The sequence below is a fragment of the Tetrao urogallus genome (genome assembly GCF_951394365.1).
Source record: "Tetrao urogallus genome assembly, chromosome: 11".
In the NCBI taxonomy this organism is placed as follows: Eukaryota; Metazoa; Chordata; class Aves; order Galliformes; family Phasianidae; genus Tetrao; species Tetrao urogallus.
Window position 1 is genome coordinate 10,289,057 of NC_136824.1, and position 144,179 is coordinate 10,433,235.

Below are 144,179 nucleotides of genomic sequence, written 5' to 3' on the forward strand. Positions count from 1 at the left end.
TCCATACAGTACCTTATTCATGAACACTGAACAGCAGCATGCTTCACAGCATTTATTTACTATATTAATTTCCAGATGAGTTGTAATATTTCCTTTACACCCCATATTCCCTGCTCTTTATCTAGTGAGCTGAAAAAATAGCTATCTGAGAACCAGATAAGGATCAAAATTAGAACATTTCCTTTGAAACAACCATTTTTGACAAGTCATAGGAGACGCAATATTGAATATCTTCACCGTATTCTAATTTAGGGATTACAGGAGGAAGTCATATCAATACACATATTATTGCTATCTCTGTACAAACTTTATGCTGCTTGCATATGATTATGATGCAAAACACACTTTATGCTGCTCACGCACAATTAAACACAGGGTCCAATTTTCAATGCATTCAATGTATTCTGAAGTCTGCTTACACAAATACTAAAGTTACATGTCCTTCCTAGACATTCCAGGTACCATACATACATACTACCCATAGAGACTATAAATGCCAAAGAAAGTTGTAGTATAACTATGTCTTGAAGGTTTATTACTGAACATATATACTTAACAATAGAAACTTGAGGGTTTTTATTAGTTTCTTCAAAGTAAACTCTTGGTACAAAATATTGATACACACAAAAGCTTTCTTTCAGGAGGTTAACACAAATATTAACGAGGACAAAATATTTTAAAAAAGCAACTAATAGACCAAGTAATTCAAAATATTACATCCAATTCAAATGAAAATTTAGAACAATAAAAAAGCAATAGAAAGCACATTCAAATCATTTTCAGTTCTTTCCAGTAGAACCAAAGCCACCTTCACCACGTTCTGTATCATCTAGAGTCTGAAAGACAACAATTGTAACAAGCTTGTTTAGAGTTTTAACTTGCCTTCAATTCCCATATAACCAGTATTGTTTATCATGCAGACAGTGCATGTGCAAGGGCTGCCCTGAAAGTTACGCCTGCTATTATGGTGGCTCATGACATCAGAGGCAGACGTTGGTGGGATGGCAGTGGAGGTTGAACCTTCCCACCAATGTGCCTTTACGTTTTGTTGCTGTTTCACTGATGGCAGCAGAGGGGCCGTCAAAGAGCATGCCAGCACAGTGAGGCAACAGGTGGTGCATTTCAGCAGTGGTCATTCTGCTAGTGCAGATTTTTATAAGTGCAGCATGCAGCGTCTTATTCATCACCGTCAAAAATGGTGATAACTATGCTGAACAATGATGTTTTGCAGCTGAGAATTTGCTCTATCAACCAGTGTTATTGTGCTCTTTGTATCTGTTGTGGTTTCCACAGCAGTAAATAGGAGGCATTGCTTTCAGAGTGACCTGCATACTTGGCTTCTCACAGTAGATCAGAACTGTCAGTAACTCAAACTAAACCAAAATATTTTATGAGTCAGTTCTCAATACCTTCCGTAAAAGCTTAAATAAATCCCACACTGAGAGACTATAAATTCTAGCATACACTGAAGCATTTCTCACCTACTTGCTATTTGTGAAAAACTTTGAAATAATAAAAAATAAAATAATGCATGCGAAGCATAAAGGGTTTTACATAAAACGTAACAGAATCACTGCTTAATAGTTAGAATAGTTTTAAAGCAAAGTATTTACCTAAAGCAGAAATTTCATCTTATCTACAACTATCTTAAACTACTAGTTGTTGAAAAGAAGCAAATATTTCCCTTTGGCAACTTACTTGAACTTCTTCTAGCTCAGGATAGAAAATGCGTTCGCAGATGAGCTGGGCAATTCTATCTCCTTTCTTAACTACAAAGAAGTTAAATTATTATTATTTCCTTAAAAAAATCCATACAAGTTTAGATGATCTCTTTCCAAGAGTTTCAGAATGTAATAAAATACTTATTCAAAATTTAGTTCAGCAAATATTAGAAACCCCAGAAAAATACAGGCTGTGATGAACTGTGCTTAGCCCTTTTACATGAAGTTCCAGCAGCAATAGCAGTTTAAGGGAAATCCCCTCATTCCTGCTGCTATACCAAGGCATCCTAAGCACTGTTGTGCATAAATATTACAGAGACTCAGATAGTTGCTTGGATGATGTAGCTCTTGTGTGGATTCAATCTAAAAACTTGTTTCCCTGGGGCATTCTATATTCTAATCCCTGGGGATTCTGTTACTCTATGAAAAAAAATAACAAAAAATTGAATGGATAAAAGGAAAAAAAAATCTATGGCTAGTACCCAGCTTGATTCACAGAAGTTTTTTAACAGGCTTGTGCTGTGAAGTTGCAGAAAAAGTTGTAAAAATATTGGCAATATTTTAACTGGGTCCTGAAGCTTAAACCGATGCATTTGGGAAGGAAGAGCACGATTAAGGGAAAATCATCCTTTATTATTCATGTTTTTATCTCAAAATTGTTTACTGTTGATAAAGAAAGAATCCTAATACAAAGTTGCATTTCAGTAAAGGTCATCTGGAAGGTTTAACCTTCAGTAAAGGAATCTGAAGGTTAGCTAAGTAGTTCTTTTCTGCACAATGCTTCATTTACTAGGAGTGCAAACTTTTCAGATTTCCTTAATAGGACATTGTTAAGTTGCCAAGATTTTGTTAACTGTAAAAACGGTCTCAGATAAAATTGCCATCTCACAGATTTTGAAAGAAAACTTAATTTCTCATTTCCCACCAGAAGTCTAAAAACAGGCTTTGCTTAGCTTGATGCTTACCTTCAAAAGTCTCCTTGCCAAAGTTGAAGAGCACCACGCCAACGTTTCCCCTGTAATCCTCATCAATAACACCAGCTGATAGATGGAAGAATTAAGAGATATCCAATTAATAAACGTTGCCACTATTTTAAACAACACAAGTTTAGATTGGTAACAACTGCAGTACCTCATGCTGGTACACTTTATGCTGCTCACGCACAATTAAACACAGGGTCCAATTTTCAATGCATTCAATGTATTCTGAAGTCTGCTTACACAAATACTAAAGTTACATGTCCTTCCTAGACATTCCAGGTACCATACATACATACTACCCATAGAGACTATAAATGCCAAAGAAAGTTGTAGTATGACTACGTCTTGAAGGTTTATTACTGAACATATGTACTTAACAATAGAAACTTGAGGGTTTTTATTAGTTTCTTCAATTGTGTGAAAATACTGCATTATATATTGTTCATTACATTACTGTATGTCTCTGGACCTGAAAGTGGCAATTTTTATTTATTTTAGACCAGGCACCAGTTAATTAAGTGCCAATTACATAAAGATCTTGCTGCAAATGCTGAATGACTGTTGAGCAGCCCTCTCCATCCTTTCCTGTCCAATATGCAGGTTTAACAGATACGTTGTATGTGAGAAGAGCTTGAGCACCACTGAATCTTGCCAAATGACTTCAGTAAAACACAGCTCCTCAGGCACTATACCTTTTTTTGCCAACAAAGAAAGATGTAAGTAAAAGCTAGCTTTTATATTTAGCAGCAGCATCTACAAGAAATTCTAGACCTTAGCACTGCTCTCTGAAAAAACTCTGGCTACTTTTACTTCCTTTCATTTGAGAAATTCTCAATTACTTTGTAAATGTCACTTCAGGCATCGGGCGTCAGAATTCAGGCGTCCTTCTTTGTTTCAGCAAGCTTACCACTGGGGAGGATGATCTAGCCCCCCAAAAATGAAATGATGTGTAAAAAGACAGATAGGTTAGCTCTCTAGGAATTGAAAACTGTGATACTCCAGATAGAAACGACTGATGAATATTTTAGTGCTTGAACTGAAATCAGTGGCATTAAGTCATTTGTATTATTCACCAGAGGGAGAAAAGCTTTCACTAAGCATTCAAATTTTGTAAGCTTAGCTATAAAGTAAACTACATTTGTAATGAATCTACATACTGCTTCAGACTTGTTCTATAGCAGGCAAGAACTGCACTTCCCACTCAGTTCTGAGGATGAAAGCTTTCCAGAGGATACAGAGAGGAAGGATAATCTTCCTCAGCTGTATATCTAATATAAACAGAACAATAATATATGATATAATCAGACTTGAAAACCATTATTAAGAAATAACTTAAAAAAAAAAAAAAAAATCTTTGTGGCCAAAACTACTACTCTAAGTGCTGTGCTGAATGGCTGTGATATTTACAAAGTTACGATTATTTCAAATCCTGGTAGAGATTTTCTAAAATTAATTGCCTTCCAAACATTTTCTCTTCACATATTGTACTCAATTGGTCTTACTGAATTTAACCACCACCACCACCTAGATTTTGAGTTTAAACTACACTATTTTTATTACAGAAACACCTGACCAGAAATTCAATATTTTGGGCATGCTGGCAAAACGTGGTATCCAAAAGTTTTCTCTCTTGGCATTATTATTCCAGAACAGCAAGTTGCAGTAACTATACGCACTGCTGAGCACCAAGGCTGTTCTAAAGTATGTGTACTGGGTGGAAATCATCTAAGTCATTTTTGGAAAAATTGTGCATTAGAACTGGCAGTCTGACATATGGTCTTACTCTGTCAGAAGTTTGGCATGTCATCTGTTGGGAAAGCATCCACACCTAACAGATGTGAATTCTGAATGTGTTCTCGCACGATCCCTTATTTTTTTCTCTAACCCAATGATCTGCAGGACTTCTTGCTGTGTATTCTTCCTTAAATGGAGAATGGCTTTCATTGTGACAGAAGTACTTGGGAAGGACAATTAAAATGTTATAACTGGTTTGATTTTGTTTTTCCAGAAGTCCTCTAATGTCAGTAATAATTTTACTCATTATTTTTAAGCTGTTTTTTTTTTTTTTTTTTTTTTACAAACTGAGTGCAAGTCATCCTGCTAAGCATTGTTTATTTCCTTCAAGCACTTCCTAGTCTAACTTTTGGATTGGAAAGATTGTTAGAGGTGTAGCAGAAATGCTAAGTCATGGCCTGAACCAGTAATTGAGCACCTGGTGGGAAGGCAGGGCCAACCCAGGGGAGCTCAGGTGCATGCAATGCAATGCATCTGAGTAACTGGAAGGGGTGCAGCAAGGATCCACCTCTTCCCAGACCTCATTTAAGGGTTGGCAGTGGAGGCAAGGGGGTCTTGCTGAAGATCCCTGCCTTCCCTTGAGGTCTTTTGAGAGTAAGTAGATTGTTTCCTTTGTTTCTGTGTCCATAGCTGCTGTATCTGGGCTAATCCTTACCTCCTGCAGCCTAGGACTTTGTTATCTTGCTATTATTGCTGTGCTTTTCATTACGTTATAGCATTACAAGAGAACATATATTTATTTCATAAAAGTGGAAAAAAAATTTAGGAATATTATCTGTAAGAATCACACTACAGTAGACGATGTATACTATGGTGTCTTGGGTATAGAATGGAGAAGCTTTGATTCCCATGTTAGTGTTTTTTTTTTTGTTTTTTTTTTTTGGTTACTCAGGAAAGCCTAAAAACACCAGAAGGAGGCCTAAAATAATTCTGATATAACATAAAGCCTAAATAACATGAAGCTGGCATAGATGCTCTGCTTTAACTTGATAGCAGAGGCATACAGCAGATGCAGCCAGTCTTTCATGTGCAACAAAGCAGACCCAATAAAGAGTTCTGCAGCAACTCTAAATTTACTTAGAGTTGCCTCTGCTTTATGGCTAGCCTGGCATCAGAGAACGATGCCCGCAGTTACCATCCCTAATATCCAGAGCCCTGCCTGTTAGCAAATACAGGCTAATCATCATTCAGTACTAGTCTGAGCTTGTAAGTCGCTCAGTACTTACACCTGGGTTGTGTCAATGTCTCACTATTGCTACAAGCTGTGTGACAAAAGAACTGAGCACAGCTCTTCTGAAGAGGACATGGGGGACTGGTGGAAGGCAAGCTGGATGTGACCTCCCCTATGAGGATAGGTTAAACTAGCTGGAGCTGTTCAACCTGGAAATAAGAAGGCTCTGGGCAACCTTTCAGTGTCTAAGGGGGGGCAACAAGAAAGAAGGAACAGACTCCTCAGTGAGTTCTGCTGTGGCAGGACAAGGGCAAATGTTTTGAAACTATAAGAAGGGAGATTTAGATTTAAGGAAGAAGTTGTTTTACAATAATGGTGGTAGAGCACCCTGGTAGGAAGTAGGTTTTTTGTTTTACTTCCAGACTTTGATTAATTTACAAAGTTAGAGCTGGAATTCTATATGCCTTCATTTAAATTAATTCAAATCTTACACCAGACCAGAAAAAAAATCATGCATAACTCTTCAGTGAAAATGGAGAAAAACAGACTAAGAGTAATCTTTAAAGCCTAAACCAAAGTATAATTTGTCAGACATTGCTTACAAGATCATTATCAATGATTTTCTTATAGTAACCTTATAGTATCTTGTAACTCATCAAGTTTTAAACCAATTGTGATTTGTTGAGTCTCTGTGGAATTAATCAGATTCTCTCCTTTTGCCAGACAGCTAGTGAAGCTAGCAGTATTTTACACCTATATGAAATTAGGGCATTTTGCAATTAAGATTTACAAAGTTATAGTAAGTAAAAATAACAAAAAATCTTACCACCAACATCTATGAAGTGCTTTGCAGCTAAACCGGAACGTGGTGCTAGAAAAAAAAAAATTATTTTTGTAAGTGCAATACGAGATACTTATAGATTAGCGTGTTTGTACAAAGTTGTGTTAGCAGGAACTGTTCCCACAGTCTATCTAAAATAAATGTGACTTTAGAGGAAAGGCTATAGATATTATTGTATATACAAACAAAACCAGCTGCTACAGCCTACAGTAGAATTGACATCTCTGGATGATTCAAATTCATCCTTGATTAGACCACCAAATACAGAACAGGTTTCTTCAAAGAATGCTGGAATAGGATGTTATCCACTGTTCTGGACTGGTCTTAAAGGACTATTCTGGCAGTCCACTCTAGTTATGATTGAAAACAATATTTGACAGTTTACTAAGAACACGGCATACAGATAAACTATGTGTGGGATTTTTATATTCCTTGGTCTACTCTGATGAGATGTTTAAATGTTACTGTTTTCAAAATTTTCTTTGTTTAGCATAAAATAAATGCATAAACACTCTCTTTTTAAAAGAAAGAGCACAGCAAATTGAGTATTTCCTTTCACCAGGGTAGAATATCTTGTACGGGTTTTCTGACAGGCTTTCTATGATTGTCACTAAAAGTAGTCTATTAGATGAGGTTCTTACCTCAGGACCAATTTTTAAACAATCTGTGTGTTTTCCATATGTCCCTTACCTTTTGGTCTTCACCTTTTTAATTATAAAACTGCAGGGAAATAATCAATGATCAATCACATCACACACAAAGCTGTAGGCAGGATGCAGCTCTCTAGCATGGGGCTTAATAATTACAAAGGCATGTGAACTTTTTTATGTGTGTAGAGTAATTCTGAAAGCAAAATCTAAATGTAAAGGCAGCTCCAAACCTCCCTGGTATGAGATCTCAGCTTTTTTTATAGCCTGTTTGCTTACCTACTCGGCCATAGCATCCAGCAGGCAGGGCAATCTGAATGTCTGTTTTCACGACAGCCTTTTCCATGGGTGGGATGATGTAGTCATAGGCACTGCGTTGTGGGAGGAAATACTAGTTTATATAGAATCCTTAAAAAAAATAATAGTAAATGCTGTATCTCAAGGTACAAAGTTATTAAGAATTACTCCTGCTGGGCTGTGGCAGCACGACCTACCATCATGAGCTTATCGTACAAGAAACGCTTATAGACCGACGATACCGAATGCAGGTCCTTACAGACGAGGTAATCTCTTTTTGATGGCGCTAGCTTTCCGTACCGTCATTTGGATAGCGTAATCATGAGGCTGCTATTCTTATCTGCTTTTAATTGGTAAGAGACATAAAGCACGCAAGCTTAATTTGAAATCACCGCGGACTCGGGGCGCGGCCCCTCCCTCACCTGTACAGATCGTAGCCCGCGGCTCGCGCAGAGCCCTTGGACGGAGCGCAGGCGTTCTCGGACAGCTTGGTGAAGCGGAGCCGAGCGGAGGGCTCCCCGACTGCCGAGCCTTTCTGCCTCTTGCTGGGAGATGGCTGCAGAGCGGCCTCGGAGCACGGCATGGCTACACGAGGGGGTGAAGGCGGGAAACTGAAGCAAAAAGCGCGCGAAAAAGCGGCAGCGCCCACAGCAGGCGGAGGGGAGTCCCGATCACCGAACCCCCGCCGGTTGGAGTGGCCTCGCCCGACCCCTCCCGACTGCCCACCTCCCCGAGGGCCCTCCCGCTGTCAGTTCCTGCCCAGATGCTCTCCCCGCCGTCTCGAGGCAGAGCGAGGGGTGGAGCGGTGCGCTGAGGCGGACCGCGGTCCCGTTTCGCGTCCTCCCCCCCTTACTGCGCCAGCGGGGCCGTAGCAGCTGTTTGAGGCTCAAGGCGGCCGCCATACGGACAGCGGAACGCGTCAGGACGGCTGTGCTTCCTGCCGCCGTCCGGCGGTCACAGCCTCCCGGGGCGCAGCGGGGGTGTCCGCGGCCCCACTGCTCCTACGCCTGGGCCGTACCTGCCATGGGGCGTGGCGGGGGCCCCGGCAGCGGCACAACGGCGCGGGGCTCCCCGGGACGAGGAGCGGCGGCGCCGGGCTGGGCGGACCCCGCGTGGCTCGCAGCGTTGCCGGGGGAAGCGATGGCGGGTGCACGGCGGGAGGAGCCAGCCGGCAGAGTCGGGGGGGGCTGCGCTGAGCGGGGTGCCTGCGTGGGGCGGGAGCGGTCCAGGTCGCCTCGCTCTGCCGGGGCATAAAGCTGCTCTCCTGAGGAGGCTGCAGATAGGAAAACCCCTTGCTGTCATGGCTGCCCGCGTGTCTCAGCTTAGGCACGGCTCTGGTGAGATTTCGGGGTGTTTAGTTGTGATAATAACTCCACCCGTACCACCCTTTCTAAAGGACTTGCCTGAATTGGCACACGCAGTCATAGAAAGGCTTAGATTGGAGAGGACCCTACAGCCCCCCCAGCCTCTGCCATGGGCTGTGTGCCCCCAGCTCAGCTCCCAGGGCCACTCAGCCTGGCCTTGGGCACCTCCAGGGATGGGGCACCCACGGCTCCGGGCAGCCCATGCCCGGGCCTCACTGCCCTCTCAGTGAAGAGCTTCTCCCTCACATCTAACCCCAAGCTGCCTTCTTTTAGTTTAAAGCCATTCTTCCTTGTCCTATCACTATCTATTGAAAGTTGCTACCCTTCCTGCGTATAAGCTCCCCTGAAGTATACTGGAAGGCCATGAGGAGATTTTCCCTTGGAGCTTTCTTTAAGCTTTCCTGATGTGGAAGTGATTCTTGCAGGATTTTTGGCTACAATACCTGTGCCTGGTCACTTTGGATTTCATCTTTGCATGAGATGAAGTGTATGTGATTGATCTTGCTGTTACAGTTCCTAAATGCAGCCAGGTGGCAGTGAAATCATTGTTGCACGCTGCTGTTCGGTTGTGAAAAACAGTATTCAGATAAACATGCAAATGTGGGGTTTCTTTATTGCCGTTCAGCATTTTTAGTCTCAATAATGTGCACGGTTTGAAAGAGAATGCTAGTGTGTCATAGACATGTGTGAAAAAAGCTTAGAATATCTGACTTCTGATATAATTGGCAAATTGAAAGCTAACTGGATTTCTAAGTTCTATCAAATGAACACCTAATTATAAGTGGTTATTTATGCAAGCAAAACTTTACAATGATTACAACTACATCCTGCATTGTAGTGAAGGCATGGGGTGGGCTCAGTTCTGCCTGCAGCTGAGGTAGCCTGAAGCTCTGTGCATAATGTGGAAGAGGTCCTGTTGTCATCAGGAGAAAGTTCTCAACTGCCCAACACTTTTCTTTTCCCGATCACTGCTTAAAGTGTGGCAGATTTGCCTCAGTACTGGGATTGTGCTGTTTGCTCAGGAGATAAGCAGTCATTTGGTCAACATTTCTGCGTTCTTGACTGCTGACTTGTGCCTTTCTGTTAGGCATGTCCTTCTGGCTTTGAAGAGTAATAGTGAGATAAACTGAAATTATCTGCCTTTTCCCTAAAAGAGTGGAGGCTGCTTTCTTGTACACAGAAAGAGATGCCAGCTTCTTTTATGGATAGTAATCCGTAAAATTCTCTGCACTGAAGTTTTGGTGTTAGAACGAGCATTTTTATTAGGAGAAAAAGATGCCTTTAAAATAGAGATTTCCTTACATTTACTCCTGTCTCACTTAAAATAGCTGCCTCTCTCTCAGTGATTAAGATGTGTAATTTAAAAGGCTGCCGTGGGGGAGTTTATTTGCAATTAAGTTTATTTTTGATCTTGTGTTTTGCTGTACTGTGCAGAGGGCTGTAGAACTTTGTCAGTGCCATTCCAGAACAACCTTAGTGCTTTGTTTGAAACTAAAATTCCTCTGATGAAATGCCAGCAATGGCGTAATGGTGTGAATTGTTGCTTTTATTATTTGTGGAGAATGCAAGCTAAAATCTGTTGCATTTGGTTGTGGTTACACTGGCACAGCTCTGTACTCTGTGTTTCCCTGCAGCTGAGGTAGCGTGCGGTGTTCTCGCAGCACTGCTGGCTGCTTGGCTGCCATGCGCTGCACTCTGCCAAGTGGCCCCACCACCCCACCCAATTTAGCTGAACTGTGTAGCTGCGTGCACCATATCTGGAATTTCAGAATTAATCACTCTACCTGTTGCCATGTCTGTCACTTGAAGGCTACCAATTGCCAAAACTGCTTTTGCCTTAAAGATGAATTTGAAGTACCATGCAGAATTGTACAAAAATGAGAAGGGATGAGGTATGTCCATGCTTTCTGAGAATGAAGGTTAACTGTCATATTTTGTCTTGCCAGAAAGATGCAATGAGAATAGTGTTGTCAGTAAGAACTAATCATCGTACAAATCTTTGTTTGTGTTTCCTTAGATATATAGCAAATATGTACTTATATCTAAGTCAGGATGGCACTCCTTGAAACTGGTAGGGTGATTAAGTAGAGGAGAGAGGAGATGACTAAACGATGATGAGATGACTAAACTTGCATTTGAAGATAGGAACATCTTCTCAGAACGCGTGTGGTTAATTAGTATGGCTAGTTAACTCAGGTAGAGAGATGAGTCCTATCATTAATGGACCCATGGAAGGCCAGAGCCTGTATCAGGGTGCTGGTCAAGTGATAAGAACAGGTATAAAGAAGTGCTGCAAAAATCCTGGGGTGTGCTAGCTTTGTGGAAAATCACAAAGCACCCAAACTTGCACAGCTTCACAGTAAGTCAGTATCTCAGCTGTGTGTGAGGTTGGCTTACTGCACACTGGGACTTTTTGGACAACAGTTTTCTAAAGATCCAGGTGCAACAGCTGAGAGGCTTTGGCTGTACTGACTTGCAGCAGCACGAGGTGGGGGACTGATGGGACTTCAGAGCACACTGGCCTTTTGTTAGGGGACTCCATCAAATCCTCTCACTTGCTGGGGTGATAAGTGACACTTAAATTGAGATATTGACCTTACCGTGTCAGGGCAGAATAAGAGGCTTTCATTTTGTTGATTTTGTTTGGTAATTAGCCAGCATTTTGTATTTGGTCAGACATATGGATGCCTAAGAGTAGGGCATGTAGGCTTTGATTTAAAAAAAAAAAAAAAAAAAAAAAAAAAAAAAAAAAAAAAAAAAAAAAAAAAAAAAAAAAGTAACTTGGAAGTGTGAGAACTGATCTCAGAAAGATGAACCTTTTTCTGAGAAGGGACCTTGTCTGGTACTCCTAGCAGCAAGCACTGTGGTGAAAGTAAAAGGGATTAACTGTTGGGTACATTACAGCAGGAGATAGCAGATCCACAGGAAAAACGGGGAGCTGAGGAATCAATTCCCGAAGCTAAAAATCAGGAGAAATACATAAGCTGCCCTTGGAGCAGTTTGAATACCTTTTTAGGAGTGGACTTTACTCAGGCAATATCAGTTTTGCTTTTGTAACTGATTTTACTCATTTTATATTTTACTTAATTCTCTAGTTATACAGTTTCATTTAAAGAAATAAATGAAAGAACTAATGGAGTAATGCTCCTCTGTTACCTTTGGGGGATACAGAAAACTAAGGGGAATGTATGGAACCAGGAAACCCAAGGGATTGGGATCTGTTTTGTAAAATAATCCAAAAGGCAGTTCAGATTGCTAATAAGACCAATTGCTGGGATTGTGCTCATCTTCTCGAACATGCTGAGCAGGGAATTTCATTAGCTAATATATCTTGGAGAAACTTGTGTGTTGGGACAAATTTTACGGTTGGTGATGACAAAGGAGAGGGAATCTTTTAATTGGGAGGTCCAGTGCGTTCCACTCCTTTGCTCTATGATTTATTCCTTTGTTAGGGGTGAGTGAATTGGAAAAGGGAATCATGAATATCACAGAATCACAGAATTGTAGGGGTTGGAAGGGACCTCCAGAGATCATCGAGTCCAACCCCCCCAAGTACCCCCCAATGTAGCACATTCTCTCACAAAGGGCATAAAAAGGAATTCTAATTAGAGCAATAGGCTTTCAAGTGTGATCTACCCACAAGCTTTATTCCTGAGAGCGTTACCACCAATATGTCAGCCAATAACCAATATGTCAGCCAGTGTAGAAGTAATTCAAAATACAACAATGGGTGCTGTGTATGCACCACAGAAAGAAATATCTCAAGCAGGAACGGAAGCCCTCTGAAATAGAATGGCTCTAGGTATGTTGTTTGCCCCAAAAGGAGGGAGTTGTACAGTAATTAATACAAGTTGTTGTTGCTTATATGTAGACCAAAGTGGTAAAACTTCTACAGATTTGGATGAAGTTTGGAAGCAGGCAAAAGTATTGCACGAGGTTCAAAAAGACAGTACTGCTTAGAGGTTTGACAGGTATTCAAATGGTTGGCTTCCTGGTTTCCTGATTTAAGTTTCTGGATTATGAAAGTCACAGCAGCTGCCTTTCTGGTAGTGTTAGCTTTTGTCTGTTTATATGTTGTATTGAAGTGTGTGTCTTAAGTGTTGCTTGATGTTAATTAACAAAACTTTGGAGAATATGAGATTGATATAACCTATATTGTTAGGTAATTCTCAAAGGAAGGAATTGTCAGTAAGAACTAAACTTCGTGTGAATCTTTGTATATGAATCCTTAGATATAGAAAATACGTACTTTTCTCTACTTGAAACTGCTGAAGCGATTAAGAAGAGGAACTCTTAATCACAGTGAGGTGACTAAACTTGTATTTGAAGATAGGAACATCTTCAGAACACATGTAGTTAATTAGCATGGCTAGTTAGCCCGAGGATAGGGAGATGAGCCCTATCTTTAACTAATCCACTGAAGGCTGGAGCCTGTATTAGGGTGGTGGTCAAGTGATAAGAACAGGTATAAAGAAGTGCTGCAAATACCCTGGAGTGTGCTAGCTTTGTGGAAGATTACACGGCACCCAAACTTGCACAGTTCTCAGTGAGTCAGTATCTCAGCTGTGTGTGTGAGGCTGGCTTACTGCACACTGGGTAACAAATCTGCCTTTCGGACAGGAGCAGCACAGTAAATTTGCCCATTCATAAACCTCCACGAGTGGCTGAGCTGTATGTTTGAGCCCTTAGGCTGTAGTTTAGCTGTCTGAAGTGTAGGATGTGCATTTGAAGAAATTTCAGAATATTTTTGCTCTTGCTTCATAGAAGGGTGTTTTCCATCTTGCATATCTTTGGTCACCTTATCAATGCTTGCTTTTGTTGTATCTGATCAAATCAACGCTAGGTTATAAAAATGTGTTGAGTTGGTAGTGTGGTGTATGCTCAAAATGTGCTAGACAGTTTTAGAGCCACTTTTTTTTCCTAGAGTTGTCAAATGTGTAATTAAAATTCAGTTACTAACATAGTAATTAAAATTCAGCAGTTGCTTTATGCATAATGTATGCTAAAAAAAATGGAAGTATCTGTTTCAGAGTGGGAAGGGAGCTGGACTGATAAAATTTTGCAAGTTGCAATTCGAGAGTTCATAATTAGCATTTTCAGCACATTAATTGTGCAAACGTGTTAAAAAATACTGTGAGGACGATGTAGTGGAAGCTCCTTGGAAACTGCTGTGTAGAAATGACTTGTCAATTTGTGGAAATAATGCTTCACTTTAAGATGGTAAAGCACTGTTGTGTGTTTGCATTGCTGGTTGTAAATTCCACAGCGCTGCGGTGTGGATACGTCTTTAATTTATCTCTGTAGTCTGAGCAAGGAGTTTTACATTGATGTGTCTGGTGGTACTTAGTTTTTGATGGCTGCTCATTTAGAAATGAACCTCTTGGGATTCATTTTTGCAATGCTCACAGCGATGTTTGTAGAGAAGGTGCATGTAGTACTGAAAGTGCCATTGCTAATGTGTATTGTGATTTTTCTCTTTTTAGATCTTCTTAGGTCCCTGCCATCAGCTTGGGGCGATGTTCCCCATTGATTGAGAATTTGCAGTAGTTGAGAATATTTAGGAAGCTATCCTTGTTCATCTACCTTCTGTGTCTTGTGGCAAGAGGCTCTTGCAGAAGGTCTAATTAGAGCCTCACTAAAAACTTGTTTTTAGATTATATCTGCTTAATCTCTGCAGTGAGAGACTGACAGGGTGGTGGCCATTGCAATTCTACAAATGCAGAAGGACCTGACAGCATGTAGCAAGCTCCTTTGGTATGGCTAATGTCAGTGTGAAGGATGGAAATAATTTCCATGTTTTGCAAGTGCAGAATTTGAGGTTTGGTTTGCTCAGAGCTGTGAAGTCTTATTGTATCCAGGAAACTCGTATATCTGTGTCCTGCAGTTAAACTGCAAAGTGATCCTTCACCCTGGTTGTAAATGTGTAAGAAGGGGCAAAGGAAGAGCATTGGGAGAAAATATCAGTATTTCATACTGTGCCTTCAATAGCTGGAGAAAATAAAACATGGATTATTGGACTATATTACCATGTTCTGCTGAATTGCTGCTGCTAAACTTGAAAAATATGAATATCAAGCGTTTGGTGTTTTTGGAGATGAAGCGCTAGGTCCTCTGCAAGTTATGTTCTCATAATTCAGGCAGAGATGGGGTCTGAGGCCTGCTTTGTGATGAGCATTTAGAGAAAATCAGGGTCCGCTGGCTTTCCTGGGGCTTAGATTTCCGTTAATCTCTCCAGAGGAGCTGCACTCCTTCATGGTCTTTAATTCAAATAATGCTTACCCATTGGATATAGCTTTCCCCATTAAAAGGAGAATCTACTTTTATTGACAGCTGAAATGATGAAGTGCTATAATGGTGCAGAATAGAAAATAGAAAAATGCACAGCTTAATGGACTTATTTTACTTCAAGTTGATGTATAATGAGTATTATTTAGAAAGTCTAGGAAATATGAAACTATATAAAACTTTATATAAATAAAGAATAACTCAATTCAACTCAGCTAATCAAATTTATTTTGTTCTCTAATCACTTGCATGAATCACTGTATATATTATCCCGAAGTATAATCTCAGATTTTCTTAACTCATAACATTCATAGCAAAAATTGTCTGAATATTTAGTAGCTCACTAATTTCCTTTTGAAATTTACATACCGCCTTTAGTTACTGCAATCATACATTCCAGTCCATGTCAGAGCTTGAAAATTCATTATCAGCTCTTGTCATATAGAATCCATCTCGTTATCTATGCAACTTTTTTTGTTTGCAAGTTAATTAGAAGCATTTGAATTAACATTGCATTAAATTAGCATTACAATTTAGGTAAAGGCATCTGCTCTAGGCATAGGTTTTAATTTGGCAATATTATAATTAAACAGCGTCGTGGGTATTCTGCTTGCTTTATATCACTTTATGGCTCTGACCTAATGGATACCATAGTTTTTTTCTCTCCTCCAAGTTGGTGCATTTGATTTTCATTCATTTTGCTTTGTGTTTGCTAGTAACTATGACCGTGCCATTTGGAAGCAGTATTTATTTACAGATTTAAGAATAGAAAGTCAGTACATTCTTGTGGTTGCCCCTGACCATTAAGATTGGAGGAAGGTTCTTTGAGAGAATTTCTAGCCAAGCCATATACAGGTAATCGGACACTACTCCTTTTCTTGCCACTGGCAGAGTCCTGTTCAGATAGACAGAAAATCAGCATTAACATTATTAAGAAAAAGGGAGACATGCATTCTCACTAAATATTAAGCAGAAAGTGTTGGCTATTCATGTGCGACTCAGAATGTTCATAATTAGTCTGTATGATGATTTTCATCTTAGAGAGCACAAAGCTAACACCAGGTCTTAATCTTGCAAACTCTTGGCTTAACATGGCTATTTGTGGTGAAAGTGAACTGCTTGAGAATATCTTTTCCCCCCAAATAGCTATAGAAGCATTTTGAGCACCATCAAGCTGCACACATGGTGAAATAATAAAAAAAATAAAAAAAAAGTGCAGTGCATGCACTTTTTTGCAGTCCATCAGTGTCTCCTGATTTGTAGATACTGTAAGATGGCAGGTTGGATGTGTGATTCCATTTATGGTAAATATGACACGATCGCTCCTATTTTGAGACCCAGTTAAGTGGGCTAAAGATGTTTATCTCTGCATTGGGAATACTGATTTATGGACTACGTTTAAGAAACTTTAAACTTTTTGAAAACTGGTTTGAAAATGAGTTTTTGTATCCTTATTGGTGAGATTTTCCTTTATGCAATTCATCAGCTAATTCAGTTTCACATAACTTGAATTCAGTTTTGGCTAACAACTCTATTGATTATGTGCAAACCAAAATAATATTTTCTCACACTTTTTGTTCTTAATAGCTTGAGGGAGAAGAGGGGAAAGGAAGCATAATGAGTATTTCCTGCAGGTGGGTAAGCAGGTGTAATGCTCGAAATGTAGAGTGGGGTGTGAAGATGACATTTTTGATACATTTTCAAAGATTTACTTTAAGCTATAAAGAAGTATGAGGAAAGATTCGTATTTAGAGTAGTCCCAGAGAACTGTCAGCCTGGATTTAAGCTCTCAAAATATGCTTAAAAAGTAACTTTCCCCTCAGTGAGTTAATACAAGTATTTCTGTTGATCTACTCCAGAATCCCTGCTCATGTCAGCTTATTCTCCAAGTTAAAGATAAAACTTTGCTACTCACAAGACAATGAGGTTAGCTGCCCTCGAGTGCTCTTGTAAGAGTTCATTCAAACGAACTTGGCGATAACTCTGTTTAAATCAAGACATGGGTTAAAGAAAAAGATTCAGCCAGTGATCTGCAGTCCTTCCTGTTGCCTATAAGATTTTCTGTTACTGCATTGGCAGCACTGGAAGCCAGGTCTGCTCTGTGACCCAGAGCGAGTGACAGAGATGGCAAACTATGAGCCTGTCCTAGGATGTTCTTCTTGATTTGCCTTGTTACCCAGGGGCCAGAGTCATTCCCATCTGTTTAAGGTTTCCTAGGAATGGAGATTGGTTTTGTACTGGCACAGTACCATGTCTGGATAAGATGTAGTTATAAGTATTTGTTTGGCTATGTGATATAGCTGTTTGGGAACTATTCAGAGACTCTTGTACTATAATTTGATGGTGGATAATATATTAATTCCTATATCTGCCAGTGCTGAGCTACAAATGGATGAGGCTGGGCTCCTAGTGGTGCATATGGCCAAAAAACTCAAACAGAGAAAGTTCCATACAAACATGTAGAAGAACTTCGTTGCAGTAAGGGATGACGGAGCACTGGAACAGGCTGCACAGAGAAGTGGTGGAATCTCCATGGAGATGTTCAAGACCCATCTGAACACCAAGCTGTGTGACATGCTGCAGGGAACTTGCATTAGCAAGGGGTTGGACTCCATGATCTCTTGAGGTCCTTGCGATTTTATTTTATGGAGATTTAGCCTTTATCGTACTGCTGACTGCTTTAAACATGGAGGTTTTTCTCTTGGTTCTTTAGTCAGTGACCAGGCAGGACCAAGCTTAATCATTATATAAATGTGTATGTACTGATACTTATTTTTCCTCCTGTTGCATTGTCATTGTTTCTGCATACAAGAGCTTACATCTGGGAGTCTTTTATTATGGAGGTGTTCTAAAGACTCCCAGCCTTTGATTTATGCTGAGTGTTTTTAAAAGTTTTCTGCAGGCAGCTGACTGCCGTAACTTTATGCTGGCTATCAACTCTGTGAAAAGGGCGATACTGTGAGCAGCCAGTCTGCTTCCTAGCTGCTGCCGTCAGTACTATGGTGTGTAATCTTAAATTGGCATTGATTTCAGCTTATGCTAATATGTCAGACCGTGACCCTTGACAGCTCTGAGCTCTGACTCACAGTCCTTGCTCCACTTGAGGAAGTTGCCAGCACCATAAAGCAGAGATAACTAAACTCCAAGTGCGCTCAGGTTAATCCAGCAGGAGCCATAAATGAGATTCCTAGATTCATTCTCTGAGAGTTGCAGCAGAACTTGTCTCTTAAGAATGAACGCTTCTCAATAACCTGTCAGCACTGGCCTGATCAAGCCTGGCAGATCACTGCTAAAAGGGTGCATTCCAGCAATATTAAAGTGCATCCCAGTCTCCAGTTTACCCAGGGGATTAGCCAGCATCAGCCTTAAAATATCTCCAGACTGTGGGAGAGTTCCTGCATTATTGGCAGGTTTAAACTTAGTTCTGCCATTGAAGTAAGAATCCATGTTAAATCTTGCCTTTTGGGCAAATTCCTAGAGCTGGTTGCAGGGTCTGGGTTCAACTCTAATTTCCCAAAGTGGTTAATGTTTTGAACTGTTCTCTTTTTAAGACATTCAAACTCTAAACAGTGGAACTGTCCAATAAACCTCTCAGCAGATCTTATTAGCTCAGGCTTAGCACAGTACTCTGGCTTCTGGTTTAGAAGTGGCTTTCATCTGGCTGGCTTTGAATGTGGGCAGAGCTTCCCACTGACCTTGAAGATACTTTGTAAACATGCTGAGGTGTTACAAAGTGCTGATTAATGCAGTCATAACACACCTCCAGCGTTCACAACATAAATCCAATTTGCAAATAGCAAATACAGGTTATTTCATGTCATGATTCTAATTTCATATCTCGTTTTTATATTTCTTTTTTATATTTCTTACTAATAACTCGAAACATCTGGTCTGAAGCATAAGAATAGGTACGAGAGTAAAAAGGTAGGCCAGGCTTTACCTTTTCTTTGAATGCTTCCAGCTCTGCATCGGTAATTTTCCATGGAGTCTCTCGCTTTAATTTCTCAGCAGTTGTTAAATCTTTGCAGCTTTCATGGAGACGATATGGTTCAATCATCTCTTCAAAGAATTTCCAACTGAAACAGGAGTTACAAAGGAGGCCTTGCTTCAGGATATGCACTCGCTAGCTTATTTTGTAGACGCTGTGTATGGCAGGCCCTGCTGACTATAAATGTAGCTTAAAAACATGCAAAAACTTAACTGTTCTTTGCTGCATTATGCCCCAGGTTTTATCTGTACTTCTTCAATATGTTAAGGTAATTTGAGGATGACTAAAAGGTTATTTGAGGATAATGAAACACTGTGTTTAGCCTGTTACAGTTGCAGAGAATTTGCTGCATTTTCCTGGTTATACAGTTTTACTGCCACAGATGTAATGAAATAGAAAAACAGACGATATAAATCTCCTGTAGCAAGGAGTTGAGGGAAATGCTGCAGTTTTGGGTGTTTGTTGTTGTAGTTTGTTTTTAGTTTTTTGTTTTTAGTTTTTGTTATATGGAGATGAGATTTGTAGTCATTTTCCACCTTTTCCATAGTTTCTCTCTTAATTTGTTCTTGAAGCTATTGATTATCTGGAGAAGTTTATCATCCTGCCATACATCCCTGCTTGTCTGTTGGTTGGAAATTTCTAGAATCCCACAGAGACTCCAGGAAGTTTATGTTTTGTTAATGCAAATGTGTTTCTATTTCTGTTAATGTGTGTTTTATATTCTATGCTATCTGTGGGGAAAACCGGAGCCTAAAAGAATTAAGAGACTTAACCTTAGGTTGCACCTCAGCTCAGTGGAAGGCTCTGGGGGGAGAAGAGGAGCCCTTTGACTGTGAAGTATCTATGGACTATGGGTGGGTTGGAAGGGAGGATAGTAAGATGAGAACATTCTTTAGGACCAAGAGCAATATTATTAATTAGGATTTAGTTGTTCTCAGAGCAAAGCACTATATACTTTTGTATACAAAAAGTAGAAGAAATAGGCTATAGTGATAGAGGGATGCTTTAGAAAGCAGGGAGTCTTGAATATCTTGGATAATCTCCAATGCATGGAAAGAAAAATCCAAATGTTATATGAGCAAGCAGATCACCCTTGAGCAAAAGAGAGAAGGTGCATTTATCCTTTTTACTGGGCTTTTTTACAACAGATTCTGAAGTAAGGGCTTCCTTATAATGTGTATATGGAAGGCATTGCTATATGAAGTGCCAGAAAAACCAGGAGACATCTGTGAAGGTCAGATTATTATTATTATTATTTATAATTTGCTATGGAGAGCAAAATGTTTAGTAGCTGCAGGATCTGAAAATAAGCTTAGCTAATACAGTTGGAGGTGGAGTTTCCTGAGCAATATCTTACCAACTTCCTAACTCACCTGAGAACATTAATTCCATAGATAAATAAAAAATTTAAAAAATGTATTTGAGTTATGGGGGTGTATTATAATATTATTCTCAGGGGAAAGGAAAAAGTATGCTTGTTTTTGACCAGAAAGTTGTTAAGTTTATGAATGCATGGTAAAATGCAGAAAAGTGAGTTAGCAGAGAAGAGAACTGTGACTGACTGGCTAATATGATGAAGTGTATTGCAAACTAATGGATATGAAAAGCCAATATAAACTGCCCTGTTAAATGTAGTGGCTCTTAAATATATTGTCTGGTTAGTCTTCATTAAAATTATGTCTTACCATTGCAACATGAAGAAAAAGGCTGTCTATAGTTTTGACACTTTGGATTGTGATTGTTAAAATGTTATTCTCTTTTTTCGTGCTCTGGGTACTTGGGAAATTATTGCAATAAAGTGACTGTTATTTCATCATCACCATCTTTTTTTTTTTCTTTTTTAAAGCTCAGCATACAAGAAACAAGCTCCTGATAAATGCCTGCTGCTAAATAATGCATTTTGGTAAATTTTCTTACCTCTCTTTGTTGGGTTTCATATTGATGTCACAAATGATATTAATGTCAGCAAATTTTATTCTAAATTTGCTTAGAAGCGAAGCCATCCTGAAAACAAAAGAGATAATATTTTATCATTGTATTTCTGAGCGCCTTGCATCAAAGAGAACGCGTAAATGAGTTATCAAACGCACTTGTCTCATTACCTTTAACTATATGACAGAGTACTTTAAATGCCCTAGTTAGTGTTTCAGTTTCCAATTACAGAACTGGATTGATGTGATCGCTTTGGTATAATTTATTTAAATGATGATTTATGAAAATAACAAAAACTGAAGAGCGTTTACATTTTGGAAAAATGCATGGATTAAGAACAATTCCTAGTGTAGTTGGTAGAGTATGTTCTAGTGAAAATGTGGTGCAGAATGTTCATATGAAATACCTAAAATATTTTTATGCACAAGTCTATATTGATCTGCTCGAATGTTGTCTTTCCATATTTTCATAAGAGAAAATACAGTGCTCTTCTGCACCAATTGACAGTAGGAATAGTTTACAGCTTTGTGTGCTCATGCTGAGTGTAGAGAATCGGTTGTCAGTTTTGCCTTTGGTATAAGTATGGTTGGGAACTCCTAAATTTATTTCTTTTTTTACAAACATGTACATATCTGTTCTGCTTAAGGACGTTAACTTTAAGGGTAGTCCTTGTAACTGGCAGTACCACAGCAGTGAGGAGGAACTCTCCTCCGTAAAGGTTTCCTTTATGTGGAAACAAAACCTGTGGCAGCTGTCTTGATGGGGCACGGTGCTGTAATCCTAGTGATACTGGCTGAATTCATACTCCTGTTCTTGCATCTGTCTTGCCTGCTTTCCACTGGAGTTTTAAATGGAGATAACTAACTACATAGTACTAATATTTCTTTAAGAAGTAGCATCCATCCCAGATTTTCATCCTAAATTGCCTACTTCACCTGGTAGTGAAATGGCTGTGCCTGTAGTGTGTAAAGTGCTTCAGAAGAAAAGGTCCTACATACAGTGATGATAATAAGCTTATATGAGTACCTTTCATTTGCTTGAAGGCAAATGGTTATGAAATCTAGACTTCTTAAAAAAGTTAACTGACTTGGTCTTTAGTTGATTAACTTGATCTTTACCTTCCTTACATTTTTACTATGGTTAATTATATTCATGTGGGCTATGATAGTTGCATATGAGAAGCATCATGTGCAATTTCACTTACTGTTAACTAGATAATCTCATGTAAATCCCATAAAACAAGTGATAATCTCATTACAGTGTGCAGAGTGCTCTTCTCTGAGAAGGGAATATGAGCTGTTAATGGGAAAATATCTGGATGTGAGTTTTCTTTGGTAATCACCATTTACACTGAGCCTTAAGGCTCATGCCATAAACTCAGCACCTTTCTGTGAGGTACTTTGTTTTTCTTTTAGAACTGCCCATGCTACAGCAAACCGGTTGTGCTGAGTAATTCCAGTTTCTGCTGTATATGTGCTATATTCATCAGTTCAAACTCTTTAAACAGTGAGGCAAAGTAGGGATATTTACACTAGTTTTTCTTCTTCAATCCTATTGACTTTTCCTCCAGTAAAGATCCTTAATTTGCAATTTTTCCACTTCTTCCTGATAGTTAGAATGTAAGGAATTAGGATTGTTAGACCTAGACAAAGATAGAAAATTGCAGGAAGACAGAATTAGTGCATTGTATGGTAAAAATGCTATCCTTAACCCCGCCAACGTTGGAGATGCTTTTTTTCTGTTTATAGTATTTCAAGATAAACTTAATTACATAACTGTAAAACAGTTTTGTGCAAATTCCCAAATGTTTTTGCGTGGCAACATAGAAATCTCTCTTCCTGTGGTTCTTACATTAATTCCTTACCTCCGTCATCGAACAGCCACCAAATGTCAATTGTGCCTTTTCCTTGTTTCTTTTTAAACTGAGTGCTGGCTTCTAGAAGCTTCTGATTGAATTCTCCCACATGCATTGACTGTACTGTGTTAATGGTGCTTTCTGAAATGAGAACGAGAAGATAAGGCAGGTTTCTGAGAAGCTGAATAGCTGTAGGGAGCCATTGGAGAAAAAACATCTGGACTTATTTTGTCACTTTCACATAGTTTTTTTTGAGTTCCTTTGTACAAAAATAAAGGAGAAAAAGATTTGTGAAATCTTGTTTAACCTTGCCTTAGTTCACCTTTTACTTAGGAACAAGCTGTATGTTTGGGTTTGTCCAAACTCAATCAATTGCTTCTCTAACCTGGCATGTTTGTATGACGTTCACTATCAGATTCTAAAATCAATTAATCTGCTTGATACCTCAGATCTGTGAGTGCCTCTATAAACTTAGGGAAGTAGAATTGGCTGTTGTTCCCATAAGGAACAAGAACTCATCTTTCTGAAATGTGTGGTTGCATTCTGTTGCCTGAATCAAGGTGGGCAACTAGAAAAGTACTTGTTTTCTGTCCCATGGATTTACTTTCTTCTTTAGTCTGTCTTGTTAAAACAGATGTGAAATATTTGTGTAAAGACCTGACTTGCTTGTGCTATAATTCCTATACTCTAAAACTACAGAAGTTGACAGCACAGGTAGTATGGACTCCTAATGTACCAGTACACACAGGAAACAAACCTTTTGTAATATTGTGTCTCTGCATCATAATGTCTTCAAAAGGTTTATCTGATTATCTGTTCTCTGGATCTTGTTAACTATCCTAGATTTCACTGGCACTTTCAAAAGCAATTAAGGAATATATGATAAACTTTAGAAACAAATGCCTATTGCTTGGTGTTTGTTTACAAGCTTATCTTCTGTTGGAAAGTACAGAATTTCATAAAGCTAACAGTTAATACAAACCGCTAACTGGTTCTAGCAAGAACACACATTAGACTAAGACTGGAAGGCAGAAAACGGAGGCAAGGATGGCAATTTCTGTGTGCTTGAGAGGGTTGTTATTTCCTGAAAATAAACTTTGCTTCCTGCTCTTTGCTTGGCTGTTGTCGAAAGTTATGGTCCCGTCTATGCACTAATAGCATCTCTAATTCCATCTTTTGAAGCCTGTGGCTTTATTACTGCTTCTCTTCCAATGACTTAAAAAAAAGACAATCTCAGAACAGCATAAATGGAGCAGACAGGCTTCTGTAGAGATTTTACTTTGCCAGGTTGCTTTGTTCTGTTTCCTATATTTCTAAAGCATGTACACAACAGTTCTAAAGAAGCTGTGGGCTTTCCTCTGCAATTGTAACATTTGTGCTAGAAGATGCAACAACTTCGGGGAGGAAGCATATTACATGATTTGTGCCTTTCTGAACTAAATAAGCAGGTATTTGAGGAAAGGGTGCGCATTTCTTGGCGTTTTTTTTTTTAATAAAAATATATTCTACTGAAGCCTGCAAAATGAACTGAAGTCTGCAAAGTAAAGAATAACAACATTTTGTGTTTTCAGTCTGTAGATCTTCTTGATACCTCCAAGAGCTGCCTGCACAGCCAGATGTAATAGACTCTGCAGGTGAAAATTCTGAAAATACTTATCTGCATACAAGCATAGCTTCAGGTGGGTCATTATCATTGCAGCCTAGCAATTCTGAAATGAGACCTTTAATTTTGTCTGTACTTCTGTCTCATTTTACTATATCTGAAACGTAATTTTGATTTCATATGCTGTACATTTATGTTGTGTTAATTAGTTATTTTACCACGTGCTGTATATGTACTTTCAGTATTTTTACCATTTCCATTTGTACATTTTTGTGAAATTATGCTCAGAATATAGAGCAGTAGTGCTGTTTTTACCTGTTTTCCAGATGGACTGTGTGTGTGTGTGAATGTTGAATAAAATGGGATTGCTTCATATCTGAGTATTTTGCATGTGTTCCTGTTTTCTTTAGAGGGGGAATAAAGTGGCTTTGTTTAAAAAGAGAAAATACCTGTAAAAAATAAGACTTGATCTGTGTTCCTCAAGCATTCATAATCACATACAATTTTTGGCAGATGGACTTTTCAACTGAGAGCTTGTTTTTAAATCTATGTAGTGAATGGGAGCAGACAGGAGTTGTGTTCTACATGGCCTTCTACCTCAGGAGGATGTGCTATTCTGGACTATATTATGGCCACTAAGGCATGTTGCACAAGAGAGGCCTCATTCCAGGAGCTTCTGTGTGGCTCGAGAGCTTTGGCCTTGGAGTTGAAGTCCAGTTTTTGCATATTGGTGAGAGTGTGATGAATTAAAGTGTCAGGGAGAAGTTCTCCTTTTGAAACTTACCATTTTTTGTTTCATGTTTTGTGATATTGAGTTTTCTGGCTTTTCTGAAGAATCCACAGATGCCACTTCTTTCTTCTTCAAATTCATTTTCTTTAATTGTGGCTTCCAGTACCAATCTCTCCTGCTCCAGTTTCTCTAATTCCTCTGTATATTGGAAAACATAAGGGAACTGTGAACACATCATTTTCTACTTTAAATAAAATCACTTATTGAAATAATAGTGATGTTATAATTGCTGTTGTAGCTCTTAGTACAAAATGTAAAGCTGCTGGAAGAAAGTACTTTGTTCTTGTGCCAATAGGGAAGAGGAAGCCGAATTCATCTCTGGAATCCTTAACACAGAGTGCCCATGCCTTTTGCAGCAGTGGTGTGTACTACAGGATTAGTTAACTCTTCCCAGATTTCCTTTTCCAGGCCAAATTCAGTCTTACTGCACTTGATGGTCACCTAAAGTACGCTATGTATTTAGTTATGTTTGTGGGTTGTTTTTCTTAAGAATTTGAAGACACTTTAGGAAAGCTGTTTTCCTATAGTGAGAAAGCTAATGTATTCGTTTAAGCCCTTGGGCCGCTGGACTAAGAACAGGGCTGCATCAATTTGACTTGAGATTCATGGAAAAATGTGAGGGTACTGAATATGTGATCGGTTTCTATGCTGAAATATTTCTTATCGTTTATTCTTTTAGCATTTGCTGCAAAGAGTTAAGATTTAGCTGAACAATTCTGTAAATTCAGTAATGTAAAAGATAATTCCATCTTAGCAATATTAGACTTCTGCTGAGAAAGGAGTACCATGTGTTATTATGGAATATACTATGGTGAGGTGCTAATTAATATGATACAAACATTTACCTTCAGAAGGCTTTTTTCTAGAGGGAAGGTCTTCCGTTTGAGTTGTATTGGGGGCTAAGAGTGAGGTAAATTTTAAGGTTTTTTTTTTGTTTGTTTGTTTTAAAACAAAGAAAAAACCTCATCAGCTAGACATCATCACCACTGCTGGCACTCTCGGTTGCCAACATAAATGAATATAATTTCTTTTACTTTAGAATCCATGACAACCATATGCTTCTAATTATTAGAGCTGATGATAACCACTAACTTAATGGTTATTCAGAAATAGATTTTCAGTTTCTCTCTTGAACAGAATTTCATAGCAAATAGAAAATAATCATTTTTTTCCATTTCAGAGACTGCATCTGCTTCAAAGCACTTCTGTATATTTGAGGATTTTCTTTTTTTCCTTACTGTTTCTAACTCTTTCTCATTTCTAGTGTCTTAATACTTTGTACTTGCTATAGTTTCACTGGTATTCTAACTAATGTATTTTTTCATCAGTCAGTTTCTGACTTAGAGCATGCAAAGAGGGTAGAAAGTTCTACTGGAGGTATTAGAGGGGTTGAGGAAAGCATAGATCTTTTGGGTCTATTTTCTTAAGTTCTCGTTTTGTACTGCAGCTCTCCATGCACATCAGGCTGCCAGAGAGGCTGCTTGGTAAATATTTGCATATCCTTTTTTGTGTTTCTGGATCGTTTTAATTCTTAGGTGATTTGCTTTTGAGGGCTGCCTTACCCTAGAATCCATCCTAGAAGGAGGAAAGGTTAGGTGGGAGCTAGACTCAGTTTTATTTAGCTGAGCTAGGATTCTTAATGTCCTTTCCGGGTGCTCTTTTAACAGCCGGGAGCGCGATCTGTCAGCAGCTCGGGGATGCTGTGGGGAGAAGCTGGAGGCAGTTTGCAGCAGGCGGCAGCAGAGAGTCGCCGTTCTCCTTTCCTATGAGCATCTCTGCTCTTGTCTATAGATATCGTCTATAGCACAAAGACTTTCTCTGGTGAGAAGAACATGGGGCTCTGGGAGTATCTCTAGGTTTAGGTTGTATCTGCCTGCTCAAGTAGTGAAGCTTGCAGAAAGTGGGAAAGTTATCATGCTGAAAACATAATTATTGTTCTAACGGGGTCCCTAAATGGAGCTGTTCCCTCCCCAGCATCCATGAAGAGCCAGTCGGACTCTTGTGTCCTAAAGAGGAAAACCAAGGCCACCTCTGTATGTCATTCCTGAAAGCCCTTTGTTTAGATTGTCTGTGTGCTTTCTCTCCATGTTTTCAACCCATATGACATTCTTCCTGAACTCCATGGCAAAAGGTTTTTGAGGGAAAACTCTTTCTTTCCCTGAGGGAACTCTTGAAGGATATATACTGCTAATCTGAGGAAGAATGAACAAAAAAGTGGAAAGGGGAATTGATTGCTTCCTGTGATTTCAAGATTTTTATGGCTTTCTGGGTCACTGAAAGCATAGCTTCCCAATTCCCAGCAGCCCAGAGGTCTCAGGTAGGCAGTGAGGAAGATGTGTCAAAAGCAGGAAGCAGCCATGCTGCACAGTGACAGGCTGCTCTGGCACAGCGTGATTTTACTGCTTTAGCTTGTGCCTGTGCTAGAAGTGCTTTGGAAGTTGAGTTATCTGGTGTGTAGAACTTATAACTTTGTGAGGCTTGGCCTTCTCTGCAACTGCCAGAGGATGTTGGCTTTAGCAAGGATTTTTGGCAGAATTGAAACTGAAGAAGCAATGAGGAAATGTAGAGGTCACATGTGTAGAAACTACTCTAGAAGCTGGATAGTGGCACTACATGTATTCATCAGTCTTCCTTGAGCTGAGCCTGTAGCGATTGTGCATGTGAAATATAATTTAGATGTTGAGATAACACATACCTTGAACCTGGAGGACCTGAGATATATCAAATCCTTGGCTAATTCTGACAATAATCATGCCAAGTTCAAAATCAAAGGCATCGCTGCAAAAGAAGAGAATATATCCTTTTGTATCATGTATGTTGCTGATGGAAAGCTACCTTGAGCATCTGCTCAGTGTTAGTACTCAGTGGGAGTTATTACTGCCATGTGCTGGGCTGTTCTGGATAAAATTGCAGGAGGTATTGTCCAAGATTAAGTACTGTTCAGTATCAACATTATTTTTCATTAAAGAAAAAAAAATAACTAAGAGTACTACAACTGGGTATGGGAAAAGATAGGCTATTCCTTAAAATGGGTCTTTCATACAACACTTTTTAGGAGCTAGGCTGCCAGTAGGTAATTTTTTCTCCCTGCTCTAAGGAAATAAAAAAGCTGGGGTGGGTTTTGCTGCAGTTTTGCAGGTGAATTTTGAACAAGAATCTGAGAAGACTGTTTCTAAATGACTGTTTCTGGCTAAATCCCAACCCACAGAGCTGCTGAGCCTTTGGCACACAAGAGATTTGAAGCAAGGCTCTTTGTCTGTCTCCTAGGCTTAAAAGAAGAATTCCATGATGTTCTCTTATTCCCTAAGTATGTGCATTAGGGTTGTTTTTCACTGAGCTCCAGCCTACAAAAAAAAAGGGAAAATATAGTTCTGCAAAAGCACTGCTGACAGCCGTGCAGCTTCTTTATGTAACGTTGTCAAGCCACATAATCTCTGATTGTGCCAGATGTTTGCTGAGCAGATCTCGCTAGGTGCGTGAAGCCATGGAGCTTTTTGTAATGAACAGAAACTTCTGTTTTAGAGCTAGCATTTGTGAACCCAGATCTCTAGGTATATTCTTACATTGTTTCTACTTGTCAAATTCTGTATGGAAATGTAGTATTAATACAGAATAGAGGGAGAAAATAGGGGTGATGCTGATCTGGTACTTACTGTATAACACCCACATAGTTTTCAACTTGTGTGACAGCAGCACTTCTCCAGTCCTTCTTAAATCCAATCACCAAAGTATTTGGTTTCATTCTACCCAATCCTGAGGCCTATCAATGTTAAAGCACTTCATGAGAACATGCACACACATGCTCTTACTGTAAATGAGAAGTAATGGTGAAAAATAACTGAAGTAATGTAGTGGAGAAGCTTATGCCTGGATTGCATTTCATGAATGTCCTTCATGCTCATACCCGTGTAAAAAAGATTAGCTCTAAATCATTCCAACTATAAATGATTTTTAGATGTCAGAAATGTAGTTTTGCTAAATTAGCATTCATTTGCATTTCTTCTGACATGCTCTTATTAAAATGGTTCAATAACTTGGAATCAAGAGAGAGTTCAAGTGCTGTTTGTATGCTCATTTTAACGTAATAGCATAAAGCTTTTATCAGATTTGGAATACCCAATAGACGGCCTGTCTTCTTTTTAAATACCTCAGATATGCAGAGAAGGCATACCCTCTCAATAATATATATCCTTTTTGCCTTGAGCTTAGAAACTGCTTCTATTCTGTTTGTCATATTCTTTCCAAAGGATTATCTGTCCAAACTAGCTAGACATGCTTTATAGATAAAAGTACAGTTTATAAACATGAACAAATGGTTTGTCAAGATTTTAGATTGTCCCCAGAACTGAGTCTGGATACTAAAACCTGAAAAAATAAGGGCTATCAGGTCTGTATTCAGGTAACCTAACTCTTACAGAAATCTAAATACTCAGTGTATGGGGGAACTTTGAGGAGGACACCCACAGATACACCAGCTTATAAAGTTACTACACTTGCCAATTTTTAGTGTAAGCAAAAAAAAAATAGGTAGAAATGTAGAGTCTTGGAGATTTTTATGAGGGCTGCTCCAAAACTAATCCTAATCTCTCCTATTTTAGTATGTTGGCCCACAGGAGGCAGACACAGGTGGTATGACAGTAGAGGCTGAACGTTCCTGCTGATATTTCATTACATGTTGTTGCTGTGCAACAGATGGCAGCAGAGGGGCAGTCTGGTAAAATGGTGCTTGACATGGAAGTCTTGCAGAAAACATTGCACCCATTGAGATTTGTTGACACTTGCTGAACATTTATGGAGACCAAACAGTGGAAGTGAGCACAGTGAGGTGGTGGGTGGTATGTTTCAGCTGTGGTGCCAGTGCCATGAAACACAAGCCATGTTCTACATGGCAGTGCCCAACTCCCGCCGTGAAATGAAGAGCATTTCAATCAGCTCATCTGCATGAATCAGCTAATGGTGGTGAATATATTGAGAAATAGTATCTTGTAGCTGAGAACTTGCTCTCATAGTGTTACTGTGCTCTTTGTGTCAGTTGTGATTGGAAACAAATAGAAGGCATTACTTTCAGAATGACTGAAAATTAGAGTAGTACTGTTGCATTTGCATTGCCTTAAATGATTCACTGCTTGACAAACCAATACAGGTGTCCTCATCATATCATAATGATGATAAAGTTATCCTTTTGTCTGCTGGAAGGGAATAATTTGTGGCTTAAACAGTAACAGAAAGGAAAAGATCTGACTATGACAGTTCTTAGAAGCATTACAGGGATCTCCTACTGAGACAATACATAAACTGAGGGTGAAATATCCATGTCAGGTTCTGATAGAATGAATTTTCTCTACATTTGTTCTCAGAATGAAATTTCTCTACATTCTCCACATATTTAAATTTTCAGATATATGAGAGAGAGAGAGGGAGATGGTAAGTACAAAAATAGGGCCTCTGTGCTACTTTTGTTGAAATCATTTTAAATTTAAAAATTCAAGTTAATTTAAGTGAACTTTTGGAAGTGGTCTGCTGTATTCTTAGAATAGGAGAAAAATACTGCATGCTTGTTTAGATAGCCTTTGCTGTTTAAAAAAAAAAAAAAAGAAAAAAAGAAAAAAGAGTGCTTATTACACTGAGTTTTCAGTGAACACTATAACATTCTTAGATACTTAATCTGTTGTGTAATGCCATGCAATCAAATTGATTTGAAGTGTATCATGTGACAGCTGCACAGAGATTCATGCTGTCCTGTAGATATCTCTCTCTCTCCCTCTCTCTCTCCCTCTCTCTCTCTCTATTTCTTTTTGTAATAATCCTGTTTTGTTCATTTAGGAAACAATTAGCCAGCCTAGTCTCATAATTCCATAGCCCAGAACTATATCTTATTATGAAATAACCTGTGTTGTAAACATGTGTACCCTCAGAATGCCCTCTCTACTACATTTTCCATTTATACATGGGACTTCTTAATAAGCAAACAGAATTGCTTTCCATAGGAGGATGCTTTGATGTATCACTCTTGTGTGCATTCTGTAAACAAAAAGCTTACTTGAAGGAGACTTTTGACTCCATCTCTGAAGCTGTCAGCTGCCACTGCTGCATAAAAGGCTTTTCTTTTGTTCTTTGTAAGCCAGGCCTGCTTTTTTGCCATGCCGCTGTTCATCTCCTTAACACACAGCTTGCGTGGTCCCTGCGTGATACAGTAACATATTATTAAGAATGCTATGTATTATACATCATAGAGTGATTTTGAAGGTGTTACTTTGTCTGCTGTGGGACCAGAGAGAGTAAAAAAAACAAACCAACATGCCATATTTATTGTACCTATTTCTGAACTATTCATTACCATGTTCTCTGAAAATTTCTTGCTGCCCTTTGCAAAGAGGGAATGGGAGATGTTCCCTTTAGCACAGTATCTCAAAACATTATGTGTTGCTAGCAGTGTGTCCACTTTAAGGCAAAATATTGGACGTTACTTTTATGGCTAAATGGTCTTGCTATGTTTGTTACGATATATACTGTAGTTTTCAACATGGTGTCTGGGTTCCCAGTCCTGGCTCTTTCTGGAGCCCTGCAAGCTTCTGTGGCAGTAAGATATCTCACAAGGTTGTATTGTGCCAGCAAACTGCTTCTAAGTGCTTGGCATTCCCACTCTCAGAAATTTTATTATTTGCTTGCCATCATGGTTCTGTGGTCTGTGAAGGTTCACTGTGTCACAACATTATGACCAACTAAACTAAATTTACTTTATGTTACTGAAGAAATAATAATAGTAAAAAATGCTTACGCTAGGAAAATAAATATAGGTTTTTTAATAGACTACAGTGAAATCTTAGTTCTACGTAGAAAGTGCTAATTTTAGAGAAACATCTAATAAATCAGGAAAGTTGCTGAAACTCAACTTTATGAAGCTGTTTAGTTTCAGGATCTTATTGGGTTTGATTCTGTACTTAGTGGATGCAGGAGTAAGGCTACAAATTATGGTAGAGAAGGATTACAGTCATTCACTTTTTATAGATTTTGGAAAGAGTCACATGTAGCTCTTCCATACTCTCTTTCCTCAAAGTGACAGCATCAAATGAATTATTCTTATACTCATGTGGAAGAATACACTATCTTGTCTGGACTGGTTCTATTAGTTAGATTCTGCAGCATGTTTTGATGCCATGAGCCTTTTTTTTTTTTTTTCCTCTCAAAAGGTTGTTGTAATATTTAAAATACATCTTCTACTACGAGCCCATCTATTTTAGTTCTGTCCTAATGAGAGGCTAGGTGATCATCCTTTATAAGTAGACAGGAAATTATGAATTTTAGCTAGAAATATACTTTGCTTCTAAGAAGATCTAAGAAAAGCATGTTTATCCTCAAAAATCAGCTTTGTTACAATTTTGGAGAAACCACTGCACAGAGGTCTGAATTACATGCCAAATCCCAGCGCTGCACATCAGTGACAAAGCTAGAAATAGAGCTTAGTTAATTTGACTCTTTTGCTATATTCCTGACAGAACTCTGCCTCCCTAATTTTATTTTTTAGCCTTACTGTATCAATTAAAAAATATATATATTCACTTGTAATGCTTTATTTTTTCAAACCTTTATCGTTCTTTTGGTTCGTCTGCTATGAACTCTGAAATGCATCTCAATGAGGCATTTACCAGCAGGCTCTGTATCAGCCGATAGCTTTCTTGTCAAGGCTTATGACAAAATTCATTCTCAGTACGAATCTTTTTCACGGTCTGCACAGAAGCCCATCAGCACCATTGGGAACATTTTGTGCCAAGTGAGAGTGGAATGTGTAATGGGGATCTGCAGCACCCACTGGTGCTGAATTTTCAGATCTATATGAGTTGACCTTACCGTGTACACTTCACAACAGATGCACAGACCATTGTTCTTTGTGAAAGTGTGTGTGATGTCGAGCAGAGCAGGCCTGATCATAGGAGCTCCTGTTAATGCTATGCACTGGGGTCTGTTAGGAGGGAAAAGGTTGTATTTAATTAGGAGATGTACTTAGCCTGAATAAACCATTCTATTTTTCACTGGAAATCTTACCTGAAGTTTTTCACGTGATCTTCCACTGTAGCTAATGCCAGTGCACTGTCTAAGGCCTTAATATAGCAAAGAGCCTGTGTGGAAGAGCCCCAGTTTACTTCTGCATATAATAAAGATAAATAATGCATGTTAAGCCAGGGGTTTTCTCTGTTCTGTTACAAAGGTCAGGAGTCATTTACCTCTGAGCCAAAGCAGGGTATATTCTATTGTGCTTTGTCGATACACATCTATCATTCTTTGTGCGTCATGAGAATAGGTTTGGTTATGCAAACATGCAAATAAATCATCTCACTCTTTCAAAGTAAAGCATAAGCAGTGTTTTTCCTCTGCTCAATAAATGTTTTCTTCTCTGTTTCATAGAGTTTGTACCCTTCTCCCATGTATAAAATGGACAGCCCCGAGTAATGCATTTGTATTTGTATATAACTTCATGAAGTTCAAATTAATCCATTAGGAGGCATCATCACCAGCTCCAATTACTTCTGTTCTACTATTTGGGTCAAAAGTTGCTCTCCGGAACCAATTTTGGCATACCTATCCTTTCTTCTCTATTGTACAGCCATTTGGTGGAAGGAGACAGATGAAAAACAACCTTTGAGGAATATTAGACTTTTCTGAACCACTCAGTTGTTGGTAGGTGAGTGCTGAACAGAAGTTATTATCCTTGGAGAGCTGGAAATTGATAGCTTTTGTACAATGTCTTCAGTGAATTTAACCAGACCTTAAGCTGCTACTTTGCAGCAAGGACATTGCAATAAGCTAGGAGAAGGATAGCAATCTTCAGATGCCTTTCTGACACATTGGTTTTCACAGGTGCATTCCCTACAGCTGATGATCTTTACAGAAAGAGATCCATATGCCATCTCAGTAGGTATGAGAGCAAGCAAAAATAGAGAAAACAGAGAAAAGGAAAACTTAGGAACTTAGGCACAGACCAGGTGCTGCTATCCCAAGATGAGCAATGAAAGTACGTCTTATGTTGGGAAACTCATCTTTTTTCCTTGAATTATTTATTCTACTGAACAAGTAAATCAGATGGTTTGCATGAAATCTGAATGTGAGTTAATTTAGTCTAGGAAATGAAAAAAAGACTAAGTGGTCTCATACTGATGCTGTACTACATTAGTGCACAGATTCCTAAGCACCGCTCCTGTGATTAACTGAGCTACTAAGTAATCTTTTTCAACAGTAAAATGTTCCTATTTTTCTTAATTTAGTGAGAAATTATAGCAAGGCACTGGAGAAAGATCAGTTCACAAATAATGCATCTTGTATTGTTGTCATATAATGGGCAGCAAGTTTCTCTTTTGAATGAGAGTCCCAGATAAGACAGCTAAGAGCACAGCAAAATTCAAGCAAGCTTTTGTGGATGGATGAAGAAAAGTTACAAGTGGTAGTAAAGCAAAAGCCCAGATTAACTCTTATTAAAGATGTGGGAGTAAAATGATGCACTGGGATGTTTATAGAAAGCCCTGAACCATTTTTGAAATGAGTGTTTAACAGTCAAAAGTTCACCAGGATATTGTCTTACTCTATATTATGTAAAGTGGGATTTAATATGGTGGTCCAGACTTTCCTCTAAAGAATGGTGCTGAAGAAAAAGGAAGGTCTATTTCTGTAAGCAGGATTAATTCTGATAAAGTCCAGTGAGGCTGCTAAACATACACAAAATAAGTCTTGTGGCCTTACCTGGTTTCTTATATGTTACATAAATATATAGAAAGAGTTCAATGACATAAGTGATGAGAGCTGCCCACCAGTTGATGACAAACATAACGCCACAGCACAACAGGGCTCCAAAAAGGGATATCCACATGTTATAATACCTGAATGCAGGTCTCCAACCTGTTTAAAGAGAATTGAGGGGATTGGAAGGGTAGAAGATAAATTGAGCAGATGGCAGTCCACTGACTTTGCACATACAGACCCACATGCAGTTTTTTTCAGCTCTGTCAGAAGGGGTGGGAAAGATTCATGCATATTCTCAGGCAGTTTATCAACAGGTGCTTCCAGGCATTAACTGATGTAGATTTCTATCTGCACTGAGCACTGGAGCTTGCAAGGCTTTCGCTACAATGTTTTCTCCTATGTCCAGCTTGACTTTGAATGGCTGTTCTTTTTATACGCATTTTTACCAAATTAAAGTTCACTGGTTCGGAACTGAAAATAGGTTTTCCTTTAACTCCAGTAATAGGCTATTATGTCCTTTTGATGCATATGTATAGAACTTATTAATGGAAGCTAAATGCTTGCTGAGAGGAAAGTATATACTAATATTCCAAGTACACGTGTATTTTAAACTTGGAAAGTGTCTGGTCTTGACGCATAAAAATAAAATAATTTGCAGTTGTCTTTAAAGAGATATTATTCCTGCTGCTCTTCAGCTGCAGTATTGAATTCTTCCCCTGCTAGCAATTAAAATGAGACAAGCAGTGAGTCTCCGTGGTTTGCAGGTCTCTGCCAGGTGTTTTGCAGAGCAGACCCTTTTGGAGAGAGGGAAAAACACTGAAGATACAAGGAGAGGCTGAGCAACCCTGTCTTGGATCGTCTTTGTAATGAGGGAATGGGAAGGTCCTGCTGTGAAGAAATTTGCTGTCCTGCAGGCTTGCAATTATAATAATCTATCACTGTGAATTGGCAGAAATTAACTGGGGGAAATGAGAAAAGAAAAAAAATGGCTGCAGTTTTGTCAGAAAATGTTAAGTAGTGGCAGAGTTGAAACAGATGCACATATACAAAGTCTGTAAAAGTAATTTTTACTCAGCTCTAAGGCCACGTAGAGCAGATCTGCATTTGTTCAGCTGTGCAGGTGATTAGCAGAAGTGCTCATCTTTTCTGCCCTCTGAACAAATGGCACCATGCAGATCTGTAGGAAGGAAGTTGATGTAGGCATTTATGCTACCACCGCAGGTTTCTTCACACTGGAAATAAAAAATGTATTCCTTGCTTCTAGAATTGAATAACTGATTCATAGTAGCAGGAAATTGTCTTTCCTTTTTGCCCACAGTCGTGCTGCTCAGCTGATTGACTTTTGTTCTTAATAATGATGTTGAGGTGGATTATTCTGATGTGGTGATGCGTATGCCTGTAAGCCTGTATTTTCCCTTGCAGTGCAAATGTAGAGAGTGACTCTCAAGATATCCTTGTACAGGACCTCATTGTACTCTACCCTACAATTCTGCTACTAGCCACTGCGGAGCTATCTTAATGTTGGTCTGGGGAACTGTTCTTGTTCTGTGTGTTTTCTTCCAGGCTGTATCACTTTCATCACAATTACTGTTCTTACAAACTTTCTTCAAATGTGACTGTAGTTTTGGCAGGAGGGCATAAAGACCCCATTTCACCTTACTTACTTTATGTGGTCAGAGATACTATACGTTTTTTATCCATCTCTGTTGACTGATAGTGAGGGGAAAAACACCCTAAGGAGCAGCTTTCTTGCTCCAGTGAGATCCACCAAAGCCTTTTTCATCTTACACAACTGCAGGGAACATAAGGGAAAGAGCCATTATTTTTGTCTTTTGGAGATAAATAAAATGTCATCATATTCAATGGGAGCAGTAAAACCTGAAATCACACAGCTTAGATGTTTTACAGGTACTGCAGCTTTCTCTGACAAACAGTCAAGAACATGCAGAGATGAGTTTGTGAAGCCCACACTGAAATCACTGGTGAATGCCGACTCACCTGGAGATTTTGCGTATGAGGCATGAAAGCAGGAGAAATTAATCAAAGCATATGAAGCCAGGAAGAAATTGGAGATGATGGGAGCAATGGTGTTCAGTTGAGCTGCAAGACACAATTCAGACGTAGGTACGTAGGTTCCTAAGTTGTGTTACAGCTTTTTCCTGACAATACATTAAATCTGTATACTGTCTGGATTTGTTGTCCAGAGAAGAGTTCCAGTATTTTTCTGTGGAACTAATTTAAGGTCACCTTGATATACCTCATTTCATACCAACGTGTCTGTTCATTTATATAATCTATACTCTATGCAAGGTTATACTTGACGCTCTGATTCTACAGATTGCCTCTTAATGATGTGGAGCTGATGTAAGTTTCAGAACTTCAAATATGTAATTTAGAGGACAGATGTGGTCCTAAAAAGGCTACTATTAATTTGTAGTTTAAAAGTATTGTTTTGCTTTTTAAATGGCAATCTGAATTCTCCCAACTACACTTTGCATTTATTGACAGTGCCACACAATTTGAAATTGAAGTCTTGGAGAAATCAATTTTAAAATTTCAACACTTCCAAATGTACTGCTAATACATGATTAATATTGTGTGTGATAGCACACTCAATACAGTAGCTGGGATTTTCTGATGCCAGTGCTAGTAATTTGAGCTGCGTTTTTGAGCTAATTACGGAGAAGGCTTGGCAGAGCAGGCCTCCTAATTGCATCAAAATTATTTCACTTCTATATGCAGTACAAACTAGAAATATATTTACTAAGTTTGCCATATTTGACATAGTTTGGGTGTGCTAACTTGGTTGGAATCTTTTCTAACTATAGCTAATCATTGTATTAAGATATCAGTTTATAGAATTTCAAAACATCAGATTGTTGCATTTATGTAACTGTATACAAACCAATCAAAATGAACGCCATAGCAATCACAAAAGTGAGTACGTATCCTCTGATTGGCTCGTTGTTTTTTCCGTATCCTTTGGCAAAGAAGTGGAGTCCTTTGTAGACGTTGTCCTTGCAAAGAGCCTGGGGGACAAATCAGAACTTATTTCTGCTAAGCAGGGCTTTCTTGCATCGGAAGAAGTTTTCTGTGATTGACAGCTTACTAGACTTTAGCTAAACAAAAATTTAATCTAACTTAGTAATTCAAATACGTCTACTGCTATGGCATATAAACATTCAAATAAGGTGATAAGCGAATATCTTGCCAAATTATAGTATCAAAACAAAATCACAGACATTTAACACTTATTCAGTGCTTTAAAGAGACATTAATAGAGTATCTAAACAGAGTTTAAGTTGATGGGAACTGAAGCAGAAGTCAGATCTGTGCAAGTTATCTGTCTGTCCCGTGCCCTCCATTGCCATTCTGTGTGCGTTGCTGCTTCCAACAGCTTGTGGACAGCATGTCTCAGCACACCTGCCAGCACAGGAATGAGAGCTTCTGCAGATTCCTGGCATTCCTGAGGTATAGGCTGCCTCTCTCAGGAGATAGTGGTCCTGAAGGTAGCCTTGAAGTTAACAAACACGTGTGCATCCCCCTCTCCTCTCCTGCCACCAAGCTGAGCTCTGACCAAAGGCATGCAGCAATCCTAAATGCCCATGTCTGTAGCAAGGTGATAAGACCTGCCTATTTCTGTAGAAATACATATATCAGCATTATTCGAATACCTATTGCACTTGGCACATAGAGTTCAGCTAAATTGTTTATTTTTGAAGTAAAATAGAGTATAAAGAAATGGATACTTGGATTTCTACCTGAAAAACTTTGGGTGCGCTGACCAGAGATGCCAGAGCTGATGACAGAGTAGCAGAAAAGATGCCAGCTGTGATGAGAGGACCGAAGCCAGACACCATACTCATCACCTGTAGAAAAAAAAGAAGGGAAAAAAATAGCCAGGCTTGCATTTGAATACATTTTTTAATCACAGATCTGTTTAATTAGTATGTTTCTGCGTGTCTCAGCTTTTAGTAGTCCTAAATTCAATATATATATATACTACAAAGCTGCTGTGAGGTATGGGAATACTATTATTCATTTTTTAGTGGAAAGCAACTGAGCCACGGCCAAATGTGAATACAAACCTGCAGCTGTGTGCAAGGGCACATGAGTACTCTGAGATTTTCTTACCTCCTTCACTAATTTACTGCCATAAGTAACGGCCTCTGCTTGACAGGTAAACACTTGTAGCAAGAAGGGAAAGTGGAAACAGCAGGACAGAACCCTGAAGTATTTAATATGGTCAAAGAGATTTGTGTTTGTTTGGGTTTTAATATTATTTAACACAGCTAAAAAAGGAAGAGAATGTGCGTCTGTGCTGGTACAATAGCAGTTCTGCAAACAGCAGTGGTGGGCACCATCAGGCCTCTCTTTCCTGGGGCCTTTCCTGGCCTTCACCACCATTAAACCAAAAGGGTTGTTCAGTTCAGAAGCAGCAGAGAAGGAGGTAAAAAGATGAAGTAGATGGATGTGATTGCCTGATACTTTTGGTGTGTTAGAAGCACTCCAGGAAAGAGAACAGTTAATTCTAGAGATTTGTCAACTGAAAATTTGGCTTTTCTGACATCAGTCTGGCAAGGATAAATGCATAAAATGAAATTCTGTTCATGCTTTTGGCGAGGTCCTTTTTCTGAAGGGTTCCCCTGAGTTTGAGCATCTGAACTCAGGTGGAAATGAGGATGGAAGGAAAGCAGTCTGCACTACAGATAGCATATCCCTTTAAAGGTTTTTACCCAGCCCTGTCATTTAGCAGAAGCAGCTGGGAAAAAAAGCAAGTGACTTTGAAAGCTCCAAATGGCGAGTTGAAAAGCAAGTGCAGGTAGGCGGTGAGCTCCTCTGGTGGCTGTGAAGCAGAGGGGCTGCACAGACATCTGGGAGCAATGGTCGTGGTCGTGCAGAACTGCTTTACTTTGATCCTTTGCCTAAGCTTTGTTTTGAAGAATAGAAATGGCGCTCCGTCTGGCCTTGGAGAAAGATTACTTTTCACTTGGTTTTTCATTTGACTATTTCAGATACTTTTTTAGAAGAAGTCTGAACTTTGGCTTTTGTATTGTGGATTAAACCTTTAAGAGCAGCCGCAGCACCCCTGAGGTGAAACCACATCCGTGTGTTAAGAAAAGTGAGATGAACTGCTCATCTGGCAGGAATTCCAGATGTCTCTGTTAAGCCTAGGCTTCGAGTTTGAAGGTGTTGGAGGATATACTCCTGCATGGTACTTGTTGAAAGAGGTTAGGATGTTACCAGAGTACTGGGAAGACTAGTGGCGTCAGTTAGCGTCCATGAAGCTAACATGAAATGCGCAGACTTTTCACATTACTCCTGTTTTTTGATTTTTACTAGATAAAAGTGAATTTCCTATTGCTGTCACTTGTCAGTAAATAATATCTTCGCATGTTTCTACTAAAGTGTTTGTGCATCACTTATGGTTGTATATGTTATTAAAACCTGAAAATTATTCATCAGCCCATAATCACATGGCTGACTTCTGCATCTGGAAAAATCATAGCCTAGGTTGCAGGCAGATGATCCATTGCAACTCATCCCAGGTATAACTGTATCATTGATGTTCCCAGTAGCATCTCGTACAACACAGGAGGCTGTGGAAACAAGAATATACTATTACTTTCCTTTCTTGTGACAACAGAATGATGTTCTTGCCATGCTGTGATTGTTGGTCTATATATGTTTTGTTCAATCTCTACTTTAGCATCATCTCAAAAAGTAATGTTTTGTGTTAGGCCCAATTTGCTTCCCTGTAGTATAGATTTTCATGTTATTTGTAGACAGCTATTTTCTTCTGTTACTCTTAAAATAATAATCCAGTTGACTAAAGAAGACATGCATTTATCTAAGAGTAGAGAAACAGATGCTCTGGAGATCAACAATGTATTAACTAAGAAGTATATTGTCAGTCTGACGCCACTTTTCCAGGAGTCAGTATTCAAAGGTATCATTGCAGTGAGGATCTTAGGTCTAGGCATATTTCTTCTGGTGTATCAAGGGCACACAATTACTTGGAGCCCCAGATCCTTAGCTGTTTAAATTGCCACAGCCCTACAGATACTAATACAGCAAGAAAAACTTCTAACAGGAGTAAATTGTCTATGTTCTCTGTGTTTAATAAGGGCATATTTATGCTGTCTTTTTTTGTTTGCTACCAGAAATGGAAAAAAAAAAACCCACCAACAATTGATAACTACATTTTTAGCAGCCAAAATGTGAATTTACGTGAAATTTTCAAATATGTTGAGAATCCCAAAATAAACATCATCTCCTTAGAAAATAGGTAAGGAAATAGGAAAAAGTATTGCACTGAAAGGTAGACAGCTCTGAAGCTATTGCTTATCAAAACAGAACAATGCAGTAACACAGGTTTATAATAGAAAGTGAAGAATGACTGTTCCAACTGTAGTTGCAGGTGAAATTTAGGTCTAAATGTAACATCTGACCTGGGTATTCTGCCTTTGTGCATAAAGTACAAAAAAGGGAGTCCCTGCAGGGCTTTCATACAGTGCTGAGGTATTTACTCACAAGGAAGAGCATCATTTACAACACTCTTTATTACAGTACTGTTCAAGTAGAAGAAAAATCTTTATTTCTTGAACAGAGGTTTATTGTATCCTTGTAATGAGAATGTAATTCTATATTCTTCCAATAGCAGTTCACGGCTGCAGTACAGGCCTCACTTTGATACCTGTGTGCTTTTTTGTTACCTCACACTGTAGAGCAGTTAGTGACATAGCACATCTTCATGGAGAGATACAATTGGTTTTAATGTTGACACACAACAGATAAAACAAACGTTGCCACGTCACTTGTGAGTGCTCAGTAAGACTAAGGAGAACAAGTAGAAGCCATGTGAAACCTCAATATGAAGGAAAAATGAAGATGAGCAGATTGATCTGAGGTTCCTTGAATGCACTCATGGATACTATCAGATAGTTGTCTTTGATGCTGAATCAAATGTAAAAGCAATCAAAGTACATGAAAATCCATCTTCTATGTGAATTCAAACAGGACAAATGCCACCCGGCTTCTGAAATAGAGACTTTTGTTTCTGCTTATTATTTCTTTTTATTCACTGTTCTTACATGCAATAAAATCAAAGCAACTAGCTCTACATAATAAATCCACAGGACTAATCACTCTTTTGTATACCAGGCTTTCAGATTTTCTTAGCTGTATAAATTAAGTCACGAAACAGAGGTTCTTTGCTTACCTGCACATACCGCAACGGCTATGTAAGCAACTGTTGTTATCAGAATGGCCAGCATTGTTCCTTTGGGTATCGCACCCTGCGGGTCCTTAAAATAAAGCAGTGATCCAAAAAACACTGAGTTCACATGCTGCACTCTGTGTACTAGTGAGTCCTATCACACTGTGATATGGAGAAGGTAGATTTTTATCACTTAGAGCTGTCCATATCTCCTGTCCCTGTGCATGCATAGCCATGAAGCGGTTGTTGGTGCAGTGCTCCTACCTTTGGCATAGTGTAGGATATTCGGCAGGAGTGGGACTAACTCTGCATTTCTGAGTGCTCTGAACTCCCCCTACGCTGCAGTGAGCTTTATTTTAATGTCTTAATGGTGAAATGGTACATAGTTGCTGAACTAATCAAACTGCTTGATTCAGTGGGTCCAGATGATGTTCATTTCCAGGCCATGAGTCTATTCTATTCCATTCAACATGATGCCTTTTCCTCTGGCAGCAGGACGCGGTTGTACAGGCAGCCACTTTAGGACATGATTACAGCTCATGTTCCTATAACAGCTTGGCACTAAACCTTCTGCGCCTTCATAAAGATCAGGCTTTTGGTGTAAGCAATTGTTTAAGCAAGTATAATGCAGGTCTGCATTAATGCAGTTTATGAAGTTGCCTTGATACTTGTGTGGATGAGAAGACGAGACTGTTTTTGGTTCATCAGCATGATAGTTGCACATAAGTTACTTGGAGCAGAATACAGGACTTCTGTGGTTAGCAGCTAGTAATTGTTAGTACTTACGCCTTGACAACAAACTGCTGCTTTTCACTGTTCTGACTTTGAATTTGGAAGATTTAATAAGGTGGAATATCATGCTTATAAACTAGTTCCCGAGAATTTTGACTTCATTCGTCCAGCTGTGAGTGAGTCCAGTGATTTGCATTATAATTTAATGTGTGTTTGTTTATGCTAGGAAGTGCTTGGTGAATTGTCTTCTTAAGTTTCTTCAGTGAGATTTATTTTGGTTGCAGATGGTTTATTTTAAGTTTTCAGTGAGGTTTATTTTGGTTGCATACATTTTAAGCCATAAGTTGTTGTGCTGTTATAACAACTATGCTCATTGAATTTAAAAAAATATAATTTGGTGAGTTGTGTGAAATGGGGATGAATGACTTAATTGCATTTAAAAATTAACATAATTTTAATGAGGTAAGGATTTATTGAACTGAAAAATGACTTTGAAGTCATTTCAACTCTGTAAGACCTTTAGCCCTTTAAATCGTGGTAGCTTTAATATGTACAGTCTTGGTGTGTGTGTCATGGGTCACTGTTTTTGCCAAGTCTTATGTTGCACTCCTAAACACCTTAACCTTAAATCTTAGGGTTTGAGCTTCTTACTGCCTTACAACTTTTAAATTATATTAGCAATGAAACATTTAATATGTTGCTAGCATTTTAATATCTGCTCCCAAGCCCTCTGCAGTCCCTAGGAAGACAGACTCTTTCTGTGAGTAGGCTTTGAACTAGCTCACCGCTTGAATGTGTAGTGTCTACAGAAGCCTCTGCATAGCTGTTTACAAGAAATCTGGTTTGACACTTTTACATCTAAAATAATTCTTAGCTTGTCCTTTAGATATCTGGAGAAGGTGGTTAATTTAATTAGACCTGTCTAATGCATCTAAATATGTTCAGTGGGGAATCTACAGCCTGGAGGAGTTGGTCATAGACCTCTACCTACTGCCAGATTGGAACAACTGCAGGGAGCCAACAGGAGAGTTGGTTCCTTTGGTCTGTTCAAACTCTTTCAAACAGCTTATGAAAGAAGTGCTGCTACTTTGGGAGTTTACCATAGATAGAGAGCACCATATATGGCAAAATAATTATTTTTGTTTGTTAAAAAGATGGAGACTGTGAGGCTGATTCAGTCTCAGTGGGCAGAAGTACAATGATTTGCTTTGTTTTCTTTTTAATTAAAAATGGAATCTCATAAACATCATTATTAGTGGCTCCAATTCCACCTATTTCTCTCTGTGCTTGGCTTCAAAAGCAGTCTTCTGGAAACTAAGGAGATGAGGCATGCAATCAGTGTAAGGGAGGGAAACAAATCTGATTGTCAGGGATGGTAGGATTCTGATGAACTTGTGACTGCTGTGCCAATACAGATTTAATAGATGTTTGGTTGAATCCTTAAGGTATCAAGGACAATGGGTCTGTATGATAAAGCCATCTCTGGATATGCTGGAGGAAGCTAGGTTTGACTTGTGTCCTTTTGGTGACTTTTTAGTGTTTTGGTTTATTTGCTTGTTATTTTGTGTTTGTTTTTTTTGTTTTTTTTTTTTTTGTTTTGTTTTGTTTACTTTATTTTAAACACTAGATTCCAAAACTTGAGTCATGGATACCCACCCTGGTACATTTCTAGTTTATTGTAATGCTATGAAGAATTGCATTGCTGTATATTTACTAGAGATGTTTTACAAAATGCTTTGCTGAGCTTTGAATTTGTTCATTTTTGTATTTGGCTGTAAACACTCTGCAATATACTCACTGTGCACAGTCATGAAAACTAGAGAGCACTCAAAGTTATAATTAATATCTTGTCTCTGACTTACCAGTTTGTTTAAATACTGAAGTACCATCTTATACAACTGCTGTATTGCAAGAGGAGAGTGAGAGCTTGACAGAACAGCCACAGCAAGACATTTAGTTGCCCTTGGACCTCCTTTCCCTTTCTCCTCAGACTCCTTTCTTCTGTCACAGCTGCAAACTTGCATTTTTTCCTTTGAGCAGCCATAGTGACAAGGGATTGGGACATATTTGCTTTCAATAAACGCTCTGTTTATTCTGCTATGACCCTGAATAGAAAAAGCTGGTCTCCCGTGATTCTTGTGAGTACAAACACAAGCTTTACAGGTGTGTTTTTTTGGGATGATATAGATTTTGCAAAAATGCACCAGGAGATACACACAATTTCTCTGTGTAGTGTTCTGCAAATGGTCCATTAATGCTACATTACTGCAGCTTATGGAAATATGCTTTTAAATTATATGGAAACCCAAATCTGAATGCAATAATTTGTGTAAATACTCATAATCTATTAGGAAAGAAAATGTGAACTGGTAGTTTTAAATAACATAGCAGATATTTAAAAGAGAGTTTTGCTTCCAAAATCAGGCATGATTTAAAACTGAATACAGTGCTGATTCATAATTAGTTTTCTTGTTCTTTCCTCACCCAAAGCTAGTCTTATGAAATTAATGAAATACGTACTTTCAGATCTCCTGAGATGTTGGCTCCTGCAAGAATGCCAGTTGCAGCTGGGAAAAAGATGGCAAACACTGAGAAAAATCCTTCTCCACTTCTGAAATCTGGTCCAAAGTTTTCTGCAAATATTGATGCTGCAAATACAGGTGAAAATGTAAGAAGCTGATGGGATTTGATTCCAAAGTTACTTAATGAGGGGGATGAATAATCTAGTCTTTCACGTCTGTACATTTGGGTTTGAATCTGTCTCATATCATAGCAAAACGAATTTGATTTCCTCAGTCTGATCCCCAGTAGGATGTGCTTGTTTGCATCTCAGAGCTACAGCTCCACATTGAAGTGACAGCAGTGTCACTACAGCACTTGCACTTAGCTCTGTGTAAAGGTTTGTGCTCTGCTGATATATATGTGACTCAAACTGCAGCTAACTTTGCTGTCAGCTTCAGCAGCAGAGAGACAGACTCAAAATTGAAGGTGAAATAAATTCCCTTGGTTTGCAAGCCTATTTAAACTTGGGCTAAAGATCCTGATCTTGTGACTTTTTCAGTAGAATCCTCAACTCAGCATGTGGCTGCAAAGAATGAAGTTACTGTTCTGTGATAGACAAGTAATACTTGCCTTGGTAATTAAAAAAGCCTTTTGCCTTCTTTTCGTTGTTGGTAGGAATAACTGTCCCAATAAAGAAGTTTGCAATAGCAATAAGGAGAACAATTAGAAGAATAACTTGAGCCTGTTAACAGAAACAAAGATTTCCCCAATGATTTTAATTTACATTGACAATGGAGATGGCTAAATATAAGTGATTAACTGATGTTTGTGTTCCCTATGACAGATTACAAATTGTTATAGACAAATTGTTATAGACAGGAATCGAGACAGCTGAAGAAAACAAACTGCTATCAGCTAATTATAACAGCAGATAGTTTTTACTAACAGTGTTTATAAAGTAGTTATAATTTAATTTATTTTATATTTTTTCTTTAAAGGAAAAAAGAAAAATGAAAAAGTTAATGCATAAATATCATGTATGAGACATTTTTATATTGTTATATAAATTGTTTAGTTGCAGTGAATGGTCACTTGAAGTGTTATAATATGTAATTGGTTATCTGATATCTTTTACAAGCAGTTCTAAGCTTTTGTCACAGCAGAATATGAAAAGAGAAGTCCTATTCTAGAACTGATTTCTACATTCTGAGGTATTTTCATTTGTATTTCCATTTTTAATTTTTTTAATGTAAGGTAAAGGAATAGCAGAAATCATCAGAGATTATGGAATGGACAGAAAATGGAGCTTTCCTGCTAGGCAGAGCTTCGGAGGGGACAGTGACAAAAACATTGTTTTAACTGCTACTTATTCTCTCAAGCTGCTTCAAAAATAAGGACAAAAGGGGCGCTTACTCAAGGCTTTAAATGATGCCATGGCTTATGAAAATCAATACAAACAAGCGGTCTGTGGAACGTAAACTTCCTTTTCCCCTCTTAAATGAATGTTCAAGGAAGAACATAGAGTAGTATTGCTTTCATTAAATGTAATGATTAAGCTGCTTTGCTTTTAGAAAGGTTAGGCTTCCCACCTGTTGTACAGCATTCCTCATGTGTTAACCCTGCACAGTATTCTAATATATTCTTTGCTTGTATTTAGTTTTAAAGCTTTACCTTTGCTTCCCATTCCATGCCAGCAACAGAGATGCCAAGAAGACATACAACAGTTATGGTACCTATTATTCTGATATCATTGGACTCATCTACCATTATCGAATCACTCTCCTGAAAAGAGTAAGAAATACTGTTAAAACCAGCCTTTCTCAATCAAGCTGGTGGGGTTAGGTAACAAGGTGAAATAAAAGGAAATGAGTTGTCATAGTTTAATTAGTTTCAGCACTTTGTGAGACAAATTATTCATATTTCATGCTTCAGCTTGCACTTAGCTGGGGTTATTTGGCTATCTAGTAGGATGGATATCTATCTCCTTTCCTGACTTTTGAGGCTCTTGTTGAGAAATCATTGGCATATTCATAAGACAGAAATAATGGAGAAGCACTCTGTCACAGTTAGACAGACCAGCTTCTTTCCTGTTAAAGGCATTGCTTAAAGTACAGCTAAAAAGTATCACAATTTAAACAAATGCTAAAAAAAAAAAAGCCCCAACTTAACAGTGTACATGAAACATCAGTATTTACCTTAAGAAGCTCTACGACCGTTTCAGCAAATCCAACTACGTACATAGCAACTGCCACAGCGTTTGCAAAAGCAAAGATAAGTCCTATAGATCCGCCAAACTCTGGACCTAGACTTCTTGAGATAAGATAGTATGCGCCACCTGCAGGCAGAAATTATGCTCAGTGTTTGCTTATTTTTCTCGCATAATACCACAGGAATCTCTACTTTAAACCTAACAAACATAATAAAGATTAATAGAAGACACTGAAAAATAAGGAATGTGCTTTGTACCGGCTCTGCCTTCAGACTATTCTGAATGCCCTTCCACTGCAGTGATCCTTCAGGACATGCTAGTTTGCAAAACTAGATCTTCAAACAATTTTTCATGATACATAATATACGTAGGTTGCTCTGAAAGTAATGCCTCTTATTTATTTCCATTTATTTATTTCCATGGAGACTACAACAAATACAAAGACCGCAGTAACACTGTTTGATATAACAAATTCTTAGCTACAGAACACTATTTTTGGATGTAGTCATCACCATTAGGTGTGCATTTTCACCAGTGATGAACAAGAGTGCATGCTGTGCTTATAAAAATTGCATCAGTGCAGGTGACCCACTGTTTCACAGGTGCTAGAATGACATCATTGCTGAAATCTACAACCCACCACTTCACTCTACTCACTTCCAGTGTTTATAAATGTTCATTAAGCACTGACGAATTTCAATGGGTGAAATTTTTTCCATGTGGGCAAATTCACTTCCACACTTTTCCTTTGTATGCACTTCCATGTCAGGCACCATTTTGTCAGACTGCCCCTCTGCTGCCATCTGTTGCACAGCAGGCAACATGTAATGGACAGAAGGTTTATCCTCTACTGTCATACCACCAACATCTGCCTCTGACACTGTGGGCCAATATATTAAAATACAATGCATTACTTTTGGAGCAGCCCTCTACAGAGTAGAGGAAACTTCACCTCAGGATAAGTTCTACCTTACTTAGATCCATCCCAATTTAGCATGTATAATCTTATGCTGTGATACATTTTTAAAGCTCCCACAGAGGAATGCAATGAGTCATTAATCCTTTTTTGTGTGTCACCATAAATGGAGCATATTACTTTGCCAGTTAATTATTTCATCCCCTTACATAATATTTTTTTGCCAAGAAATGTTTAAGACTATAAATGTTTTAAATTACTGTTGTTCTACTGAGAGAGATCATCCCAAATATATTTATTTATTCTTATTTTGCTTATAACATACTTAATTCCCACTTTTTTCTAATTCAAATCTGTAGAATTCTGTATTTTTCCTGCAATGATTTTCACTTACCTCCTCTTACTACTCCATTGGTGCAAATGGCAGACATGGAGATACCTGTTAAAGTTGTTACTACTACGCTCAGAGCAATAACTATGATTCCAAGACCTGAAAGATTCGAAAAAGAAAGTATATTCAAGTGTATTCAAATACCTGTTCTGCTTAAATGATGTAGTAAGAACTTGCTGTTTTCCACAGAGGTTTAGCATGGACTGGTTATAACTTTAAGGCTCTGAAATGTACTGAAACCTTTTTTGATAAGATATCTGATGTGTGCTTTACTTTTCCAGTGAAAATATTTGCTCATCTTCTAGGGAGGTAGCTGAAACATAAGGGGTATTATGAAGAATTATACTGGAAGGAATTAAATTGAAGATATCCACCGATCTGCATCAGACTTAAAAATAAGAGGAAGAGTGCGGTGCTTGTTTTGTCCAAGGATGTCCAACCTGAAAGGCTCTGAATAAGACAGACCTGCTGAAAGGTAAGAATGAAAAAATCGCAAATCCAGATGCCACTCCTCACTCTGCATTTGGCAGGAACTTCTGAAATGTACTTCAGAGACTGAACTGAAATGTGGAATTTATGAAAAGTGACAACTCAAACATGCAGTTAACTGTGATTAGAGCTGTCTAGAATTGTTACCTCCCGGTCCTGTAGATCCATCGTTTGGTTTAGCATCCCTCTGGTTTGCATCATATGAAAAATAATACATAAAGATCTTTTGGAGCTTGAAAGCATTAGTAACCCTAAAGATTTTACCTCCACGGACAAACCCATTAGTTGCTATTGCAGAAGTTGACAGCCCAGTAATTGAGGTTACCATCGTGGCGAGGAGAATTATGATTACTCCAAGACCTGTCAGTAATAACAAGATAAAATAGTTTACTCATGTTCCATGATTCCTACAAATCATTCTCTATTTAAATGGAATTTTCAGGCCAGAATCAGAGCAATAAACGGAAAGTTGGTTTGTTGACCATTTGGAATTTGCAGAACGCTTCCAAGGAGCCCAAGTGCCAGCAGTAAATTATTCCCATCAGTCTCCGAGCAATGATGATTTCTGATAGGAGTACCCTAGCCAGAAGCCCCTTTATGATTTTATATTTTTCTTCAGTAGCAGAGTGAAATGAGCAAGCAAGTATTCCTTGGTCTGAATGCTTCTATGTACCTTTAATATACATCCTGGCTCTTCAGGAGAAGAGATTAACCAGATTTCTTGTAAGAATGTTTCTGTCTTTCATCAGTTGGTTAAATATTGAATTGGAGACAGACTGACTGTATAGTTTCAGACAGGACAGGACAAGGAATCTATCAGGTAGAGAAACAAGGCCTGAGTATGATCCTTCAACATTCTTATTTGCTAGGCTGTCAAGTGCTGTGCTAACCTACTCTCTCTTCATCTCCTCCTTTCCCTGCAAAAAGCAATTTTACTGTAACACAAGATCAAGATTCAAAAGTGGAAATGTTGCTTCCCAGATTTCATTCACTTTAAGTAGCCTGTAATGGATAATCTTCAATAATTTAGCATCCTTTTTTAGCTGACATCAGAAAATTATATAATTAAATGGAAACAGATAAACATCTGAAGATCAATATTACTGACAAGTGAACTCAATTTCAGTAAGACTTTGAAATTTGAGTGTGTTTCCAACTGTGAAACCATGCTAAGTGTCTAGTTTGCTTTAGATTCCTAGAAACATCAGTTGGAAATGACTTCTGAAGGTGTAGAGTTCAGCCTCTCAGCCAGAGCTGAACTATCACCAACACTGGATTAACTCAGTGATAGATTCAGATTGTTGGATCCCCCAAACCTCCAAAAAAATCCCCCAGCCTCTTTGGAGTTACATGTTGGAGTGCTGGACGACCCGCCCATGGGGAAAATATGTCCTTATGTCCTATCTGGACCTCCTGAACTACAATTATGGCCTCTGCTTTTGCTATGCTTTCTGGAAATATGGAGAAAAGTTTGGCTCTGTATTTGAAGAGTATTTTCTTCTTTCAAGTCTGATGAAGAAATAAGATACTTTCTCTCAAATTTATAGCTTATATTCCCATTTCTAGCTATGAGACGAGAAAAAAATTGAAATAATTATCATTTGGAGAAAAATTTTGAATCTGTTCTTAGTTTTATCTGAACTTACCAACACTTATGGAGTAGCTCTCTTTCTGTAAAGTACAGAGGTCTTCAGTGTGGAACTGAAGATAATATATTGCCTATAGCAGTATTTATTGACCAAGGCTCCTGCAAATTGCAAAACTTGGATCCTTCAACTGATTTCAACTAGAACTACAAATATATTGATTCATCTGCTGTATTTCTACATCCTGGTTTCTAGATCAGGTTACTAACTTCTATTCATACTGTATGGTTATAGACATCCAGCCTATGAATGAATGTTTTTCACTGCTTAAGTTACAGACTTGTTATCACAATCCTTTGAAAACAATGTAACACAGGGATACAAATGTTTTATAGCACAACATAGAATATATGAAGTGATTTGAGACTCTAATAAATCACTTTTACCCTACTGATTTCTGAACCATTTTATAACAAGTCATACACTTATTTTGTATGTAGCCCATGTTAAAAAAAATAATAATAATCCAAGTGGGCATTTCTTTTGGTCAGCTACCACCACATGTTGCATAGAAGGATCTTGTTAAGGATCTTGTGTGCAAAAAGCGGCTGAATATGACGATTAATCAGCTGTTACATCCTAAATGGAACATCAGAGACATTATTCTTAAAGTTGTGCCAAAATCGTTTGTCAAGTGCACATTCATCCTGAGGACTATTTTTCTGGAATTTTCTATTACATTTCACAGGCCATGTTGTAAATGTATATGTTAATTAGGGGCACATATTTCGCTAATCTGATGAGTAATATCTGCTTGGGAAGACTTAATATTCATTAAAAAAAAAAAGATTTTTTACATTTAAGAAGAAAAATGCATAAAATAATTCAAGTGACACAACCAAAACATTATTGTAATGTAATCTAGTGTAACACAGTTGTAATATTTGGGGCCACATTTTCAGTTAACATAAACTTGGTGTCTCGGTGTCTTTGGTTAACCATTCTATGTTTAGGTACAAATACAGATGGAGAGTACCCAGATATCATGAAAATACAGGACTGGTTGTGGACCTTGATTCTTATCAGAATCAGCCTGTGCCTTTTGTCCTACTTGACAATAAGCCCAGGCCCTGGTTTTTTTCCTTCTTAGAGCTTTTTCCCCAAGACAGCCTATTAGAATAAGGAAATAATAGGTTTTTCTCTCTTTGGCCCGGTAACTATGGGAATATAAATGGTGCCTAGATGGTAGGTTGAGATTTAATTTTCATGTTAGTAGTACTACTATGTGAAATCCCCAGGTTATCACAATGTTGAGCTTCTATCACTGTTCTCTTTAAGTTTTGGCTACAGATTTAAACTCATTGTTTACAAGACATTCTGAAAACATACTGAGAGATTATCCAAATAGAATTTGATGTTTCATTTTCAGAAGTAGTAGAAGTAACATCCTTAAATAAGACATGCAATTTTAAAAAACCAATAGCAGGGCAATAAAGCATAGGAAAAGAGGATCTGCTTATCTGTGAATTAAAATGGTAAAATTAAACATGAAAGCAGAAATGCTACTGATGTTGGTGCAAATTAACGCTAAAATCTTATTAAAATTTAGATTGAAACCTAGGTGTATGGCTGCTAAGTAAGTTGTTCTAAAATGAATTACTCTTGCCTATGGCTATTCTCACACCTCAAAACAAAGTAATACTTCTTGATGATCTCAATAAGTTACTAAACTGCCCTTAAAAACTAATTTTGCATGAAACCCCAGAGCAAAGTCTTGGCAATATTAAGATGCAGAGTTTTCATGGCAAGGCATATACTTATGAGTGCCCTGGGCTGCGTGCTCTCATTTGGTATGCATCATAAAGTCAGCAAGCACCCCTTTGTCAGGCACAGTGCTGGAGCCATGCATGGAGCACTGCAAAAGTAGGTAAAGTTCTTCCGCTTAGTTCTGGAACTTTTATTGTGTTGGCTTTTTTTCCTTTTTGTGCCTAGAGGTTTGTGGCTGGATTTTTATTTTTTTTTCCCCTTAATAAGTATTTCACTTGTATCTGTTTTTTTAAAGCTCAGTCTTCCTCAAACAAAACTTATGTAAAGTTAATGTGTTTTGCTGGAAGTTCCACCTCAGTCAGGCAAAATTCTGGAGATGTTTCTGTTCAGTGTTTCATCTCAGCCAATAACAAATCAATCAGTGATGGTCTTACTCTGTCTGAATTTGAGCACTGAGTTTTGTCCAAGATGTGGTGAGTTGAGACCCAGAGGCCAGACTTTGGACTCCAGCTCATGTCTACTCAGTATTTCCATTCTGTGAGAATACAAACTGAAATACTTGCCATTGGCCCTTTGGATTGGTGCTTTTTATGATGTCTAGATGTTAATCAAAAATTAGGGCCCCATTTTAAGCATGTAACACAGTGACACTGCTGTCATGGTTCAGTGTGTGTTTCCTCTCAACAGCAGCTATCAAAAGGAAGTTGTGCCACACAACAGTTAATGATACCTTCCTGGGCTGCTTCTAGTTGTGGGAGGTTCTTGCTGTGTTTTGAGCTCTTTTGCATTGATTGCTCAACATATTGAATGGAGCCCCTGAGGCCCAGTCTCCCAGGGGTGCGAAGTGGGAATTGGGTTAATTAAAATACAGTAGAGAAGCAAAGGTACAGCAGGCTATGAGGTGTACTTTGTTAACAAAAGAGGTAACAAAGTTTTAATAAGTGTAGTATCTAGTGCTCTGCTATAGTTAAAAATAAAATCCTGATGAGATGAGACCTCCTTCCAATTCTGTTTTCATCTTTGCAGACAAGTGTGAAGAAGTGTTGTTATTAATATGCAGATGACAAGGTTTGGGATTCACAGATAAGCAGAGTGTGAACTCTTACAGGTTAATTCTGTACACACGTATTAGAAATTGGCTTGAGTCCCAAAGTTTACATCTGTTACAGGATCTAAATACAAATTTCACCAAAGCTCAGAAATATTCAAATGTGATGATCATATGCATAGTTAACAGATCTATGCCTCTAAGCAGTAATTTGGCTGGTAGTCTGGAAAATTCCAATAGTTTGGAGGATTAACATATTTTACCCTGGCAAGCATTTGAAAACATTATTTATTTCCACATGCAAATACACATCTCAGATTATATATTAATCACAGTCGTGTATAGTTTATCCTCTTTATTCTTTTCACTGTTGAAAATGGTATTAAATAAGATACATACCAATTCCTGCTTGACCTACAATCCAGGAAAGTCGAATAAAAAGCATCACACCCCAGATATTGAGCATGCATCTTACCTAGGTTTTAAATAAATAATATTGCATTAGCATAACACTGAAAGTAGTGTTAATCAGAAATATGATGGTACACAATGAAGGCTCTTGGGGACCACCCCAAACATCCTTCAGTTATACCTCCCTCTCTTCTTAAAAGAGCTTGATATTGTAGGACTAATCCTACATTTTATTTTATCTTATGTTTTGAAAATGCAGAAAAGTTTCTCACCAGCACACCCTTCACCCATCCAAACTTGACAAATCCTGTTTTCTTTTCTTCTTCCTTGCTGGCTGCTGCCTCATCTCCAGCAGTGCTTTCTCCATTAGCCACCCTCTCCACTGAGCCAGTGCTCACAGCTATGTTCTGAAGGATCACAGAGAAAACAAACACACTGTTGAGTTAGAAAGATGTAGAATAAGGGAAATCCAAGAAAAATTAAGCTTTACTGTCCCATGAATAGAGTGCAGTACTCTGCTGGCACCAGGCATCAACAGGTAGGCTTGCTAGCTAAGAAAAGATGATAGAATCACTTAAGCAAAGTAAATGTATCATTACCTGATAGTAAATTGGTTTTATTTTAAACTCTGTTCAACGTATGTTATGTTGTGTTGATGTTTTAGTAGATCTCCTAATGTAATGAGGGTCTCATTCCTGTCTTTCGTATTCTGCTGCAACAATTTATGAATGTTATTAAGTGTAGAATAGAAAGGGGGTTAATGACTGACTGGTGAAAAGAGATCTACCTGCATGGCAAATAAGTTGTGAGATGAACTCTGCTATTTTCCACTGATTAATATACAAACATAATTCCAGCAGCAAATGTCCTCGAAACAGCAACACGTTCTTGAAAACAATCAGAAATACTGGTGAAATGTGATTAATAATGTGGTAAATGAATAACCCGTCATGTGTTTTATTCAGCTCTTGTTTAACTGTCCTAGATAGGATTAAAAATCAGCACATTTGCCATGTAGCTAGAATAAATACCCAGAAATTTGGATCTTTCACATTCAGTTACAAACTTAAATCTGTACTTTATCTCATCAGTTCTGTTTAGCACCATGATATGTTTCTTGTGGCTTGAATAGGAATTAGTCACAGTGCTGAGGTTTATACTTACTGTCACTGCTGTTTTCTTTCTTGTAAAAATGTTTATACAAAGTTCTGACTGGCTTTGCACTGAATCAGAATTAGATTAACTGTTGCTAATGTTGTATGGGTCCTGTGCAAGGACCTTCAGGAAGGACTGTGTGCATTGTCACTGCCTGGCAGACTTTCAGGAGCGTGCATCACTTCTGGAGAGGAATCAAGGTGCTTTTAGGGTTTGGAGAGGGATGAAGATGTTTCCAGATTAACTAAACAAGTCAAAGAGGGGAACCATCTGTGATTCTGGGAAACAGATGAGGTTTTTAGATCTTGTTTATGTTTTAAGGCTCTTTCTGTGTTTGTACATAGACTTAAAAAAATAAAATACGATACAGGCACAAAGACCAGTAGTATGTGATATTTATGCTCATGTTTGGATTCCTCATGGATGGGTCTCCAGTCACCACAATGGAAAATTTTAGAATGCCTTTGACACAATAAATTTAGGCTAGTGCTCACAAATGAGAAATAAGTGACTGGATAATGCATTTTGACATACACTCAAGTTGGTGAATATGGCCTTTTTGACTCCAAGCGAAATGGGAATACAAAATCTATTGAAAACCTGTGACTGAGCTCCTGAAATATTTATTTTTGACAATTCTCACCCAAAAATAACAATGCTGTGTTTGCTCTAAATGCAGTAAATAATTAAAATGAATTATGGAGAATTATCAGAATAACGTTTGTTTGTTTTTTGGCTTGTTTACATGCATGCTGGTTAGAATTTCAAAGACAAAAAAAAAAAGGTTTTCAGTGTTTGCACTTGAAACAAGTTGTTTCATTCACACTTTGAATTAATTTGTGCTCTCACATGCCATTATCATAAATTATGGCCTTAAACCTTCCATAAATGCATTTTAAATTGGTGTGCTTTGGTCAATGATTGGTTGTTTACTAAGTAGGTGTACCCATGCCCCTCATGCATGAAGTATGTGGAATAAAGTGGCAGGATAATTTGAAAATCTACCAAAATCAGAAGTTAACTTTATTGTTGTTGTTGGATTTTTTTTGTGTTTTTTTTTCTTTCATTTGATTGATTGATTGATTGATTTTTAAATAAAAAAGACAGAAAAAATCAAACACAACATTTTCCTTTCCATGTTTCAGAACAGGTTAGCCTTCATCTCTCCTGAGGATAAAGATGATGAGCTCATCAAGTTATCATAACAAGTGTGGAGAATAACCAAGATGAAGAAAGGTTAGATCATTTTTTATGTAGGACAAATATTAAGCCCAAGTAATTATCACCATCCATCAGCTGTGAAATAGCACTTGGACTATTTTTTAGGGATTTAATTGGTGTTTTGTGGCTTAATATGTGCAAAAGCTGACATATCTTGCTAAAAGAGGATGCACATTTGATTCCAGCGGTGTGGGAACTAGATATCTGAAGTTCCTTTCAGCCTGCCTTAGATTCCGACATTGAAAAATTGCATATTAAAATGTATTAAATATTAATATTTATCTTCTGAAGTTAAGGCAGCATCAAAGCACAATGGGAATGTTTATGTGATGTTTAGAAATCTGAAGTCAAATACATGCAATTTCTTATCAAAATTTGGCATTGGTTTTTGACAAGACAGCTGTCTTCAACAATTTCAGTTTCAAAAAAGCTGGGGAGAGAAGGAATTGCCTTGGGGTATGGTGTGGTAAATCCAGACTTCGGTGTAAAGAAAAAAGGATTAAAGCATCATCTCTAGATGTGCATCCTGGGATATTAGTCTAAGCCCCACCACACGCACTGTGGCATTTCATCCTCTCCTTCGGGATTGCTGGAGAGCCTGCTACAGGTTCAGCTGCACATACTGCTCTCGCCTGTTAGTATGAGCTCAGTTTTTTCATACTATCGTAGTGCTCATCTCTACTAAGCTATTCTTTGGTGATCTCAGGTTTATTTATTCTTCAGAATGCCTAAATTACCTTTGATTGCATTTTTCTTTCTGTGGTGCTTTTCATGGGGAAATCCTGAAGCGCTTAGCAAAAACATTAGCAAGCTAGATTTTTATGGAATCTCTCTTGAAATTTAAGGCAGACCTCAGAGCACTTTGGTACGCACAAGCAAATGGTACGTCTGGTAGTGCCTGCCACCTCCTCCTACACTGTTTCCAGAAACAGAGCCACTATTGTAATATCCCTGTACTTTTTAACCTGGCAGCTGCTGAATTTCTTCTATCTTAGGAACTATCCTGTTCAGTGCTATCTTGAAAACACCACAAAGGTCTGTCAGTCCAAGGTCACAAAATGAGTCTGTAGGACAGTCAGGAATGGACTTCAGCCATGCTAATGGTGGGTTGTTTGTTCCAGTGCTGTGGCCAGTGATTCTCAAACCAGGGCCTCACTGCACATATGGGCACAGCAGATTGCCAGCATAACAAAAATCTCATTACCTCTGACATTCACCTTTGTACTGTGAGAAGCATAAGATTCTTCTTCTGTAAGCTGGATAATAGATAATAGAAAAAGTATGGGGACAAGTGAGCTAGACGATGCTCTTTTCTCATCCCTTGCAGTCCCAACCCGTGAAGCAATTTTCCATTCATTTTATTCTAGAATGGAAGATGCCTTCTTTTTAACCTTCTCTCAGTGAAAGTTGTAACAAAGCCCAAGCAATTTGTCTGTTCATTTAAAACAAACAAACCAATCTGCTAGCCCAAATGAGATACCCAATAGCAAAAAACCTGAATTTTCTGGTAGTGTTCAAAACTGAAAATCCCTTAATATGCTCATGTTCAGTACAAGTTCGTTTAGCACTGTGTTCAGAGCCAAAATACACTATTTTTCTCTCTACCTGCCTACCATTGATGTAAATTATTTCTGTAACAGGAAGTTTCTTTTGAGCATGGAAATGTGTTTAGTTCCTTGAGTAGCACTTACTCATCTGCACATCTGGCAGAGCAGAATTCATATTCACCCCTATTCACATCCACTTTGCATTCATTTATGGAAATATAAGTGATTACTCAGGTAACTTGTTTCTCCTTTCTATGTAAACCATTTTATGCAGGTTTGTGGAGACCTTAAAAAAGTGGGACTGTAGACATTTAGCTGTCTTAAACGGATACTATAGAATAAGGTCCTAATTTTCCTAGTATTTTTCTGCTTCATTTCATTTATTTTTATTGATCCTATTTAGGACAGGTGAATCTCCAAAGAAATAGAGTTTGAGTAAGATCTGGACCAAAAAATAGATGCTTATCAGAATTATTCAGACCTCAGAAGTATGTAAAAGACAGTGGATAGGTAATGAGAGCGTTTTTTTTCTATGGAGATCTGTCATTTCAGTATTGCCTGACACGGAAAAAGAGTGAGTGGTGGGTTGTTTGTTAGTTGTTTGCTTGTTTTTTTGTCTGCCCATTGACATTTTCAGTGTGTTTGAATATAGTGGTGATCTCTTTCCAGCCCTGTCCTGACAAGCGCACAAAAGAAACTCAAGAAAGGTTTGATTTTAGTTCTGTAAGTGGGAGTATCCTGGGGTCTCTCCTCTGCTTTTTTATGAAGAATTTATTATTATAGCTCAAGGGGAAAGAATCTGATTTCATCAAAGTCAGTTGAGTATTGCAGTTATTCCAGTAATGCTTAGCAGTAGATTTTTGAATAGTTTAATTGTTTCAAAGTGCTTGATCTAGTTGTTCCTTAACAGTTTTCCACGCTATTTTGCATGGAGCTGATTCCTGGAGTTTGGAGTTTGAGCCTTAAAAGCTCTATAGATAGGTGAATTTTCCTGAGGCAGGATCACACATGGTACTGAAATTCTGAAATCTGATATCTGATGTTGCTAGCTTATCAAATTATTTGCAGTGGAAATTTTGAATCTGCAAACCCCAAAGATTATATGTGACCACTGTATTTTCTTCTGGTAAGAAGGTATAGAAGGTGACAAACCTAAAAGCTGACGAGCTTCATGATAGGTTAGAAGCAATTCAGCCAGATTATTCTTCGATGAATACTTTATATGTGGTCATTCCAGAGACTCTTCAGATTTTTCCCAAAATCATTGGTACAATGACCAAGGACAGAATTCATTCACTGAATTGGTACCTGAAAATTGTTGTATACTTTTCTCTTTTTCCATGTGTGTTCTTGATTCCATCTTGCTATCTGAATGGTTACTGCAATAAACAGGAAGTGCTTTGATTTCTGACTGGTTGAAATTGCTTTTATTGCTCATAATACATTTTATAATAGCTGTAGCTATATATTTTAGTGAATACAAAATTCAGGAGTTTGTGAAACTTTGTTACGCATTGATGTTAAATTTAAATTTGGAATAAATGTGAATTGTGTAATTTGTTTAAATTACGGGTTGATATTCATCGTCTGCCATCTTAAGTGAAACAGAAGAAATATGGTAGTTTTACATTTTTAGAGAAGATTAAGCTATGATTTTCTGCTAATCGAGTTCATTGCTATCTGCATTTAATAAAAATATTTGCTTTAAGCAGGTCATAGGGCAGAAAACATACTGCAGCTACCATAGGAAATATGGTGATTAGTTGTACTTTTGTCTTGGGCAAGATCCACGAATTTAAGGACCTTTTCATATTAATAAACAGAATTAACAGCCTGGAAATGGAACAGAGAAAAATCGAGTGTTTCCTTTTCACTTACCTTTGCCAGTTGTTCATGAATTTCTAATAAGCTTGGTCTGTTGAGCTTATTCCCACTGACACTGCCAGTGTTTCGATAATAATCAATTTTAGGAACTGGATCCATGGTGTTATGGCCAAAAGTTTGTAGATAATACATTTTATGGTGAGTATCACAGGGATGTAAACTGGCTTCTGTTTTCTCCCCATTTTGAAGAAAATTGTCATATAATTCTCTTTTTCCAGGTCTGTAACTGATTCTCAGCCTGTTGTGTGCTTCCTCAGTAAAAGATGTTTCTTCATAATGTGGTGGGTCAGAGCCCACATCCTCTTGGGATGCTTCGTTGCTGTCATGGCTTTCATTAATTATGTTAACTTGAAACCGATTTGCATTTGGATCCAAGAATACATTTGGAGAATTATTCATTGACATCTTCAGGAATGGGACAGACTTAGGTCACTGAGTCTTCTGATCTTCTGTGGCTGCAGGTACCACTCTTCTAGCTGCAATAAAGGGCTAGTGCTGTTACAGATGAAGTCGTTGTTCTTAAAGTAATAAGCTTCCTAAGCAATCTTCCTAAATTTGTCCACTGTGGTTCTGCCATTACAAACATTTATGAGTAAAACATTTCTGTTAACTTGCACAGTAAGGTAAATTTTCCAAAAAAAAAATTTCCCTCTTCTATGAGACTGTCATCGTGTCAAATAATCAGTAGTCCCATCAAAGACGAAATTTGTGGGGATTTTTCTATCTTAATAAAATGGGCTATTGATCAGATTGTAAGTGCTTGAAATTGTATTTCAGATACAGTACTTTTCTTAATAAGGCAAATTTTGAACTGAAGCCTGTGGAAGTGTAGGCAGTCGAGAATTACGTGAAGTCCATCTACTGTTTATGTTCCACTTACATATGGCATCATAATTCTCCCACAGTCCATTGTACATTGTATATAAGTACATTGGCCTAAAAATCTTGAATCAAACGCGCTTTTTTAAATTAGTTACAAAAGTTAGACTTCAAGTTTCAACCATTCCAGAGTGGCAACAGTTTATAAGCAGAGAATTAATACACTGCAATTCATTTATTTTCTATGTGAATAAAATTAATGACATATGAAAAAATAGATCAACAGCTGAGCCACATGCAAAAATAGCACTAGGTTTGCCAAACTAAATAGCTGAAGTATAAATCTATGCTGAAATATTAATTATTGAGAAATATTAACAGTAGTTTTAGCATTGAAAGGTTCATAGAATTTTACTGTTTTACACTTGTACACTCAAGACACCCTTTAAGAGAGTTTGATAGAAAGTGTAGCAAGTCATAGAATCCCACAGATTAGGAGTTTAAAAGTTTTATTTAGTCCAGTATCCTGCTCAAAGCAGACTGAACACTGAATGTAAATCAGGCCTCTTAATACTGTCATCAGTCAAGTCTCTCAATCCTGTCCTGCAAGGATAAATTCCAGAACTGATGGCAGCTATTCTAATACTCACTTGTCCTGTCGTGATTTTTTCATGTGTACCCAGTTAGAAGCTTCTGTGCATTACTTCACGACCATCACCTCTCACTCTCCTGCTGTGTACTTCAGGAGGAGCCTTGGTGTGCCTTGTCGGTAACCTCTCCATAGGTACTGGGGCTGCGCAATACATTAATACATTTTCTTCTGGCTAAACAAGCCCAGTTTCTTTATGTTCCTGCCCCCGACTATGCTAGAAGCTCCCCATGTGATGTGTGCAGGTTTTCTAGGTTCTCTCTTACATGGGGAATTGCAGGGGACAGGTAAACAAGCCTAGAAGCTGGCTTTCAGGTACAGATTGATGAGTGTGTAAAAGAGGGGAATGATCACTGCTCTTGGTCTGCCAGCTATGGTCCTGTTAAAACAGCCCAGGACACTGCTTTCATTGCTCTCAGGGCATGTTGCTGACTGTGCAGGCTCATCAGTCACTGCCTGCGGTGCTGCTACCTGCCAGTGAGGTCCCATCCCCTACAATGCAGGCGATTGCTGTCCCAGGTGCAGGACTTGCATTTGTCCTTGGTGAATGTCAGGAGATTCCTGTTGGCTCATTTGCCTAGCCTGTCTAGGTCCCTCTGAATGGCAGCCTGTAAAACGTAATACCTGCACTATCTGCTTCCCACCTCCACTTTTCCATTCAGATCCCTCAAAAACAAGCAAATAAATAAACAAAAACCCCAAGAACAAAAGGGGTGCTAATATTTAAGGCCTTTAATTGGTTAAGTATCACTGCAGCATGTGGGATGGCCTACATGGCCCTGGAGTGGCATGCATCACCTGTTGTTTGCGAGAAACTCAGATTATATAGAAAGCAATGGCAATGTATATGTTTTCAAACGTTTTTCAAAGGAGACACAGGAGTGTGATTGTATTGACCTGTATAATTCAATAGGAGTCTGGGTCTAACAGTTTCGGCCTGTTCTGACTAAAACTAACTAAAAGCCTATTTAGATATTGAAAATTTGCAAGTTTGCATAATAGCAGAAAGCTCTAAAAACAAAATATATCTATAAAAATAATATGTGAACTGAAAATCTGGGTAAACAAGCCCATTAGAATAATTCTTTTAGAATTTTGTACTTTCAGCAAGAGGTTGGACTAGGAACCCTCAAGATATTGCTTCCAATTTAAAATTTTCTATGATTTTGTGAAATGCATTTGGCTCTGGCACTGCAAGATAAAACACTGTGTTGATATTTAGACCTTGGCAATGTGTATTTTTGTCTAAAATCGTGTATCAAAATGATAATTTGAAGAACAGATAATCAGATGTCCTCCAACTTCAGTGTGAGGTACAGCTAAGGCGTATTTCCTCCCTTCTTCCATCAGCTATAAATGATAATCTGCTGTAACCTCCCTGAAATGCAAGCACTTTACAACCCTCTCATATTTCTGTTACTTTTCCTGCTTAACATTTTGTAAGTTTCACAGCAATGCGTTACATTTATTGAATTCCTTTCACTTCTGCTTTTGGATGATCCGCATTGTTATTATTACCATAATTACACATTTCTCATCACAGTATTCCTTCAACCTTTTAAAATTGTAAGAATGTGTTTCATCTTCAGGCATGAAAGAGTGAAAACAAATCTTTTGTCACTAAGGTCAGTGAAATTAAGTTTGTTTCTGTCCCCATGACTGAGTGAAATCACAATTATTTGATGGCAATGAGACTTTTGCTACCAAATAAAATAACTGTAATATCACTGTCTTATTTCCATAATGTTACTGTCTGGTTAGGAAAATAAAACTTCTTACCTTTCTGCTGTTCTTGAAAATAATACTTGATGTTTTTCACAGTGTATTTCCAGAAGTCTCTCGACTGTTACTTGCCATTAATTTTACATTTAATATTCTATCATTATTCAAAAATTATCAGATTTACCTTATTCAGGATGGCAATTTAACTTGCCACTCAACCTTGTGTTTTTTGGGAAGGACAAGCTGCTTCTTTTATTCATGCATACAGCATGTCCCTCACTTTTAAGTGTTTCAGACTGTGCCTTATTGGTCAGATTTTTCTTCTGCTTAATATATTGAATAAACTGTCCAATCCCTTACTTTCAAAACATTTCTAGATGGTGATTTAGAGAAGCATTCTAGCTTGTTAACTATTAACCAGCAAATGTACCTATCCATTACAATTACTGGCTTTATGGTATTGCAAAATTTCCAATGGGGCCCAAAAATACTTCTGTTATCTCCATTTCCCTCCCCGCTATGTCCAATGCTGTGCACAGATCATAATCTTATTTTTCAGCCGTGCATATGTTGTAGTGCAGATAGCAAGAATTTATAAAATGCTCAGAGTGCATTTATGCACAAGAGGCTCCGTGAAGTCACTGGGATCCCTCCTGTGCTCTTTAAGAGACGCTGGTGGGTTTCCTTGTCCCACATGTGGTTTTGAGCTAATTACTCCTAGCCCTGCTCAAAGTTTTACTCTGCATACTTAAGGAAAGCCTTTGAAAAATTAGGTTTTGTGCATTTCTTCTGGGAAGGTTGACACTGATGTTTTTCAGGGATACAGGGAAGACAAGAAAGAAATGGCAAAGCTTTTTAATCATAAGGAAATTTGGTAGTTGCTTTCAGCAACAGATTAGGGTCAAAAACAGAAGAAGTCAGTAAGTAGTGGGGTTCTTCAGGTATGTTTGCTGTACTTGCCATGCAGTTTAGAGATAACTGAACTATATTTATCCCAGATAACTTAAGTATCTTCAGCATGCTAACCTGACAGCACAGGGCTCAGCTTTGCTGATTAGGTGTATGTAAAAAGAATGACAGTGTCAGGTCTCTGCAGTGGATGATCCTATCTAGCAGAACAGATCATGTGAAACGGCATATCAGTATCTGCCTTTGGTTTTATGGTTAAATTAACTAGGATAAATGCAATATACTGAATCTCTGAGAGCCTGGCACTTTTTCCTTTGGCAGACTCTGAAGCAGTTTTAAAGCTCTTACATTCATACAATTATTTATAATTTAGATAAGCCAGTGCTGATAGGTGTTGCCTGTACCTATTGTTCTTCAGACAGGAGATTGTGTCCTTCCCTGTGCAATCTGGTATTTCATGTTCCAAATGGCATTTGAGGTTCACTGTTTCACTGGCTGCCTCTGCCTAATATACACAGCAAAAGGAACCACATGTATTTTGCATGTGTATTATGTACAAAAGCAACCAATCTCTGTAACCAGTTTCTGTGTTTACTGCTTGTTGCAAAGAGAGCTGTTTAGCAAAGGTGGCAGTGCTTAAAATTTTGTTGACAACTTTCTTAAAAGTGAAATTGAATTTCTGTCAAGTACTATCATACTTGCTAAACAGCTGTGTATTTGAGGGTGACCTTGTGGTTTTAGTCTCCACTTTCACTGTCAGTTCTTCTGTCTTGATAAGATTTCCTGTGACCAGTTTTCCCATTTGACATTCAAGATTATACGCTGTGCACAGATGTAGGAACACACTGAAAAGAAAAAGCTGAGGAGAGGAGCCAGAGGGTACAAAGATTTGCACGTAGCTCTTGGACCCTGGGCGCAAGTGAGTATGTGCAGTGTGAGTGTCTCTCTGTTTGCCTTGACAAGTTGGTCTAATTACTACTGGGAGCTATTAACCAGACAGAACAGATTGCAACTAATAGTACAACAGGTGAAGTTCCAGTTTAAACTGACTGATCTTCTGTACCCAAGGAGAGTAAAAATTGACACGCCTTGACCAGTTCAGTAGGATTATCAGGTTAGTTGCATAATGTTTACTTGGTCTCTTTCACCTTAAGGTTTTAACTCCCTGACATTGGGAGAGTAGAACTGTGGTGTTCTTAATTCCTACTGGACTTCTGAGTAGGTAATGTACTTTGAAATACTGCATGTGTAGAATACAAAATATTTTTAATGATGTTTGTTTCCTTTCCACTAGTTCCATTTGTCTTTCCACTGCTGTAGAATAGAAGGAAGACCTGTTCCATCAAGACATACTGTCAGGTGAGTGGGAGGAAATAGAAGTATGCACTATTTGCAGGAGACCACTTAAATGTTTCACTCAGGAGTTGCAAAGTACAGGTTCCTTACAAACAGTAATTAGTACAGCACATTCTCTTCTTGAGAGGCAAGAATTGAGTTAGCAGTTGATTCTCCTCTCATCTCAGCAATATAACACATACAAATGGGCTACTTCTGAGTTTGCAATAAACATTTATTTAACAAAATGAATGCCACAGATACCAACACATCTCCAAAATGTACGTATGCATATGTAACAAATGTACCAACAGTTGGTTTCCAAAATGAAATCAACATCAAATTTAAGGCAGGATATCATGTGACTTTTCATGCAAGAGCATATTCAAAGGTCCCTTTATCCAACCCCTCGACTTCATCTTCCCATGTTGAAGAAGGCATACTACTGTAGGGGTCTAGCAAGATTTTGAAGCATCTGATAATTAGAAGTCCTAAGAAAACACACAAAATCCCCACAAAGGCGAAACCAGTTTTTTGCTCCAAAGTCAGAGGGAAGGCAGACATTTCACTGACGCTCATGCTGGCTGAAGTGTTGCCGCAGTAATTACTGCTCATCATTGGACATCACATCTTGGTGACTCTGTGGGATTTTCACCTCTATTGCTTCTTTGCCTGCATAGAAAAGTGAAATCAGTTACTAAATGGGGTGTGTATGTCTGAGCTCTGTGGCATATGAACAGTTTGAAATCAAAAACAGCTTGGATTTTTGTAGTGTCCTGTTGTTTTTGTTTTTTTTTCACATTTAAGTTAATGTGATAAAATTGAAACTTTCAGCTCCTACGTACCATTCACTTACTAACAGCAGACTCACAATTTTCTGGCGTTCTATCTCCTCAACACAATAATCTCACACATGGCTGTTGCAAATAGCATTTTGTCAGACTGGGCATAAGTCTGCAGATTTTAATGAGACAATACTCACAAGGTATCCGCCTGGATAAACTAATACATTTTCTGGAATGGCTTTGCCTCAGTCCTTAATCTAGTCTTTAAACTCATATTGATCTCAAAGGGAATTTCAGCCAAATAATATGAATTTTGGTCATGTAATTTAGCTTAGAAATCTAAATAAATAGGTATGACTTGCAAAATAAAATGGTGTGTGCAATTCTAGTCTTGGGCTCCATTTTGAGCTATGCAGGAATTGGAAGTGAATATATTGGTAGAACTGCTCCTTTACCTTCCTCTACACACGTCCATGCAGTGGGTGCCACTCGTATGTGATCCAAGAGTGCCTAGGGGCATACACTGTTGAAACATATGTTTGAATTGACCATTTGAGCCACTGTAGTGATGTTGCAGCCATGTGCCCACAGTATATATGTCTTACATATGGGCATACGGTATGTACATCTTCATGTAACAAAAAAAAAACAACAGAAATCACAATATTCTCTTGTGTGAGAGGAAAGATTAGTGGAAGAAGAAATTATGCAAATTCCCTCCCCCAAGTCTTACTCTCATTTATTTTTTCTCCTCAGTCTCAATATTTTCACAGACATTTCAAGATGAGCTTAGAATGTGCTGAGCTCAGGGGATTGACCCACCCTGCCATCACCACCAGGAGACTTTTGTGTATTTCCAGACATGAAATACTTTTGTTTTTATAGTTTTAAGGTGATCTGATGTATAGATTTAAGTTGGGGGGCAGGAGGGGAGGCAGAGGAAGCTGTTTTGCTTTATTTTGGGTGTTCTGTCAGATACTGAAATCCCCTCTCTCTTAAGTCTCAATAGACAGCAGGAAGATTGGAAGGCCTGGGACATATCTACCAAAGGACAAAGGCATTTTTATTCTAAGGCTAGAGCTTGGAGATTTTTGGCTCTTGTTAACACCTATTTAACTAACATGCCTCAGGGGAAAACTCTTTGTTAACAATTCAACCACCTCCTTCCCCAGGGATTTCCAGGCATCCATTTATTTCTTGGCAGAGTAATTAGGCCACTGGAAGCTCTGTGCTGCCATGACTACACTGATACTGGTACCTGCCCTAGCCAGTTCAAAGAGAGCTCCAGTATCTCTACTCGATGCTGCACTATAGCCATATCTTGACTAAGTCTAGAATTAACAGCAACAGAAGTAAAAACAAGAGTTAGTATTCCTGAGAATATCAAAACAGGCAAAACTTTTATGTTGTGTATGTCTCCTTTCTTACTTCAGAAATTGGTGGGATTTTTGTACGTGTCATCTTAAAGAATGAAAACTTTAAAACAAAGATGAAAAGGATGGGACACAACTCTTTGTTCTTCTCTTTATGCATTGATCCTCAACATAGGTATTAAATAGTGTGATTTTCTATTACTTTCTGTATACATTTTCTAGAGCACACAAACCGTCTGTTCTATAGAGCTGTATGTGATCCTTCTTTTGAATGACATTCTGCCCTTTGGGTCAACACTGTTTTAATTCCTGTTAAGTTGAAGAAAAGATCTGGATATAGCCTACAAGAGAAGTAATGTCAACAGTAATCAATATTTACTTTCTGGAAATATAATAGCACATGCTGCACAGGTTTTCATTGTTTATCCTTCCAGTTTTTCTGTAAGTCTGACCTTGTGCAGAAAAAATATCACAAATTGGTGTCAGAAGTCAGTTGATTTGAACAAGAGCCAGTCAAGAAAAGTTATCCTTCCAGAATTCCTAGGACACTGGATTATAAAAACTAAATGAAAGGCTTGTATGGGAAAATGAAATGTAGATGCTGAGAAAGACAGAGCTCACACCTCCCCCCAGATCAAATAACCCAAACAAAACAACACCAAAACTAAAAACAAATGAAAAAAACAGCAGAGAATTGCTATCTTGAAAGATACATGGAAAAAATCTTAGGGATGGCCATGGGGAGCCCTACATTGGAGCTGAATCCTGGGAAATGTCACACTCATTTTGCAGGTTATGCACTTAAATTAGTTGGATTTGTTTGTTTATCAGGCACTGTGGGACAAATCTCTGCAAGGTTTGACTGACACGGAGTGGTTGTCTTAGTCTTACTTGGCAAGAGTTTGTCTGAAATGGCTGCATGAGAAAACAGTGGGTATTTTCTTCCTGGGGAAATGAGATCTGGGAAACTCCAATACACGGCTTTGTGTGCTTCTTTCCCCTGTCCTGAATTTCATAACTTGTAATTGAAGCTTTAAAGTTCACAGAACATTCTGCTCTAATTACATATCCCCAAAACTGTGGTACCAAATTGACCTTGAGTACACTTCCATTGTTTTCACACTTCAGTGCTGCATACAGGTTAGATGTCCTCTCCCAGTTAGTCAGATATCCTTTCAGTTGCTGCAGAGTATGTGTCAAATCATGAGTCAGAAGACTGTGAATGCTAACTAACATGGCCTGCATCCAAAAATTCTTGAAGATAACCTCTAGGGCAATGTGATGGGGACAGGCATTAAATCAGTTAGGATCTGCAGAGTCATTTTGTAGGGGTTGGCTTCAGACTGATGTCTCCTGACTTTTTTATAGGTGAAGACCACTCATCCTTTGATTGACTGCCCGTATAAAAACACTGGCATAAAGAAAGGCTCCTTAACATCTTGCTGTGAGTAGAAAGGCCATTGGAGGAGGCCCTTGTGAGACTGGAACAGCGAGTCTAAGAGAAAATAGCAATGAGGAAAATAGCTTGGCACAGAGACCATTAAGGTAAGGGGAATGGAGGTGTGAGCTGGGGATGCTGGCTGTACATGTGTGGGATGAACAGCAATACCATGGCATTATGCACGGAGAGTCAGCTGGAAGAAAACTGTTGAAACTCTTACTAGTCTAGTGGATCTCCAGACCAACTCTGACAGTGTTTGGTGTTGATTGAGATTCCCAGTCCCAGCTCTTTGGTCACCTTTTTCAGATCCTCATGTTTTGAGAGACACTGAGAAGATTAAATAATTCTGGACTATCCTGAGAAAGGCAGGAATTTCCCTTATGTTTTGAGTTTCATCCTTTCTCTCACAGAACCCCCTTGGGGTTCTGGTTTGGTTGGTGATTTTTTGGTTTTGTTTTGTTTTGTAGTGGCTCAGTAGTGTAAAGGAGTACCTTTGACAGCTGCTCAAACTGGAAGCATTCATCCCATTGGCAGGATTAAGCCTCAGGTCCTGAAAACTCAGTTCATAAACTAGAGCGTGTTACAGAATTCACTAAATCAGTTGCCATCTGTTCTCCCTTTAGATGTGCTACAGGTCCAGCTGCTGACACTGGTCATTCTAAAGGCACTTCAAATAGTTTCAGTCCAAGGTCTACATTTCTGAGCGACAGCAAATGTAACTTGAAAAGGTGTTTGTGTGCTTAGGGAAAGAAACTGGCATTTTCTGGGAGTTTCAGAGGAGTCATTTTTGTGCTCAACTACTTGGTCAAAGAAACCGAATTTCAGGAATTGGGCAAAGGAGGTGGTAGGGTAAGAAGATTATCAACGAAGAAGACCAAATGAAATAGAGATCAGCATGAATTTGGAATTTTCCAAGGGATCTAAACTGAGTTAACAATGCATGGCCAGAAATGCTGCAGAAGCAGCTCTGAGCACACAGCCAACCTGCCATATTCATGCACACGCTGCATGCCTGTGTTCTGTACATTGCTGGGGAGAAAACTGCTTGCTCAGGGTGAGGTTTCTGAGGCGGCAGACAGGTGGGTGTAAGGTGGGAAGGCCAGGGCACCGATGCCCAGCAAATGGAGCACATTTAACTTTTGTGTGAGTGTATCAAAGCATCCCCCGACATGCAGTGTTTTTGCAGCATGTAATTCAGGGTAGAAACGACACTTTTCCACATAAACTGCATTCTCCTGCAGAGAAGCAGCAGCTGGGCAGTGACATTTGCAGCCTCCAGGCAAGCAATGAATTGCAGAAATGAGATTTTATCCTTAGTAGATAGACAAGCCTGGAGTCTCCAAGGAACAAGAGACCCTGCGCTATGCATTGTGCTGTGAATTCACGGATATGCGGCCAAGGTCCAGATAACAGAGGCAAGAAAATAAAACGTTCACCGGTGCCACCCTTAACTTGCGAACGTGGAAAACCGCTACCTGTTTCCCTGGGGCATGCAGGCTACGAGAACCGCAGGACACCGAGCACCCGCCGAGCAATCGTTGCCCGCCGCTGCACGCGCAGCCCCTACTTTCTCCGGCTCCGCGTTCCCCCCGGGGCGCCGCCCGCCGCCCGGGGCTCTCGGCCGCCGGCACGGCCCCGCCGGCACAGCCCCGCCGCCCCGCCCGGCCCGGCCCCGCCGAACCGCCCGCGCTACCGACCCGTCTCCTCCGCGTTGCCCATGGTGGCGGACGGCGGAGCTCCGGGCCCGGCCGGCCGAAGCCCAGGTGGGAGCCCCGACGGCTGGCACTGCTCCGGCCGCTGGGGCTGCGCGGAGTCCCGGGCGGCGGGGGCGGCTCGGCCGCGTTCCCCCTCGCCGCCCGGCGCCGCGACCCCGCCGGGTGCCGCTCGAGCCGCCCTCGTTAAAAAATTAAACGCGGCCGCCGCCGCCTCCTCCTCGCCGCCCGCCCCCTTCCATCGCCGTTCGGCCCGTTGGCGCTCCCCTCCGACCCCCCTCGCGCGGATTAAACCGGGGAGCGTGGAAACTTCCTGCAAAGCACTACGTGCGGCGCATCGGTAAGCGGCGCCCTGCGGGGGCGGCCCTCCCCGCGCTCAGGCTGCGGTGCCGCAGCAGCCGGGAGCCCCGCGACCTGTGGAGCCCGCGCGGGCGGCGAGCAGCGCCGCCGAGTCGCGGTGCGCGGGGGCCGAACGCCTCTTCCATCCGCCGCCGCCGCGTCCTGCGGCGAGGGCTCGGTCCCTCCCTGCAGCTTCGGCGGTAATAACGATTGAAGTGCGGAACATGTGGCGACATACGGCTGGGGCCGCAGCCTGGCTCTCGCTTTATAGCCTTTCATTAGCCGCGTTTAGCTTCTGCTGATTGTGTATTAAAGAGGCTTCGGTTTGCGGCGGCAGCAGGTGTTTAAGGTGGATAAGGAAAGAGGATTTCTTTTCCCAAAGCTGGATCTGTGTATTGCACTAATAAACAGCAAATCTGTTTTTAAATGATAGTGATGCGGTATTTGGATGCCCTGGAAGGGTGCACGTGGGCCGGTGAGACGGCACTGTATTTAGTGCCAGGCACAAAGAGATTTGTTGAAGGCTGCTGTAGAACAGTTGGAAGAATTTGTTCTGCAGAAAATAATTTGAAAACCCCACGTGTTTCTTACTGCATGCAACAACACTACGAGAGGTTAAGTCTTTTTTATCCTAATACACACTGGGAAAAAAAGTTTTGCGTTACCAGGCATTTTAATAGCTGATTGCACTGTTGTGCCTGCAGTTCAGCACTGGCCAGTCTCAAAGCACGCTGCGTCCCTCTGGTAGAACCAATGGTTAAACGGATGGTTAGCCGTGCGCTCACTAATGATAGCTAGTTTGATCATCTAATGTTGCAGTGTCAGTAATTTGGTAAACAATGTCTGTTGCTGAAATTACAAGCCAAGCTAATTTTTGAAGTGCCTCTCATATTTAAAGACCCGTGAAGAGCTTATAAATAGATCGTTTCAAATGGTATGACTGTGCTTTCAGAATATGTATATAAGGAGCCTCTTCTGTTCCTAATGAGCTCTAGATTTCTTTTTTAGCCTTGTCCCTGATTAACCTGGGGCCCATGAAGGTCTCTTGCTAAAGAGGAATGGCCATGGTTTGGGATGTGGGGATTGGCAAAGACACAAGGCCCCTGTCCACCCTATCCCCACCTAGCAGAACTAGTTTGGGAGAGTGGCAGGTATCCATTTTTTCCTGATAATCATTGAGCATTGCTGTATTTGGAGAACCTTCCTGTAAGTAGGCCTTTTCTCCTGGAAAAGATTGAGTTGTAGTATCTTCCTGCCCATAAATGTATTATATTTTTCTGTCATTATTCTTATAGAGGTGAATTTAAGAGATTTTGTGTTTGTTTTTTTTGTTTTTGTTTTTTAGACTGTGAAGTCACTGTTTCTCTTGTACGGCAGAAGTTGTTGAAATCGCGTGATCATTTTTAGGAATCTGATACTCACTGTTCAATTTAAAAGAGCTTTCAGTTGTGCTGAAGATCCACTTTTTGTGGATATGAAAGTGGAACAGAAGCTGGCAGCCACAGACAGAGAATGAGGCTCCTGCCACCAGTTGTCATCAGACAGATAACATTTTTTTTGTTGCTGTTGGTCATTTGTTTTTTTGTTCGTGCTGATACATTTTGAAACAGAAAAAGCAATGGAATAACTTAATTTATTCCTGTATTTCATTCTTTCTTTCACTTAAGGATCACTAATTTTTTCTCATTAAGATCCAGACAGAAGGCAAATGAGATAGCAGCGTATGTGCTCATGGAGCATTCTGAGACAAATGGAGCATTCGCTACTTTTCACTTTCTGCTTCTTTACCACGCCCATCCGTGTGTTCAGCAGAATAACAACTGTTATCAATGACTTCAGTCATATTTCAGATTGATTTGATCCTTATGTTAGGGAGTGCCAAGTGTGTTTTCAATGGGGAGCCCTCAAACAGAAAGAGAGATGTTATCATCGGTGATTTGGTACATTGCCCCCACAAATGGAACTGACTAATTTTAGGCCGGCCGCTTAAGGCCAAGTGGGTGCCAAGGAGGAAAAGGCAATAGGGAGCTCTTTGAGCTATTCTGTGTTAGGACTTCTTAGTGTTTAAGGATCATTTGAGTGGTGTGTCAATGAAATGTAACTATTTTGAAGGATAACTAACTCCATTGTAGCACCTTTTCCCTGTAGCTTCAAAGAGCTCTCTGAGTGTTCCTTCACAAACAAACAAATCCTCTAGAGATTCAAAACGGGCTCACGGAAGGGTAGAGCCATTGAATAGCATTGTGCAGAAGTATCGTTAAAAACACATCAATTCACAACTCCCCTCATCAGCAAATTTAAGCAAGTGTAAACAAGTTCATGAGAAATTTATCAGCTGAAGACAATAATATATGGGGGAGATAAAAGCAGTAATAGAGTTGAGGGAGGGCATTGAAAAATGGTTATATATAAATGCACGCATTGAACAGAATTGCAGATGGAAAATATTTTACATAATTTATTCCAGGGTTCTTAATGTTTTAAAAAGGATGATCACCTTTGTTCTACCATGGTGGCTTTTTTGTTTGTTTGCTTGTTTGTTTCATCCAAAAGCCGTGCTTTTACCAGATACCGACTACATCTGCTGCTTACATGTCCAGCCTGCAGTCCTGGGGATATGTAGGGTACTGCCAAGAATGAGGCAGAGAAACAATTCTACACAGCAGTCTCCCTGTGTAAAAGATCTGAGTGGGCTTACAAGGGTTTAGGGATTCGGAAACTGAGGCAGGTTGAGTGTTAGTGTTGGGGAAGGTGGAACGGTGTGTGCATACAGTGAGCAGCAACAGTGCCACCTGGTGTGATGGGCCAGGAGGGGGGCTGGGTCCCTCCTCCGCTGAGCTCAGGGAAGGCCCCTGGCCAACAAGGAGAGGGCAGAGGCTTCTAAAGCCTTGGGTGAGGTGGGTTCCCTTTAAACCTGCAGGAGGTATTTCCTGCCTCACCATGAAAAGCTGATGGGTATGTGAGGGGCACTCAGCCCCTCATTGAAGACTACGAGTTGTGGAAGGAAGGACCAACGTGCAGATTGCTCAGTTTTGTTTTCTGTAGTAATTTCAGTAGCTAAAGAAGTGATCTGGGGAGAGTGGGGGTGATGTGAATTGTTTCAATATAGGACCAGTAAAATTGCTGTAATCGTCTGATGTTGTTATGCAGCCTTCTAAAAAAATGGGTGTTTAGATTTAGGCTCCCAAGCTGTGGTTAAGGGTTGCATAACACTGGGAAGAAAATGATGATAATCTATTGTTTAAAGATTTAAACCCCCACTAAGGGAAAAAGTGGTTTTATCCTTGCAGATCAAGTAGGGCAGGGCTCCCGTTTGTCACTGATGCCGAGTTCTGGGCATAGGATGCTGCGCTGTTTTTCTGGTTATGAGTATACAACACACTGAACTAAAGCCTCAACATGCAGTTTCATTCCTGTATCAGGCATCTGTACGCTCTCTTATCTGGGGGAACTCAGTCAGTAAGTGCTGTTGATTTATTCTGGTCGGGGGAGGAAGAAAGTCAGAGAAGGCAAACTTCTCTGCGAGAGGGAGCAAGAGAGGCAGCAGTCAGCACCGCAGCTGCAGGTGAGAAGGTCTGTGCAGTAGGTGGGCTCTCGCTGTGCAATAGCTGGGCTCTGCTCTGTCTCTAGAAGATACCTGCAGGCACACAGGCTGTTGCGTTTGATAGCTTGCCCTTTTGAAGTGTAAAATGTTTTCTTTTCCGGAGTTAAAAACCACCACATTTCCCAGACTAGGAAGATAGTATTTAATTGCAAAAGAGAGCATTTAGAGAAGATATTTGTTTTACTTCAGGTCCTGTAGTAAACACCTCTGTAAAAGAAGGTTTCAATTACAGAGTAGTTATTTATTTCTTTTTTAAGCACGGAGTAAAGCAGTGTATGTTAGGTGCAGTCTTAGGCAAGACAAACTGGTTTGGAAATACTTGTGGCTTTGCAGAAAGGAATCTTTAAATGAACTACAAATGATAACTGGTTTAGGAAGTGTATTTGTTGTTAAAAGCAATTCTCAGGGTTTTCTAGAGGAGGGACAGGTTTAGAAAATGCTAAGCGTGTTTTCATGCCATAGCAAACAAAACAAGAAAAAATATGTGCTTTGCATATTTTCACCATACATGCATCATATAGGTGGGAAAAATAACTGAAAATAATCTTTCATGGAAAACACTCTCAAGATGTAAATATGTGAATCTGAGGAGTCCCATTCTCTCACATCGCGTACAAACTGACTTTTAGGAAGATAGAACTTTTTTTGCAGTTGCCACCTGATGAAATTGTTGCTGAACTGCTGTTGATCATGGCTTAAATTCCAACAAAATTAAAACCAACACTGAGATCCCACTGAGTGTGGGGTCCCAACACTGAAGATGCAGAGCACAGCTGGGCAGGGCTCTCAATAGCAGAGCACAGCCACTTGGGCGTGGGAATTGCTTCCTTTCATCCTGTAGAACCGAGAGCAGTCAAACGTAATGATAGCAGTTTAAAGAAAAAATTAACTATTTCAGTTATTGCGATTGTCACAAACACCGCGTTATTTTTCTAATTGATGTGTGAACGCTGAACTCTTTAACGTGAACTTTTTAACCTTCACTGGGTTATGTGGGAGGGGGCTTCACAGCATTTGAAAATCTCAGGTGTTACCAACACCTGGTGTGAGGACTGAGGGACAAAAGAGAGTCCTGGAAGCTCAGAAATAATTTATTTCCAACACCCGCGTTTGCCCAGACGTGACCGAGAAACGGGACTGTAGAAGCACGGCCGGGCCTCGCTGGACGGGGCGGGCCTGGCCGCCGTCGCCACGGCAACGCCGTAAGCCGCCGCGTCCCCGCCTCCGCCGCAAACCTCGTTCTCGCGAGACTTGGCCGGCGCGGCGAGGCCGAGGCGTTCCGGGCCGTTTTCAAACCGACGGTAGCGGGGCCGCGGCCCGGCCACGAAATGGCGGAAAACGACAAGCCGGAGGCTGCGGCTGCCGTGCTGCAGCGGGGAGCGGAGGAGGCCGCCGTTGCCGGCCAGCAGCCACCGCAACAGCAGCAACCGCCACCGCAACAGCAGCCGCAACAACAGCCGCCGCAACGTGAGGAGGCCGCGGCGGCGACCGAGAGCGGCGGGGGCAGCGCAAATGGCGTCAAAATGTGTGTGCCGGGCCGGGCGGGGGGTGCGGGGTGCGGCGGGCCGCCTGGGCCGCGGCGGCGGGAACGGGGCCGGCAGGCGGCTGGGCCTCTCTTCCCCGCAACCCGCCGGGCTCCTCCCCGCCGCGGGCCGCTCCGAGGCTGGAGAGCCGCCATCCGTGTGAGGCGGCCCGGGCCTCGGCGATCTCGGGTGTCTGCCCTGGGAGCTGCGGTGCGGGGCCGGAGGCCGAGCGGTGGGCCTGGCCTCCGGGGTGCTGTGATGGGCTCTGGCCCGGCACGGTGTGGCGGGAGCCGTGTGCAGAAGCGTGCTGGGACGTCTATGTTTGTGTTTGCTTTTCCAGACGTGCTGCGCTTTGTAAAGCCTTTGGGCTTCTCCTTTTTTGTTGTTTGTCTTTGTGGGAATGCTAAGAAAGCCCTATGGTGACTTATTTTACACAACATGCAAAAAAAAACCCACAAACTTTTCCTGTAAAAGACAAAACAAGCATATATAGAGTATGTAAGCTGTCTCTTTTATTGTAAGTCCAGAAGGAACGTAGTGCAGGAGAGCCAGAAATGCCAGGTCTCCAGAAAAATGCAGTGAATGGCCTTGTATGGGCTTGCTTGCTTTTGATGTCAGGCTTCAAGGTTGTAATTCTTTAGATGAAGTAGATTTTGGCCTCTTATTGTTGAAGTTTCAGCTCCTCTCACAACTTCGTTTGCATCTTACAGGCAAAATATATGTTTTAGGAGGCCTTGTGTTAGAATACATCAAGGCTGTTGGAGTCTGGGATCTTCTAATGTGCTCTGTGCAGCCCAGATGTGCTCCATGCCTTTACTTGACTTTCAGGGAAGTTCAGAGCTCTGCATTTCAGTAAAACAACATTTCTTTTGTTTTTTTTTTCTTCTCCTGAATCTGACCCTCAGCATTCAGAGTATCTTAATTATTCTGCCTTGACCAGAAGATTGTGACCTTTTTGCATTCTTTAAGGCATGAAGTATTTTATTGCCTGTTGGCATTGCTATTGTTAAAATTATTTTTACGTGTCCCTTCTCCATTCAGCAGTTTAATTATTTTCCCTACAAAATTAATTGCATGCAAATAAAAAATCTCCATCAATCTGCAAGGTAGGAATCAATAGGGTCTAGTCTGAAAATAACAGGACGTTCTTGGTAACAGAGTTTCAAATCTTAGTGTTTTGTGTACAGTTTCCAGTCTTTCCTGAAACAGGTATACAAAGGATGAAGCCATCATCATGGAGTTGAACTGTGCTGCCTATTTCAGTGCCAGGTTTGTTTAGTGCTCAGATTGAGTTGAAGAGGAATCATGCTTTCAGCTTGCCCACCTCCCTAAATTTATTGTATTGAGCAGCGGATCTGTTGAACTCAGTAAACTTGAACTGATGTATTCGTAATAGAATCACGTGTTCAGTTGTAGAGTCTGCATTTCCATCTCTGCTGAGCTTGTTATCTGTATGGCTATACAGATGCTTATGTGCAGAGGAATGAAATAAACATGAAATGTTTAATTAATTAATTCACAAAACATGAAGAGTAAAAATTACTATTGTTTTTTTTTCTTGGAGAAAATGGCAGCTCATAGTTTCCTAGCCTGTTTGTTCTGTGGCCTGTAGGTAATGAAGGGGACATTGTTTTGAATGTCTTCTTTTATTGAAAGTACTTTTCATGCGAGAGCTGCAACCACAAAACGGACTCTACCTCCAGATTGTTCACTCGCCCATTGATTTTGGCAGATGAATTTTGTAAGGATTGATTCTTTTTTTTTTTGATCTGTATTTTCAGGAGACTAGTTGTGATTTCTAGACTAAATGAAGTGTTTTCAGTTTCCCAGATTTAAGAGTTTATTGCATCCTCTCTGCTCTCCTACTGGTTCATACAGTCAGTTGTCAGAGCCAGGGGATTCTCTCTTTGGAGACCTGGCACTTCCTGTGTACCGCATTGAACATGCCCCGGCTGTTTCATAATCCTTTAAGCAGGAAAGAGCTTAAAAGGCTAAAGAGAATCTGTTGGTCTAATCCTGAAAACCAAGGAGGAGCTCTGGTTTTACTGAGGGTATCACAGTATATCGGTTTTGTCTTCACGAGTGGAACTGCCTTGGAATGAACGGGACTGACTGGAAAGCTGAAACTCGACTCTTTCCCTCTTGGATCCCCCTTGCTCCTACCTGTTCCCTGCGTTGTCCCACCCATTTCACTTCATTACACATCCACCCAGGAGATAGAGTGCCATAGCAGACAGGGTGGTGTGGAGGAGTGGTGGTGCAGTGGGAGCTGGAGAATGCTTGAGCTAGATAGTGTGTTGTTGACTTGAATGTTTTAAATTTTACAAATTCTTAACCCAAGCGGTGTCCTTGCATTTCTCAGTTGCTAATCCTCTTTTAATCCGCTTGTAAACACAAGGACTGTGAGGTTAATATATGAGTACTTCAAATTTGAGAAAAAGTTGCGAGAGAAAAATGTGCACGTTTGAAGTTATTCCTCTCTGAAAGGTGTCCAACTTTGAGTAGATAATACATTTAACTTAATGAAGGGCCATTTACGTATGTTCTGAGTGCAAAACTGTCACTTACTCACTGTTAATAATTATGCAAAAAGAGCTGAAAATAATAATTTCAGTGCATAAAGGTTGGCAGTCTTGCCATGTGCTATGGTTGTAAAACTAAAATGCTTGTTTTGTTTGGCTCATTTTACACTAGGAACCACCTGTAGTCAAAGTGAAATCAAAGCAAAGCCTTCTGAAAAGCAGGAGGAATTGTAAAGATAGCGCTGTTAATTAAGAAAGAGGGTTCACCGTCCGTCTCTTTAACAGTCTTCTGCGAGACACTGCCATGTTCTTGTTCTAATTTGAATGGCTGGTGACAGCTCTTTAATATAAAAAGTCCTTTTGCACATGCTTTCAAGTTTATTGTTAACTGCAGTGAGATCTGAACGAGTCACATACAGCCTCTGCTTAGTGGGTCGTGTTTGTTCGGCTTCGTTACTGGAGGCTTTCAGTGCAGTGGTTTGGGCGCCTTGATCCTCTGTTAGCGTGCTGAACACCTCACCATAGTGACACTTTCTCAAGTGCTGAAGAGGTTTGGCTTTTGGTTTGGGTGTTTTATCTAATTCTGTACATAGAATATAATTGTACCGAGGTTGTGAAATGTGCTACATGAGAGGAGAGGAAGCATGCTGTCCTAAGAATATGAAATGTTTTTAAAAAGCAGGCAGCTGTTGTTGCTCCATTTTTGAAAGGCAGAGGGCAAGAAAGAAAGCTTTGTTGTTTTTAATGGATGATTCCTGGTGACTTAATTAGTCTTGGAGGCAAAGCATGTCTTAATAAGCCTATTTCCTATGCATTTAGAATGTTTTCAAGTTATAGTAGTGTTAAGCAGTGGAAATAAAAAGAGCATTTGTTCTAAGTTAAATTCTAATTTCTCTAAAAGCAGTCAGACAAAATCTGTGGATAAAAAGTATTTGTGTACAAAATAAAAGGTAATTTGCCTGCCGGGGTCGATTGTATGCATTTATTAATACACTGACTGAAGTATACCAAGCTGTTCCATAAATTGGATCTTTTCAACTCTTGTGTGGCAAATATCGTGCAACTTTGCCAAGTATGAGTTGAAGTTCTTTGAAGTACTAAAGTGTGGATGCTGTAGGCTGTTTTTCATCTGATTTCTTGAATTTTGATCTTTGTAGTAGTTTTATAGCACCATGTTCCTCAGTATTGACAGACTTAATGGAAAAGGGATGTAACTGAAGTAGCAATATATTATCTCTGAACTTATAATAGTGCCTAGATCTCTTGTAACATTGATTTTTGTTCTAGGTAAAGCAACCTATTTTGAAACTATGCTGATAGGATTGATGTATTGTTACTTAAAAGGAGGGCAGTATCCGGGGAGTTCTGATAGCATAGAGTTATAGAGCTGGATGTGTTGGTGCTATATAGTTTTGTAATTCAAGGTGAGACTAATGTTCCTTTATGTATTTATTTGGAATGTAGGGATAATGATGAGACGGCAAAAGAAGAGAAGGCACCAGTGAAAGAGAAGCATGCAAAACCGAAGGCAATCCCTTCTCTTGGAAACAAGAATAGATTCCACCCCTATTCAAAGGAGAAGAACGCAGGCAGTGCAGAGAAGAAGGCTATTAATCGTAATAGAGTTTTCATTAGCAACATCCCATATGACATGAAATGGCAAGCTATTAAAGATCTTATGAGAGAGAAAGGTAACTTATTCCTTATAATGCACTCCATGTAGAAAGGGAGGAAATACAACATATATGTCCTTTGAGCCACACAGATTTGATTTGACTTTTTTTTTTTTTTTTTGGCCTCTACTTGGTACATCTATCTTCCTTCCCCCTCTTTTCATCCGAGACAATTGCATTGCAGAGTAGGACTGGTAAACAAGGTATTCACAATCTTCTGCCATTCTAGTGTGACAGTAGAGAGTATATGCATGACCTCATGTCTTCTTAAAGAGATTGTTTCATTTAGTTGTAGTCTCGTAGATTTTCTTTAAAGGGCTATTGCATCTAAGCAACACATTTAGTGTGTTAACATATAATAAAGGATGTCTTTCAAAAGTTGTTTTGTATTGGTGGAATCTGGCTGTGGCATTAACTTTGTCTGCATTGTCACTACTGCCACGACTGTTTGTCTGGAGATTTATATTAAAAGCTTGTTATTATTGTTGCAGTTCTGATAGAGTAATCTTAATACCCCAAACTTCTTATTGCAAGTTTTGGGGAATCTAATGCTAACATTTGACTTCTGTAAAAAGCTAGTTCTGTGTTCTGTCTTGAAAAAATGGATTCTTCAAACGTAATGCAAAGCACACCTGGCTTTTAGGCTGTGAAAAATGCCAAAAAACCCCTTGTGTAACTGCTGGTGTATCTGTTGTAAGGTGACGTGACTATTTGATTGGTTTACTTACTGAAACTTCCTACTTTAGAAAGTGAGTGGCTTGCTGTGAAATATTTGATGTGTAAATTTGGTTATTATTGAAGGCAAACTTATGATTGAAGATATTCAGGTAGAAAGTCACCTTAAAACAGGTGTTGTGAGTAGGATGACAAATGTTACACTTTTCAGTGAACGTTGACGTTTCATTTGTTAGGTTAAGGGACTGTGTATATCTGAATTTGTTCACCAACGATATCATACTGGCCAAAATATGATCTGTAGTATGAATTAGGTTAAATATAGTTGTTTGTTTTTAGATTTTGAGAATGTGGCTGCTGCATATTTCTGAAAATTAGCTAAATTACATAGCCTTTGACAGGAGGTACGTTGGTCTGGTTTTGATTGTTGGTGAATAATAGGTGTTTCTCTGTAGAGTTGTGCACAGGGGCACAGAAAAGAAAGATACTGGTGTTTAAATGCATTGTCTCTTGGTATTTTCCCTTTGTATGTCTTATGTAGTTGGTGAGGTTACATACGTGGAGCTGTTTAAGGATGCTGAAGGAAAATCAAGGGTAAGTGCCGTGGGCAACAATCTGCTAGAGGTTTAAAAGTTCCTCAGCAGTTTTATTTTTGTATAATACCTGTACCAGTTATTGGAAAGTAAGTTTCATTTTCACACTGATTTCATTAAGATAGCTTTGAGGTTTCTGTATTAGAAATAGTCTGACGCATTCACACAACTCAAACTAGCTGGCTGTGAAGGACAAAATACTTCTGTAAATGTTAACAAATGGCATTTACTCTTAACTCCTCTTTTTAGCCAACATCTTTGTTTCGGTACAAATCCCTTTTATTAAGGGATGCTCAGTAAATTGCTGATTTTTTTTTTTTTTTTAATGTTACTAGTGTAGTATTCTCTTCCTGGGGACAAGAAGTATAAAATATTAGCTAAGAATATACTGTTTGAAGTGCCTGATTTGACAGCTTTGTATGGTTGGTACTCTAAACACTGGATTAATGCATTTGCTTTTTTAAAAACTAAATGGGTGGCGATGGTTGGTGGCCAACAGAGTACCAGCAGCAATGAGGTACTAAGAGTGAAGATTGTTAAAGCTCCTCTGTCTAAAGTTGGCCAACATAGATCCAAACCTGCAGTGAGAACATGAGAAATGCAGGTTTGAGTCTTAACTGAAGTTGTAACAGTAGTTGTAAATGACTTTCTTCCATGCTTGCTAAAACGAAATCATGCTTTCAGCTTTGCTTCACTTAAAGCAATCCTAAACTCTGTGGTTTATTAGAAGGATTCTGGTGCAGCCAAAAATGTTACTTTCTTACAAAGTAATCTCTCAAGTATGTTAGCAATACTGAAGAGGTATGCAGACACCTTGTTCATTGTTCTTATGCATATGATGTATGTGGAGTTGAATTTTGCAGTCTGTGGGCAGTGTTTAATGGCACAATGAGTGTCTTGACTGGTTTTTGGTTACGTTCTGGGTGTTTTTTCCTTCCACCCCTTCCCTCCCTCCCCCAGTTTTCCTTATGCAGATCTGTGTGGCATTTTTCTATAGTCCAATTCTGGTTTGGCTCAAAGAGAACCCAATATAGTATAATGCATTTGAATGATATGTATGTTGAGAAAGGAGAAAAAATTCAGCTTGGCTACCAGTAAAGAAAGTTTATTATAAATTTTGAAGCTGAAAATAACTTGATAAATAGTTATTTAACAGGATCTTTAATCTGTAATATACTGACATTTGTGCTGACTGACTTCTTTCTTTTTTTTTTCCTCTTTATATATAATTACAAATCATCGTGGCTGTAGGGTTGTGGGTAAGTTTCTCTTTCTATGTGCATATAAATGCACTATTAACCAAGCATTCTGTCAATCTTAATATTTCTAAACTTTATTTTAATACTCTAAATGTTTTTGTTCCCTCTAAGTGTGGTTGAATTCAAAGATGAAGAATTTGTTAAGAAAGCATTAGAAACTATGAACAAATATGATCTTAGTGGAAGACCACTGAATATTAAAGAGGTATGATTATTGCTGTTGCTTTTAATACAAAATTCTAAAGATAGTCTTCTCTTTTAGTGACGTGAGTCTCAGCTGTGTAACTTTCAATTTCATTTTTTGTGATACTTTCTGAATGGACTGAAGTGCCTGCTGGCTTGCAGAAAGTTGATACGATGCCGAGTGATCTGACAAAAAGTGTGTTTCAAAGCTCAAACTATCTAATGCTATTCTCCTTTTAAACAACCTTATAGTTAACTTCATGTTCTTACCTGTGTTGTCTTCTGCTGCTATGTTCATATTCCTTACCTGCTTCAAACAGGAGTTGGAGAAGAATGAGCTGGTTGTGAGACCACTATGTACTTGTACACATGGGATGGAAAGTAGAGAATTGATGCTGATTTGGAAAGTGAAATTAACGACAGCATTTTTATTGTAGTGTTGTAGCACATGACAGTGTCTGGCGCAGTTCTTTGTCCTGTTGCAGCTTTAATAATGGTATCAACAAATCAAAAATTAAATTTATTCAGTTCTTGGAAAAAAGTGCTAGGCTGACAGTCCTTTAGATTGAAATCTTTTCTACTTGTCCATAGGCTAGGTACAGCATGTGAAGTGGCAGTGCACGCTTCCTCAACAAGTGCTTTGCCAATATGACTCAACCCTCATCTGAAAGGACCCACCTCTAGAGGTGAGGGCATTAGGTCTCCGTGCTAATTCAGTTCTTGATCCCTCTGGTATGGACAAGGATGTTAGTTGATAATTTTGATGGGTTTCTGTAGAATTGCAAATAGAAAGTTTTTGTTTGTTACCCGTCTTGTTATTGATCACTAAGTTGGGCTTAATTTTTGCGCTTGTTGCAGGATCCTGAAGGTGAACATGCTCGCAGGGCATTGCAGCGTGGAGGAGGACAATTTGCAGGAGGACACGGACCTGATATTGCACCTGGATTGATGAATTTACCACCTTCTATTGTCAATAATCCAAACATTCCTCCTGAGGTTATCAGTAACTTGCAGGCAGGCAGGCTTGGGTCCACTATTTTTGTTGCAAATGTAAGTTTAAAAACGTATTTTAAAACTGTAGTACCTGATCTTAGTAAAAATATCTTTTATTCATGTGTAATCCAGTTTTAATGGGAGAGGAAATGAGAAATCTTAGTTCACAGTCAGTATATTCAACTAAAAATGAAAAATATTACCCAAATTTTGGGCATGAAAGATGCATTCCAATCTTAAAATTGGCATGGATTTTTACTTATTGCACAGTCACATACGTCAATTTAAAAATATGCTTAATACATATTTTCAATATCTACAAATGCATTTCTTCATTATTTTTTTAAACTCAATATACAACTTGTTTATTGTTATTTCTTGCTGGTTACTTGAGACGAACTTAAACCATTGGGGATCATCAGCTCTTTACTTGCACAAATGTCAGAGAGAGGCTGTGCTGTGTCTGCAGGGGGCCATTTGGGTGTATATCTGCTCTGTGCAACAACCCATCCATTTCCAGTGCTGGTACAATAATCAGAACAGTGAAATAGATATACATAGCATTACTTGATGCTTTCAGTTATCATTTTTGTTAGACTTTGTTGTAGCGTGTGTACATTTAAAAAAAAAATCCTTGCTGTTTACATCAAGCATTTTGAGAATCTGAAGATTTCCTGCAGTGTAGGAAATATTCCAAATTTAATCATAGAACAGGGATGTATACTTATGTATTTCTGTCTGTAAGCTTGACTTTAAAGTTGGTTGGAAGAAACTAAAAGAGGTATTCAGCATTGCTGGAACTGTAAAGCGTGCAGACATCAAAGAAGATAAAGATGGCAAGAGTCGAGGAATGGGAACAGTTACATTTGAACAAGCAATTGAAGCTGTTCAAGCAATATGTATCCTTGGTTTTGGGGGAATGAAAAAGGACCAAATATGGATTAGCCTTTGTTTAAGGTTCCTTATTAGCACAGTTTTGCAAATTGTGCTTACTTGCTTTCTAGCTACTTATAGGCTAGATCTTATACTATGCAGCTCAATTTTTGTAATAGTGACTAAATTTGCTTCTAGACTGTAAAAAGATGTCTGTGATGATGTTGAACAAACTTAAAATAGGTGGACATATGAATTCGGCTTTGTAGTCCTAACAGCTTTTGAATTGGCATTCTGAAGATCAGATGAGGAAGAGGAGAAAACTGAAAGTGATACAGACATAATTTTTATAGTGGTTCTTTGGAAAAAGTTAAATTGACTTGTGTAGTTAGATTCCTTGACTTGTGTTTCTTAAGCTATGTTCAATGGACAATTCCTGTTTGACAGACCTATGCATGTAAAAATGGTAAGTTGCTCTCATTTCTTTTTACCTTACTTCTCTATGCCACAGTGTTGAAGGAATCATAGCATATCATCCTTCTTTTTTATCAGGATGACAAATCAGTCCCTCATGAAGATTTCCGCGTTGTGGACAGCAAAGCTCCTCAGTTACCTCGTGAGTACACTGTTTTTTCACTCTTTGCATTTGTGAATGTTTCTCTGAAGGTACTGCCTCCTATTTATTTCCACGGAAACCACAAAAGATACAAAGGCACGACAATGCTGTTTGATAGAGCAAATTCTCAATGACGAAGCACTATTTTTTGACACAGTTGCCACCATTAGCTATGCATTTTGTGCCTGTAAAAATGTCTGTGGCCATCTAGAATGTGGCTTATCTTTCATATTGCTGTCGCCACTGCTGAACCCCACCACCACCACCTCGCTATGCTAACATCTGCTGTTTGGTCTCTGTAGACATTCGGCTAGTATCAGTGAATGTCAGTGGCTGCTATTTTTTCTGCCTGGGGGAATTCAGTGATGCACCTTTCCTTCATGTGCACTTCCATGTCAGACACCATTTTGTCAGACTACCCCTCTGCTGCCACCGGTTGCGTGGCAACAAAATGTAAGGGAATATTGGTGGGAAGGTTCAACCTTTACTGCCAGACCACCCACATCTGCTTCTGATGTCGTGGCCCAGTGTAATAAAATAGAAGGCATTACTTTCAGAGCAGCTCACATAATATATGTTGATGTGATCTTGGAACCGTTTAGTAGTAGTTTTGCTTACAGTGATCTCCTTATGCTGAAAATCTTTCTTATGTTGATAGCTTTTCTTTTTCTTTTTTTTTTTGAAGGTGGTCTTGGTGGCATTGGTATGGGACTTGGACCAGGTGGGCAGCCCATTAGTGCAACACAATTGAGCATGGGTGGTGGAATGGGGAACATGGGTCCAGGAGGTAAAGCCATGTTCTTCATTTTTAAGTTTCAGAGCTGTTAAGTTTATAATTGTCATTGCTCTTGTCAAGGCCATCCTTGCATAGTGTATTTTTGAGACACTTTTAGAAACACATCAGGATCTTACCTGTGTTCTAAATGGCATTTGTTTCTTTGATTCAAAGGTATGGGAATAGATGGTCCTGGTTTTGGCGGAATGAATAGAATGGGAGGCGGTACGTGCAGTGAATATCTTTGTATTATGTATCTTTTAAATATTGGATGGAAAAACATTCTTCCTTATTTTACAGGGCTTCCTGGATTTCGTGGAATGGAAGGAATGCCTAACATGGGAGGATTTGGAGTCAGCCGAATGGGAGGTGGGTGAGCATGCTTAGGTTGCTAATCTGCGAGCTTTATTAGAAGCTCTTTCTTCAGATAGAGATGAGTAATGTAGATGAATTCAAAGGAAATGTGGGCAGTGGCATGGATGGGAGCATAGGAGCTGATATGAAAGGTGCCTCTGACTGGTGGATTAAACCTGCTTCTATCTAAACAGCAGCTATGAAACAAGTGTTGTATTGCCATCTACTTAGATGAATATGACAGAATTTTTCTGTTGTGTGCATTATTCTCTACAGAAATGTTCCGTGGTGGAATGGGAGGAAACATGGACAGAGATTTTGCTCGTAGTGAGATGGCATTGAACCGTGGTTTTGGAGATTCTTTTGGAAGGATGGGTATGGTAACTGTTAAAGTCCCTGTGGCAAATTTCAGTAGTATTGGAAGAGTTTTAACAGGGGGGAAGAAGTAAGAGGTGTGGTTTCATTTGGCCATCTTCCTCTGTCTCACTGGTTTTATTATAAGGATGTTTATTAATTTAAGGATATTTGTGTTTATTATGGTTATCTCTGAAGATGGAAGTTAAAATGCTTTTTTAATCTGTAACATAGAAGTAGTGATTTGAGGAAAGTATTGCACTTCAGACTGTTAACTGTGCCAGACATTATATCATTCAGATACTAAAAGATATTGGCAATCCTGAACAAGCTGTTCATTCACTACCTCTGTAACTTCCAGGAGCCTTCTTTTGCAAAAACACGCTGGAAAATTGTTCACCCAGGTAAGAATGTAGTAACAAACTGAAGAAGGTTCCAGTGTTAACCGCTTCAGTTTGTTACTACGTTCTTACCTGGGTGAATGCATTATGGGAGCCAGCCTTTCTTTTTTCTCCTGCCAGCCCCTCACTGTGCTGCACACCTCAGTTCACTACTGTGAAAGTGCTGGTGCATTAAGATTCATGGACTCTAGGAAAAATGCAACTCATAGTCTTTTGTGGGAGAAAGAGGGTTGTTAATTTGGACAAGTCTCAGTGAAAGTGAACTATTTTGTGCTTCTCTACAGCTACTGGTAATTGTGTAGCAAGTAGTAGGGATGTAGTAAGGCTATCAGTTAAATTAGTCATAGCGGCTTGGAATTCAGGTCCTTAAAAATTGAGTGTATGTTTTCACTATGTGTACTTGCAACATAGGATGAGCATCTGTTTCTTCAGTCAAAATCCAGAGCCAGTTCAGTTAGAAATACTTGTACAAGAGGACTCAAAAGTCTGTTACTTGTAATACACTCTCTTTGGCCTAACGAATAAGTACTAAGGGCTTCCTCATATGCAAACTATTGGGAGTAAGTAATCCTGCTGGTGTTGAACAACCATAGTCTCATGAACAGCTTGGTCCGTATTTCTTTGAAGTCTCTCTGACTGTGTTTTCTGTGAGGAGGAAACTGTTTTTCCCAAGAGACTGACAGGGAACCACTGCTGCTGTTTTGAACTGTCTACAGAAAATGAATCTGATGGAAGATGAAAAATGGAAAATATCAGCAGTTACCTTTCATAGATAGTGAGGTAGTGGTGTCCAGCCCAAATTAGCCAGCAGTTGATCAGTTTTATCGTAAGTAAAAAACAGAGCTGTTTCTTGTAGGGAGAAAATCAAGCAAGAAAAATGTAGTAATTGCCAGTTCCAGAGTCATCTGCAAGTTCCTGCTTCCTTACTTATAGGTTGAAAACTGAAATGATTATGCTATCTATATCCAGAAACATTGCCTGTTTTTATAGGAAGCTCTTCTATCAGGTCGGTACCACTGTTAGACCTGTGGTTCCAGAATGCTGTTTGTAGAAACAAGGTTTGTTGGAACTAATTTTGTCAGTTTTGTTCCGCAGAACAAATGGGAGAGTTTGCTCTGAAGTCTGCGTGGCCCCTTATTCTGCTTGGCATTGACATGAATGTAGTTCTTTGAGTTTTTACAATTCTAGAAGCTCCCTCAGGATTACTTTACTGAATCATAGCACTTCAATAAAAATCAGAGTGTGTTGTTCTTTTTTTTTTTTTTTATTAAACCCTACTTTCTAGAATCAGTTTCTCACACTGTTCTGGAGGTTTCATGGTTTTACCTGGCACTTTTTAACTAGTATTGCTCTCTTTCTCTTTTTTTTCCCACCCAGTTCTATGAACTTTGCATTCATATACAATAAAGACAGGCTTTGAGAGACAATTTGAGCTTTTACGTGAGTTTCTTAAGAGTGGGAGAAACATAGTAAGGTTCAAATAGGATGAACCCTTCAGCCTTGAAAATGGGGCTGTTAATCCCAGTGTGGGAAATGGCTTATTTAGTTTAAGGTGTTTGCACTGATAGCAGAGTGGAGAAAAACTGCCTAGAAAGAAAATCAGAGTAGCTTACATCCTGTAATAGGGAAGGAAGAGGTAAAGTTACTTGCTGGGTATTTCCTACTTAGCTCGTGTAACAAAGGCACAGGCTGAAGTGTTCTGTGGAAAAGAATTGCTGGGAAGCACTGAGATCAGTGTGCTTTATCATTGTGTGCCTTGCTGTTGTCACTATCTGGCAGTTTCAGTGTATGTCACTTTATTTTTTATCTGTTTAGGTGGTGCAATGATTGGTGTTTTTGCCGGAGGAATGGGAGCACCTAGAATGGGCCCAGTAGGATCTGGAATGAGTAGGTTTACTTGTTTCCATGGAACGTAAATGCTCAGGCAATGTAATGATCTGGCTGTTGTACGTGCAGTTGTTCCAGCAGATTTGTACTGCAGTGTTTGGTCAGTGTCAGAAGTCTGTTGCATGTGACTGCAAGTCTAATGGTTGTTAAAGCTGTTCTGTTAAGGTGAAAATTCATTTAGCAGGTTTTCCTCTAGTCTTTTCCTTAAACATACAGGTTTGAAATAGTTTGAGCTTATGGAGTGGAGGGAGAAGTGATTGAAGTAAACTTGTGTTCTAGAAAAAAAATGAATGGGCAAAATGAATTGTGTGAACTTGATGAAGCTGAGCTCAGTTATTTCAGTAATCTCTTGAGTTGCAGATTATCACGGAGTTCAACTTTGTGCAAAGCTCGGATACTAAGTTTATACTAAGGCAAATATCTCAGTTCCTCAAGCTAGAGCACACGAGAAACTAAAATCTTGCTAGTGGCAATCTCAAGAGACATAAGAGTTAGAGGGTCCCTCGTGATCTTGATAAACTTGTTTTACATTAATTTTTAATTATGAATCCAGAAAAACCAGTGTACAGGATATTTGAATGCCATTGATCTTGGTTCTTTATGTAATGTACTTCAATATATTCTATTGCACGTATCATGGGAAAATCCATACTCTTCACAGGACTTGCAGTCATGTCTGCTCTTTGCATTATGTGCTTTTTCACTAAGACTGTCACTGAGCGTGCAGGGGCTGCGTTGAGTAGAGCTGAGAGTTTAGTTCTCTTCAGTTGACAGTAGTGTGTATGAGTGACTGCATGTACACATTCTTTTATGGCAGAAGAAAAATAACTTTTGTTTATAATATGCTTATGCATTTATTACTAATAAAATACACTATTATTATTATCATCCTCTTTCTGTAGGTGGTGGGATGGGTGGTATGAACAGTATGCCTGGAGGAATGGGAATGGATCGGATGAGTTCTGGCTTTGATCGAATGGGACCAGCTATGGGTGGAGGCCTGGACAGGAACATCGATATAGACCGAGGATTTGTGCCCGGCCCCATGGGAGGTGCCATGAAAGAGAGATTGGGCTCTAAAGGCAACCAGATATTTGTGAGAAATGTAAGTGTTTGAGAACGGGGAAACTCTAAGCTTATTTTGTGTGCATGTTTCGCTACATGCTCTCTCCTGTCGTAATCTTTTGCTAGTAATAAATATTTTTAAATTCTAGCTCCCTTTTGACTTGACCTGGCAGAAGCTGAAGGAGAAATTCAGTCAGTGTGGTATGTATGCAACTCTTACATCTACTCAGCTCCACTGACTTCACATTCTGTATGATGTTCTTTAGATAAGGCAGTTTTATAAATAATTTTTAAATTTTTAGGTTTGACAGCAAGTGAGACTAAGGTACAACATGGGCTGTGCTGACTGAGAGTGCTAATCTGCTGTAAACTTTAACCCATTCTATTAATAAAATTACCCTTTGAGGTTTTTTTTTTTTAATAGGAATAAGGTTTCCCCTGGTATGTAATGAAACGTTTATTTTGAGACGAATGCTTGTAGGGGTGTCAGTGTGTCCAGGCCATATATGATTTGCAGTAATGGTACTGCATCAAAGCAGTGTTAATAACTTTGCTAAAGCAGCAGATCTTTTTAGTGCAAGTAGGTGATCCTGATAAGCACATTTGCAGGCTGTAGTGTCATGCCTTCTGTTGTGAAATAAAAGCCCTTCTTTTTTGTAAGATACAGGAGTACTGTGAATATCCAGTAATTCTTTCTCTAATCAACCTTGTATGTTGAAATATGAGGGTGAGTTTAATTTTTTTGAAATCTCACTTTTCAGAATGGTATAACTTGATGTAATTGAATGTAACGCTTCAGAATTAAAAAACTGAATTGTGGATGGCTTTACTGACTTTGGGAGGCAGGAAAGAAAGAATTTAAAATGTTCTGCTGTGATGTCTAAGGGAGATGTCATGCACCAATGCATAGAGCAGAAATATTTTAGACCTTGCAGTAGCACTGTGAAAAAACTCAGTGTTCAAATGTATTCAATAGTTACAGGAACTCAGTGTCCTTGTGTTCCATGACTGAAAGTTCTTCTTCAATTGTAGCCAGAGCTGGTGCACCAGCTCGTTAGAGAGGAGTTCCCTGTTTTCCCCTATTATCAGGACTGAGTGCTGCTGTTAAAATTCTGGGAGCTGGAGGTCATTATCCTGGCATTGTACTGGGACAGCACTCTGCTAAAGGATCACATAAACCTTCGCCTCTTTTAAAAACAAAACATGCAGCAGAGCTGTTTAATTCATGTTCAGTATTAAACTTACGCAGTTACGTGAACTTGATTAACAAGTTAATCTGAAACCAACGAGGTGTTGTTCACTTCTGATTTTGCTTCAGAAATTTTTCAGGGATTATCTTGTGCTCTTTTTTCTCGCCATCCACCTCCTGCCTTGATTTGAATGGGTATGTGAAATAAGTTCTTGTGCAAATGGATGTAACTGTTCTCTACTAAAATGCATACAGGTAGTTAAGAAGAATTCTTGAAGTACAACTTCTTTTGCAGATACAGTTGTAGCATCGAGTGACTTACGATAGGAATATCTGTGTTCTGGTACAGTTATTTATACTCTGCCAACATCAACTTAGTGCTACACTTGCAGTTATGCTAAGGAATTAGATTGTTTTCTGAGAAATTGATACAGGCAAACAGGTTTTTTTTTTTGGTCTTAATTACATAGGCAACTGTCAGAGTTCTGGAATTTTTTTTTTTGTTCTTTCTGGCTACTGTCAGGTGCAGTGATGATGCTGAGTGTTTTTTAAGACTGATAAACACAAATATAAACAACAAACATGAATCCACGTCTCCATATTTCCTTACGATGCTGGAATGAAAGTGATTTCTTTCAGTTAAAGGCCAGTCTTTTATTCTATGACATTTAAATATAAAAAGCCCTGTATTTTAGGGGAGAATTTACTGTTCCAACTGGCAAATGAGGGCTCAAGAGTGGAGTGCATTTCTGGCATCTACATAGATGCATTGTCTCTGGGTTGAGTGTCCAAACTTGAGCAAACACTAAAAGAATTGGGAAGTGCATGCTGGTTTTTTTTGCTGTGCAACTTTTTTGCAAAATTACAAGATTGTTGTGGTTGGTTGATAATATTACTGTGATTGTCATACTAGAATGAACATTGGTGGACTGGATTGAGCGGTCATTCATTCAAAATATGTCCATTAATCACTGTTCTGGCAATACGATTCCATGAATGAAATGTGGAAATTTCCCTTAGATTTTTAGGGTGCTTTGTTTCCAACTTGATGTCAAATTAAGATATACTTCATCTTAGTTCAGTTTAGAGCAAAGTTGAAAGAGTGGGTCATAATTTGGATTCTTCACTGCTGTTCTGATTTGTCTCATTCCTGAATCAGTGAATATGCCGTAAGTCTAAAAATGCTGTTATTGTATGTTCCCCAAATTATATTTAATCTTTAATCTTTTATCACTTCTAATTAGTTCTTTAAGTTTATAGTACACTGAAGGCTTAAAGTAACTGCTGTTTAACTTGTTTATTCAGGTCATGTAATGTTTGCAGAAATAAAAATGGAGAATGGAAAATCAAAAGGCTGTGGAACAGTCAGATTTGACTCGCCAGAATCTGCTGAAAAGGCCTGTAGGATAATGAACGGCATAAAAATCAGTGGCAGAGAAATTGACGTACGCTTGGATCGCAATGCATAACTTGAAACTGTGTTCAGGAACATTCCTATGTCTGTTTAGCTTCTCTATCCTAGTAAGTCATTTTTAGTAACATTGTATGCTTACGAAAGCTGTAAAAAGGAACTTTTAAATCCCACCAGCCTTTAACAGTATAGTGTTTAATATACTGTGATACTTGTTAACTGAATCTTACTATGTTTGGTTTTTAAAGACAATTAGCCTGATTTTTTGTTGTTTTTTTAAGAGGCACTGAGCACCTGTAGGTTCCATTAGACTATGGGAACTTTGGATGCTTGGCGCCTTTGGAAAATTAGGCCAAGTGTCTCTCTCTAGTCATTCAGTTTAAATGAATGGTTATACTGTTTTTAATAAAATAAGCCATTTTCTCTGTTAAGATTGCATAGTGGGATTTGTTTAGTGTTTCGTGATTTTTATTTTTTTTTCCCAAGCTCTTGTATCAACATTGTAATGTAAAAACTAGGTGGTTTTTTTTCCTTCCAGAATTCTAGTTTTATGTGCTTGTTGTCATACTGTAATTCTTGACTCTAAAGGAAAGGGCTCCAATTAGGCTGTGATGTTTTTGTTCTACTTAATATTACTTTAATGCCATGACTTAGTTCTGTAAATAAGATTTAGAGTCCAATGGAAGTCTTGGATTTTTTTTTATTTGACTAAATGAAGAAACTGATCTTTTTCTCTGGCTTTTATTTTTCATCAGTACATCACTGATTAAAACTAGTTACCACAGACCCTTGTAGGATTGTTCCCTATGATGCCAAGTTCGTATAAAATTGATAATACAGTAAACGCTAAGTAGAGTATAAGACAAATTGCTCCCAATTTTTTATCTATTTTCCAGCCATTCAGGTGAATTGCCAGAAAAATAAAAACAACTGAACAGATGAGAGAAGTGGCTGTGTAGGTCAGACCACTGCTGTTCACTTCTATGGGTTCGGATGTATTTATGAAGGCAGTTTTTATAAACCAGGGTATTCCCAGACATAGCATATCAAATACGTTGGATCCCACAATGTTAGACATAGCCATGTCTCCGTTTCCTGTAAAACAAGAAGTACAAATAAACCTGACTCGTGTTACACAAAATTGGCAAACTGTTTTGGAGCAATAGGCTGTCGGCCCTCGACTTTTTGTGAAGCGCCCTTTTCAATCTTTTTCTTTGCACAAAGGTAAATATGATTCCACAGACTGTGGTTTTGATACCACAAGCGTAAAAAATGTCTCCCTAAGTCACCAGTGCCTGCGAAGCTGCTCTTAAGATAACCTAAACAGGATAGTGTAAAATCCAGTTGTGTTTAAAATACCAAGACAGGTTGTGCTTTGCAGTAAAGCTGTGATGTGATCAACAACAAATCATACCAGTCCAGAACACTTACCTGAGATACTGGGAGGTTTTTAAATGTCTGAACCTCAGTTTTTTGTGTTTGTTTTTTTTTTGTTTTTTTTTGTTTGTTTGTTTGTTTGTTTGTTTTTTTTTTTAGCTAAGCTATCGTATTTATTCATGGTAAACTTAGAAACTGGAGAAAGTTTAGAAGCTGCTCCTTGAATTTCTGGAGATGTTGACTAGAGCTCTGTTGTCAAAGTGCTTTTTAAACGCACCGATTGGAATGAGCCTGACCACCAAGATCTTTACCTTTTCGAGCCACCAGCACGCTTGCAACTGTATCTGGTACACTTGTTCCTGCTGCCAGTAATGTGAGACCCATTACTGACTCTGGAATTCCCAGTGTTTCACCTGTAGTTCAGAGACAATGGGAGAAAATATGAGCGAGATTTTTTAGGTTGTTTCATCTGAAGAAATTTATTCAGGTGTCCTTTGCTGGAAAAAGGATTATTAATAATAGTAATTCTGAAATCTGTGGAAACCGTTCACCTATTTAACTTGACTAAACATGCAGTGACTGAACTGTGAAGTAGTTAAAAAGAGTAACAGTAACAACAATGAAACGTTATATTGCTCTTGTTCCTCAATCAAGGAACTATAGGATAGCAAATATCTTATTTACAGCTTTTTCAAAGACCTGAGTGGATGGAAGGTTTTCTGTGTTCAAAATATTAGTTATGGATTGTCCTTTGAGGTGCAGTTGAAATTTAAATTCCTATTTATTCCCTTTTCTCAATTCCTGGAAAATGTAATAGTTTTCTTTGGTTTGAGACATTTCATCATTGGCACCCCAAAGTGTTATTGGAGCAGTAATTCTTATAAACACAAACTCTCCAAAGGGGGGAGAGGAGAAAAAACACCAAGGCGTGACTTTGTTAGGAAATGAGGACATTAAGGGTATGGTTACAGTATTGTCTCATCTATGTGGCTCTATCACTTCATTGCAGTTAGAAGGAATTAGAAGTTTTTTCAGTCTATGGGAAGAAGCAAAATGACTTTTAAGTACAAGCAGTTCTGTAGAAGGGTGAGTTTCTTTACATCAACACTGATTTTAAATAAAAAAATATATATATTTATCAAAGCAGAAATTTCCTGCCTGCCTGTATTTTTAGCCCTGTGTGTGCTGAAAGAATACAGGTTTCTTAGAATACAGGGATTCAGATCTTCAAAATTGTAGCAGCCTTTAGTTTTATGTACCATTCATAAGCATCAATACCTTGAAGTACTTGATATTTCTGTTCAGACTGTTAAGTAATTAAAGCTTGTCTTACATTTTACTGAACCACATAAATTTATTATTGTTTTTAAAACCTGTATTGGTTTTAGTATTCAGACTGAAGAGTATTCAGACACTTCTAAGCAGTTTTCTTAAAATAAGAGGCAGTGTGCTGTAACGTAGCTCAGCAATGATTGCCTACTATGTAACAGCTTAGTCTAGATCAACCCCGTAAATTTGTTTGAAATTTTTCCTGTTCAAAGGGACTAATATCATCCTCTTGTAAAATATGTAGTGGTATTTATTTTTCCATGGCTTCTAATGTAAGAGATTGGTAGGATGGAGGGACCAATAGGATCAGCTTTTATAAGTTAAGCAAACAAAGCTGAAATATGAATGAACCAGTGTTATGCAGCCAGTAGTCGTTTCTAGCCCTCTGAAGTTTATAAGATAGAATCTAAACTCAGGTGAAGCTGATTTTTTTTTTTTTTTTTTTTTTTTAACTAGTAGATAGATTCATCTTCTAGTTGAACTGTAGGGTTTTTTTTTCTGGCAATTGACCATAAAGAGAGAATGGTCTTATTTTTCTAGCCTTCAGTTCATTTTGTGTATTGATAGCAATATCTTGCTATAGTAATGAAAATTTCCTTGCTAGTAAAAAAAAAAAAAAAAAAAAAAAGTGTACTAAATTAGGTTTGCTCTTGACCATCAAAACGTAGCCCCCTGCGATGAAACTTTTGGCACGTTTGATAGGCCATTTTTATGCAAAAATAGAATATTTTTGGGTCAACTTTCATCAGAGAACCTAGACTTGAATATATATATACAAATACATGTAATTTTTAGAGTTTTAATGTGTAAATAGAACATATTTGACCTTGAAGTAGTGGGACAAAGACCCCAGTGCTGCTTGTAATGACTCTTCAGAGTGGACTAGCACTAATGTGCTATTTGGAACTCCACTGTACCTACTTTCATACGAATTAGTGTTTCGTCTAGTAGATGGGCAATAATTTTCATCTGGATCCTGTCTCAGAGGCTTCTAGCATTCAGATGGTAAATCTTTGATTTTTAGATACAAACAGAAAATTGTTTGACCAAGGAGTGAACCTGATGGGTGTTGTATCCAGCAATGTTAGTAACTTCTCACGTCTACCGTTGTGTAGGTCTGTGTCTGCACTTAACAAGAAGTTATTCGCTGAATTTTTAGTTTGAAAACAAGTTTAGGATGCTGAACTAGCAGAATACTCAAGTAGGGTTAGTGAGCTATGATGTAGAAATGGCAATGTTTGTGCTGTTTCTCATTTAGAGATCTGTTTTCTGCTCGTTCTTAAAATTAAAACCTGGTTGTTTTTCTTTCTTGAGCTGACTGGAGAAACAGTGAAATGGGGAAAACTTTTAATACTTTAGGATATTTTAGAACTGATTTTACATTCATTCACATCTTACCTCGCTCAAATTCAGTGCTTTTTCAGCTTTACTTTATGATGCAGATTTTTAAGAGAGAAACACATGTAAAGAATAAATATATATGACACTAATAAACATATGACACTGTAGTGGGAATAAAATAATATGGAAGTTTGGGCACCATTTTTGGCAGTTGAGGTGTAGAAATAATGGATCTCTTCCAAAAATCTGAATCTTTAATTTCAGTCTCGGTGGATTCCATGTTTGCCAGACTTCAGCCTGATGAGTTTGTTCCTGCATACCTCATTGTTTCACTTCATCGAGCAATTTAATGAAACTATCTTTTTAAATATAGGCTGGTTTTTGTAGCTTTGTAAACAAATTCTCTTTCACACAATGGTAAGCAGTCAAAAATAGCTAAATTCTACAGAGGTTTTCTTTAGATGGAAGGAGGCAAACGAAGCAGTCGCACACAAGGGATTATTTGTTTTAAGCAAAATACGTGTTGCTATACTGACTGTTAAATGTGAAAAAGGAAAATCTTCACACAAAGAAAACTTTTCCAGCTGTGGTTAATCAGTTGCTTCGGTGCAGCACCTGAGGTACCTACCTGCTACTGTTATCATCCACACAAGGACGTAAGTGATTGCAGAAATCCATGCTGCTGACATGAAAAATGTTACCATGAACCAATTCCTCCAAAACCGCCTTCTGCAATCTGGTGTAGTCAAATAGAGCAGCGTAATAATAGGAAGGGATAACACCCACAGAATTCTCTTCATATCTTCTTCAGGCATGGTGAAGACGCTTGGATGATCTGTTGATGAATGAACTGTTTTAAACTGTAGCATTAAGTTTGAATCTTAGCACTAAGTCATACGATTTGCTTCTACTTGTGAGAATACTGGAAAAAGGTACAAGAAAATGACTGTGATGTTGTAACTGTTGTCTTACTAGTGCCTACATCACACTGGACTGAACTCTGAAATCAGATGTTCTTTATTACTGTGTCACTAGGAGACAGCCAAGGTGGATGAAAAATGAACTTGTCTATGAGGTTTATGCAAAATGTTTACAAGACTTAGCACCAACTGATGATTTGTCTAAGTGAAGAGGAAGCGTGGTCCGTGGCTCCATATTCCTTCTGCTTTAATGCATATTTTGGGTTACAAACTGGCCACTGTCATGACGAAACAGGATGTATTAGTACAGTAGCAGTGTGTCTTTCAGCTGATACTGCATTTTACAGAGTTGCTGGGAAGTTTCAAACATGCACAGCAATAACTGATGGAAGTTCTGTTACTGGCACAAATAAGCAACTGTCCTAGCATTCCTGTAGCAACTAGTTTCATACAAAAATCACAACTACAATTTTACTTAACGTTATATTCCAGCACAGAATAATGATGTACTTAAATACTATGATATTTTTCGAGCAAAGTCTTCATAATATCTGAAAACCCGCTCTTTGTTAGAACTTAGAGACAACTGTGAGAATACTTATACCTTCAGAGATCTCATCGAGCCCATGTAAGCTTGTTGAAAGCTGAGAATAGTCCAGCTCATCTTGAAAAATTCCACTATCAGTTCTTGACTGTGGACGAATTAGAGGCCCTCTCTCTTCCCTCCATCCAGCTAATGGCTGCTGCTCACCGCTCTGTTCCGTGGCTTTTGTAAAACACGAGCAGCAGGGACTGAGCTTTTTCATGAGGCACCGGTTGATTTTAATGTCAAAACATAGTACCAGAATATAACACCCATATATTAATAATAAGGAAGCACTTTCATACCTAGAATTAAAAATAAAAAAAAAATTACATAACGTGTAATATAGATTAATATATAATAAATAACTAAAGTGACTGACATGAGAAGACAAAAATTGCATGAGTAGTGAAAGGAAAAAACAAAAGCATCTTTTTGCACTTGTATGGGCAATGTCATGGAAGTTTGTAAGTTTCTTCATGTCTTTCAGCAGTTTAATTAATTCTCCTCCCCTGCAGAATCTTGTCTGTGTATTGTATAGCTGCATGTTTTCCAGGGGAACTTACTGAACAACTGATGTTTGCAAAACTGAGTCTTATGAGATGGTTAAGGAGGGGGACAGAGTGTGTTATTTTGAGTCAGAAACTTCAGAGAGGTGGCACCGGGCCTGACTGTTTTGAGACAAGAGGAGCTTCAGTAGTGATGGAAGAGACTTGACAACAGAAAGTCATGATCTACTTCTGACAGAGGAACGTTTTAGTGGTAATGCTGTTAAGGAAAGTCTCTAAAAGAAGTAAGCTACGAAGACCAACTGCTATGCCAAAACAGGTCAGATAGAAGTTGTGAAGTTTGTACAAAGAAACCTATGCAGACCAGACTATAAATACGCAGGGTTTGAATGGTTGGGTAACAATCTTTACAAGTGTTGTGACTTTCTACATTTTTAAAGCAACAGGATGTATATTTCTGTTAGTGAATGGCAGCTGAAGTTTGTCTGTTTGTTTTTTAGCACTGTTTCACTAATCTCCAGTCAACGGTAATTAAACACTACTTGTGCTCTTACCAGTAAATTCTGCTGTCAGATATCATCGCAAGGACCGCCGCTGCACTAATGGTATATGCCAGGCAGTCTCTAAACAGCGGCCAACAGGATAGCCTGGAAACCTGCAGATCACAGATTCGTTTTCATTTTTTAAAAATGTGTCTGTAATACTTTCACTAAGTGCTGTAAATGCTGCATCGGTATGTTGTTTCTATATTATGTACAAATTTAAGATTCTTAGGAATGACTCAAGTATGATATTTAACAACTTAGTGTTTTTAAAAACTTTCATAGCAACTTATCTTAAATCTGATTACATGCTGGTTTTGCTACGAAATAATAAACTTGACGGTTGTCATAGTAAGTCTCTCTTGACTTTTGTTGGCGAAGCAGAAAGGATAGCCACTTGGCTCTCAGGTGCAGACTGTCCGAGTTGATCCTTACCACGCTAGAGAGCAGCCCGCATGCTGCACAGATCCCCAGAAGATTATAGATGGCCGATCCAAGGATGGTGCTGACGCCGATGTCTCCTTTTGTCACGAAGACTCCTACAGGGAAAATGACTCTGGTACGTTCCTCTTTGACATGCAAGGTAAAGAGTTCTAGGTTACTAGGAGTCAAAGTGTGTGTCTCTTACCTAGAAAAGCAGTGACAAGCTCTGGAGCAGAGCTTCCGGCAGCCATAAAAGTTGCTCCAGCAACATCCTGAGAGAGGCCAAGGCCTGAGGACAGAGCGAAAGAATTGCTTTAAGAATTTTTTTAAAACCTAAATACGTCAGCAGTCTTACATCAGTATGTAATATTAGAAGCTACTACAGTGTACTGGGATGAACTCTGCTCTCTTTCATACAGTTAATGCAATTATTTGAAATTCCTAAAACGCTGAAAATGTAGCCTCGTTAATTGAGCTAACTTGTTCCCAACCTCATTTAAATACTAGAAACTGGTAACAAAGGCATTGCAATATGATCTTAAAAGTTAAAATAGACACGTTTATGACGGCCTTAATGCTGCTTCATGAGGATAAAACTGGTGGGGAGGTTCCTTGGACTAGTGTGGTAACACTTCATGATGATTCAAGTCAAGTCTGTTTTGAGGGAAATCCATGCTCCTGTGTCTTAGTAAACCAAAAATAGATTTAAACCAGTGCTGGAATGAACCTCCTCCATGAACGCTATACTTTTGTTCTTGTAAACTGTTTATGAAACATTACCTTTTGGATTGAGGTCTGTGCTGAGATAGGAAAGTATAGCTTGATACGGAACAACAGTCTAACATGTCGATTTAAATGAAGTATTGGCTCTATGGCAATGCTTAAACTTACATTTCCTGCAAGCGTTCTGGTCTGGAGAGCATTTTCCAGTGTTCAGGGATGAGTTTCCCTGGAGAATCTGTTTTATCAATGAAGATCTGAACTCAGCCAGGACCACTTTTACATTCATCGGTCTGCTGAAGCCTGGGGACTTACTGCAGGGTGATGAGATTTCACGGGCTGTTCTAACTGTCCCCTCCTCTGACATACCCACTGTATGGCGGCAGCTCACGCCGGTGCTTACAGGCTTTGCTTTGCGGCGCAGCATCGTACGCTGCTAAGGTCTGTGTGTGCGAGGATCCGTGGGGTGGCTGCAGCTCTGCCCGCAGTGCCCCAGCTACGAGCCCCCGGCGCTACAGGGAAGGGGATGAACGCACTTACATTCCGTGATGATCTCTAGAGACGGAAGGAAGTAATCATCGCACACGATGGACGCGGCCAAAAACATGTAAAGTATAATTAGGAAATAAATAACGATTCCGCCATCCTTTCTCTCCTGCGGTGTAAAAAATCCCTCAGGAAACTCAGACGAAGGGGGAACGCAATCCGTCCCGTTCTCTGAAAGACGAGGACAGAGCCGTTACAGCGCGGCCGGGGGCGGTCGGCAGGTGCGCGGCTCGCGCCCCTCGCCCCACCTGTGTCCTCGGCCGGGCGCTGCGCTCGCGCTCCCCTCGGCTTCCAGCCCCACAGCGCCAGCAGCAGCAGCAGCAGCGCCGCCCGCCGCCTCCACAGCCCGCCCGCTCTCGCCCGCATCTCGGCGGCCCCGGAGCGGCTCTGAGAGCGCGATGGGAGGAGGCAGCCGGGGTTAGGGCCGGAGGGCCACGTGACCCCGGGCTGCACGACCCCCTGCTCGCCCTCCGCTCGGGCGTTTGTGCTCCTGAGGCAGAGCCGTTCAGCGAGAGCTGGGCTGAGCGCGGCCCCTCCCTTCAGCCCGGTTGACTAACGTTCTTTGTGTGGTGACCTTTCTGCAGCGAAGTCATGTGTATAATTGAGGATTAAATGGTAAAATGCAGTCTTTTTGCAGGATGGCTTTGCGTGGCTGTTCCCCACTCCCATAGAAGGAGTTTGTTTTCCATCGAGCTCCTCTCAGACATCTCCACAAACACCTTTGATCCCATTAGGCACGATGGCATTCGGAGGTGCCCACATTCTGCTCATTGCTCATCAGGCGTCGGGCTGATGCTTGCACTGGTGAGAAATGTGCAAATGGGAGAACAGCATGGTGCTCCGCTGCATCCAGTGCTTCCCAGCGCTCGTTCCTTGCACCCATTTTGCTTGCTCAGTGCATGACCCATCTCTGTAGCACGCAGGAGATGAGATGAGGTGATAAGATGGCTCTTCTTCTTCCGCGGTAAAATGGAGCAAACAAAAAAAATCCTAAAGCCACCCACCCTTACAATATGAATGCGTGTTCCCGGAGAGAACGTTCTGGAACAACAGACTTTGCAGCGATTACTTTTACCTTTTTCTGACCCCTCCATGAAAAGGGGCCTGGAACGCCCTTTACCTCAGTGGAAATGACTTCAATCACCCAAAGCTGTGGAGGTGATGGGTACCTTTCAGAGGACACGTTCCCCAGGCTGTCTGAAAAGCAGAGGGAAGCAGAGCTGTGGCAGCTGCTGCTCCTGCTTTGCAGCAGGAAATCAATCGTGGTGATTTTGAAAGATTTATGGATAGGATTTATTTCTAAACCCCACTTTTCCATCATAATGAAACAGTGCAAATTTTCCTGTCTAAATTACTGATGCCTGTTTCCCTACGTGGGTCAACAGAAAGAGCTTCGTTATGGAGGTAAGCACCTTCCTTGCCATTACGTGCCTCTCTTCCCTCGAGCTGACCATTTACCTGCTCTTAGAACCCCAGCACAGTTTTCTGATATCTGCTGTTTCAATTTAGGCATTTTGAGAGCGTGCTCTTTTTTTTCACGGCTTTAATTACTCATGAGAGTGCCGTTCTGATGGGAGCAGGCTCTCCAGCACCGCGCACTGCTGGCTGTGGAATTAGGAAAGCTCAGTCATGTGCTTCCAGGATTTGGAGGTTTCACCATGGTCTATTTTTGCTACGCGTTCAAGCTCTAATTCCTTTCTACAGGCAGCCCCTCTCCTGCACAGCTGAAGCAAATCAAACCTTTGATTTTAGGAGACAGAAGCCTGCTTATTTTGCCATGAAGTTGGGTGGGGGGTTGCTGTGCTCTTGCTCTCTCTGCAAAGCATTCCCCTAGAAAGAGCAAAAGCCCCAAAGCCTCACAGCAGGAGGAACCATGTGCTGCGTATCTGTGTGTTTGACCTAGCACAAAAGTGCTGCCAGGCAGACTATGCTTTGGCCTCAGATGGCCGGCTGCCTGGCCTGGGCTTTTTCAGTCTGTAGGAGTGTTCTGCAAAGCAGAGGTAAGTCAACTAGTAGTGCAGATTTATGTATGCTGCTGCTGCTGCATTTTTGGCTGCTGTTAAGATAAAGCCCCTAGTAGTAAAAATAATATGTAAATATATTTTTCAGAGCTTCCAAAGTGGAGAGAAGGGCAGAGGTTTTCAGGTTGCCAGCATTAACAACCTGCCACCCTTGGGCTGCCCAAGAACAGACCTCTTACAGGATGACTACAACAGCTGTAGTTCTTTCCCATTATCTGTATTTTGGTGTAACCGAATATTATGTGCCCAAGTGCCCCCTTTCAACCCACGACTGTTTTACTTTACTACCACTTTAAGCAAAAGGAGGCTGGGCTGCCTAGAGGTCTGACTCCACCTGTATGCAATTAGGGTGCAGGGTTTGAAGGACAGGCTGATGGGGCAGGTGGGAGGAAACTTGTGTTGGGAGCAGCTGCTCTGTCTCCAGGCAGTAGGTGCTCATTTTGCTCAGAGCGAGGTAGGACATTAGTACTTATGTGTGGTGCTAAGGAGGACTTTTTCTGTAAGCAGTGAATTTGCTTTGTGTTTTTTGAGGTTGTTTTTTTGTGTTTGTTTTTTTTTTTTTCCCCCACACTTTCTTCATAACGTCAGCAGGCAGGACATGGATACTGGGAGAAAAAAGGAGGTAAGCATATCAGGATTAGAGGGTAATCCTGAGTCCTTAGAGGTAGAATCTAGTCTTCAGATGAAAGAGATATAACAAGGTGAGGCTATCTCAGCTCACTCAGCAGGCAGAAAGGTGTTCAGATAAGGATTTTAGTTGTTTGCCACTTCTTTCTTTCTTTTTTTTCTTTCTTTTATTTTTTTGGAGAGTAGTCTGTATAAAATTAGCCCAGTCTGGGGTTAAGTGCGCTTAGACAGCCCCAGAGCTGCTAGGAGTGCATCTTGCTGTTATCTGTACCCTAATGCTATGGCTTCTGTCCCAGCCTGTGACTCGGGGCACAGATATGCATTCCTTAAGCAATGCTCTGTGTAAGTATGTGCTAGTTACACTCCTGGTTGTGAGGCCTAATGTGTTGGGAAGCAAATCAAATGAAAATGTTTTCAGCCTCAACAAAACCCCTAACATTCTTTTGATAATCTGGCATTATCTCTATTTGGCAGAAAAGAAGCAGAGGATGAAAAGAGAGCTGGTTACCCGGGCTGCTGCTGTGAGGGGACTGTGCTAGAGCTTTTCAGAAGGTTGGTTTCCACACCGCTGTTCTGGTTGTGCTGCTCACGTAGTTCCTTTGGAGACTACAGTAACTGTGTAAAATGGTGGTCTCTAAAATAGCTGATAAAATAAATTTTCTTACCTTGAGGGTGTTCAAATATCACTATGAGGTGACGGGATTGATACTTCACTGTTGCAGAGCTAAAATATGTCTCTTCAGTGTAACTCCATTATTCTTCATTTAAAAGATAAATATACCTTCACTGTCAGACCAGATATTCCCCTTTGTCAGCATTTCATGGCTCGCTTCCTGGATCCAGGTAGATTGATGATAGCTGTTTAATATTCTTTCCTCTACAACTGGTGATTTGAGAGTTGCCAGCTCTCATGATGGTTGCTGTTTTTTTTTAAGTATCAGCTTCCTGAGGTATGTTTGCTGCACTGGAGTCCTGGCTTGCTTTCTGTTTCTCTCAAATAAGGAGGTGCAGAGAAAATTTAAAAAAGTGAATCTCGGTTTCTAATCCTGAGGCAATTAAATTCATGAGATTATCTTGGAAATTATATTTCCTCCTGACTTGAGGAAGGAGCGGTGGGTTGTTTCATAGCTTTAGACCACAGTGTAGCAGAAATGTAGTCACAGCAAGAACTGGTGATTGGGCACCTGCTAGGAAGGCAGGGCCAAAGCAGGGGAGCTCAGGTGCATGTAATGTAACGCACCTCAGTGACCCAGACCTCATTTAAGGGTTGGCGGTGGAAGTGAGAGCATCTCTTGCAAGAGATCCTTGCCTACCTGAGGCCTTCCAAAGGTAAGCAGTTCTGTTCCTTCATTTCTGTATTTGTGGCTGCTGTATTTGGGCTTGTTCTCATTTGCTGTAGCCAAAGACTTTGCCACTCTGCTATTATCATCCCATTATATCATTTACAAAGAGAAAAAAGGAAGGGTTTGATTTCTGACCCTCAGCTCACTGAAGTGTGTGAATAGTGACGTTTTCTACTGTGAATATTTCAGATCACTCAACAGCAGTCACTGATGATGACCAGAAAACCTGCTTGAAGGAGTGGTTTGTGGTGGCCAATGCAAACCAGCACTTCGTGCTCTGCCTTGCACATGTGATGAATGTTCCTTTATTGGCTCTAGGCTGTGAAGTTGTGAACAGTGGATGTGTTTAGATGGTTCATAACTAGACTTCAGTGCTAATATGTCTGAACTAAATGCAGGGAGCTTCTAGGCTTTCAGTTGTGCTCTCTGGCTGCCTCTGGCTGTGTTTCAGTCATTAAGAGCGAGCGGTGAGGTTAGTGCAGGCAGACCATGAGTGCATTCAAATTAGTAGTCAGAGGGAGGCAGGTGTGTGTGGAGAGACAGCTGAAGCTGGTGCCTTCTCTTGAGATAACAGCTGTGGAATATTTTCATTGTAAGCAGTGTAATGAAGTCATTCCTGGTGGGTAGTGTGAGTTGTCTGCTTTGGAGCCTTGCTCATGTTCTAGCCTGACAAAGACATAGACTGAGATAGGCTGCCCACAGTGTCAAAAAGGATAGGAGCTCCTTGGCCGGCTTTTTGCTTGCTTGTTGTCAAAATGAGGGCCTAATGAAAGAAGCACATGGTACTGTTAGCTGGAGAAGTTTGAATCTGTTCATTTTGGTGCCTGAGGGTTTCTGTTTTCCCTCTGGTTCAACTATAGGAATTTGTGCCTCTCGTCCTTGAGCTCCAAAACTTATTTGTCTCAATTAATCTGTTCTGTCTAGTGAAACTGTAGTTCTGATGGTCTTGAGTCTTGCTTGCTGAGTGGTTTGATCAAGGCATCAAAGGAATCTCTCAAACTGGAAATGCAACTTTCCAGACATTTTTTTCCAACTTAGGTCAGAAGGGACTTCTCTAGTACTTGGGATGCACCTCTGTGTTAACTGCTTTTTTTTTTTTTTTTAATTGGAAGTCCTTGTTAAGGCAATTAGGATGTATTTAAATGCCGGTGCTTTTGGTATCACAAAAGTGAACGTCTCATGCTGGTTGACTACCTAGACAGATCACAGTGGAAAGCCTTATCTCAAAGGCTAGGATAAGTCTTGGTACTGCTATCCTTTTCAGAAGCAAAACAGCTACCAGTGGAGCACGGCTGGTACTGCTGGTAGTAAGTCTTATCAGATGTTTTTGTATAGTTCTTTGATGTGTTTCATGATATGTTCTTTAGAATATCTTAAGGTTGTGAAACTCAGAAGGCTGCACATAGTTTAATAAAGATGGGAAACTGTTGGTGCTCTGCAAGTGCAGCCAGCATGCAGGGTGGACTAAAACAAAAAGTTGAAATTTTTGAGGGAATACTATGGGTAATAATAACCTGTAGTCTCCTGTATCAAGGAGTTCTGGTACCTCTCAGGGTGACTTCTGCTTCACCTTCTGTGTTTTTTATATTATATAATATATTTTTATATATTTATTTGGGTGGTGCTTGTTATTCTTCCTGTTGACACGGGCTCTTGATCAGAACCTCATGCTAGCACTTACACTTACTATGCTTTACCCCCCTGCCTTCTCAAGTCTATTTGCTATGACTTTTTCACTTTTGCTGCCTTGAGGCTTGGCTTCACCCGTGGCATGACATTGTTTTGGTGTGCTGCTCTGGTCCCGTTTTGGGGATGGAGCTCTGTGTTGGCTGTACTGCAGCCTCTGTGGTTTTAGTGAGTCTCCAGGGTTTCTTAAAATGTTGTTGTTGATTTTTGTCTTTTATTTCCATTGCATTGCTAATGAAACAGTGTTGCTTCTGTGGTAACTTTCAGCTGACCTTGAGTTGTAAGTACTTAGAAATCTATGTTCTACATAAATAAAATGGAAATTATTATTCTTATGATTATACTGTTCTTACACAGAACTTGCAGGCAATAACCATAATCTCAGGAGATGAAACAAACTCTCAGTACATGAGTGTGTGTATACAAACAACATCAAATCATGTTTTCTGTAATGTGATTGCTTCTTTTCATGTATTCCTATAACTGAACAAGCGTTAGAAAAATAATTGTTATTGACATACTAGAGAAGTGACACATTTAATTCCATTTTACAGGCTACCAAGTTGTTCCACCAGATAGCATCAGTGTGTACTAGCGTTATTTACAATGTAATAGGTGCTGATTTGAGGATGTTTCTCCTTTTCAGAAATAGATTAGTAAAAAAGAATGTGTTGCAAAACATACTGCTTGGCTATGATGGGTTATGTTATAAGTCTGCTTAGAGGAGAGCCCTTGCATTCTAAAGCACCTTCAGTTTTTGGGGCAGTGTCTGTGATGCTCACCTCTTGTTACTTTTCTGTTGTAATATGTTCCTTGAAATTCTCATTTCCTCCCAGCAGCCCTGTGCAGCCCCAGGGGTGAGGGCAGTGAGGAGCAGGCACTGTGGCTGCTCAATGGGTGCCCTTGATTCTAGGAATGGAGAACTGGAGACAATGCTTTTTATTTTTCTTTTTTTTTTTTTTTTTTCCTCCCACCCCATAGGAGCTGGAGCAGGGCTCTTTGTGGGGCAGCCTGCTGCCTCTTCTGCAATGAAGAGGGAGGGCGACAAATTGAAGGGAAGAAACTTCTGGAAAACGTACAGTGGCTGTATGCCAAAAAAGATGGTCTGGATAGAAAGGTCTGTGAACATGGAGTTTAAAGAATCTGGCTTAAATTTGAGAGACAAATTGGTTCTGCTGCTTTATGCTTCGGGTAGAGTTCATGTAAATTATATCCAGCCTAATATACAAGTTATATATACAGATGCCTGTCTTTCCACTGGAAACACTGTGAGGATGGAAACTCCACGTGAGGATGAAGGAAGAAAATCAATTCTCCGCCTCTGTTGAGGAGATGACAAAACTATTACTGTTCAAACTGAGCAGTGCAGACGACTGAAGCATAAAATTCTTTAGATTCTGAGAACGTGTCTCTTTAGAGAGCTTTGGTGCAGTCCCCCACTGCTTCCTCATGAGAAATCTCATCACCATAAACACTGTTTGTGTTTTTTATATGAGGACTTAGCTTCTCCCAGGCTCTCATAAACTGATGGCGAGTCACGACTAATTATTCCTTCACAATACTAACATTAAAAAGCTCCACTGTGAAGTGAAGGTTATTTAAAGGCTTACACGTTTTATAGGAATTCTGTCACTGCTATATATGTGCACGTAACACTTTTAATTTTCTAAGGCAAATCTTGAGGTTTTATTAGGCCTTAAATAATAAACATGTTGATAGCTTAATTGTTAGCACAGAACATATAGATAATGCTGTATTTTTAGCAAGTGTGTTGAGTGTTGTGGCTACAATGGGACTTGATATGACAGGGCTGAAACTTTCTCCCTCAGCAGAGAACAGCCGTCATGTCCTTGCTGCTAAAATCTCTTCTTTGCATTCTCAGATATCGTGAATTCTGTATGACTCAGGGTTTTCTCATCCAATTAAAAGCTTCCAGCTTATGTGTTTTCTGACATTATTTCTTTGTTCATCAGTGATAACTGACCACATAATTGGCAATTTGGGAGATGATGTGAATAGTATATGCAAGTTGCAACACTTGTTCCATGAACTGTTCTTGAAGCAGGGCACTGAGATGGAAGCTGGGTCTCCAGCTGCTGTCCTGTTCCTGTCTGGAAAGAAGGCTGTTTCACTGCTGACTGCTTTACTGATAAACATTTGTATGAACAATTCCCAGCTTACCTTTTTCTGGACCATTTTTGAAAGTTCTCATCAGTTGCCACAGACTTCTCAGCTAGAGCAAGTTATTGGCTTGTTTATGCTAGAGGAGACAAAGCTGTCTGGTGGGGAGGAAAACATGGTGATAACTTTCCATCCCTGCCTCTTCCCTTCCATTGCTGATGCTATTTGTGCCTATCAAACAAAGCCAACAAAGCTGAGTTGGAGCAAGCTGTGAGATCACTTTCTTCTTGGCCAAATAACTTGGTGGAGCTGAAGAGCTGTATGGCAGTCAGCCTGGTGCAGCAGAATCCTGTATCCCCTTAGGTATTTCTGCAGGCACTTATTAAGATGAAAACAGACTTGGTGGGTCATGTCACAGCCCAGATCGGTCTGGTCCTGTTTCTGGCAGCAGTAGTAGTGACTTTCTAACAGAGTGTAAGTGGGTGGCAAGGATGTTTGGGTACTTCAGCAGTCTGCTCTCAATACTCAGCCCAGGATTTGTTTATCTGTGTTTTGTAGGCTATTTTGATAGGCTTTTTTAAACTTATATCAGCTTGTGTGTTCACTTCTGAAAACACAAACACGCTCGCTCTCTGTAGCACCCCTGAGGCAGCGAGTTCCACAGGCTGCCTATAAGCAGTATGAAGCAGCACCTTTGTTAGTTTTCAGCCTGCCCTCTCACCATCTAAGCCACTGTCCTTGTTCTCCCTGTATTACAGTAGGCACTGAGTAGTTGTTCCTTGCTGTCCTTCTCCACAGTGTGCAGCTTCCGTAATATTTCCCCCTCAGCCACCCGTTCCCAGAGTGTATGTAATTGTGCATTGTGCAGGAGTCATTTGATTCCTTTAGCTATCATTACAGGCCTTGGTACCTTTTCTGTCATACCCTTTGTGAAAGGAAGCTCATAGTTCAACATGACATTTGAGATGTAGGTGTTCCATTGAGGTACAGGATAGCATACAGACAACTTCTTTTTCTAATAATTTCTAGTATTGTTTGCTTCCCTGCCTTCCACTGCTACTGGGCATTCTTTTCACTGAATTACCTTTGTATCTTCAATATCTCTTCCTCAAGTGACAATCGGTGCTTCAGACGTTATTGCAAATATAATATGGTGTCCTTCCTATCTCAGGTGTGCTGAGGCTGAATTTCATACATGTTGAGAAGCGCAAAGCTAAATGGATTTTCAACATTTCCTATCCTGAGGTAAAGCAGTGATGACAGTTTAAGTTTTGTAATCTGTGCCATGCTTTCCCCAAATATGTAACTTCATTGTCTGGAAATGCATTTTCATTTTTTTAATGTGCAAGTGCTTGGACTGTTGGGCTGTGACTGTATGCAGCTTCTCATATGATTTTCTGGTGGCTTTGCCCACTGAAGCCAGGGCAAAATCACTGAGTAAGGAGTGGCTTTTTGTAGGTTTTGCTCTGGAACTGTTGAGAGATCAAATTAGTCTTGTGGTCACTGAGAAGGAGGAAACGGGGCCTCCTAGAGAAGAGTTAAATGTGTGCATTTGTGCCCCTTTAGATTTTAGGTGACCTGGCCTTTGCTTATGGATCAAGCATAGAAGAATATTTGGTGAAATTCACCTGTTCCAGAATTTGCTGTTTTTCAGGTAGTGGAAAACTCCATCCTTTTTTTCTTTACATACTCTGCTTGTTTTGATTCCAGGGGCACGTGGTGCATTCATGTGCACACGTAAACAAAGAGTGCAGTCTTTTGTTTCCCCTTCTCTCTTGATGTGACCTTTGAATGTGTCCCTTGATCCTTCTCAGTTCTACGGCTCCTAGTTTTGAAGACTCCTCTAATTCAAGGTGAGGAAGGCTGTTTTCACAGCATGTACTGTGTGTTCTTCAGCTCCTCCTGTGGTCTCTTTAGAGCTGTCTCCTCCTGAAGGACTTCCTTGAACTCTTCTCTTTTTATCTTCTGTCTGCTCAGTGAGTTGCTGCTGTTGGTAAGCAAGCTTGCACAAATTTCTAACCTTCAAGACAGGACAAAATTGGAAATTTATGTAAGACTCCAGGCTTTTCAAAGCCCTGCTTGGAAATGCTTTTTTTTCTTGGCAGGGGGGAGGGGATGTGTTTTCTGATTTGGATATTTCTTTCAACTTATAGGAGCAGTAAAGAAAATTGTGCAAACTTAAGCAGGCTTTAAAGATGTTCAGTGTATTATTGTCTTTGTTGAGTGCTGGATCTGCTTAATGGGATATCTTCTTTGCAGGAGTTTGAATGGGTTAAGTTCCATTTCACTTTTCCATAACTGGAAGTGTTTGACCTTTGGATACCTGAGGTTCCCCTGCCTGCTTTCCATCTGCTGCTCTGGAACTGGTCCGGCTGTATCTGACAGCCTCGTACAAATGTGCTGGGTAGCCTATGGACCCAGTACCAATCTAAGTAATGAGTGTCTGTGCATTCCAGTTGAGTACTCAAGTTCTTGCTGTATTTATTTATTTTTTTGAAAAACAAACAAATTCTGCTGTTACTGTCCTCCCTGTTCTGAACAGCAGAACATTACTATGCATAGGATCTTGTTCACGGTAAAAAAAAGTGTCCCTGTGAACTGCTGTCTTCTGTTGGAGCCATAAGCCCATTTCTGTGCAAATCAGCTTATTGCTGCTGTGCCAGCTCTGACCAAACAACAAAAGATTACTAAATGATAGAAAAAGTTCTAGTGAATTCCTGCACCTCTCTTTGCTGTGCTCCCAGCTTTCCTAGTGCTAAGCATTAAGATCCAGCTGTGGGTCCAGTGGCTCTAACCTTCTTTGATCACTGTTTTGTAGAAGATGTGGAGCAGTGAATCATAAGGAAGAGAAATAAGTCCTATGTTCATGAGTATTATGTTTTTTGGGGAGTGGAAGTATGCCTGTGCCTGCAGTCAAATCTAGGGGGCCAAGGAGTCTGTGACTCCTGGCTGATTGAAATGTAAATCTTGGCATCTGGAAAACTGAGATCTAGATAGAGCCCTAGAGACCTATTGGTGCAGGATTCAAAGCACTTGGGTGCTGTAGGGAAGGGAGAGAAATATTGTTGTTGATTGACAATGGTAAAGGTAGAAATGCTGTAGTAATAATTTTACAAAAAACTTAAATGATACCTTTAGTATTTCCTGAGACAAAATAGTTCAAAGCTTTGTCTTCCAGCATTCTTATTCTGCTGGCAGGACAGTGAAGACAGCAAAGTAAATCCATCTGCTTAGTACTTGTAATGAGTAAGCAGGTTTAAAATAGATGGGGTGACCACTCACTGGTTTGCTATCATGTGTGCTCTGATTTTCAATAAGAGCATGGCTGCCTCTGAACGTCTTTGTTGCATATTGACAGGATCCTTTGGTATGTTTCTGTTGGCATAACCTCCTGTGACAGACACCGCCTCTATCCGTGTGCTAGCAGTATATACTGTGTGTATTTCACTCCTGTGCTTATGTACTGCTATGCTTGGGCAGTATATTTAGCAAACTGTGTAGTCAAATGATTATGTTAGAATGAATGGTTGATGTCTGGTACACAAATAATTATGACACTAAACTTACTATGTATGAGCTGGAGCCATAGCTGATTTCAGTGACAGATGGAAAACTCCACTGAACCTTTTATTGGCCATATGCCATTTCTGACTGTTGGCCAACAACAAGATTTGTTGCTAATATATAATGATTTAAACAGTAAAAAGAGCAGCTGCACTTTGATTTTCAGTGTCTTTACTACAGGTTTTCCTGGAGCTTTTGAATATCTGCTGCTGCTTTCTAATGCAAAGCTGTCACTTCTGGTCTGTGAGAAGAGACTTTATCTTCCCAGCACTATCTGGGGTAGAATTTTATATTTTGATACTTATAACTAAAGCTCTCCTCTGCCTTTTATTGCATTATTAAGTTGACAGAATAAAGATCTTCCTGTAACATGGGGATAGTAATGGTTTGTAAAGAGCTGACTCTGTGCAGTACCACAGCAGAGTTGTGTGTGTGGTTTTGGTTTCTTTTTCTTTTTTTTTCCCCTTGCTGTCAGTAGTCCTTTATTTTTATGACCTGCCTGAGGACTGGGAAACCAGCATTGCTCCAGCTGTTTGGAGAAGGCAACTTCCAAAACATAGTTCATTGAGAGGAACTGCATGTGTTCTTCATCATAGTATCAGGACAGTGTTTGGAAATGTGAGTATGTGAATATAAACTGCAATCATTATCTATGCAGAACATGTCACTGTTGCTGGCAGAGCAGAAGACTTGTTCCCACGTGATGCTTTGACCTTCCTCCCTCCTGAAAAGGATTTTGCTGCTGTCCTTTGTCGATCTGTGCACTCCAGTACTCATCCAGAGAAAAATGAGATTGGAATCTGGAGGGTAGAACTATTCTGGCCTCATGCCCAAAACAAAAGAGCATGATATGGGAGGTGCACAAGGGAGCACTTTCTGGTGAAACTCGTTTTTCTTCCCTATATATATTTACGAACACTTCGTATTATTAAAAAAAAAAAAAAAGTATTATGCAAGCTTGAATGCAAAGAAAACAGGCCAAGCGTTTGACTGTCCCGGACAATTTGCACTACATTAAGAAGCCCTCTTAAGGTCTTTAGGATGTGTTTGACTGATACTGTTGATCCAACAATAACGTTGCTCCTGCGCCAGGGGAGGTGTGAAGCGGTCCTTGCATAAAGTTTTCCATTGCAGAAGGCAAGCATATAGGAAAGCAAACAGTTAATACCCATTGTACCTCTTAGGAAATGGGTAAAAATTGTGTGGATGGTGGATGCTGCTCTCCCGTTTCAGTGCCAGCTGCTTTGGAGAGATACAAGGAGTCAACTGAGGGGCTAGAACCACAATTTGGTTCCTGACCAGCTCATCGGACATGCTGTGGGCTGCACTGGCTTGTGCAGCTCAAATCTGATGCAAAGGCAGTATTTTGAGCCACGTTAACTGGCTCTGGCTGACTCCTCTCTGCTTTGTTGGACTGTTGCTGGGTCTTGGACTAGGGTTGGACTGTAGCATGGTTGTTAATACACCACTATGAAGCTACCTGTACTGTTGATATGCTCATGCATTGTGTCAGAGACCTCCCTTCCCGTCTGCCTAGGTGCGCTGCTCAGCAGTTGGTCCCAGTTGAGGAAGCCAAGTGATTAAACCGTGGAAAACTGAAAGCACTCATTTATTTCTTGATCTGAAAATAAATTGCATGCAAAGTAACTGAAGGTTTGCTGTGGCCTCATTGTGTCTTTCACTGTTCCAGGTGCTGGTTGCATGCTAGTTCACTCCAGCTCTTACAGTTGGTTTGGCTGCTGACCACAGCATGCTCTGAAAGTGCAAGTGTGTTGGCCCTGCTCGTCTTTTCCTGTAATAGATGGGTGTTTTGTTATGTTTATTTATCTCATGTCTCTTTTAGCTTTGGAAAAGCAGCAGTGTAACTTCTCCGGCTGCAGGCAAGTTGTTTCTTCACAGCCAGTAACCTGTCTGCTGAAGTTTGAATGTTTGCTGGGGTACTTCTTATTTAGGTCATAGCTTTTTCTCTCCTGTCAGATTCCTCCTTTGATCTTAGCTGTAGCAAGCTGTCTGTCTCCGCAATCAAACAGAACTATGCAAAGTATGGGTGAAGTGATACAGGCATTTCTCACTTCATTACATCTTGCAGAACATGGTACTCTATTTGTATTGGAGTTGAGAAAGAAAAGATCTAATTGAGGAGTTTATAGCTGACTGTCAATCTGCAGTAGTGTCATGGTTCTGTGTTTCTTGTTTGTTTGTTTGTTTTTACTTTGGGTTTCAGTATTCCACACCAAGACATCATGTAGTGTACCGGGTATTAAAGTGTTAATGCCCAATCCCAGGTACCTATCCCTGTACGTTACCAAAGTCACGGGGTCTGGCCCTTCCGGGTGGGGGGGGGCACTCTCTTGCTGCCTGGCAGTGGGTGCTGGAGGGTGCTTTCCTAGCCATTCCAAGCTTTTCAGGTTTGACTCGGTTCCGGGAACTCTCCCTCTCTCTCATCTTGTCTGATTTATTAATCTCAATTTCAATTAAATTGTATATATTGTGTTATCTTGTATTCCAATATTATAGTAAAATAAGTTTTCCTCCATAGATTGTTGCCGCTGCTCTTTTCCTCCCTTCCTTCCTTCCCATTCTTGTGGGACTGGGGTGGGGGGGGGGAGGGCAGAGGCCTGTCGCCCCTGTCACGGACATAGATTGATCTGGTCAACTCCGTGACAAGTAGTACTTAGTACCCAGTGACAATTTTCCCTGTTTTTTCCCTGTTATGTGGATGTTCTTAATATATTATTTGAGCTGCAAACTCTTTCAAAGTGTCCTGTTCTTGTTTTTTCTTTCCTAACTGGAGCATGGTACCTGGTGTATTTGTGCAGCGCAGGTCAGCTGCCTCCTTTTCTGTTTTTACACATTTTTAATACCACCTTTGCCTGCATCTTGTGATGAGTCGAGCAGAGTCTGATGCATGCATAGAACAGCTGCTCCTTTCCTTGAAGTCTATTTTTTTTTTTTGTTTTCCTTTTTTTCTCTGAGGATTGAAAGGCTCTCATCCAGGTGCTAGTGGTTAAGTACAAACTGTTGATTGTAGAGCACTTGTGCTTTCCTTATGTTGTATAGTTCCCTAAAGCCCATTAATGTCACTGACGACAACATCATCTGCCCTCTTAGCAATGCTTGCTGGCATTAAAGTTTGTTGGTCTGGAAACTAGTTTAATGAGTAGTATCCTTTGGTAGAAGGAAATGTAGAATGGCTTTTTCAGTGTTTAAAGCTTACAACTATTTTTAAATAAGTTATGTCTGCACAGATCACCCAAAACTAAATGGAAAAAAAGGGATGCTTTAAAAGCTGTTGGAGAATGCTTTCTCCACCCCACCACCCCCAAGACATTGTCATGTACTCCCCACTGGTGCTTATGAACAGTTGTGTATGCGGTCATAAGAAAGCATGAGATAACTGAAGGTGATTATGGAAGTAATTATGTTCTGTTTTTTTTCCCTTCAATTTGTTCTTGCTTCATGCTGGGGTGGGAGGAAATTGAAATTAACTCTGTCTGACAGGTACATGGTGGATAATGTCCAGATGTGGCTTGCAGTATCTCCTTGTGATGCTCCGTAATGAGACCAGTGACTTCTGAGTTCATGGTAAGGTGCCAATGAGCACTGCAGTATGAGCAAGTGAAAACATGATAGGGACAGTGATTACTCTTGAGATAATATATCAAATAATCAAAGTACTTTGACTGATCCTGCTTTGTAACAACTGGTTATTAGTTTTCTTAAAGGCCCAAGGTTATTCTGCTGTTATCATTTTCAACCTAGCAAGGTCTCAGTGCAATGGGCATGACCAATGTTTGGCTGAATATTGTAGCTGCAATTTGTTTAGCTGGTGTTCATGCAGACTGTGAGTGTTTGGGTTTTCAGCTAGATGCTATGATTGTTTTTAAAATCCAGTGCTGAGAATAGAGACTTGAGGCAGGTAAAGCAACAGCATATGGTTAGTGTTTGTGTAACTGCAATTAGTGAGGTTTTCCTTTCATAAGAAGGAAAAAGCTTCCTATACTGAAGACTTGTGATGACTTTGTGGAGGGCAAAAAAAGGCATTGTGATTTTTAGGTTTTGTGCTCTTCACTTGGTAGTTCATGGTGGGAAGTGAGTCTCTCAAACTGCACTGCCTAGTAGCTCTTGGATTTTTGCTCCAAGCACACGTATTATGTCTTGTCTTGTTTGTTCCTGAGCTGATCTGCTTTCTCCTTGCCTTTTGGCAGCTTATTCGACTGTTTTATGTGTTTTTGTTATGCAACTGTTACACAGACATGCTATGTAAGCCTGTATGTGTGTGTGCAGATGGATTCTTCACAGCTACCTGGAGACAGGGCCGCACAAAGCACAGACAGCAGTGTGACAAATACACCATGGCTGGATGGGACTCGGGGAGTAGTTAGCTGGCTCTGCTCATGCTGTGCTGGAAGTGCATAGTGATTCCTTCCCATGTTTGTGACCTTTAAAATGAAGACACTGTCACCTTTCTCTGAAGAGGCTAAAAAAACCAAACCATAAAGATGGTAAGGTCCGAAGATGGGTGTTACTTACAGTTCTTGCTTAGTCTGTACAAGGCAACCAAAGCAGGAACAAATGGTCAAGCATTTTCTGATGGCTTTGACAGGAGATGGCATCTATTGAAGTCCAGGTGGATTTATTAGTGGATTAAACCTGACTCAATAAAGCATGCTGCCTCATTCTGTGCTCCCTACTGGAGCATATACAAGAACAGAGGGTAACTGATATATTTTGTAACAGTTTTAGGGGGTAATAGTTCTTATTTCTATACAAATATTGATAATGGACGCACACACATGTAAGTTTTTATATAGATAGAATGCTTGTAGTTAATCAAGATTATCAGAGGATTAGATTCATATATTTAAAAACCTTACTTTGGTTTACTTCTGCAAGGAGTTTGATACGCTATAGAATTAAAACATTCAATGAGAGAAAATTTTACCATCTAAATCCTGTCATTGTTTTCTTTCTAATCTCAGAGCTGCCACTTTAGATCCAGATGCTGCATCCAGCTGCAGACAAGTCTCCGGTGTGGAGTGGTTATTAATTAGCAGTTGTGCTTGTAGATGTTCAGTTTTTTAATGTAGTACGAAAGCTAGTGTTAAACCACACTGGCTTAATACAGATAGGGGTTGGATTTTTTTTTTTTTTTTTTTTTTTTGCAGGGGAGTGGAGGAAGGATTTTGGGGATGTTTAGATAATAACACAGGCTAACTGCTGTGGGAATACTGCTATCATCTGTTGCATTGCACTTTACATCACTTGTGTATGTCAGACTGATGTTATGAGAACATTTACCTTTAGTGAAAGTGATGGGTCCCGTGTGTTTGCAGCAGAAAGAATTGTGTTCTCCCATCAAGTTCTGGGAAGACATAATCTACTTTGTTAATAAAATGCTTGAGTTTCTGTGTCACTGTGCATCTAGCCATCTTCCTGTGTATAGATAATGCTTATTGCCATAATACTTTTTCAAAGCAAAGTAATTGTTTGGCCCTGCTAGGCAGGGGGGTTGGAACTACATGATCCTTGAGGTCCCTTCCAACCCGGGTGATTCTGTGTGATTCTGTGAATTGTAGCCAGGTAGTCTTAAATATGTTGCTCTCATTATCAGCTTGTATGAATAGACAGTAAAATTATACATGTAGAATAGTTGACATTCTTCTGGGGTTTGGTTGCTTGAGGGGCATCTGTACCAATGCATACCCAAGTACGTAGTGAGGATACTGGGGAATTTAAGAGTTCCAGAGAGCAAATGAGACGCAACTAATGTTCACCTTCTGTTGCTAACAACGCTTTAGGACACCAAAATGAATGGTAGAAATGAAAACAAAACAGCATTGATTTCCCAACAACGTTGGTTAAATAAATTAGAACTAGTATGTGCTTAAGGCTTCCTACGTATATTTATTTTGCACGGTAATGCACGGTGGATGCATGCCAGCATGTGTCTGATACCCTTTCTGGGTCCTACAGGTCATTCATTTTTAAGGCAGAAGCAGTCAGTAGAATTGGTAAGTAGTACTTCTGTTTGCATTTCTTTTCTGTTGTAAAGTGAACTGTAATAGTTGAATGGCTGTTGATATCTTTAAATCTATTAAAATCACTGTGTGTTCAGAGTCTTGCTTTGAAAAGTGCAGCCCTGGCATGTTACATATTACAGGGTTGTGTTTCTCAGTTTCTTTTGTCTGCATAATGTGCATTTTATCTAAATATTTATGCTAGACATATGGACAGTTTCTTTTGTGAAGTTGAACTAAAGGGCAAAATGACAGTAGTCCATGCGTTCAAAGGGTAACTGTGTACATCTGGGGAAGCTCTCACTTTGGTACAGGGTCTTACCCAAATTTAAAAATGCTCTGTGGCCAGGCAGACTTGAGTACCCACGCAGGGGAAAGCAGCTCTAAAGCTTTTGTGTTATGTGTTTTTCCATCATCATCATTATTTATTACCTTTAACTTGAGAATCTGTGCATGCTTGGTGTTGAGCTTAGTAACTAGCGATATAAATGCTGGTCTGTTTTCACTTGCACGTTTGAAGTTGTCTCTCTAAAATGCTACAATACTGAGTGCTATAAATATGTGGTAATTTACTTAGAAACACTGATAGTGTTCTGTTGTTCAGAAATGCCATCTGGATCTGCAGTGTTTCATAAACATATTTTTTGCAGATCTCTAATGTTCTACTAGGAAAAATGTTTGGTGGGAGAAAGCAATTCAGAACTGGATGGAAAGACTGACATATTTTTCTATCTAGTGTTCCTTGTAGAATTAGAGCATAAATCCTTTTTCCTGTTTTTCCTGTTGTGTGATGTTTTCTTTCCAAGTTCTTGATGTACTACTGATCTCATATATCTCTCAAATCTGAATAGGCTTCAGGGGGCACAAATGAAATGAGAGAATGAAAGTAGGGGGAGGAAAAAAGGAAAGACAATGGCTATCAGTGGCTAAGCAGTCTGAGGAACTATTTGTTCTTACTGCTCAGTGTCTGTTTCTGAAACCAGCTGACATGGCATTAGCCCCTACAACCAGTGCTGCTGGAGTTGGTTTCAAGCTATGTGAGCTCAGATGTCAACAGTGAAATTACAGTCCTAGAGCTTGGGATGATTCATCTCATATCTGAATTAACAGCTGTGCCTTATCTTTTTATCTTTTTTCTTCATTCCTTCTCTACAGAAATATTGGATCTATTCAGGCCTAAATTTGATTTCACTTTGGTTCTGAGTTATACTACAGGCTGGTTTTTTATAGACTTTAAAACAGGCCTTTATCCTGCAATGTGATGCAGAGGAGTTGATGGCTGTGCTCGTGCAGAGCTCTGCGAAGAACTCTGGAGCTGTATGTTGCACTGCCAGGTCTGTATTTTGGGTGTTCCTTAACCGCCCTCAGATTAATTTTCTATTAGGATTTCCTGCATATGTTTGTTTTTTACCTTTATGTTTTTAAACTGTCCCACATCAGAGAGATTTATCTTTATGTAAGAGTATATATTGTGTACGCATGTAAAGAAAATGGCTTTTATTTGATGGATGGATTTGCTGCAGGCTGCCACATTCTGCAGGCCACCTTACTGGCAGTGGATTTTGCTCAGTTTATAACGTAGTAGACTGCGCAATAATGTTGTCTGCAGTTCTACCAGCAACAGGAAAAGTATTAGAAGCACTGATTTCAATTTTACTAATTGTTGTGCTGTGAACAGTTGCTTGCTGAGATAATGTCTTAGTGGATTCGACTGGTGTGCTATCAGTTGCTGAGGTGTTATGTAATTAGTGATAGCGAAGCTAAGTATATCAGACTTATGCCAGGCTGTCAGCTGCTCTGTGGAAATGAATTCAGATAGACGGGGGAAAACTTTCCAGAAGGGTGTGGAAAATAAAGATGGGAAGTGGTCCAGATGTCCCCCGCAGCAAAGCTCTTCCATGTCTAAGAAGGCAGCCGTGGAAGATGTCTAATCCTTCTGACAGCAGATCTGTTTAACGCTGCTCCTCAGAGTGCCTGGATTTATTCTTCTGCTGTGGCCTGTGTTGCCCACTTCTGAGTCTTCAATCCTATTGCTGAACTTGCAAGAGGCTCCAGCTCTGACTTCTGAGCAAACAGCTGCAGCAGTCCATGATGTCATTGCCCTTCAGTGGTTTGCTACTGTCCTGCTGTTAGAGGCTGCGTTTCTACAACAGAGCTGGTATTAGGAGTGCAAGCTCTATACTTCATAGTCCTGCACCTTAGAGCAAATCTGCTTTTAGATCAGACTAACTCATGTCACTGTTTCAGGCATGGTTGTGGTGTTCAGTGGGCTGTACTGTCAAGACAGAGGGCTGGAGAAATTAGGTCTACCTCAAAGCACCCACACCAGACCAGGCAGATGATGCCTTGTGGCTGTAGAGCTGTTGGGAAACAGCATCACTATCACAGAAAGGTACCTGGGAGGCACTAGGAGTACCTTCTGGCACTGTTTCTGGTACTTGCAAGTCATCTAGTGCTCTGGGTACCCAAAGAAGGCATGACTGCATTGCAGTCGCATTCTGCTCCTTTTTGCATGATATTCAAAAGATGTTTACTGAAATGTGAAACTGATGAAATCCTGGCTTTGCAGCAGCCTGAGTTAGCAATAATCTCAGTACCCATCCTGTGTGTGTGCTGCATGGTCCCTTGGCTTCTCTTACCCAGCAGGATTTGAGATTTGCAAGAATTGTGTTCCTGGGCCTTGAGAAAGCAGGATTCCTACTGGTTTCAATACCTTGCTCATTCATTAAAATGGGGATCTGGCAGGGAGATTTGAAGGGTGGTGGCATGTGTACATGTGTCTGTGATTAAAACGGTCTGTGTTCTGGAAGTTGCCCAGCGAACAGGCCAGGATCTAGTTAGTTTTGTGACTTTCCTCCTACAGTCAGTCTTTCCCCTTCAACAGCAGTCTCCTAACATTGTGCAATAGGCTGAATCCTAGAATAGCGCAACTCAAACCACAGCAGCTGGATGAAGGTAGGGTTGTGCAGTGTTATTTGTTCAAGACTGGCACCTTTGACAATGCTTTCTGGAGAGTTTCATAATTCAAATCAGTTACTCAAAGCAAGGGCTGCTTACCCATGGGCTGTGTGTGGTCTACCAGAGTAATTAATCTGGCCAGCTTCCCAGGAGAACTTGGAACAGATTTGTAGGCAGAAGTGGTTCTTTAACTGCGATAGCTTGTTCCTGGCTATCTCCTTTTTGCTGTCCTTTCCCCTTCTGATGTTAGTGTGTGTGAACTATATATTCCTTTGTGACTTGGGTGGTGGGGGGTGGCCAAAGAATGTGGCCCTGCATTTAATTAGTGATCTGTAATTGCCAGATCATGTGCCCTGAAGTCTGGGTCACAAATCTCTAATGCTTGCTCTCTTCACCAGGCTGATTTTATTGTTGTTTTTAATTCCCACATCTGGCTGAAGTTATGCCTCCTTCCAGTCTCAGCTTAAATTGCTGGCTACCAAAATCTTGGACATCTAGGAGTCAGCATCTCCTCTGTTTTCTGGATACTTAGGGCTGCGACCCTGGAGCTGGCAGGTTCCTCTGGGCAGGCTCTGCAGAGTACAGATCCCTTGCTTGTGGATCCATACCATGGCCTGTGGTCTCCCTCCCTATGTGCAGGCAAGCTTTGCTCATTTCCCCTGGATGTCTTTTCACTAGCTTGTCTGCTAGTCTTAAACTGTTTGACTCTTTCCAATCTAGTTAATCACTTACTCAGAATTAAAGTGGTTGTGATGTGATTGAGTTCCTTTCACAGGTAAATTAGTTCTCAGAGTGTTTGCAGAGGGGCTTTCTTTAACTATTCTATTTCAAAAGCTAATTCGGGTTAATATTCTCTTGCAGGTGTCATTCTTTCTTCCTGTACTGTGTACTTGCACAGTGTTTTAGTTCTTGCAATGTGGGGAAAAAACCTGAAATCACAAACCTTAGCCTAGGAAAGCAAAAGAGACTTGAGAGTTCAGAGAAAATGGTTTTGGTAACCTTATATTCACCTCCTGATATTGGATAAATTGCATGTCTTTGGACCCATCTGGCACTGCAGGGGAATAATATCCTTTATGACAGAGACATTTTACTTAAGGCTTTCTTCCAGCTCGGTCTTGGAGAAGGAAATTGATTTAGCCTGTGATGTTAGAAAGCAAAATCAAGAAGCGCTGATACAGAGGGCGATTTGTGCTTTGACACCTTCTGTGCATTCAAGCTAGTAACAAGATCCTTCCCTATTGCAATCATCTTCCCTTCACTTCTGTTATTCCCTTCTTCCTCAAGCACATGCGAAATCACATGTGCTGTGCTGACAGCACTATAACTGTTCTCCTGTAATCAAAGAGCTCCTCATATGAACTCTTCTGGTCTTGCTGCAAATGTCAACTCATGGGGGACAAAACACTGGACTTGTTCAATTCCATGAAGAAGCCTTTTACTTGTAAAAGTTTATGATGGGAGCATTTGGGAACAGTATCCTAGTCAGATGCTAATCTGACTTGCTTGTTTAGATGGAAGCAGTTTACAGAGGTGGTATTTCTAACCCAAAGGACATGGACTGGTGGGAAGGGCAAGTTTGATAACCCCATGCCTCACACGGGGAAGTGGGGAACAGTAACTAGACTGTGCTCTTTGTGTGTCTGAAGAATAGAATAGCTTGTTCCTAAAGTGTCAGAGGCTGTAGTCACAACCTAAAAATACTGTGTTTTGGGATTGCATTCACTTGGATGATCCTTTGAGAGTCAACGTAGTATTACAGCATCCATGAGCACTGCGTGGCTCCCCATCCAATGTATTCCCACTGCCTCTATTTTGGTGGTTGGAAGCTCCATGTGGGGCGGATGGACTGCGCAGCCAAAGGTTATGGTAGCGCTAGATGAGCAGCTAGGTGAGGGTTTGGTTCCCTTTTGCTCATTTGGGTTTAGGTAGCTCACGTGGCTTCCTGTCTCCTGTAACTGACAGCCACGCTTCTCGGTGCAGCGGTGTTTCAGCCCTACTTTCTGGGGAGTAGTAGGCCTGCCAGAGTTACTCTGAAAGTTTGACAGAAGCACGTTTTCCTGGGATGAGTGAACTATATGAACCAAAATGTCTTGCCAAATTGGATTGATTAGGGGCTTTGGGATATTGTAGAAGAAAATTAGAATCTGGTAATGTCATTCACATGTCACCTTCTGAAGACTGAAAGTTCCTTTCTTTATGCTTTTTAAATCGGAAGCAGCTTTTTTTTTTTTTTTTTTAAAAGGGCTTTTTTTGTGTGTGTCTCATGTACAGCATAGAACTGAAGTGAAAGCAGACATTTAGATTGAGTTGTAATAATTTTACGGGAAAGTTCCATAAATTTCCATTCAGAGTTGGCAAAAGGCCAAAGGTTTCAAAGCCCAGAACCTTTCATAAAATCAAACCTCTGTTCTTTATCCAGCTTTCATGCTTGTCCCGCAGCGACTTCTACCTAGGTTACTGTGGTACATTGCAGTGAGAAACACACGGGAAGATCAGCAGAGCCTTCAGCCAAGTGTGAAGTGTCTGATCCTCTCCCTGTGAACACCTGTGCGTTCACTTGTTGATGCTGAAATCTGGCAGTGCCGATTAGCTGATAATATGATTGTGTTACTTGCTGATGATGCTGTCAAAGTTTTTGACAGCCATGATTGGAGTATGACTGAAGTATTTAGTATTATTCTGAGCAGTGGTGTGAAACAAAGCCTGAGGAATCCCTGAACCTTTCAGTACAGACTCTTTCAAATCATCTATCAGTACATAGCAGAGGAAGTTGGATTTCTGTATGGTTAAGGCACCTGAAATTTTATCTCTTGAAGTTTCAGTATAACTTGGGAAGTTATTTCACGTGGTCTGCAAGTAAAACTTACCTATGTCTGTTTTATGGAAATGCACTGTTGTATGGGTAACTGTTAACAATGCTGGGATTTCTTTCTTGTTAACTGAAAAAGAAGCAACTTTTTTTTCTTCTGTAGTATATTGTAGCTTCTCCCACTACTTTGAGAGAGTAAAACGCATGCAAAATTAGATGCAATTCTTCATGCCTGCTGTCACAAATACTCATGAAAAATCAGAATGGGAAATATGAAGATTGGTTCATTCATCATGGGAAGAAGCTTGCTAGCAGCAAAACCTCCTACCTGAGGGTGATAGTTCACATGCAATTGCAAATATATGCTCTCTGAGGGATTAAAAAAAGACTCTTGAAAGGCCAAGATGCCTATTTTGAAGCTATCAGGCTGGAAAGCTGCCATTTACTAGATTAATATGAGCCTGGTCAATTTTTCAAAACATACACTATAAAAAGAACGATGCCTAGTGCATTGTTTTCAAGGTACTTTTAGCCATTCATGAAATCATTCTCACAGACATAAAGGATGTGCTTGTGCAGAATGTGGAAAGTGTTTAATTTGAGATTTTAGTCATTGTATAAACTAGTCTGACTGTGGTTCTGAAACGTTTTTACCTTTCTTCCTTTCATTGCCACCAGCGTCATCCTTAGCTGAGACTTAGAACTGCAGGAGGGGTGCCCAGCTGATGCACAGCTGCACAGATGCTGGGAGCAGGTGGCAGTGCAACTGTGAGGGCTGGCTGGTATTAGAGATGTTACACATTTGTTGGGAGTGTTGCTCCTCATCTGTCTTGGCCTGATCCCCCACTCTGGTAGGCAGTGTCTGGAGTAGCCTTCCAGCTTGTGTGAGACGGCACTCTGCTGTCACAGCTGCTTTAGAATAGCTCACTTTCTTCACTTTCCACTTTTTATTTCACCTAGGACTAAGAGGCCAGGAGAGACGGTGGAGCAGGCGGCGGCGCTGACCTTGTGTCAGAGGGACTGGGAAATCCTCCAAGTCAGGAGGTACATGAGAGAAAGAAGCAGGAAAGGGGCTTGAGGTGCTGCCTTTCCCTTTAGATGCTGCCTTTTGTCATCTTGGCTGCTTCATCTCCTCACTTAACTCTGCTGCCTCCTTCCACATCTAGCCCAGATCTGCTGTTTCTGCACAAAGAATTGTGCTGAGAAAAAGATCTTGTTGTGAAAAATGTTCTTTCCCTAGCAGTTACAGCAAAGTGTGAGTGCAGGAGTGCCCAGCAGGGAGCAGAGCTGTGGAGATGGGCTGCTCTAACAGCACTGCAGGGCAGTGCAGGAACAAACTGTCAGATGACACCTGGAACAAAAAACATTGTTGTAACAATTGTCCTTATTTTAGCATCAGTGAGTCGAGAGAGAAGCTATAATCATACCAGAATAGGGAGTGAAAGACCCGAAAAGTGGAAAATGGCGTGTTGGGTGACTCTGTCAGGGCATTCAGAACCTTAGCAAACTTTCAGACTGATTGGAGAGCTGCTTCTTTCTTTATGTAATTTTCAGTTTATGAAGCAGTGCAGGGATTAAATATTATCACACTCCTTCACAGTTCTAGCCATTTTATATAAACACTTTACGTATGAATCAGGAGCGTTACTTTGCCCAAGAAAGTTGGCAACTTGAGAAGTTTTTATGAGATTTTCCTGACACATTTAGAATAGCAATAAGCATGCAAATTTTTATCCTGCTTTAATGGTCTGCATGTGGCTGCCTGGAAATACAACCCCCTGGGAAGATCTCACGTTGCTAACTGCATTTCCTTTCTATATTGGTCCCTACTTCTTCCCAACTCTCTCCTCCCCACAGTTCTAAGATTTTTTTTTTTTTCATTGAAAGGAAAGTAATTTCTAAGACATTGAGTATTTATGATTCTACATTAGTAAAATGAAAATATAATCTTACAGTCTTGGTACAACTGAAAATCAAATCAGTGGAACAAAGTAGTGTAAAAATTTCTTGCTTCAATGCTTGTCAAGGGAGCTTAGTCATTGAATTATTCCTGCAAAATATTTAGACTTTTGATAAAACTACATTTCCCACAGAGGCTGTGGCTCTGGCTCACTTAGGCTTTCCCAGGCTAGTGTTAGCCAGCAGCAATTCTGTTGACTTTGCCTAAGATTTGGGACAGAGTTTAAAGCACAGTGTGTTTGCATGTGTGTACTTCTAAGAATGATGGTTTATATAACTTCAGGGACCTTATCAGCATGAAGAAGTACAGAGACTGAAGCAAATTTGTGCTGCTGAGTGGAGTAATATATAGAATGATGACAACAAAATTGCATATTTGATAAGCATTGGCAAGCATGATTCTTTTTATTGTTGTAGGAGTCCAAAATCATGTTTTTATGCATTATGGTGGCTGAAACCAGTTATTAATTTAGCACTCTGAAAGATAAGGAGAAAGGAAATTGATGTGTAATATCAAAAAGGAGCAGTCTTGGTTCTTAGCTGGTGGTGGTAGTAGGTTTAAATCCCTGGTGTAGGTTATGGATTCTGGTCCATTGACTCTGAAAACTTATTTTTCATTGCTGGCATACCTTTATGCCTTCTCTTTCTTTTAATTTAAGGACTAAGAGCAATATTTTTCCTATCTATAAATGAGCATTTATTTCAAATGTGCCTTGATGTAAAATGCTGAGAGTGTTAGTTTTGGCTTTTTTCTTTACCTACTGTATACTTTTTCTGACATGTTAGATTAACTTTCAGCCACGGGCCAATCTGTCAAAGAAACAGGGAATGTCTCCTGCTATGACAGATTTGCCAGAGGCTGAGGTTTGAAACAAGCTGGGTATTGCTGCTTACACAAAAGTAATTTCTCCCTTCTGAAGAGAGCTATCACTGAATCAGCTGAACTGAAGCCTCTGACTTGCATTACTCGGTTCTGATCAGAAAATCTGCAACAGGCATTTTTTTAATAAACTTATATGCCACAAAGGAGCTCTGGCAGTATTACTTGGGGAGAACTTTCAGCAATATAAGGTCAAAATAATTTCCTCAAGGATATCAGGAATCCAATATATATTTAAAAAAAAAAAAAAAAAAAACAAAACAAAAAAAAAACCCACAAACTTTCCCTGGTTGACTTCAGAATTGTTATCATGTTGGATGAATATACTGCTACAAAGATATACCCACAGGTCAGACTTCAATGTACAGGCAGGACTACACTATCATCATGGTGTCTGTTCCAGAATAGCCAGCCCCGCTTCTAAATCCTGACTCAATTTACTGTATGAGCTGAATGAAACTGTGCCCTCCACACCCCAATTTTTCTGCTGTTGCTGTAATGCTGAGAGAAAAGATGGTGTGCATCCTGAGCTTCCCTTTGTAGCCCAGCTTCTTCCAAGGCGATATTAATAGTCGGCTCTCAGAAAATCCAACTATGTAGCAAAGCCTGGGATTTCTGCTCAAATGGCTGAACAAGGAAATGTATCACAGACGTCCCCTAAGACATCCTGGACAACTGCACAACAGTCACAGTGCTGCTGGGGAGAATGTATTTGAATAACACGGCAATGCTATGGGAGAAAAAAGACTGGGGAAAAGACTGGGACCCCTCACAGCCTCTTTTGCCTTCCACGCTATGATGCTCAGCGCTGAGCAGTGCCCTATGTAAACTGGGGAGGTACATCAGCCATTTGTTCTACCAGATTTTCATACCCTGTACATGTGAGCCAGACTCTAGGATAGTATGAGAAGTACATTTTATTGGCCTTGATGGAGGAATTAATAGGTGTCCTCCTCAGGCATGTAATGAAAAGGGGCTTAGATGTGTGTAATGGGCCCCTTTTGGCATCCGAATAGCTGAAGCCATGCCTGTTTCCACAGACTAATTTGAGCCAATGAGGCTGTGTTAGTTTATGCCAGCCAAGAATCTGGCCCAATTAAGCTGAAATGATAAACCATGCTAATTTTAATTCTTTCTCCAGAAATGCATGTCTTTGCTGTTTTACCCACCGATTGCCAAGTCCATAAGTTTCTGCTTCTGATTGAAGTTCTACTTTGTCCTTATCAGAATTTCTTTTTTCCTTTCTTTTTAAGGAAATCTGTAAATGGGAACTGTAAGTAGATGAGTGTTAATCTGTGTTACAATAGTTCCCAGCTGTTCCAGTTTCCCCTTAGAGCTGCACGAAAGCACAGCAGTAGCTCAGAGGGCTGTGGTGATATAGGAAGTGTAGCTCAGTGCTATTTCATTACCAGTGCCCTTGCTGCCAGGTATAATCTGCATGCATTTTAGGAAGAAAGCAGTGTTTATCTGTTGGGCACACAGTGGGCTTCTGAGGAGTGAAAAGGCCTAGAAGCTCGTGGGTTTAAAAGTTCAAGGAACACTATATAACTAGTTCCACATCTGCCTGACACTGCGGCGAATGGAAGTGTCCTGGGGGTGTCTGGCTCTCTGTGTGCTCCTCAGTGTGTGACAGTCTCATAGGAGAGGTGCACGAAAAGAGCATCTCTTGGCTTTTGTTTTTGAGATGACCATAATGTAATCAAAAGAAATTGGGCGTTTTCACTCTGAAAGCTGGATTCAATGTTGATATGTTGTGGTAGTGCTAGTGATATTAAAAATACAGTGAGTTGCAGGGCAAACAAAAAAAAAAAAAAAGAAAGAAGAGAGGAGGCATATTTTCAACCTACAAGAAACAAACAGCTGTTGGAAGGTCATAGCAAGAAGCTTTCTTTCACAGAATCGTGTAGGGTTGTTTTGTTTTGGAAGTGTGCAGAGTTACAGTGACAACTGTACAGGAATGTGTTTGTGAAAGAGATGTCACAGGAAACACGTGGCAGCTTGTTTAAAGATGTGTCACTAGGCACCTTGCAATGGCTTTGAAGGCCAACTACAAAAGCCCCCTAAATGCTTAGAAGGTGCAGAATTTGTCCTTTGCATTTTTTCAGCTATTTTTCAAGTTCTGAGGGGGAAAAAAAAGATCAAATTTTAAAGCATGCTCAGGACTACTTTATTTTAGTCTTAAACAAAAAGAAAAAAATCTGTAAGCACATAAACAGTAGCAAAACTGTGTAGTGTCTCAAGAAGGGTAGTAAAATCACGGGCCTGACAGAACTAGGAGTTCTTCACCCGAAGTGTTACTGATGTTTAATACTTGGCTTTCATCCAGTCCTGCTTTGGTATAAGCTATTTTAAAGTAGGCAAAAAGTGATCAAACTTTATAGATAATGAGATTATCATGGCTAATGAGAGGAACTCTTCCAGCTACAAATAGGCAATGCTGGCTCAGTGCAAAGTTACTTCAGAATAGAACCCAAAGGAGAAAATAAATAAATCCTTCCTGGGTTACGATCTTGCTTGGGAGTTGTAGTGCCTTATCAGCTGGCTGCATCCTAGCTGTGCTATCAGTTTGGGAAATAGAGGAGTTTTAGAGGAGTTCACAGGATTGAATCGATGGAGGGATTAGCACATCTCCCCCCACCCATTCCAATCACTTGAGGCAATGCTTAGTACTATTTTGGGGACCTCAGTCCTGCTCCTACTGGATCTGTATTTGTCTGCTTTGTGGGCATGGAGCAGAAAGCTACAGAATTTATTTTTTTTTCCTGAAAGTGTTGTAAATGACTATTCTGATGTTTTAATTTGAATTTTAATGTTACAAGCTCCAAAAAGCAGGGGAGAGTAACTGCAGAGGAGGAAAAGGGATCTGGAAAAGAATTATTTACATTTTTTTTTTCCTTAAAAGTATGTTGTGTAGCACATTTAGTTTCTAATGCAGTGGACTAGTAGAGAATTGCAGCATGAATCAAGTCGGACCAGGAGATGTGAAGCTCATCAGTCCTTCTGGCAGTTACTTGGAGCTTAAAATGATGAGCCAAACATAGGAGGAAGCTGACTGAAGTTAAAGAATTGGCTGTTCTGGTAGGGACTCAGAGCTGGGCAGTACTGAGTTGTACGGGTGCTGTGAAGATTTAAGAGGGGAGAAGAAACTTTAATTTTTTTTTTCATAGAGACTGGCAACATCAAAGAAGGGAATAACATTGAGGTAAAATGTATTTTGAGAGTACAGTAAGGCAAAACCACTGCCACAAAAAAAAAAGGTGGGGGGGAGGTAGAGAAATGGAAGAAATACTGCTTTGGTTATTTTTGCTCCCCGTCCTTAAGCTGGAATATGTAAGGGAGAGCTCCTTGTGTGTCTGGAAGGGGCTAAGGAAGTACAAACCAGTCGGGGTCATGGTCTGGACCCCTGAACAGAAAAGTATAAAGGAAATGTGTGCACTGTGAAGCTTTATGCTGGAAGTGGAAAAAGCAGAAAGGTTAATGTGGCCCTTTCACAAAGAAGCTGTGAGCAGAATAATAATTTGCTGTGGAGCAAATTGGCTGAAAATGGCAGGGCAGGGCTGAGGCAGAGCCCTGTGCGATAACACAGCAGCACAGGAAGTGACTCTGAAGAGTCAGGTCTCACCTTGAGCTCGAAGGTCCCTGGTGCAAAGCACCTTTGCTGCCTGCTGTGCTGATCTGTACCTGCCTGGTCTCCAGGGTCCAGGTGTGCAGAATAGATAGCTAAAAGGGCTATTGTAGCTGGTAGGCTTACTGAAAGAGAGGAAAACCCACTTGATCCTGCCAACAGGAGAGTAGCGGAGAGGTTTCCCATTTCTCCTGAGGTGGCAGGCCAGTGCATTAATGCAGCCGAAATCTGGGTCTCCTACCAGGCTGCAGGTGTTGAAGGTAGGGCGCAGGCTGTGTTACTGACAGTCACACCAACCAGGAAATTGCAGCATGTGTCTCAGGTTCTTAGTGTTAAAAATCCAGTAGAGAAAGGGAGGAGTAATAAGGACAAAGCTGCCTGCCTTAAATACCTCGTGCAAATTGCATACGGTGAAAACTCAGCCTTGCAAGAGTGATATTCTTGCAAATCCCTCCTTGTTTGTGTTGCACTGGTTCTCCACCATTTTCATGCATGCAAGGGTCTTTCATGGTTACATTTTCAGTTATATGGCAGTCAGAGCAGGAGATGACTTGGCACAAACACTGTGAACCTGCCCTGTTCTTCCTACTGTGGATGATCTGCAAAATCTCTTTATCGGTAGGTTAAGCTGACATGGTTTCCTATAACCCCTTTCTGTTGACTTTGGCATTACAAAAACTGAATTGTTCACGTCGGATGTTGGTTTATTGGTTGGATGGAGCACCTCATGTCTGTCTGTGGGCTGGGAGGCTCCTTACTTATCCATGGATGTTTGACACGGCTGCAGTGCCTGCATGCAAGCTCCGGAGTGAGCAGCAGTGCCATTGTGACTTCCTTCTGAGCCACCTCTGGGATCTTGATTCTTCAAACAGACTGAGTGGAAAAGGATGTGAAAAATAAGAAACAAGCAGTGATGGGCTTTCTGTGCTTGTTTCTTACTGGGAGCTGTGGAGTGTTTAGAAGACTAAATTACCTTTACAAACAAATGAACAATGTAAGTGATGTGCTGTGATATCCTTGGCTGGGCTTTTTAATAGTGTTTGTTTGCTTACTTGCTAATTTGCAAGGTCTGGTAATTTGCGATTGGCCTCCCAGTCGTTAGTGTGAATTAGTGTGGTTCTATTATATCAGAAGGATGAGCAAATCAATAAGAGAAAGAGCAGCATTCCACATTAGTGAAGCCAAAGGAAAATGCCTCGAATGTCTTTGCCCTGTTGAGTATTGTAATTATCTCAAATCTTAAAAGTATTTCATATTGGTTTAGTTCTTAGTTCATTTCCTCGCATATAAATAATTACCCCAAAAAAGAAAAGTCTCTCCTAGTTTTCAGTGAAGGTGATCTCTTTTTATTGTTTGTTTGAATACCTCCTTTGTGGGCCTCTTATCATTTTAACAGTGGTGTAAGGGACGTGTCATTTATGTAGCATCTGCGCAGTATTTGCTGAATATGACGGTGGTTTAGAGCATTATATTTCAAGCTGTTTCAGTGGTGATGGTCCTCTGTTTTAACCAAATTATTCAAAGATGTATTTTATTGCAAAAGAAGAGGTGGGGTAGGCTGTTCCTTGGCAATGTCCTTAAAATGTCCCGGCTGAAACTCAATATCATTATTCTTTTACAAGCCTATCTGTTTCTATCTATTGCTTGGGGTCAAGAGAACACTTGTTTTTTTTTCTTCCCATTTGAGATCAAGAGGTTGTGTTTACTCTGTAAGAAAAAAGGAGGAGAAATAGAATAATGTATCTGAGTAGCAGAATCAATAAAATCAGATGTTCTTGTTTTGAAAGTATTGATGTCAATGAAACTGTATTTGTAAGTGCAATGTTTTTTTTTTTTTTTTTTTTCCTTCAGAACCCTCTAATTCATCTCTGCTTGTGAGGGAGGTGGGTAGTTTCACTACTGCCATATGCCTTGGCCTTTTCTTAGCTGTCTTATAAAATTTACTTTATCACAGAGACTAACTGAAGCACACTTATTAACAGGCTATTCTGAAGGTGGAAAATAGGATCACTTGTCTGGTGAAGGACATTATTTAGTTTACTTACTATCTATGTGTAGTTTAGGTATACCACTTAAAGCTAAATTTAAATTCAGTAATGCAGATAGTGATTGAAACTGCCATCTGTAGACTGCCTGCAGGCAAGTAACAAAAGAGCGAAGGGCTCATGGTCCCAGCTGGAAGGCTGTCTCTGGTGTATGGTCTGAGCAGTGCCTTGGCCATCTAGGCTGCTGATTGAGCATACTGAGTTGCTAGACTGCTTGGAAGTTCTGTATTTAGGGAATCATCTTCAGGCTTTATCTTTGTGGGTAAGAAGTGGGCTACGAGTGGGGAGGAAGGAAGGGGTGGGAAGAGTTACCTGATCTACGCAGCCCTTAACCTAACTAAATTGGACAAGTAAATATGTGTATGTATACACCTACTTACATTTTTGTGTGTATGTACCTATGTATAAAATCATTGTTCTGCTCTTGTTTGTAGACATGATATTGATTCCTGCTGCACCGCTTCAATTACTGTGGTGTTTACCCAAGCATGTGTTTCTATCTCATTTGTTCTTCCTCTTGTATGACTTCTCTAAACCTTTTTAGTCTGCATGTCTGTTCCATTAGTCTCCCCTCAGCTTGGCAATTCTTTAGTATTAAAATAAATAAATAAATACATTGGAAACCATTTCATTAAAATGTAATCCCCTCCAGTCTGGAGTTACCCTGGTATCTCAGGTTGATGACCTGCCTGAGCAGGCTTTGCAAGCAGCACATCTGCTGCTGTGACACAACTACAGCTGGGCTTGGCGCAATTTTCTCTATTCAGACCAAAAATACTAACATTTGGGATGTTATTCTGTATGATTGACCTAAAAAGATTGGGGGGGAAATTGCTATCTGTGGAATAACACACAGGTCCTGTTAGGTGTGTGCCAGCTTCTTGTTTCTTGTTAGTTTGCCAACCACTGAGGGTATGTTGTTGGGAGGTGTAAGGAGAATTAAGGGAATACATGTTTCCTTGTTCTGTGTTTTCAGAAGAAACCATTTATCCTGTGAAGTTCCTCAGGAAACATTTGTGCAAGAAAAGCTACTTTTATTTATTTATTTTTTTTTTTGTGACTTTACTTTTAATTCAAAGGTGAACTGCAGAAGTGACTTTGGAGGAAAATAGTCTCTAACTTATCAGATATATACATATGATCCTTATTTTTTAACTCGGTGGTTTTGTCGAGTGATATTTTAACTAATCAAAGGGCTGTGATGCTGACACACAATGTGTTATACTGATCATGTCACACATTGTTACTGAATTTAATACGCTTCTCAAACTTGTCTGATAGTGGCTTTACTCCCAAGGGTGTTGCAAGTTCCAGTTAATATTTGCATAGTGCTTCCATGTTCCGAATTCTGGGTTTGAAATGTAAATTTGTCCTGACTGGAGCTGGATTGTCTTAGAAAGATCTGAGGAGACTCTGCATTTCTTCAGAGCTTGTCAGTCCACGTGTATGCTAAATTACAAAGGCTGAGGAAGCTGCTGTGAAGGAAGCAAACTTAGAACTTTGTTTTCCATCCAAGGGGAGTTTAACAGTGATGTTAACATGTTTTAAACAATGGATAGCTTGATGGTCCGAGGTTGTAAATTTTCTAAAGTAGCCATACCGTGGTGCATTTCTTCTTGATCTGAGCTTAAATTTTCATTTACTTTTATACGTTGCTGGCTGAGGGCCACTAGTTTTTCTATCATGAGAAATGGTTGCTGAATTAAATTTGCTTTTTTTTTTTTCTGAGCTCTGAAGAGATGTGCGTTATCAAAGCCGGTGTTTGGTTCAGAATAAGAAAGGAGATGGTTCTGTAGGGAATATGCATAGCAAAGCAATGTCATAAATAGGTCTTCTGTCAGTGTTTGGTGTAACGTCTTGATATGTGTCATCATGAATTATATATTATTTCAGATTTATCATTTCTTCCACTGATAAGGGACATTGCTTCTTTGAGTGAGTTTCCTTCTTGATTTGAAAGATTTACTGATACATTGAAATTCCCTGTATTGGAGATTCAGATGAACTTTGCAAACTTGAGATAAGAACTATAAATCTGCTATAAACTAGGAAGCCATTTCTTGAAGTGTGTATTTATTGACAGAGTTTGTGCTGGTTTATTCTTCTGCTTCTCAGTTGTGTGCATTCATAATACAACTTTTCAGTAGCATGAGCAAGCAGTGCAGAACTTAATGTGAAATGTGCAATATATAGGCGACTTAGTGATAAAGATGTAATCCTTAAAGCATCAATGAGTATTGCTTCAAATGGATGAGTGAGGAGTGGGTATTCTTCTCCAAATGTCATGATTACTTTCAGGTTTTGTTCCTTTTAAACCCTTCAGTGGTGCTTTTAAAAACATACCTAGGCTTAAATCCTGACTTTGGAGCACTAAGGTGATGTTAAAATGTAAGTTTTTATGCAAAGTGGGCTTCAGTTAGATGTTTTTCAGAAACAGTCACTTAGTAGCAGCTGGCATAAGGGCAGGGAGCAGGAAAGCCAGGGCTGAGCTTTCCTCAAAACGAATAAAAAAACCAACCCCAAACAACTTTCCCTCTTAAATAAAGGGAGATGCAAAATATCCTTGATTGGAGTTGGCAAGCCATTGGCTTGAGAGCAGCTGGGACAGGCTGTGAGATTTGCTGCTGGATTCCCTATGGGAAAATTGCACCTGAGGAGACATATGCACAAAAAGATCCTGAACTGCAGATAGGAGCGTGGCTGTTACAGAAGCTGTGTACAGTGACTTTTCTTTCCTAGCATAACTAGGTTAATTTTAATCAGTGTAAAGCTGTTGGTAATAATATACTTGAACTTGATTTTTGAAATCTTAAACCTTTTGAAAATCTTTAAAGAAGATTGGGGAATAGAAATTAATGAGTGAAGAATGTTATAATTCTAGCATCTGTTTTTCTCTGCTGAGCTCATTTGTGCTGTGTTTTTCCCCTCTATTTTCAGCTCCATTTATTTTGTAAAATATTGACATAAATTCAGATTTAAATTGTGTGACAATTTTGTAGTAAGCAGCTTAGGTACAGAATTTGTTTTCTGTTCAGGTCTACTTTCATCCTATTTTATGGTTCAACTGAGTTGAAGATAAGGCTTAGATGACTTCCCTGGGGATCTATTAGATCCGACTGGAGACTTTTCAGTATCATTTTCCTACCTTTTACCCAAGGGCAGATTAGTAGCTGGCTTACCCCCTTTCTGCTGATATGACCACGAAGTGAACAATATAGTTTGACTTCTGGAACTGCAGAAATGCTTTGTCTTGCAGCGACTTCATCTTTGGTTTTAGTTCTGGTCACTGAAAGATGCAGCAGTGGCAGCATTTAAACTTGTATCATATTGCCACAATGAGAGAGCTTTTGAGATGATGTAAGCCTCAAGACAACCCCAGTATTAAAGCAGTAAGTCTCCCTACTCACACTACTTGTCCTCCACCAAGCACTCAGTCATTTATCAGCTGGCATTATGGGCAAACCTACTGAAACTTAAAAATGCACATACGGAAAAGAGATTGACCCACTGTAGCTGTGTGGTGATTCAGAAACATTATCTTTGATCCAGTTGTACAGTGAGGAGGGATGAATAGAAATGCACTGTGTGCATGGATTGCTCAAATTTTATATCTGATAATAGGAAGAAAAATATACTAGCAGTGCTTGTTTATTGTTTTTTAACCTACTCAGGGCCGCATCTGGATATTTAACTCCAATACTTGCTTTAGATTCTGGATACTTGTGCCTGATGCCTGTTAATGACAGTCACTACTGACTAAATGCTGGAACAACTTAACTCAAAGTGGCATCACTGCTTGTGATTTTTCAGTTCCCCAAGACCTGACTTCTCAGCAGCTGTGGATCTCTGGGCATTTGTGCAGACTGTCCATGGAAAGCACCCAGCAGCTCTAAGCTGCAGTCCGAATTAAGTGCAGTCCACTTGGGTGCATCCCAACAGTTTTCAGAGCTGGGCTAGTTCCTGCTTAGCCAGTTTGATGGTCATTCAGAGGAGGTTGGGTGAATGTTTTTTGTGGGGGGGAGGGGGGGGGAAGGAGTGTTGTTGAAATATTGCTATCCCCTTGCATTTTGGAAGAGGCCAGTCTAAGGGGGAGACTGAATCTGACAGCCCTGATCAAACATCCGGCTTGCTGCTCAGCTGGGGATAAATGAACTCTTAGTGATGGGACATCAGGGAAAAATGCTGATACAATCTTTCAGCATAGTAACAATGCTTAGATGGTCCCATGGTGTTAAGTGGTACTAAATGATAGATAGAATAAAGAAGTCTTGATATTTTAGTGTCTTTCACTGAACTTACAAAGCAAGAATTGTTAAGCACTGGAGCTTTAGATCACACGCCGACTGGCTGCTGGGATCAAGAGGAATTGATTTTTGGCTACAGTAGGTGCCATAAGAAGCAAACAAGAATGCTTTATTTCTGCAATTGGATATAAATGATGAAAGCACTCAGTGATGTACAGCAGCAATGAACCGGGTCAGCAAAGAATTCTTATATTCGTCTGAACATGTGGTGTATGAAGAAAGGGAAGCAAAACAAAACCTCTTTCTATGGGGATGTGGGTTGGGTTTTTTCTTTCTTTTGGGGGGTGGTGGTGGTGGGTTCTTTTGTCTGCAGACTTAAACCTAGGTGTATTTACAGGGATGAATTCAGGTGGTCTTCTGGGTATCCCAACTCAGACTGAGTTGAAGCAGTTTTTATTATTCCTCTTATATTTTGGACCATCATTCTTCCAGGAGACTCATGCGGACATGGTGGCCTGTCTGCATAGAGCTGCTTGCAATATCAGGAACTGTATTTTTTCATTTTATCTTACATAATTGGAAATAAATCCACTAGATTGAAAACAGAATGTATCGCTTGTTGCATATGGAGAATATGTGACCAACGTTGTATTTTTACATTCTCTGAGATGAATTGATTCACTTTCCTGAATTTCATTTGCAAAACTGCTTTTCAGCCCTGCTCAGCTGGACAAGATGAGCAGAATAGGAACCAAATAGGGATTTTCTAAGCCAATTCTGTAAGCTGTTTTCAGCACTGCTGATGTGTGAGCTGTTCTTGTTTTGTTCCAATGCAGTAAAGGTGAGTTTTGAAGCTGTAATTTGTTATCCTAATTCTTCTTAATTTCTGTGCATCAAACCTAGTTCTTCTTTGCCTTCATGCCAATATAACTGGCAACTTCTCCCAACCTAGGGCTCACCCACCAGCAAAGTGACTGTTTTTTCTGCTACTGCAATGTGTGCATTCAGTGTGCTGTTGCATTGATAGCACTGATGAAATTGTCTGCATGTTGGTAAATGCAGTGAGATACAAAATGTGTATAAGCACTTCAAGAAAACCAACACAAAAGCAGACAAAAATGAACCCCCGAGTTGCTATATGCCTCATGTCTTTGCCCGGCAAGATGCAGCCCAATGGCATGAGTGCATCTCAGGTAGCCTTCTGTTACAGAGGGCTTTTGAATTATTATGGCCTCTGGAAACAAGCCTCAGTGCTTTTTTCAAGTTGATGCATGACATGCTTTTAGCATTGGATTCCCTTGTGTGTTGCACGTGGGTGGCAATTTTCTGTTGGTGTCAGATATTTTTATAAGATTTGAAAGGACTGATGTGTAAACTTACTAGAGGACTACACTGAAGGGTGGGAAAAGGAACGTAGTTGGTTCAACATTACTTCAGCTTTTGTAGCAGTGAACTGAAAGCATACCAGCATACCCAGGGCGAGCATATTGCAAACTGGTGCACCGCTGGTGTTCTGGTGTTGGTGTGGGCTGCCCTGGAAATGCACTCATGGGGAGCACCTGCAGGGTGCTGTAAGCATCTGCAGGATGCAGAGCAGATCTGGCAGCTGCTTGCCCTGGTCTGCATGCAGACAGGTGACCTGGTACAGTTGTCCATCTCCCATCAGAGGAGTACTGTTGTTGTTTTCTGGAGAGTCTATGAAGTCTGGGTTACCTTTGCAGGTAGAGCTCATTCAGCATTAGGAGTCTCTTTGCTTCTGTAAAAGCTAAGGCTACGAATGGGTTTGTTTACTTCGTAAAAGGGAATCTTGGAGCGTGAGATGTGGCTGTTGCAGCAGGCTAAGCTCCAGTGACTGTTATATCTCAATCACTGTTTACACAGATGGAATAATTTGGCTGCATTTGTTTGAAATGTGCAATGTGGGAAGGAGTTGCCTTCTGCATTTATAGATTTCTTGGTTTACTTTCTTTTGTCACGATGATGGTCACTAGAGCTGTGCAAAATGCCAGTTTATCAGTGAGAGCCCACAGGAATTGGGAAATTCAGGGCACAGCTATTTCCAGGAGACCACTCACTGCCTTAAGGGAGCAAAGCCCAGCAGGCATTCAGGCATTGCAGGTTTGCCACGTTTAGTCAGAAGTTGTGCTGTTTTCCATCCTGATGGACATATTACTGAATAAAAATAAGCAGTATTTGTATCTTAAACAGTAAGGGGGGGGGGGGGGGGAAGGTTCTAGAAGACATGATTTTTTTCTGAAAACTTCATTTTTAAAAGAATTCATTCTTATTTTTCTGCTAGCATTGCATAGCCAGAGGAATATAAACTTGAGAACTACCTGGATGCAGGAGGTGGGAATTTCCCTATTTCCCTGAGAGCTCTAAAACTCCAGCTGTGTTTTGTGACTACAGGAGATGTTGCCAATTCCCTCATACCACGGGAATGATAGCGGACTACTGTTCTCTGTGCAGAGCTGTTTTTGTATCTCTTCAAGCTGCTTCTAAAAAAGTCCTCAGCTTAGCCTTTCTCAAGCTCCTGTTATAAACCTGTCAGGCAACTAAGAACAAGCATTATAAAGCTAAAAATTCAGACTTCTATGACCTGCAAGACAAAACTCAGCCAGCTCTCTGAATGTTAACAAGGTGGTCTTAGGCTCATGGACTTCTTTGCAAGGATAACTTATGTAATCTTAGTATGGTGGGAGAGGAAGCTTTGTACTGTGAGGAGACAAAAGGGGGCTTGCATTTACAGGACTGGATCCTGGGACTCTTAGCAGCTACACGGAAGTCCTCTGAATGTTTTCAGCCTAGAAGGTGCTGCTTGGTGTGTGTGACTCTCTGAACAATAGGAATGATAAAAGACCATTAAGAAATGGGATGAAGTTTCACTGCTGTGAGTACGGTGTAACTGCGGGTTTCTGGCGTTTCCTACCGTGTTGTTCGCCGCGCCTAAGTGGGAGCCGCTGTGATTTAGTGCCTTCCCGGCGTCCGCACCTGTAGGTGGCAGCATCTCCCTGTTCTACGGCACGGGGGCAGTGCCTTGGGCTTCCACCGTGGGCAGGGAGATGAAGACTAGGAGCCAGACCTTTCCACCCCCCTCCTGAGGTTAACGTTCTCCTTTGCTACGATGTAGATGTGCGGCAGTGCCTGTTGGGTGCATCTACCGCGCTAGCGGGCTTCTTTCGCCGTTTGCTCTTAATCACGGCTTCTCCCTTTTTGTTCTGGGTCTGTTTTTCTTTTATTTTGATTAGTTCCAATCTGTTCTTAGACTTCTGAGGTCTAAGATCTGCTTGAAGGTAGAATTGAGGATGTGGGGAAGGTCTCTCTAGTGAGAGTGCTGTACTGGCAATGCTGTGAGAGAGAGCAGTTAGTGGGTACTGAGAAGCTGTGCATCTTTTCTGTTTCTGATGAAATGCAGGTGTGGTTGTTGAACCCTGAGATGGTCCAAAGTAGCTGCAAACAAATCAAGTAATGTTCTAACTTTTAACAATGTCATTCTGTTTTCCTTAGTGTTTTTTTTTCATTCTCTGAATTAAGGCTGCTAACAAGATACATTGTTATCAGCTTGAAATAGAATTTTGTTGCATTAACATGAATATTAATAAGAGAAATTAAATTCCTAAATTTGTTCTAGCAAGATAAAAAGCCAACTGTAATAGCAGAAGAGTAGAAGTCAGAAGAATAGTAAGAGCACTGGTCCTAGGAAATCCTGAGAGAAAGCTCCCCACCCCCTGTAAGAACTACTATTAAACTTGGGCTTTTTTCATCAAAATATATAATCAAATCTCTAGTTTGTGTCAACAGTCTGTAGAACTTGTAGCATCTGAGCACTCTCTTTCAAGGATCCTCTTCTGAGAGAGAGGACAGCTGCTGCTGTGCCTCACTGCTGGGTGTTGAAATCAGAGCCTGCCAGAGGACCAGGTGTAGGCAATGGCCAGAGGCAGAGGGGATGGAAAGATGCTCATGTGACTGCTCACAATGAGCCCAATCAGCCAAGAAAGAGATGAAAGCAGGTGCCCAGTGTCTCTTGTATTGGTTTTCTCTACCTAGGGATTCTCTTTTCATGGAGGATTCACAGCTACACAATTAGAGCAGCTTTCCAGTGCATGAAGCGACTAGAGAGGTATTCAATCCACTGTGTTTTCCTCTACTGGTGGTATTAAAGTCACTGTTCCAGAAGGACACTACCAATATTGCTTCAGATAATACTGTAGCTTTATCTGCCTGGCTGCTGTCCAATAACCACTGCTTATCTCAGCAGTGATAGCAGACTGCATCTTTAGATTTGCCCTTTGCATTGGAAAATGAGGCCCACGTGTGTTTTCCATAACTATATTAGGATATCTTATATACTGAATCTTTTCTCAAAAGGAACATAATGCCTTTTTCATGTGTGAAGGACCTGTAATGCTTCTATACAGCTTGACTTCTGTTAGCTGAAACTGAGAAATGCCACAGTTTTTGACATCAAATATAAATTCAGGATGTCTGTTGCTTTCAACTGCATGTAGGATTTCAGATGTCTTAAATGTTTTGCAGTGACCTTGCATTCTCTCAACAGCGTGGACAGTCACTGTGATGATGTTTCAGAATCAGCTCGGGATGTATTTGCTGCTGCTGCAGCACAAGTGTTTGGGGATTTTCAGCACTGTGTGTTCTGGGCGTTTTCCTCTGTTTCAATGGAGTTCTGGGGGTGAAGGTCCACTGGAGCCCTTCTAGTGAACTGTCTCTGGGCTTTTAGCTGTCAGCTGCCTCCTCTTCTGAACACCAGAGCATTTTCCATAGAGCTATAAGAATATATGTTAGAAAAAGATGTGTGATGGCTTTTATGGCTGTATATACTTGGTGGATATAATGCCTAAAATCCGGTGTTAGCTCTGGGATCAGGAAAATGAAGGAAGTATTGAGGTGGTACGTGCTTTTAGACAAGCATGTGTTTGTGCACACGCGCACACACACACACACACACACACACACACACACACACACATATATATACACACACACACTGTAGCTTATTCATTTGATGGATACTTGTAGTAGACTCCGTGGTAGCAGTGAGATAGTGCTCTAGAACTAGTGTGACCAGAATTAAGTAGAAGGATTTCAGGGTACCTGAAGCCACTTACAAGACTGTATAATAATTGATAGCTTTTTGTACAAGGTTTTTTTTTTTAAATATCTTGGTTCGTCTGTGAAACTTCAGCGACAATGCTTTTATTTTGCACCAAAATGTGATCAACTAAGGGTACTGTGTGACTTCTAGGATGCCTGTGGAATTCTGAATGTTTTCCTGAAATAAATTGCAACTCTAGACCCAACCAAAGATATTTTTCTTCCTTCAGAGTTCACATAGAAATATGAAGTCAGTCATGTACCTTGTCTTCCTCTTCCAGCTAATCTGTAGTGCAGTGATTCTTTTATACCTCACTCAAATGCCTTTTCCTGGGACTCTGGCCATTGGAGGGACTTGGCTGAAGGATGGAAGTGCATTTGCATGCAGTAGAGTGGCTAGAGCCATCTGATAGCTCAGTGGACTGACTTCTAAAGTGGACTCACTGAAGCTTGCTGGGAATCTTATTAATACACAACAAAAAACTAATTATGCAGAGACTTTTTTGTCTAGTGTAACTCCATTTTGTCTGATGCATTTCAATCTAGGCTGTAACAGATTTGAGATTTGGCTTTGACATGGACTGTAGAATCCCCAGGAAGCTGACTGAAGTAGAAGTTCCCTCACCATCCATGTAGTTAAACCGCTTATTCTAATGTCTTCAAACACACTATGAAAACCTACTGCTGTAGTTTTCATGTTCAATTACCATCATCTGCCCAACCCTGCACCTCTTGTGCATGCTACTTTGATCTGAATTACTAGAATTATTCTGTGTGCACATATCCTTGTTAAAATGTGTGGGTCAGTGCTGCTGTCTCCTCTGCTAACAGCACTGACTCTCATCTATATCAACTGTGCTCTCTAGAAATTGAAATAATACCCCTGGCCAGTTTTAGTGTTGTGCCTAGAAAGTAGGCTACGTGTGGGGATGTGTTCTGCCACAGATAATTGACATCAAAGTTTAAACAATACCATATGCAGCATTTGAGGGTTTGCTCTGTTTGCTCTGTTTTGTTTACAAGACTTTCTATCCCCACTCTCCCCACTTCTCCCTGGTTCACTGGTACGAGGACTATTGGTGTCCTTTCCAGAGCAGAAAAACTGAGAGGTTTCCTGTTTGGTGGGAAGGGATTGTAAATGTGTCTGCCAGGATGAGACTGCCCTGTTTGTGTTAGTGCAATTGCTGGAAGCTGGTTTCTTTGGGTGTCTTAATGACTTCCTAACAAAAATGAAGTTGGAGAGCCTGGTTCTCCACCTTTGTATTTGGTCTCATAGTAATATTGCAGTGATGCATCTGTTCAGTGCGTGCATGAATGATGTCCAGATTCAGGCCAGAAAGACAAAACAAAACTATGGATTAATTCTTAATTTACCTTTACCAAGGAAAATCCTTCGTTATTTTCTGCTAGAACTGAAGAATCTGCAGAGCTTATCTTTACCATTGCTACCTTGATTATTCAAAGCTCTCAGCACCCTCCTGGCACAGCAGTCTGCATGCACGCAGAAGATAAGTCTTGAAGGATGACTACAGTTACTAGCTGTGGTTATTTGAAAGTCACTGTTCATGTCTAGTTCCTTTCTGTTATGTGCAATCAGTAGACAGCAGAAGATGTGACAGTTCTGTGATGAAAAGAATGAAGGTTTGGGGATCAGAGTACTGAAAAGTGTTGTGCTCTTCCTCTCCCTGCCCTGTTCAGTCCCCTCCTGTAACTTGTTCTATCACCAGGGCTTTATCACAGGGGCGCAAGGTAGGAGTGCCT

General features: G+C 40.0%; 5 protein-coding genes across 6 annotated transcripts; 1 reads left to right on the top strand and 4 right to left on the bottom strand.

Annotated features, from left to right (window-relative positions):
- Nucleotides 1–779: 779 nt before the first annotated feature.
- Nucleotides 780–8,034, bottom strand: DUT (deoxyuridine triphosphatase; the record flags this gene model as incomplete). The annotated part of the gene is made up of 6 exons (XM_079541181.1): nt 780–836; nt 1,699–1,769; nt 2,687–2,761; nt 6,493–6,537; nt 7,434–7,525; nt 7,874–8,034. The coding sequence occupies 6 exons, from the start codon at nt 8,032–8,034 to the stop codon at nt 780–782; spliced, it is 501 nt and encodes a 166-aa protein (XP_079397307.1).
- Nucleotides 8,035–15,859: 7,825 nt separating this feature from the next.
- SLC12A1 (solute carrier family 12 member 1) lies at nt 15,860–60,482 on the bottom strand (the record flags this gene model as incomplete). Of its 2 annotated transcripts, none has more annotated exons than XM_079541021.1 (26): nt 15,860–15,995; nt 17,016–17,083; nt 19,041–19,176; nt 21,006–21,092; nt 22,551–22,662; nt 22,885–23,016; nt 25,263–25,406; nt 27,964–28,046; nt 28,922–29,028; nt 31,309–31,449; nt 33,117–33,228; nt 33,312–33,411; nt 35,001–35,156; nt 36,999–37,100; nt 37,906–38,029; nt 38,762–38,869; nt 40,449–40,600; nt 42,223–42,307; nt 45,472–45,599; nt 46,084–46,195; nt 47,125–47,235; nt 47,649–47,788; nt 48,973–49,068; nt 54,259–54,334; nt 54,543–54,677; nt 60,072–60,482. In XM_079541021.1, the coding sequence occupies 26 exons, from the start codon at nt 60,480–60,482 to the stop codon at nt 15,860–15,862; spliced, it is 3,294 nt and encodes a 1,097-aa protein (XP_079397147.1). The 2 variants fall into 2 exon arrangements, with proteins under 2 accessions (XP_079397147.1, XP_079397146.1); XM_079541020.1 differs by lacking the exon at nt 48,973–49,068 and adding an exon at nt 49,723–49,818.
- A 5,398-nt stretch (nt 60,483–65,880) lies between these two features.
- Nucleotides 65,881–66,129, bottom strand: CTXN2 (cortexin 2; the record flags this gene model as incomplete). Its single annotated transcript, XM_079540707.1, has 1 exon — nt 65,881–66,129. One exon carries the CDS (start codon nt 66,127–66,129, stop codon nt 65,881–65,883), a length of 249 nt encoding a protein of 82 aa, XP_079396833.1.
- A 9,964-nt stretch (nt 66,130–76,093) lies between these two features.
- MYEF2 (myelin expression factor 2) lies at nt 76,094–93,169 on the top strand (the record flags this gene model as incomplete). Its single annotated transcript, XM_079540850.1, has 17 exons — nt 76,094–76,290; nt 80,275–80,501; nt 81,700–81,752; nt 83,003–83,010; nt 83,122–83,215; nt 84,052–84,243; nt 84,932–85,085; nt 85,476–85,525; nt 85,612–85,675; nt 86,361–86,462; nt 86,625–86,675; nt 86,751–86,819; nt 87,081–87,179; nt 89,375–89,446; nt 90,349–90,551; nt 90,661–90,712; nt 93,006–93,169. The coding sequence occupies 17 exons, from the start codon at nt 76,094–76,096 to the stop codon at nt 93,167–93,169; spliced, it is 1,851 nt and encodes a 616-aa protein (XP_079396976.1).
- Nucleotides 93,170–93,883: 714 nt separating this feature from the next.
- Nucleotides 93,884–101,767, bottom strand: SLC24A5 (solute carrier family 24 member 5; the record flags this gene model as incomplete). Its single annotated transcript, XM_079541206.1, has 9 exons — nt 93,884–94,206; nt 94,800–94,901; nt 97,787–97,993; nt 98,683–98,966; nt 99,725–99,825; nt 100,148–100,251; nt 100,341–100,424; nt 101,396–101,572; nt 101,650–101,767. The coding sequence occupies 9 exons, from the start codon at nt 101,765–101,767 to the stop codon at nt 93,884–93,886; spliced, it is 1,500 nt and encodes a 499-aa protein (XP_079397332.1).
- Between the last annotated feature and the right edge of the window lie 42,412 nt (nt 101,768–144,179).